We start from the raw sequence: 144,179 nt of genomic DNA on the forward strand, positions 1-144,179 counted from the left end.
CTTTTGTAATTGCATGTAATTAAAAATTTAGTATAGCCAGTGAGCTATTCAATAAAATGTATCTGTATAGCGCCACCTGCTGTTTGTTCTTTTCCTGATTTTTTGGTTCGTCTCACTGAGCTGGTCGAACGTGCTTCCACCAGCCATATGTTCTGTTAGAAGCTGTGGCAGTTACAAGGGGAGAGCTGCAGCAGAAAGGACACATCCCCTGAGCTGCTAGGTTGGAGATAATCTAGCAGATCAATTAGAGCAGTGAATGTGGAAATCTATGAACCCATGTGAGGTACAGGGCTGGTTCTAGCTTTGTTAGAAAGGTATTGTCATGTAACAGATTATGTAATATTTTAATTTTTTTACATCAATCATGGCATAACCCCGTTAATTAAGGAAAGGACAGTGAAGGGGTCCAAAGTTTCAAACCATATCTTTCTCCATCCCTTCCTGGTGTATTAAAGGGACTCCATCCCCTTGGACAAGCCCTATTTACTAAACTAAGGCACGAACATTACAACTAATGCTGAGTTCAGGTCATTTTATCTTTATACTTCCCCCACTGTCCTTTTGTGGACCCACAAACCATCCATGTACATAATGGTGAGGCCTCCAGGAGTAGTCCTGGGCGTGAGTGAGTATAGAGATTAAAATGACTGAGCTTAACTTAGCGTCAGCTATACTATTCATGCATTAGTGTAGTTAATAGGGCTGCTCTGAGTTGACAAAGTCCCTTTAACCATAAATGTATGTATTTAGCTGGAGAACTTCTTGAATTGATATAGGAAAAAAATTACACATGTTCTTTGTCGAACTCACAAATAAAATACATTGTTATAAGACAGGAGACATCATTCCATCCTCCTGAGGACACAATTTCGGCACAGTCCTCCTCGTCGTAGGCATTATTAGGTTCTCCTTGCCGCCACTTGTTGAAGGTCTGCATTGGTGACCGGTCAGAATACATATAGTGACCTTCTTTTTCCAGGTCATTTATCCCAATGAACACTCTGCTGAGGCCAGCCTGGTTGATGTAAGAGGCAAGCAGACTATTTGTTGTCTCGTCTTTGGGCATGCTGAGTGTTCCTCCTCTTCCTTGGCAATAGGATTGGGCTTCGATATATTTCTTCTCTTCTTTCACCAGCAGGTAAATCTTAGTATCTGTCTCTCGCACTCCAGCAACAACTGCAGGGGAGGGCAGTGCTGAAAAGTGAGCACTCGTATTTCTATAACAGTCTTAATGTACAACACAGCAGTTCAGGTAGATAAAAAACCAGAAAAACATGTATGGTTGGCAACCCTTTCAGCTGCTGCCTTGACAAACTCTGTACAAACTTTGTAATAATTTTCTACACCAACATTAGAAAATTGTAAAGAAACCTATTTTCAAATACCCTATTAGATAATTATGAGTTCATAGAGGCGGGGGGGGGGGGTACCCTCTCGGGAACCCTCCTCTATAAGCCACAATAGATAATGGCTATAGAGAGTATCTCTTGTTCTGGAGGTCTTAGCTAAAGATAAGTGAAGTTTTGAAAAATTCAATCCAGCATCTTCGCTGAACTTTGTCAAGAAATTTGATTCGTTACTAAATACTTTCTCACAAATCACTTTTCATTGTATAGAGCGGGCGCAATGACAGGGAACGGAGATTGCGCCACCCCCCATGATTTAACATATCAGAATGCTGCGTTCAACGCTGATTGCGGCATCTGAGACTCACATTCAGGTGCTCAGGGGGTTAATCTGCGGTTAAAAAATATATATTATACTCAACGTATCCACTTGATCACGGAGAGGACATTCACTTCTGTCTTGATTGAAGAAAACCGGGCAGAGGTGAGAGTGATGACGTCACCGTGCGCGGCCAGTGTGATCACGTGGTGACGTCTTCACACTTGCCGCAGGTCCTTTGGTGGGTTTTCTTCAATCAAGATGGGAACAGACGGCCTCTAAGTGATCAAGTGGATGAGGTGAGTATAATTTTTTTTAATTTTCAGCCACCAGAAAAATGGATTGTTTAAACAGACACTTATGATACTGAAAAAATAAATGAAAACTTTTAAAAAAAAATTTTTTTATATTACCATATTCTGACCCCCATAACTTTTGCATGATTATGTCTACTGAGCTGTGTGGGGGCTAATTTTTTGCGGGATGATCTGAAGTTTTTTTCATACCGTTTTGGATTGTTTTTGATTGCATATTATAAAAATTTTTGGGGTAAGAGAAGTGAGGAAAAAATGCCAAATTGGCCATTTTGATGCTTTTTTCCGTTACGTCATTTGCCGTATTGGAAAAATATTTTTATATTTTAATAGTACGGGCATTTTCGGACGCGATGATGACCATGATGTTTATATTTTTTATTATTTATGTATTTATTTTTGTATTCTAAGGGAAGGTGGATGATTTTAATTTTTATATTTTTTATATTATTTTACTTTTTTATTTTTATTTTTTGTAGCCTCCTTAGGAGTCCACAATCTCCAATACTTAGTTTTTTATTGAATACTTATATAATCCCATAGGGAATATAGAAAACCTTAAAGGGCTTCTGTCACCCCACTAAACCTTTTTTTTTTTTTTTTGCTTACTTATAATCCCTACACTGCGATAAATGCCTACATAATCAAATTAATCATTTTGGTCCTGTAGATTTTGTTTAAAACATGCTTTTAAAATATACAAATTACCTTGCTACCAGCAAGTAGGGCGGCTACTTGCTGGTAGCAGCCGCATCCTCCGATCCTAAAGACGCCCCCTCCGCATTGTGATTGACAGGGCCAGGGAACGGAATCGTTCTCTGCTGGCCCTGCCTGTTAGCATTCAAAATCTGGCGCCTGCGCCGCGGCCGTACCTGTCTTCAATCGGCGCAGGCGCACTGAGAGGAGGCCCTCGCTCGGCCGCTTCATCCTCAATGCGCCTGCGCCGATGACGTCACATCTACACCCGGCGCAGGCGCATTGAGGATGGAGTGTGCCGATTGAAGACAGGTACGGCCGCGGCGCAGGCGCCAGATTTTGAATGCTAACAGGCAGGGCCAGCAGAGAACGATTCCGTTCCCTGGCCCTGTCAATCACAATGCCGAGGGAGCGTCTTTAGGATCGGAGGATGCGGCTGCTACCAGCAAGTAGCCGCCCTACTTGCTGGTAGCAAGGTAATTTGCATATTTTAAAAGCATGTTTTAAACAAAATCTACAGGACCAAAATGATTAATTTGATTATGTAGGCATAAATCGCAGTGTGGGGATTATAAGTAAGCAAAAAAAAAAAAAAAGGTTTAGTGGGGTGACAGAAGCCCTTTAAATTGCTGATTTCCTATATTGGCCTGCCACCTGCTGGCCAACATAGGAATTGCAGCTCTAATACGCTGGGATTCTTCAGAGAGACCCAGCCCATTAGAATCAATAATCGGCAGCCCCGATCGCCGCACGCTTCCAGGTTTTTCACCATTGAGATGTTGTGATCATGGCATCTAAAGACTGTAATGTCCGAGATCGGCATTAAAATTTGTGGTTGGGGGGAAATTATTATGTGTGTAGTCTAATGTACATTTTCTGCCATAGGAACATATCAATCCCTGAGCATCTGACACCCATGTAAAATGCATTTGTGTCAGTAGAACGTCTTCCACTGGTGTGCATGGTTACAGATCATTGTGTGCTCTTGGTAGCACTAATTCTGTCATCTCCATAGTCTCTAAATGTTGTCTCATCCTTATTCATTTTTAGAAAAATTTGTACATTTTTCATACATTCATTGATTGAATAATGTAACACATACCATTTTTGACAAACTTTAGCTCTGTGGTCAGCTGTGTCACCAGGATGTCCATCTCACCAACAGCTTTCCTCAAATGTCCACATTCACATGGAATACCTAGAAGGACATGTGAGCGTATTTCATACGTCAAGGACAAATAATGCTCCGGAAACACTGCATTGGTCTTATCATGTATAAAGTATCTGGCAGGGTGATCAAAGTGGAATAGCACTATGTGTACGTGACCAGAGTTTTGGAAGTTGAAAGCTAGTATCCCAAGATGGGATTAAATGTGTTTACTTGGATGCTGTCACATTTTTACTCGTCTAGGGATTGAATTGGTTTTCCCATGTTGTGGAAATTTTATTATGCGGACATTTTACTTTAGGATGTGTGTGTGTTTTTATAGTTTGTCATCTGTCTCCCTGTGTCTTGGAGAAATGTCTGCTTTTAAGACATGCATATCTGCCTTGTCGGTATACTAGTACCGTATACTGACAATAGCTGTAGCAATGTCTCGCAGATAATTTCAAACCTATGGGAACCAGTAAAATGATCTTTATTAGACACTGATCACCTTTGAGCAGTATTGAATGAGGTCCATGCTGACAGGGATGGGGCGTGTGCATTGTCTGCCTAGCCACATTGATTGCCCCGCCCTGTCCTTTGACATCACTTCCTGCATGTTATAACTTCCTGTATCCTTGTCTTGGGCCAGCCCCTTTTACACCTTTTGTTAGTAAATAAAAGGTGAGCAGACTGGGGAGCACGGGGGAGTCTCTCAGAATCTTCAACCAAGATGGTAACAGATGTGTGGCTCTCTGACTGGGGCTGAGAAGAGGGACTTTCTTTTTCCTTACACAAACTTTGATGCGAGCTGATTGCAACTATTAATATTTACTACAACACCCAGGATAACCGCTTTTTTCCTCATGTCTTCTAGGTGTCTTCTAGGCGTAATACAACTGTGATAGGGCAACCACACATTACTGGTTCAGCTGATTGCCAACGAGGCTTTCTTTTGAGGAAGGTCTGTCATGCCGTTTGAAAATGACACCACAAACTATACAACATGTCATGATATAGAAACATAAAGATACCTGGTTCTCCATTAGGACCTGGAAGACCCATATCACCAACATCTCCCTTGTCACCTATCAGGAATAAAATGTAATACCCATTTATTTTGCACAATTTACATTAATTCAGTAGACATTAGCATTCAACATAGTATGAGAACCTATGACTTGTAATGAAAGGCATCATAAGTCATAAGATGTACATATTACGGGCTTAAAAAGGTTTTCCAAGATTTTTTACCGATATCTCTCCTGTGAGCACTTCAGCGTTCTCTCTTCTTTTCCTAGGCCGAGTGACGACATGTTCATCATCAGTTACAGTGGGGGAAATATTTATTTGACCCCTCACTGATTTTGTAAGTTTGTCCAATGACAAAGAAATGAAAAGTCTCAGAACAGTATCATTTCAATGGTAGGTTTATTGTAACAGTGGCAGATAGCACATCAAAAGGAAAATCGAAAAAATAACTTTAAATAAAAGATAGCAACTGATTTGCATTTCATTGAGTGAAATAAGTATTTGAACCCCTACCAACCATTAAGAGTTCTGGCTCCCACAGAGTGGTTAGACACTTCTACTCAATTAGTCACCCTCATTAAGGACACCTGTCTTAACTAGTCACCTGTATAAAAGACACCTGTCCACAGAATCAATCAATCAAGCAGACTCCAAACTCTCCAACATGGGAAAGACCAAAGAGCTGTCCAAGGATGTCAGAGACAAAATTGTAGACCTGCACAAGGCTGGAATGGGCTACAAAACCATTAGCAAGAAGCTGGGAGAGAAGGTGACAACTGTTGGTGCGATTGTTCGAAAATGGAAGGAGCACAAAATGACCATCAATCGACCTCGCTCTGGGGCTCCACGCAAGATCTCACCTCGTGGGGTGTCAATGGTTCTGAGAAAGGTGAAAAAGCATCCTAGAACTACACGGGAGGAGTTAGTTAATGACCTCAAATTAGCAGGGACCACAGTCACCAAGAAAACCATTGGAAACACATTACACCGCAATGGATTAAAATCCTGCAGGGCTCGCAAGGTCCCCCTGCTCAGGAAGGCACATGTGCAGGCCCGTCTGAAGTTTGCCAATGAACACCTGAATGATTCAGAGAGTGACTGGGAGAAGGTGCTGTGGTCTGATGAGACCAAAATAGAGCTCTTTGGCATTAACTCAACTCGCTGTGTTTGGAGGAAGAAAAATGCTGCCTATGACCCCCAAAACACCGTCCCCACCGTCAAGCATGGGGGTGGAAACATTTTGCTTTGGGGGTGTTTTTCTGCTAAGGGCACAGGACAACTTATTCGCATAAACGGGAAAATGGACGGAGCCATGTATCGTGAAATCCTGAGCGACAACCTCCTTCCCTCTGCCAGGAAACTGAAAATGGGTCGTGGATGGGTGTTCCAGCACGACAATGACCCAAAACATACAGCAAAGGCAACAAAGGAGTGGCTCAAGAAGAAGCACATTAAGGTCATGGAGTGGCCTAGTCAGTCTCCGGACCTTAATCCAATCGAAAACCTATGGAGGGAGCTCAAGCTCAGAGTTGCACAGAGACAGCCTCGAAACCTTAGGGATTTAGAGATGATCTGCAAAGAGGAGTGGACCAACATTCCTCCTAAAATGTGTGCAAACTTGGTCATCAATTACAAGAAACGTTTGACCTCTGTGCTTGCAAACAAGGGTTTTTCCACCAAGTATTAAGTCTTTTTTTGTTAGAGGGTTCAAATACTTATTTCACTCAATGAAATGCAAATCAGTTGCTATCTTTTATTTAAAGTTATTTTTTCGATTTTCCTTTTGATGTGCTATCTGCCACTGTTACAATAAACCTACCATTGAAATGATACTGTTCTGAGACTTTTCATTTCTTTGTCATTGGACAAACTTACAAAATCAGTGAGGGGTCAAATAATTATTTCCCCCACTGTATGTGGCCTAGGAGCAGCTCAGCCCCATTTAAGTGAATGGGGCTGAGCTGCAATACCACGCACAGCCGCTATACAATGTGCTGTGCTTGGTAAGTAGGGAGAAGGCCGCAGTGCTCACAGGATCGCTGCTGCCTTTTCAAATAGCTGATCGGTGGGGGTCCCAGGTGTCGGACACCCAACGATCAGATACTAATTGCCTATCTTGAAGATAGGTCATTAGTAAAAAAAAAAAAAAATTGGAAAACTCCTTTAAATAGATAAATACCTTTAGAACCAATAGGGCCAATCTTCCCATGACGTCCTATGCCTCCTTTTACTCCTTTATCACCCATTTCACCTGGAAAACAAAACTATAAGTGACAGATTTCTGTACATTTACATCCTAATTGTCAATGCATTGTGCAGCTAAGATATATATATATACGAAAAACGGACAGCACTCCAAAAAGAAATGAAATTTATTCACCCATGTGACAAAAAAGAAGCGACATTTTGGCTCAACAATAAAGCAGTGGCTGGACTGAGGGGGGGCGGAGCCCCCTTTAGGGGAGGCCCCCATGACGGGGGTTTGGTTTAGTGAGCTGGGGGGGGGGGGAGTGGTCGGGCTAGGGGAGAGGGAGGGGGCTTTGGCAGGGAGAAAGGTTAGGATAGGTTAGGTGGTGTGAGGGGGTGGAGTTAAGGGGTTAAATAGGCAGGGAAGAGGAAGGCTAGGGGCCATTTTAGGTAGAGAGAAAAAGCTGGTACATCACCGGAGAGATGCAGCGTCTGGAGGCCATGATCGGCGAGTTGCGGGCAGCAGCTGAGGTGAGGGGCCCAGCGTGGGCTCAAGAGCAGATCCAGCTGCTGCTGGGGGGGCCGAGTGAGGTGTCCGTCTTGCCTCACTCACCTGTGTTACGGCCGCGGCGGGCCAAGCCGCCGGCGCGCCTTTCCCCATCGACTTCCCCCCCTCGGGCTCAGCGCCGTATTAGGAGCCCCTCCCGGGACCCTCCACGTCGGGTGCCGCCGACACCAGCTTCCTTTAGGCCCCGGCGTGGGAGGAATCCTCACTGTAGGCGGAGCCTTGTGGGTGGCCGGGCCCGGCCATCCACCCCTGCAAGCGGCGACGGCGTGGGAGCGGGACCGGGTACTGCGGGCGCCTCTGTAACTCCTGGCACAGGGACGGCCCCTCGGCGTGGGAGGTCCGGCATACAGCGCGGGGCTGCTGCATGTGGATCCGGTGGTAGCAGCAGGCCCCAGGTTGCAAGCAGCACGAGAGGCTCCGCCCCCAGGAGCAGTTATGATGACATCGTTAACCCCGGCGTCCCTGGTTTGCATAGAGCCAGGGGACAGGAGTCGGCCGATCCCAGGAGATGTGAGGAGGTCCAGACCGTGGAAGGATCCTGTTGCAACGCGCGTTCCTGCCCTGCCAGGAGGCAGGGTGAGGATGAAGGTTCCAGCGACATGGTCTATCCGGGAGAGGACGTCCCTGGTCCCAGCGGTTCCAGGGGACAGAGAGACGGCGACAGCGTGAGGCAGAGGAGGGATCTTCAGGAGTCAGGACTTGCGGCTGATGGGAACACAGCGCCCAGGCAGCCAGGTGAGATTGCATGGGGTCCACTTGCGCAGGTAGTGCAGGGTGTGGGAGCTGGGGTGGGGGGTGTCTCCCAGTTAGAGTTGAGTAAGGGCCTGGGGCAATTGTTGGGGGGTCTGGCGGGGTTGGTTGCTAGTTGGGGGTTGATTGGGGGGACGCCGTTACAGGCCTGGGGCGTGCAAGGTTTGGCTGCGAGCGCAGGGTCGTCGGTGGAGCCGCAGCGGGGGTTGCCGTGTGTGGGGGTGTCGGTACAGACGCAGGCGGGAACGGAGGGGGAGGAGGATTCTGTTCGGGTTGATGATAAGGCTAAAGGGGAGGTTTATGTTTGCTTTGAGGGTCCGTTGGGGGCGCATATGAAGTCGGAGGTGAGGGAGAGGATTTGGAAGGGGGAATATGTGGAGATATTTTCCCTGCTTCCTTTGGAACCCTTTAATCTGGATAGGATGCGAAGGGAAGATGGTAAGCGGGAGGAGGAGGAGAAGCGCCGGTATAGGTTAATACTGAGGACGTTTGCAAACTGGTTGCAGGCGTTCGCGATATTGGCGAGTGTGATTGGGGAGAAGACTCCGGAGGCTTGTTCGGGGTTGTTCTGTTATTTGGACGCAATCGGGGAAGCGTATCGGGTGTATGGGGGAGTGGCGTGGTTGCGGTACGACGAACAGTTCCAGCAGAGGAAGGCGGTTCGCCCGGAGATGCGGTGGGACCATAAGGATATTGCCTTATGGCTGAAGGTTACGGCCCCAGTGCGTTCGGGGCAGCCCTTTCGTGGGGAAGGTAGTAGTGGGGGGTCGGGCAATACAGCGGTTGCCTCAGCGAGGGGACTGTGTTTTGCCTTCAATGAAGGCACCTGTAGGTTCGGGCCTAAATGTAAATTTAAGCACGAATGCTCAGGCTGTGGAGGGAATCATGGGGCAGCGCGGTGTTTTAAGGGAGGCAAGCAGAGAGGGGGTGATGGTTTTGGAAAAGGGGGTGACGCCGGTTCGGCTGGAAAGGATGCAACCGTACTTAGATAGGTACCCCATTAGGGAGGCGGCGGGTTTGTTGGTTTTGGGTTTTGCGGAAGGTTTTCGAATTCCGTTTGTTCCGGGTGAGGCGGTGTTGCTCAGGAAGAATTTGCAGTCTGCTAGGGAGCATCCGGAGGTGGTGGGGGAGAAGTTGGGGAAGGAGGTGATGCTGGGGCGGATGGCGGGTCCGTTTTTAGAGCCACCGGTTTACAATTTGCGGGTGTCACCGCTGGGAGTTGTACCTAAGAAAGAGGCGAATAAGTTTCGCCTGATTCATCATCTGTCGTTCCCGAGGGGCTCCTCGGTCAATGATGGTATTGACCCGGCGGTTTGTTCTGTAGTATATACATCGTTTGACGCGGCGGTCGGTTGGGTGAGGCGTTTTGGGGCGGGGGCGTTGATGGCAAAGACTGATATTGAGGCGGCGTTTAGGTTGTTGCCGGTTCATCCGGACTGTCAGCATTTGTTGGGATGTTTTTGGGATGGGGGGTTCTTTGTGGATCGGTGTTTACCCATGGGGTGTTCGTTGTCGTGCGCTTAATTTGAAACTTTCAGCTCGTTTTTGGAGTGGGCAGTTGTGGACTCGTCGGGTTGTGAATCGCTGATTCCTTACCTGGATGATTTTTTGTGTATAGGCCCCCCGGGGTCGCCGGTATTGTTGGCAACGTTGAGCTCGGTTTTTGAGAGGTTTGGGGTCTGGCGGAAGGTAAGACGGTGGGGCCGGTAACAGAATTGAGTTTCCTTGGCATAGTGATTGACTCGGTGAGGATGGAGTGTCGGTTGCCGGGCGATAAGCTGGAAGATCTGAAAGGTTTGGTGGCTAGGGCGATTCGGGCAAAAAAGTTGCAGTTGAGGGAGCTTCAGTCGCTGTTGGGGAAGCTTAATTTCGCTTGCCGGATAATGCCCATGGGGCGAGTGTTCTGTAGGCGGTTGGCGCAGGCAACCGGGGGGGGGGTGGCTCCGCATCATTATATTCGGTTGGGAAGGGAGCTGCGGGCGGACTTACAGGTTTGGAGTTCTTTTCTGGACCATTACAACGGTCGCTCGCTGTTTATGGGGGGAGTTGTTGAGGCGTTTGATTTTGAGTTATTCACGGATGCGGCGGGGGGTTCAGGTTTTGGGGCTTTTTGTGGAGGTCAATGGTGCGCTGGAGTGTGGCCAGCTGTTTGGGTGGAACGGGGCTGGGTGAAGAATCTGGCTTTGTTGGAGTTGTTCCCTATTCTGCTGGCGGTTGTGTTGTGGGGAGAGCGGTTCCGGGACAGAAAGGTTTGTTTTCACTGCGACAACATGGGGGTGGTTCAAGCGATAAATGGGCTGTCGGCATCGTCGCCATTGGTGGTGCGGCTGCTGCAGAGGTTAGTGTTAGAGTGCTTGTCACTTAATGCTTGGGTTGTAGCGGTGCATGTGCCGGGGGTTGACAATTGTATTGCTGACGCCCTTTCTCGTTCGCAGTGGAATCGTTTTCGGCAGTTGGCTCCGGAGGCGGAGGCGGTTGGATTGGAGTGTCCGGGTTGCCTGTGGGAGCTGCTGGAGGAGCATTGATGGGGCTTATTCGGGCGTCATTAGCTCCGGGTACGTGGGATACGTATATGAGGGCTTGGAGGGTGTGGGATGACTGGTGTGCCGCTTTGGGAGGAGGGATTGAGGAGCCGGAGTTGGTTTTGCTAATGTTTTTGGGTCATGGTAGGGAGCAGGGTTGGTCGGTTAGCAAGATAAACAGTTACATGGCCGGGTTGGCTTTTGGTTTTAAGGCTCGGCGGATGGTGGATGTGACAAAGTCATTTTTGGTGGTGCAGGCATTGAAAGGTTGGAGGAGGATGGGTGCTGGGGTGGATGGGAGGAGGCCAGTCTCGTTGGGGTTGTTGCTTAAGTTGGGGGGGCAGTTGCAGACGGTTTGTCGGTCAGAGGGGGAAACGCGGTTGTTTCGGTTGGCTTTCTCGCTGGCCTTTTTTGGGGCTATGCGGGTGGGGGAGTTGGTTTGTTCGTCGGTGAGTCGGGTTGGGGGACTTTTGAGGAGGGATGTTGGGTTGTTTGAGGATAGGGTAGAGTTTATTATACGGCGGTCAAAGACGGATACGTTGGGTAAAGGGAAGAAGGTGGTGCTTTTCCGGGTGGAGGATTGTGACATGTGCCCGGTTCAATGTTTGCGGGATTATGGGATAAGGGGTAGGGACGGGTCCCCGTTGTTGGTTCATGCGGATGGCACCTTTTTGTCTCGCTTTCAGTTTTCTGCTATTTTTTCAAGGTGTTTGAGCCGGGTGGGGGTGGATAAGGTGGGGTATTCTAGCCACTCCTTTAGAATCGGGGCAGCGACAGAAGCGGCTAGATGGGGTATGGGTGAGGACGTTATTAAGAGGATTGGCCGTTGGGAATCGGCGAGGTTTAAATCTTATGTGCGTTTGGATCGCTTATAAAGTGAGGAGGGTTGGTTGGTGTTAGGTTTGTTGTGTTGGTGCAAAGCTGCGGTATTGTTCTTTTTGTTCTCTCGTTACAGATGCGGCGCCCGCTCTGGTGTGGATTGTGGGGCATTCCTATGTCTTCTGGGGGGCCGTCCGGGCAGCGGTTCGGCCGGACGGTCAACAGCTAGGATTTGACAGGGAGTCTGCGGTGGTAAGGTGGATTGGGAGGCGGGGTATGGTTTGGAAAGGGGTGCTGCCTGAAATTCATAGGTTGGTGAGAATGGATAGGGCACCGGATGTGTTGGTGGTACATGCGGGGGGCAATGATTTGGCGGCGAAGCCTATCCGGGAGTTGATTAAGGAGATCAAGTGGGATTTCTTACGGTTGTGGTCGTTATTTCCGGATATGGTGACCGTATGGTCGGATATTGTTCCCCGGCAGATGTGGAGGGAGGCTAGGTCTGTGGATGCGGTGAATAAGGGGAGGATAAAGGTGAACAGGGCAGTCGGGCGTTTTATGGCTAGGAACGGGGCGGTGGTAGTTAGGCATAAGGATTTGGAGGCTGGAACGGGGGCTTTTTGGAGATCGGACGGAGTGCATTTGAATGCGGTGGGGCTGGATATGTGGAGTTTGGCGTTGCAGGAAGGCATTGAGGTGGCCCTGAGGTTGTGGAGGAACGCCCGGAGTTGAGGTGGTCAAGTCCGGTCGTTGGTGGCAGTGGGGGGGGTCCTTGGAGTTGGGCACGGTGGAATCTGAGGACAATTGGGGGGGCCCCACGGTGGGGGCTGGACTCCCAGGTGGACCGAGCGGTTGTGGTGAATCGAGGGGGGGTCATTCGATGGTGCCTTTGAGCTGGGCGGTACGGCTGGAGGCAAGAATGGCTCACCCCGGTTCGACAGCTCGATGTTTTGGGGCTTCAAGGACCTCCCCCCATTGGGGTTTTTACTGTATTATGTTATGTTATGGTTGTAAATGTTATTTAATAAACGGCTGCTGTGGCCATTACATTTCCAATTGGTGGTCCGAGTTTTATTGGGATTAGGGCTCTGGGGCGGGAAAGTGTAATGGTGGTTAGAGGTGAGTAAGGTGGGTATGAAAGTAATGGTAGAGGCGAACATGGATAACCAATACCCTCGTCAAGCCTTTCTCAAGCATAGAACACAGTGCAAAGTGAAGTATATATAGACCAAACAATTCATCAAATCAATGTGCATGATACAAAACATCAGTGTGTTATTAATTACATGATTGATTAATCTACAGATATACATTTTAAATAGTGATAAAAACAGTGATCGATTGCATAACACATATAAGAAATAATGCGACAGTGTGATAAAAATAGCAATGCTGCAAAATATACAGAATTCATACATATGTAGTGTCCCACTAGGTAAAGGTGGGCACTACACAAGGGTCAATTGGTGTGCGTGTTACTTCTACTCACAAGGGACAGAAATGTTATATTTTATTATGCATTTAATGTATCTTCTAATGTGTTTTTATATGCAATGTTCCCCTGTGTAAATGTGTAAGCAGGCCTAGTTGGGTGTAGTTAGACATCCCAGACACTAGAGGGAGATAGGGAGCCCCTAGTATAAATGTTCAGGCCCAGACAGGGAGAGGGAAGTTCAGAGTCAGGAGTCTGCAGAGACAGAAGTAAGAAGGCACCAGCCAGAGATATGCTGAGGGCCTCCTCCTGACATGCAGCTTGACAGCCCTGGCTGCTAGCTATGACCAGGAGGCTAGCGAGGAGTCCTAGCCGGCCTGTAGTCCAAGAGAGCCTCAGTTAGCTCTGAAGACACCCCAGTTGCAGGACAGAACCTCCTGGGAGAAACCCACAGTCCTTCACCAGTCAAGCAAGGATATTACAAGCAAAGATAAGTAACACTGATGGGCAGATGCTTTAGGAAGCGAAGCAAGGATTTAATACGAGAGGAAGATATATATATATATACCAAGGATTTAAGCCAGCATTTAGGCATCCGGGCCTTGGGATTGAAACCAGACAGGAGTTCTAGAAAGGAACAGTGTACACTATTTCTGAGGAAACGTACAACCTGATTCTGAGTGTGTTGTGGATTTACCCTCTGAGTATCTTGCATGATCAATACCTGCCATCTTGTGAACTAAGCCTGCTTGTGATCTAAAGGACTGTATTACCATCTGCATGTACAAAGTTGGACTGTTAAGTAAAGCAACATTTGGTTCACTATACCACCTGTGTACCTCACTTATTCCAACTATAAATCGGTGTGCCACCGTTACAGGCACTGGCGTCACGAATCCAAAAGGGACCTTGCCCCAGGCACTCAAAATACCTGTAACATCCAGGGCACCTCATCCACCATCAGGCCTGGTCCCTACATACCGAGTGTGCCCCAGAGGAACTGTGTCTACCTCTCCTTCACTGCCTCATGCCTGCCCAGGGTTCTCCTCCAATACAGTGAGCAACCCTCGATTGCCCATAACCGTGACCTCACTTCGCAATACCCTGCAGGTCTGGCGTGCTGCACATATGTAGATGATAAAGTGCATATGTGCATAATAGTGGTGTAAATGACCCAATAAAAACATAATCAAGGGGCGAGAACAAAGGAGAAGAAAACATAAAATCCTACCCAACAGGTGGATCAGAAGTCTCATATGTTGTAACGCCACATTCAGCGTGTGGTTTGTCACAATGCGCATGCTCCAGGTTATGTCATCGGTGTGTGGAAGCAGGAAGTGACACGCAACGTTATTTAACGCATGCGCACCTCACACCTGCTATCCACACAGCCATCTTAAGTAATGTTTCTATTAGGTGGTGGTGTGCGCACGCACATAAGCGTAATAGAATAGCATCGCCATATTGGAATCTGGCGAACTGCCCAGAATATTAATACGAGCCAATAAGGAACTCATAATGCTCGAAGAGAACTGCTAACATGTATACGACATGAAGGAGAGGACACGCCTCTTCAGAGGGGTGAAACCTCACCAAGGTGGACATCTCAGACAAACGTGTACAACATGTTAGTGCCGTACACATTGAGTGAGTGTACCAAGTGGTACCAGTATATCGCAGCCAAGTCAAGGGATCTCCTAATGAACAGAAAACATATGTGCGCATTAAATCCACCGTAACCACACCTGAAATAAAAACATAGTGACAAACAAAAATAAACAAGGGGATTTCTATAGGTCCAACTGCTGTGTACGCCTGCTCCCATCTCCCAGTTCTCCCATATCATAATCCATGTATACTGGAAAGAAGAAAAGAGAAAAAAAGACAATTACTTTTCTATATAGACATAGTATATTAATAAAGTGTTCCAACTCAACATAACCACTATATAGGAGCAGAACAGAACAGAGCCTACAGAGGGAGAGGGCAAGTCACCTATCAAGTAACACTCCAAAGATTGTATTCAATGTTAACCATGGGGTTTAACACCGTTTAGAGTATGTATCCAATACATCTCTCTTTTTTTTAACAGAAATAATCTATTGCCACCTCTCCTGGGTAAGGGGACATGATCAATGATCCAACATTTAAGATCATGTTCAGTGTGCCCCAAATCTGAGAAGTGTTTGGGTACTGGTAGATCAGAGCGTTTTTTGTACTGTCATGCCCTGCCCTGTGAGTGATCTGAGAAGATCTGTCAGACTTGCGGCACGTGAGCCTATCTGACAGATTGCTTTCTTGTGGTGTTGGGCAGGATCCCACCTCCTCACAGGTTCTGCTCATTTGTTAGTGATGCTATTTATCTCCGCCTCTCACTATAGCCCTTGCAGTTTATAGTTTCTTCTGGAGTTCTCTGCTGGTGCTTGGAGGATCTCCTGCTCCCAGTCCGTCTTGAGAAAAGTCCTCTTTTCTTCCCTTTTGTTGTATTTCCTGGCTAGGCCTCAGGAAGACATTGGTTCCTTCATCTCAATGTTTTGTATCATGCACATTGATTTGATGAATTGTTTGGTCTATATATACTTCACTTTGCACTGTGTTCTATGCTTGAGAAAGGCTTTATTGTTGAGCCGAAACGTCGCTTGTTTTTTGCCACATGGGTGACTAAATTTCATTTCTTTTTGGAGTGCTGTCCTTTTTTAGTTTTTTACATTTGGGCCTTGAGCACATGCCCTGGGACATAGCACCCGTCCTATGTTTTTTCGCTGCCGGCATTTTTATATATATATATACATACACAGTACTGCGCAAAAGTTTTAGGCAGGTGTGGAAAAGATGCTACAAAGTGGGAATGCCATCAAAAATAAAAGTGTTAATAGTTTAAATTTATTCTCTAGCAGGACAACCACACCAAACATACAGGAAAAAGGGGGGCGAGTAGGAAAGGGGGAGGATTTACTATAGTTTAACAATGTACCACCTATGAAACATTACTATAGATTGCCTACATATTGCAAACCGACCTCACATGGGGTGACCCATACATGATTAGGATCCCCCTGTGGCCAGTATTAATAGATAAATATTATAATGGATGTTTTTCGCTGCGTCGAGATTCTTTTTTTGTGCATTATTATTATTTGTTGTTTAAAGTGCTCCCTTTGGTACATTTATTAGCAACTTTCTCAGCATATGTTATCTGCCTGTGATATGTCCTATTGAAGGGTTTAAATAGGTGACTTGCAGACTAGGTACGAGGACAGGGAACCCATACCATCAAGGGGTGTCCCTGGGCTGAGGACTAGGAAGGGACAAATAGGGAAAGAATAGGAATTCCCGTGTCCATACATTCCGTTTTTTTCTCCCTGTTATATACGTACCTTAGACCATCATCTATGATCCTCGGTGGTTAACATCTCTACCAAGACATGGAGATCTCTACAAACTGTGAGTAACATCAATGACATTATCAGTCCTGCTGATGGAGGTATCAAGTATATTGCTTAAATGTGCCGTAGGACCTACCTGATCTGGGCTTGATTTGAGCTCCAATTTTAAAAATTACCTGATCTGGGCTTAATTTGAGCTCCAATTCTAAAAGTTATATTTTATATATTTTATATGTGGGAAGGTGTTTAAAGTGAAGTTCAAGCCTAGATTCACAGAATATCTGCGGTTAGGTCACCAAGATGTTTAGAACAACCTCCCTGCCGAGTTCCTTCAAAAACTATGCAAGTGTATTTAGAACAACAGAAAGAGACTTGGTCAGCACTCTTATGGATCAGTGAGTGTGGACCCACTGTGCCTTTTCAAATAGCAGATCTGAGGGGATCCCTGGTGTCGAACCCCTACAGATGAGATCAGTTGAAAAAAAATCTCTGAAAACCCCTTTAACCTCTGTACAGGGATATGGCCTTTGCTACAGGTAAGCAAGCGGACTACTACTTCCTGGTATAGTCCCAGTGTAGCTGAAAGCTGACCCAGAGGGGTCAGGGATTGCAGTGCAAGCACCAGAAGCTTGGGATATAGAAAATGCAGGTATAGTCTGAACAATCACTAAGACTTGAATGCAGGTTTCTGAGATCCAGACAGCACACTTGAAGCGTAGAGGATGGAAGACACAGGATAAACAGACAGGCACGATGACAGTGAAGATGCAGATAAGGCAGGTAGACTGGAAAATGCTGGAACACACAGGAAGGGCAGGTACAAGCTGGACCACAGACAGGAACAAACGCAGGATAAATGCAGGTAAATTGCAATAGCACAAGACTATAAAAACACCTTTGCAGCTCACTAGGGTGCCTAAGGCCTCATGCACACGACCGTTGTGTGTTTTGCGGTCTGAAAATTGCGGATCCGCAAAACACGGATTGCGTCCGTGTGCGTTCCGCAATTTGCGGAACGGCACGGACAGCCATTGATTTAACTGCCTATTCTTGTCCGCAAAATGGACAAGAATAGAACAGGTTATATTTTTTTTGTGGACCACAGAACGGAGCAACGGATGCGGACATCCGCATCTTTTGTGTCCCCAATGAAGTGAATGGGTCCGCATCCAAGCCGCAAAAACTGCGGCTCGGATGCGGACCAAAACAATGGTCATGTGCATGAGGCCTAAAGCTCAGGCACTTTTTTCCTGGAGACATATCCAGGGAACCCAAGCCATTGACTTGTTAAGGTTTTGGAAACGCGAGCACAGCCCCGTTAAGAGGCCAGAGGTGAGTGCACTCACTGTAAGGAGACAAAGGCTGTAGCACAAGGTAGAAGCATGGAGCCAGCAGCATGATGAGTAGCACAGGTAGGGGCATAGCTAAAGGCTCATGAGCCTTGGGGCACGAGTTCAGCTTGGACCCCCCTTTCCTTAGTACCAGGGAATACATTACCTTTGTGCTGCCTGAGGCAAAAATTGAAACAGCCCCCCTCATGCCAAATTCTTGACCTAACATAGTAACATACATAGTAACATAGTTTATAAGGCTGAAAAAATACATCTGTCCATCCAGTTCGGCCTGTTATCCTGTGCAAGTTGATCCAGAGAAAGGCAAAAAAAAACTGTGAGGTAGAAGCCAATTTTCCTCACTTTAGTGGAAAAAATTCCTTTCCGACTCCAATCAGAATAACTCCCTGGATCAACGGCCCCTCTCTAGTAAGTATAAGGCTACTTTCACACTAGCGTTCGGGGCTCCGCTTGTGAGTTCCGTTTGAAGGCTCTCACAAGCGGCCCCGATCGGATCCGTCCAGCCCTAATGCATTCTGAGTGGATGCGGATCCGCTCAGAATTCATCAGTTTGGCACCGTTTGTCCTCCGCTCAGCAGGCGGACACCTGAACGCAGATTGCAGAGTTCGGGTGTCCGCCTGGCCTTGCGGAGGCAAACGGATCCGTTCAGACTTACAATGTAAGTCAATGGGGACGGATCCGTTTGAAGATGACACAGTATGGCTCAATTTTCAAACGGATCCGTCCCCCATTGACTTTCAATGTAAAGTCAAAACGGATCCGTTTGCATTATCATGAACAAAAAAAAAGAAAAAATTATAATTTTCTTTTTTTTTTTTTTTTGTTCATGGTAATGCAAACGGATCCGTTCTGAACAGATCTAAGCGTTTGCATTATAGGTGCGGATCCGTCTGTGCAGATGCCAGACGGATCCGGACCTAACGCAGGTGTGAAAGTAGCCTTACCTGTAATATTATTACACTCCAGAAATACATCCAGGCCCCTCTTGAATTCCTTTATTGTACTCACCATCACCACCTCCTCAGGCAGAGAGTTCCATAGTCTCACTGCTCTTACCGTAAAGAATGTGTACAAACCTTCTTTCCTCCAGACGCAGAGGATGTCCCCTTGTCACAGTCACAGTCCTGGGGATAAATAGATGATGGGCTAGATCTCTGTACTGACCCCTGATATATTTATACATAGTTTTGATAATCTTTCAGGGTACTGTAGTCCCCCCATTCCAGTTATTACTTTAGTTGCCCTCCTCTAAACCCTCTCCAGCTCTGCTATGTCTGCCTTCTTCACAGGAGCCCAGAACTGTACACAGTACTCCATGTGTGGTCTGACTAGCGATTTGTAAAGTGGTAGGACTATGTTCTCATCATGGGCATCTATGCCCCTTTTGATGCAACCCATTATCTTATTGGTCTTGGCAGCAGCTGCCTGACACTGGTTTCCACAGCTTAGTTTGCTGTCCACTAAAATTCCTAGATCCTTTTCCATGTCAGTGTTACCCAGTGTTTTACCATTTAGTATGTACTGGTGACTTGCATTATTCCTTCCCATGTGCATAACCTTACATTTGTCAGTGTTAAACCTTATCTGCCACTTCTCTGCCCAAGCCTCCAATTACACAGTTTAGTGTCATCTGCAAAAATTGATATTTTACTGTGCAAGCTTTCTACAAGATCATTAATAAATATATTGAATAGAATAGGGCCCAATACTGACCCCTGTGTTACCCCAATAGTGACAGTGACCCAGTGACTGAGTGTGTACCGTTATTAACCACCCTCTGTTTTCTATCATTGAGCCAGTTACTTACCCACATACAGATGTTTTCTCCCAGTCCGAGCATTCTCATTTTATATACTAACCTTTTATGTGGTACAGTGCCAAATGCTTTGGAGAAGTCCAGATATACGACATCCATTGATTTGCCGCGGTCAAGTCTGGAACTTACCTCCTCGTAGAAACTGATTAAAGGTGTATTCCTATCTGGAAGATCATATTTCAAAAGTTTCCACTAGTGCCATAGATTATTTTTGTAATTAGCATCTATTATTTAAAATGCAGCCATTTTGATGAATTCCCTTCGCTCTTACCCCATTTTTTACATGTGGCAACCCATAGATACGGCCACTGCTCCACAGCTGCATCTATGGGCCGCGCTTGCGCAGACCACACTTACTTTTCACCCAGGCAGCCGGTCATTCACACAGGAACGTGAACGCTAGCCAGACATGCGCTAAACTTGTTTCTTCTCTGCCGCATCTGATACAGAGCCGCGCAGGCTCTGTATGCAGCGCGGCCTTCCAAGTGAGCGGTGGAGAGAGGACGTGCCCATACGAGCGAGCGGCAGTACAGAGGACGTGCCCTGCTAGAAGACAGTATATGTAAGCAGCAGGATAACATCATCCACTTATCCACCAACTATTTTATTTATTATAAACCATCAAAGGGGGTTGTCTGGGGACAATTCTATGGAATGGAGGGACGCTGGGGACATGTCACGGAAGGTGAGGGAAGAGAAGCAAACCAAACACAACAAAATAAACACAAAACAACAGACTAGGCCCCACAGCTAGGGAACAGGGAAAGGTCACCTCCTGACTTTTCCTGAGCCCTTTCCCTGACTGCTACCAACATGAACAAATCTCGATGGTAGAAGTGTTCATGCACTCAAACCTAATCCCTGCTGCAACTGATACAAACCCTCAGCTAGGGAGCAGGATGAAGGAACCCACGTCTACCTAAGGCCTAGCCAAAACAAACAACAGAAGGGAAGGATGGAGGACTTAAGTGAAGATGGACTGGGAGAAGAAGATCCACAAAGCACCAGCAGAGAACTCCAGAAGAAACTATAAACCGCAAGAGGCAGGAATAAATAGCATCACTAACAAACTAATGAGCAGAACCTGTGAGGTGGTGGGATCCTGCCCAAAGCCACAACAAAGCAATCTGTCAGAAAGGTTCACGTGCAGCAAGTCTGACAGATCTTCTCAAATCACTCACAGGGCAGGGCGTGACAGGACAATTCTGTGGAATGGAGGGACGCAGGGGACAATTCTATTGAATGGAGGGACGCTGGGGCCAATTCTATGGAATGGATGGACGCTGGGGACAATTCTATGGAATGGATGGACGCTGGGGACAATTCTATGGAATGGAGGGACGCTGGGGACAATTCTATGGAATGGAGGGACGCTGGGGACAATTCTATGGAATGGAGGGACGCTGGGGACAATTCTATGGAATGGAAGGACGCTGGGGACAATTCTATGGAATGAATGGGCACTGGGGGAGGACACTATGGACTGTAATGTAAATTGTTTGAATGCAATGTAATGAATGTAATGTTCGAATGTAATGTAAATTGTTTGAAAGCATACAAAGTAAATAGTGACACTTTGTAAATATTTTTTTCCCCTAATCCAGTACCACATAGCTGCGATTCCTGCTCACTTTACAGTGTGTCATCGTGTTGAGTCGTGAAACCAACCCACTAACTGCCTGAAGCAAGCTGCCTGAAAAAATAAAATATTTAGAATTATTAAAATGACTAACTTTCATTTTCAATTTCAAAATTTACAAATCAAAAACCTGTTGTTTCTGATGTCTATTAGAAAAAAATAAATAAATAAAAAATATATATATACACTCACCTAAAGAATTATTAGGAACACCATACTAATACGGTGTTTGACCCCCTTTTGCCTTCAGAACTGCCTTATTTCTACGTGGCATTGATTCAACAAGGTGCTGATAGCATTCTTTAGAAATGTTGGCCCATATTGATAGGATAGCATCTTGCAGTTGATGGAGATTTGAGGGATGCACATCCAGGGCACGAAGCCTCCCTTCCACCACATCCCAAAGATGCTCTATTGGGTTGAGATCTGGTGACTGTGGGGGCCATTTTAGTACAGTGAACTCATTGTCATGTTCAAGAAACCAATTTGAAATGATTCGAGCTTTGTGACATGGTGCATTATCCTGCTGGAAGTAGCCATCAGAGGATGGATACATGTTCTCATTCTGTTTACGCCAAATTCGGACTCTACCATTTGAATGTCTCAACAGAAATCGAGACTCATCAGACCAGGCAACATTTTTCCAGTCTTCAACAGTCCAATTTTGGTGAGCTCGTGCAAATTGTAGCCTCTTTTTCCTATTTGTAGTGGAGATGAGTGGTACCCGGTGGGGTCTTCTGCTGTTGTAGCCCATCCGCCTCAAGGTTGTGCGTGTTGTGGCTTCACAAATGCTTTGCTGCATACCTCGGTTGTAACGAGTGGTTATTTCAGTCAACGTTGCTCTTCTATCAGCTTGAATCAGTCGGCCCATTCTCCTCTGACCTCTAGCATCCACAAGGCATTTTTGCCCACAGGACTGCCGCATACTGGATGTTTTTCCCTTTTCACACCATTCTTTGTAAACCCTAGAAATGGTTGTGCGTGAAAATCCCAGTAACTGAGCAGATTGTGAAATACTCAGACCGGCCCGTCTGGCACCAACAACCATGCCACGCTCAAAATTGCTTAAATCACCTTTCTTTCCCATTGTGACATTCAGTTTGGAGTTCAGGAGATTGTCTTGACCAGGACCACACCCCTAAATGCATTGAAGCAACTGCCATGTGATTGGTTGACTAGATAATTGCATTAATGAGAAATAGAACAGGTGTTCCTAATAATTCTTTAGGTGAGTGTGTGTATGTGTGTATATATATATATATATATATATATATATATATATATAATGAAACTGATTGTTCATGGGAATGGTTTGCCAAATAGAATAATTATTAGTCTGGCAGATGCTATACAGCTGTATAGCCAGACATAGCTAACATAGCTATTTCTCTTGATGGAAGAAAGTACACTCTCACATCAGCAGTGTGATTGACTGGCTGTAAATACAACTTTTTGAAATGTCAGCCCCCACCCCTCCCCCACAAGCATTGAGGATGTCACTACTACATATGTGTCTTCCCCTCCCCCACCAGCGATGTGGCTGAACCGCTTCATATACTGCACTAGTTTATCTGTCCATTCCCCCCACCCCCCAGCATTGTGACTCTCTAGCTATAGCAGCAAATACTGCCCTGCAGTATTTAGGCTACTTTCACACTAGCGTTTTTGTTTTCCAGTATTGAGTTCCGTCACAGGAGCTCAATACAGGAAAAAAACTGATCAGTTTTATCCTAATGCATTCTGAATAGAGAGTATTCTGTTCAGTATGCATCAGGATGTCTTCAGTTCAGTCACTTTTAAGTTTTTTGGGACGGAGAAAATACCGCAGCATGCTGCAGTTTTATCTCTGGCCAAAAACACTTGCGGGAATGCCAGATCCGGCATTCATTTACATTGAAGTGTATTAGTGCCGGATCCGGCACTAAGTTTTCCGGCAAAACGGATCCGGCTTTTCGATCTGCGCATGCGCAGACCTTTAAAAATGCAAAAAAAAATTATACCGGATCCGTTTTTCTGGATGACACCGGAGAGACGGATCCTGTATCTAAATGCATTTGTGAGACGGATCCGCATCCGGATCCGTCTGACAAATGCCATCAGTTTGCGTTCGGATTGCCGGATCCAGCAGGCAGTTTCGGCGACGGAACTGCCTGCCGGAATCCTCTGCCGCAAGTGTGAAAGTACCGCTTAGTAGATAGAAACACACAGAAACACTCCAATAAATAAAGTAAGGTGCTACACCGGCATACCTAGCTATGCTGTTTGAAAATGCAGCAGTACTGTGTATTGTGATGTAACACCTTATTTTACTAGTATGAGTTAGTATGTTTCTGCTACAACATACAGCAGGGAAGCATTTGGAGCTATAGCTACAAAGCCATAGAGCTGGTGGGGGAGGGGAATAGACAGATGTAGTAGAGCTGTATAGGAAGCTGTTCGGTCACAGGGGGAGGGGGGGACAGATGTAGCAGAGCTGTATAAGAAGCTGTTCAGCCACAGTGCTACAGGGGACTGGGGAAGACAGGTGTAGCAGAGCTGTATATGAAGGGATTCAAACACAGTGCTGTCAGTGGAGAGGAAGACATGTAGCAGAGCTATATTAGAAGCTGTTCAGTCACAGTGCTGGTAGTGAAGAGGAAGACAGATGTAGCAGAGCTGTATATTAAGCTGGTCAGCCACAGTGCTAGAGGGGACTGGGGAAGACAGATGTAGCATAGCTGGATATGAAGTGATTCAAACATACTACTGGTAGTGGAGAGGAAGACAAATGTATCAGAGCTGCAGGCCCGGCGCTATAATAAGGCAGACCAAGCGGCTGGTTAGATGGGGGGGTGGAAGCGCTTCATTAGTACCGGAGGACCGGGAAGCGGTGAAGGATCTGTACTTACCGCTTCCTGGTCCTCCGCCCGGCTGTCTGCTGTGCAGGGCTGCGCACCATGTGACCTCACTGTGCGCAGCCTTCACCGCTGAGAGCCGAGAACCAGGAAGAAGAGAGAGAGCGCTGGTGGTGAGGAGCGGCGGCATCCAGGAGCAGGAAAGGTAAGTTATTTTTTATTTATTTTTTGCGCTGATGGCTGACATGGGGGATCATGATGGCTGACATGAAGGCATGAAGGTTGACAATGGGGGGGCTGATGGCTGACATGGGGGCATGATGGCTGACATGGGGGCATGATGGCTGACATGGGGGCATGATGGCTGACATGGGGGCATGATGGCTGACAATGGGGGCATGATGGCTGACAATGGGGGCATGATGGCTGACAATGGGAGGCATGATGGCTGACAATGGGGGGCATGATAGCTGACAATGGGGGGCATGATGGCTGACAATGGGGGGCATGATGGCTGACAACGGGGGGCATGATGGCTGACAATGGGGGGCAGGATGGCTGACAATGGGGGACAGGGTGGCTGACAATGGGGGTCTGATCTGAGGTCTGATTAACATTGGGAGTCTGATTGCTGGTCCGACCTGAAGTGTAATGAAAAATATTTTTTTCTTATTATCCTCCTCTAAAACCTAGGTGCGTCTTCTAGGGCGAAAAATACGGTCCTCAAACCAGCGATTGTCTGAAGCATAGAGAAGATACCAGGACTACACAGAGGAGAAGCCAGCTGCTGCAGACAGGACCAGGGCCAGGTGAGCTGCGAGAGGGGGGGCAAAATGTAGCTTTGCTTGTGTCGGCAAAAATCCTTGCACCGGCCCTGCAGAGCTGTATTTGCATCCATACAGATACATGGTCCAAGGTGTATACACAACTGTAGTAGACCTCTAAGACCTCATGCACACGACCGTTCAGTTTTTTGCGGAACAGAACAGGCAGCCCATTGTAGAAATGCCTATTCTTGTCGGCAAAACGAACAAGAATAGGACATGTTATATATTTTTTTGCGTGGCTACGTAACTGAGCAACGGATGCGGACAGCACACGGAGTGCTGTCCGCATCTTTTGCGGCCCCATTGAAGTAAATGGCTCCGCACCCGAGCCACAAAAACTGCAGCTCGGATGCGGACCAGAACAACGGTCGTGTGCATGAGGCCTAATGGAAACAATCTGCATCAGTGCTGGTGGGTGGGGGATGGTAATATTTTAGGGGGGGCTACTAGCTAACATGCTTTTGGGCTGATATATAGTAGTGAATTATTGTTTTGCTGCTCAGAATGGGTTTTGTGTGTAAAAATGTATTAGAATGCAGGACAGCCACATGTTACTGTCTTAGCTCTCTGACAATTGCTCTCTGAGTGATAATTCCCCAGCAGGGGGAGGGGCCTTACAGACACTGCAAGCTGCCAGACTGATGACTCATACTATCCACATGAACGAGCACGCAAGGACTGAGTTCTCAGTGTGATGTCATAAGGAGGCGTGGCAGGCCTTCACTCAAACTGCCTAAGCCCGCCCAGCCTTAGAAGCAGGAAACCAGGAAGTAAACAGCAGAGCTGGCTGCAGGTGAGGATGAATTTGCAAGATGGGAAAAACCCTTTACATTAGTTTGACATCACCGATCCCTCATGAAGCCATGCTGATATGGTGTTATTTGCTTATTTTTATTGAGATACTCCAAGATAGCATCTCTTAGAAAACCTTCAAACAGTTTACCCACGACTAATGTTAAACTTACCGGCCTATAGTTTCCGGGCTCTGTTTTTGGACCCCTTTTGTATATTGCACCAATCCTGTGGAACACTCCCTGTCAATATAGAGTCCTTAAATATCAGAAATCAGGGTCTGGCTATGACATTACTTAATTCTCTTAGGATACGGGGGTGTATGCCATCGGGTCCTGGCGATTTGTCTATTTTAATCTTTTTAGTCGCTGTTGTACTTCTTCCTGGGTCAGACAGGACACTTTTAAATGGGTAATACTTTTACATTCTGCATTTCATCTGACAGTTTATTTTCTTCAGTAAATACAGTGGAGAAAAAAAAATATTTAATAGCTTTGCTTTTCCCTCATCACTCTCTGCAACTCCCCCCTCATTACTCTGTAGAGGGCCGACACCTTCAGATTTATACTTTTTACCATTTATATAATTGAAGCACATTTTAGGGTTAGTTTTACTCTCTTTGGCAATTAATCTCTCGGTCTCTAGTTTGGCTGCTTTTATTTGTCTTTTACATATTCTATTTTTTTTTCTTTATAGTTTTTCAATGCTTCCTCGCTACCCTCCTGTTTTAGTGATTTAAATGTTTTCTTTTTGTAATTTATTGCTTTCTTTACAATTCTATTTATCCACATTGTTTTTTTTCTTGTTCCTTAACCTTTTATTCCCATAAGGCAGGGATGCCCAACCTGCGGCCCTCCATCTGTTTTAAAACTACAACTCCCATCATGCACTTCTGTAGGCTGATAGCTGTAGGCTGTCCAGGCCTGCTGGGAGTTGTAGTTTGGCAACAGCTGGTGGGCCGCAGGTTGAGCATCACTGCCATAAGGTATGTACCTTTTAGGATGATTTTAAAAATATCCTTTTTTGTGGCTGTATTTTTATTTTTAAGAACTTTGTCTCAGTTAGTTAGGCCTATGGCCTCTCTTAGTTGGCTAAATTTTTCTTTTTTGACCTAATCCCTTCCCTACAGCCACAGGTGTAACTTGACCATCAAGCACTTTCTATAATACTGGTGTCTTTTTATGCAGCACAAGGGTCTTTGGGCCTCCTCAGGCTCCTGGACCCAGTAGCGACTGCTACCTCTGCACCCCCTATAGCTATGCCCCTGAGCACAAGTATTATGCCCGCAGAAGAAAGCAGGGCAGCGGCAGACACAGATAGCTGACCTAACAAGCACTTTGTCAGTCCAGTCAAACTGAAGTGTCACGGAGTGGATCTAGTCACCTGTCTGTCACAAAATGTTCCAAGCATAACACTTGAAGCAATCCAAATACCAGTCTTATGATACACAAGAATAAAGATCACAGATGACGTAGGTAACACAAAGTACACAAATTTGGTTTAATTATAAATTGTTAATTTCTAACAATAATTTGTTTTCCCTTAGTCCTAACAGCAGCACAGATAGGGTTAACTACCCCCCGTGGACTGGTAGGACCGGCGGAATTTTAATGAGCCCTAGAACCAATAACAAAGCTTTACACCCCTACAAAAGGAGGGAACACCCCCCAGCCCACTGTGTCTATAGCAAGAATAACTTACTAGGGTGGGAAATTTGTGTGCTGCTGTTAGGACTAAGGGAAAACAAATTATCGTTAGAAATTAACGATTCCCTTACGTCCTACCAGCAGCACAGATGGGGAGATAGCAAGAAGAACCCCTAAGGAGGGCCCTCATGCCTGGCAGAGCTAAGAATAGCCTGCCCAAAGGCCAAAAACTCCGCTACCCTGGCGTCTAGTCTGTAGTGGGAGATGAACGTGGATTCAGAGCTCCAGGAGGCATCTCTACAAATCATCTCCAGAGGAAGGAGACTTCTTTCAGCAAAGGAAGTAGAGATGGCCCTTGTGGAATGGGCCTTCACAAACTCTGGAGGATCCAAAGCCTGAGAAACAAAAGATTTTCTATCGGCCTCCTTAATCCAGCGACTAAATCGATGCCTTGCAGCCTTTGGACTTACCGGCAAACAGGATGAAGAGATTCTCATCTATCCTGAACTCCTTGGATCTATCCACATAGATCTGGAGGCATCTCGAGATATCCAATGGATGCTTGACAGGATCCCTGGAGGAGGTAGAAGGAGAAAATAAAACTGGCAAAGAAATCACCTGATTTATGTTCTGAAATGAAGGGACCTTAGGCCTGAAATATGGAAGGAATCTCAGGAGAACCCGGTCTTGAAGAAAGATGGTATAGGGTTCTGAGGCCGAGAAGGCTTGAAGCTCTGAGATTCTCTTGGCCGAGGTTACCGCCAGTAAGAAGACCAATTTCAGAGTCACAAACTTTAAATCCACCTCCTCCAGAGGCTCAAAGGGGGGAGATGCTAAACCCCTGAGCACGACTGATAAGTCCCACTGAGGGATGGGCCTTAGTACTGTAGGCTTCAATCTTTCGGCTCCTTTAAGGAAGCGTTTGATGAGCGGGTCCCGAGAATAGGGTCTGTTGAGACAGGCCGAAATGGCAGAAATCTGGACCCTCAGAGTAGATGGAGCAAGGCCTCTGTCTAGGCCGTCCTGTAGGAATTGAAGTATCGTAGAGAGGGGCGGATCTGCAGACGCCACCTGGTTTGAAGCACACCATGACGAGAAGAATCTCATGATTCTGGAGTAAGCCTTCTTAGTAGATTCTGCTCTTGAATGTGACAACGTTCTCAGGACCGACTCTGAAAGCCCTTCTATTCTGGGAAGGGACTGATCAACCTCCAGGCTGTCAGGTTGAACCTGTGCAGATCTGGGCAGAGGTGAGTGTCCCATGACACCAGGGTCTGCCGTGGGGGGAGCCTCCAATAATGTCCCCGACTCATCTGAATGAGCTGGGTAAACCAGGATCTCTTGGGCCAAAACGGTATGATGGCTATTACCGAGGCCTGATCCTGCCGAATTTTCATCAATACCCTCGGTATCATGGAAAAGGGAGGGAAGATGTAAGCCAGCCTGAACCTCCACGGTATCGACAGAGCATCTATCACCAGGGGGTTGTCCTCCCTGTAAAGGGAGCAGAACCTCTCCACCTTGGCATTGAACCTCGTTGTCATGAGATCTACCTCTGGCAAACCCCACATGAGGATTATCTGCCTGAATATCTCCGGATGCAGGGACCATTCCATTGTCGGCAGACCGCGACTCAGACGATCCGCGATTATATTGTAGGAACCACGGATATGGATAGCAGACAGTTGGGAAAGGTTCAACTCTGCCCACCGAAGAATTACCCCGATCTCTGAAAGGAGGGGTAGAGATCTTGTGCCTCCCTGCTTGTTGATGTACAGGACTGCAGTCATGTTGTCTGACTGTACTCTCACTGCTAAGCCCCGGATTTGGGGGCATAGTGAAGGAGGGCTAGCCGGATGGCTCGAATCTCGCGGAGATTGGAGGAAAGTAGCCGCTCCTGAGGAGACCGAGTCCCTTGGACAGGGGAACCGTCTAGGTGAGCGCCCCAGCCTACTTGGGACGCATCCGTAGTCAAGATGACCCAGGATGGCTGGCTTATAGACTTCTCCCCCGGGAGATGGAGCCACCATCTCAGGGAGGTTTGAGTCTGACAAGACAGGGAACACAGGGAATTTAGCCCGGCAGGGCTGCCATCCCATTTGGGAAGGACCTCCGATTGTAAAGGGCGGAGGTGCCACAGAGCCCAAGGGACTGCCTCCACAGCCGCTGACATGAGCCCCAACATCTTCATGAGAGTCCTGATGGAAACTCGACGAGGAACAGATAGGAACCTTGCCAGGTCCAGAATCTGAGTTCTTCTTTCTGGAGTCAACTGGAGGGCCATCCCAACGGAGTCTACTATGAAGCCAAGATAGGTTACTGAAGTCGACGGGCTCACGTTCGACTTCTGCCAGTTGATGATCCACCCTAGGCGGAGCAGAAAAGAGATAGCCACATGAAGATGGTGGGTAAGAACTGGAACCGAGGAGGCTTTTTAGGAGCCAATCGTCCAGGTAAGGAATTATGGTCAGCCTTTAAAGCCTCAGAGCTGCCACCACCGAAACCACCACCTTGGTGAAGGTGATAGGAGCAGAGGAAATCCTGAAGGGTAAGGCAACAAATTGAAGGTGGCCTGAGGACCCCCGAGACCTGGACCGCGATCCTGAGATACCTCTGGGAACCAGGATGGATGGGGATGTGAAGATAGGCATCCTTGAGGTCCAGGGTAGCCATCACGTCTCCAGGATTGAGAACGTGGATCACTGACCTGATAGTTTCCATGCGACACTTTGCCTTCCTTATAAATTGATTGAAAAATCTCAAATCGATAATCATCCGGAGGTCTCCGGATTTCTTGGGAACTAGAAAAACCGGAAAATAGATCCCTAAGCCCCGCTCTCCTTCCGGAACCTCCTTCAGAGCGCCCTTGAGGATATATATAGTCCTGGATATAGGCCTCCAGAATTGCCAGCCTGGCGGGCGGTAGGCGCTGGTTGATGACAAATCTGTCCGGAGGAGGCGACTTGAGGTTTATTAAGTAGCCCTCGGAAATGACCTCTATGACCCAAGGGTCTGGAATCTCCTGAGCCCAGACATCCTTGAACTGGGTGAGACGCCCCCGACGGGCACAAGGGGATAAGGAATAGGAAAATCTTCCGGAAGGATGGCAGGAGTAGCGGGGGTTAACCAAGAGCCTGCGAGAGGCCCATAGTCAGGAGGGCTTAGCCTCCTTAGCTCCTCTGCGAGGGCGCTTCGAAAGTTTCCATTGCGCCCCCCAGTCTCTACGCGATCTACTTTGCGCTTGTTGGCCGGATCTACCGCCGCGCTCTTATCTGCCCCGTCCCCTAAAGGGCTGCTGGGGAAGACTTTTCCCCTTCTTATCGGAAAGATCCTCCATAATCTTGTCCAATTGTGAGCCGAACAAGCGGTCAGGTTCAAAGGGGAGACCGCACAAATTATATTTCGATCCGTTATCCACGACCTATGGTTTGAGCCATAAGGGCCTGCGGGCTGCAGAGACCAGGGCCATGGACTTAGCTGACAATTTTAGCTGTAACTGTGACGTGTCGCACAGAAAGTCTGTCGCCAGATTGATGGTCTTAAATGCGGCCAGGATGTCGTCCCGGGACACCCTCTGGTCCACATCCGTCTGGATTTGATTTAGGCGGGACCGGAGGAAGAAAGAAACTTCCGTAGCCGCGATAGCGGTCGAAGCAGAGGATGCAGCGGCCGAGTAGCCTCTTCTTAACGTGCACTCTGCCCTCCTATCAAGGGGGTCTTGCAGACTAGACCCATCGTCTGCTGGCACCAGAGTGCGTCTGGACAGTTTGGCGATGGCCATGTCCACCTTGAGAATGGAACCCCACGATTCCACCAAGGAGTTTGCCATGGGAAACATGGTCCTGAATTTCTTAGTCAGGACCGGACCTTTCTCAGGTTTTTTCCATTCCATCCGCATAACAGAAAGAAGGGTCTCATCCGCCTTGAAGACACGCTGTGCCCGACCGGCGGGATCGGAGGACTCCCCAGTGTCAACATCATGGTCCCCCAACCTGATGGACTTTAGCAATTTCTGAGTTTTCTCTGGTGGAAAAAAGCATGATGTTAACTCCTCTTCGTCAGAAGAGGAGGAGACCAAAGAAATTGCGGCGGGTCTTTCCACAGGCACAGAGGTATCCATGGGAGCTTGAGTAGCGGCAGGAAGCCTCTCGTCCAGCAGGTTAACCACGCCCTTGATGGAATAATCATAACCCTTGACCCACTGGTACATTTCCTGCATGGTGGGTTCCGTGGCCGACTGGGATCTACGGCAAGCCTCGCACCTTGAAAAAGGGCAATTATCATCCAGCAGCGTACTGCAGTCAAAGCAGGCCAGATGCTTCCTCTTTGAAAACGATTTACGGGTCTCCGGGTCCTTAGGTGATCCCATCACTGCAAAGAAAAAATAATTAATCATTCTGACAATTTGACAACTACCAGGAGAAAAGGGCATAGCAGAGGCCCACCGAAGTAGCGCAGCAGAAAAAACTGCAATGCAAATATCAGAAGAAGCACCAGGTACTTCTGGGTTCTGGGAGCTAGCTTAGAAAGCGTGTGCTGCCAGAGGACGATTGAGAGAGAAAAAGAGCTTTAAATAGGCGGAGCTCTGCCCCCAATGGCGGAGCTCCCGCCCCTAGGAGAATGTAACTAGATCCTCATCTGAGACAGAAAAATAAGCCTATTATAATCTGAAAAAAATAGGCTAAACTACTCCCTCTCCCCTAGCGCAGCCAGAATACAGCCAGTGCTCAAAAAATCTAGCCGAAAAAACTGAATATACTCGGCCAAAGCCGAAAACCAAAAACCGGAAGTAACGTCAGCCCGAACGGTCCGACGTCACCTCCGGTGATGGCGGCGCCCATCGGAGATGCGCCAGACGGAGAAGAGGGGAGGTAAGAAAGGAGAAGCCTCGAAACTATAGTAAAGGGGGGCTAAGAGAAAAAAATACCAAAGTAGGCGGAAAAAAAACACCAAACACAAACAAACACTTCCCCCCAAAAAACTGAGGGGAACCGCCAGTCCACCTGTCCGGAGGATAGAAAAGAACACAGTGGGCTGGGGGGTGTTAGCTCCTTTTGTAGGGGTGTAAAGCTTTGTTATTGGTTCTTGGGCTCATTAAAATTCCGCCAGTCCTACCAGTCCACGGGGGGTAGTTAACCCCATCTGTGCTGCTGGTAGGACGTAAGGGAATAGGAGAGTTAGAAGATTCTTGTTTGTAACAATTTTGTAAGAACGTATTTTGTCAAATATTTGGTTTCTGTACTTTCACGCAACTTTGCATGAACCTATAGTACAGGTGATTATAAGAAACATTGTGATATATCATATCAGGGAAAAATGACTTTTCTAAAGTTATCAGCTGCCCCCCTCCCTTTTCTAAACGAACGGTCTCTGAAATTTGTGAGAAATGCATCTTGTGAGACCAAGACAGGCTGTCTTCTCACTGAAGGATCACATTTCATCATCCCTTAGAACTCTGTGAAGAGGGGAGAAAGGAGAACAGAAAGAAACAGAGACACAACACAGACATGATTCAGGAGATTCAGCAGCTAATAGTATTTGTGGGAAGAGCTGCGCGAGAAACAGAATAGGCATGCCTATGGACTGTCCCCACCCGACTGGCTGGAGTGTGCCCGATGCCAGTGACAAGGTAAGGCCTGAATAAGTGGGCCACCCAAGAGGAAGGTATTAAGAAGGGGATGGGAGGGAGGGCAAGAACCGGGCGCCCTTCTGCTTGTAGGAGGGGGTTTAAATAGGGTAAGTGCGCCCCTCCCACAATTAAGGGCTGCAAGCAGCCTTCAATACTTGTGGGAGGAGCTGCGCGAGAAACAGAATAGGCATGCCTATGGACTGTCCCCACCCGACTGGCTGGAGTGTGCCCGATGCCAGTGACGAGGTAAGGCCTGAATAAGTGGGCAAAAAGAGAACCGGCACGTTGCAGGGTATGAGATATTTATTGAAGTATTGTGTGACCTACAATGCCAAGGAACAGAAGGCTCGGGATACTTCCGCCCGTGGATTCGGGATGTACCTTGAGAAGCAGGATGACCTCCACCGACCCATCTTGCGAATGATGTGCGCTGGTACCTGGTGACTGGAAGCTGCAGACGCGACCCCTATCCGAAATGAGTGCCCGGATATTGCGCTAGGGTTGTAACCCAAACCTGCGGCCAGGGTGCGGATATTGGAGAGGAACACGGTAGAAGACAGGGGTTTTCCGTTAACCGGGAGCAACGGGCCGTCTAAAGCGGGAGATTAAAGGGAGGCCAGGAGCTCCTGGAGCACCTTTATAGGACACCAACAGTTAGACGTAGGGTAAAATTCCACCTCTGTGGGGGGACCGGTTTGACTGGTCTTGGAGAACGGAATGGACAAAATAAAGTGGTCGGAGTGCCATGCGAGATGTCGCCTTAGCAGGGTTGTTCGGGAGATGGTGCTGCAGGTGAATTCCCCGGGCCTGAGGAACCCATAGAACCCGAGATACATGGCTGCTTTCGTAACGATGCTTGCAAATTGGCCAAAAGGAAGACCATCCAGGTCTATGGATAACCTGCGGAAAAGCTCACCTGAGACCGGCTGCCTGCGCACCTGGACTGCCGTGCTGACTCTCTGAATGCCCCTGAGGGTGGCTTTGATGGCCTGATTTGAAAAGATGGATCTGGCAGAGGGGTCGCTGAGCATCCGGTGGTGCTGGATGCCTGCCAAATACAGCTTGATGGTATTGTATGAGAGGTGGCGGTCGGAGTGGCAATGGGCTATGAAGGCCATGATGAAAGTGACCTCGTCCACGTCCCCCTGCGGATGAGTGTCAGCAAAACGTTTAAACATGCTGAACCCGGTGTCATAATTCCTGGCGGTGTTGGTGGCTAGCGACCGCCGGACCAATGACTGCGCGGTTGCTATCAGGGGCTCTAGTCCAGCAGGAGGGCACTGTAAGGTGGAACTGGAACGCCGACGGGATCTGCCTCTGGGAGTTCCTGAAAGAAAACATTGAGGTTAAAGAGGGACAGGGCGTCAGCCGCCACGTATTGCGCTCCCTGGATATGGATAGCGAAGACGTGGAAGTTAAACTCCAAGGACAGCCAGACAAGCCTACGCAGCATAGACATCATCCTGAGATTTTTTGCCCTCCCCTTCGGAGATCACTTCCACCAGAACCTGACTGTCTGTCCTCAAGATGACCGATTTGTTTGCCCAGAGCGGACCCCAAACGTGGGCAGCCGCCACAATGGGGTATAATTCCAATAGTGGCGAGGACCTCATAGCCTCAGCCTCGGACAGGAGCTCCACCGGCCAACTGCCGACCAACCAGTGCGGATAGAAGATTGCCGCGAACCCGCGGGAGCCCGCGGCGTCGGTGTAAACCGTGGGGGATGCCGCATCCGGGGATGGCACGAACAAAGAAATGCCATTCCACCCGGTCAGGAAGGTTCGCCACATCTGACGATCCGCCATGGCGGGACCGTCCAGCCGGACGGTGGAGTCCTGATCCGGAGCAGTCAGGAGGAGATTGAGAAGCCGCGAGATGAAGGACCTCCCCTGTGGCATGATCTTGAAGGTACATGTGAGGAATTCTAACAGGGACTGGAGCTCCTGCCTGGACAAGACTCCAGAAGAGGCTGCGGAGGAAACGGCGGACTTGATCTTGGCTAGCTTGGCCGCGGGGAGGCTGGCCTCCATGCGGACCGAGTCCAGAGTAATGCCCAAGAAGGTAACCCCAGTGCCTGGACCCTCTGTCTTGGCGGATGCCACCGGGACCTCGAGCCTGGCGAACAGCTGGAGCAAGCTCTCCAAACCTGATGGGGGCCCCTGGGGCCTCTCGACGATTAGGAAGTCATCCAAGTAATGAATGACCATGTCCATCCCCCCATGATGGACAAGGATCCAGTGTAGGGCACAGGCGAACTTGTCGAACAACCACGGGCTGCTTTTAGATCCAAATGTGAGGCGGTTAGCAAAATAAAACCCGTCCAATGCAACCCATAATACTGCCATAACTGAGGAAGGATGGGGAGTAGTTTGAAGGCGTCCGCAATGTCGGCCTTGGCCAACCAAGCCCCTTCCCCAGCCAGCAGGATGTACTGAATGGCCTCGTCAATGGATGCATAGGACATCGAGAACTCCCCTGATGGGATCAGGGAGTTGAGACTGGGGATCGGCGACATGTGTGGAGCAGACAAATCGTATATCAGACGCTTTTTATTTGATGCTTGTTTGGAGACTAGACCAATAGGATTGATCCTCCACTCGGCAAAGGGAATGGTTTTGAACGGGCCTAGCAGGAACCCTTTGCGAACCTCGTCCCGCAACAGAGTGGCCACCGCTTCCGGGTCCTGCCTGGCCGACTGTAGGTTCCTTCCTTCCTAGGAAACCTGAGGGAGGGCAATGAATCCTGTATTGAAACCCTTCTCGAAACCGGTGATGAGGAACTCCACTGACTGGCGATCGGGGTGATCCCGCAACAGGATGCCCAAGAGCTCGACGTTGATGTCGCTTAGTCATAGAGCCTTACGTTGCCTCTTCGGGCAGCTGGAGCGGGGGTGGGCCCTGAAGCAGAGGGAACACACATGCAAGGCTCTACAACTGTTGAAACCACAGCCCCCGGCATTAAAGTTGTTGCAGACCTGACTCTGGCCTAAGAAAGTAATGGGCCTGCCCAGCTTGTCGGTGGAACCCTGGGACCGTTGCGTGCCAGAGGGGTCTGGCTGGGAGCCTTCTCGGGCCGGGGTGGGAAGATTGGGGCACCAGTCGGCCGTGTGCTGGATGGACTGGCATGCAGCGCACGTGGGGGCCTGCAACCCGGCAAAATGGCGGCAGAACAGCTCCATGTCCAAGTTCGCCCAGTCCGTGATGAACTGGAACTGAGCGAGGGCGGCTGCCGCCTTGGCTGAAAAAGACCTGTGGTAGTCGTAGAAGTTCTTTCCCCCGTATTTGTAACCTAAGTCAGTGACTTGGTATAGGTAGGAGTCCAGCTCCTCACGTCTGTGTGGCTGGACGCCGCAGATGGTATCTCGGTAGAGGCTGAATGCCAGGACAAACTCGGGGACCGACAGTTTTCGGTTCAGGCGGGTATCCTTGGCCCGAAGGACCACCGAGACCTCCCCGCAGTTGATGACTTTGTTCTCTGATACGTCTTGTGACGCAATGAGAATGGACGCCAGGTTGACGTCCCTCCCCGCCAGGATGTCCCTTTTCAGGTTTTCTGGAATGTAATGCGAGGGGGCAATCTGGGGTCTGAAACGGACCGTACCTGGCGCCAAATCCTGGGACGTAGACGGTAAGACCGGAAGGGCTGGAGAAGGCAGGGCCGGAGGAGGCCGGGACTCCCACTCCCCCATCCTAGTCTGGATATCCGCGACCGAACCTGCCAGACTGGCGATGGTGGCCTGCAACTGCAGCTGGATTGATGAGGGAGAAGGCTCCTCACTTGAACCCGATGGTGCCGTCATTAGGAGCCGGTACAGCTCCGCTTTTCTCGCGGTGGCAGGATGGTGAATCCCTCTTCGTCTGAGCTCTGCTATCAGTTTTGGAATGGTCCAGCTCCTCAGGGAGGGGTTGCTGGCGCGGCCTGACACGGAGGTCCCGGGCAAGGACAGATTATCCTCTGACTCAGGGACCTGCGACATCTTCAAGCTGCATGGAGGAGGTATGAAGGTGACAGATGAGATTTCCTTCCCCCTTCCCGGGTGCCCGAATGAGAGCTACAGGGGAAAATAGTTTCTCTTGACCGAATAGCGTTGTCCGCTACTTACCTTAAACGAAAGGAACCACGCTACCGATTTCTGTATTGAGACAGAGACCTATGAACGGGAGCTCATGACAACGAAAAGCTAATGCAGTGACAGGTCGTAGCACAGCCTTGTGGCTGTATCTTACCTGAACCGGGAAAATAGGCGCAACGACAGGTAGCTTGCTTGTAGCTCTGGTGGCCGCGGCCCTGCTTACGAAAAAAGATAAGCCGTGTTTTACCGATGCACGGCGAGGGCCGCGACCTGCTGGTCCCTTAATCAGTGAACAAAAAACACCTGAGCGATTCAGGGAGATATTGCCCTGAGTGGTTCAAGGCGACACTGTCCCGGGCGATACAGGGAGACCTTGCACCTGAGCGATTCAGGGAACCATTGCACCTGAGCGATTCAGGGAACCATTGCACCTGAGCGATTCAGGGAATCATTGCACCTGAGCGACTCAGGGAACCATTTGCGCCTGAGCGATTCAGGGAACCATTTGCGCCTGATCGAATCATGAACCATGTACCATGAACCATGGCACATGTTTTGAGGCGTATGACCCAGGGAGATGAGGCCTACTGATTCAAACCCTGATCCCCCTGACACACACTACGCCAACCATCCGGGTTCACAACTTGCGGGGAGGGGACCGCAGCCGCCGTGCTGTCGGCCCCCCTCCCCCCCGACCCCACGGCTTGATAACCACAGATATTGGGAACCGGGCAGCCGCTGCGCTGTCATCCCCCCCCCCGCCCCTCCCCGCCCCACAACATGTTGACCGCCGGTATTTTGCTTTTCTCACATGGTGCGCACCGAGCCGCGTGGTGCCCATGTGTAAGTCGCCGCGTGCATGGTGGCGCCGCCGCAGCTGCAGAGCGGGAACCGGGCAGCCGCCGCGCTGTCAGCTCCCCCCCGGATCCGACGGAGCTGCCGGTAGGTTGATAGTGATACGAGGTGCCGGTGGCAAGGCGCATCTGGCCGGGCCGCAGAGCGGTGATACTCACGACAGGTGATGCTGCTGGAGGTACGAACGGGATGACGAACCGACGGAGACGCGACCGGAAGTGACGTCAGGCGCTGGATGCTGCAGAAGCAAGAACCGGGCGCCCTTCTGCTTGTAGGAGGGGGTTTAAATAGGGTAAGTGCGCCCCTCCCACAATTACAGGCTGCAAGCAGCCTTCAATACTTGTTATATCGCACTCCAAAGTTTGAGAAATTAGCATAAGGCTACATGCGCACCAACATTAAAAATGGCTGTGTGATGGCCATTTAAGTAACGGCTGTTACACTGCCATTTTTAACACCAATTAAAGTCTGTGGGGCTATTCACATGTCTTTTTTTTCTTAACGGTCAGAAGGACGCCATTGCAATCAATGGAACCATTTATAAAACAGCCACTTCGATAGGAATGCACCTGTCTAACGGCCATCATTAAAAACATGTACATCATCCACTTGCATGCGCACAGACAGTCACTCCTCTCTTGATTCTGAAGGACCTGCAGAAAGACCTGCGCTCAGTGTTATTACGTCACCACGTGACAATCAAGAGAAGAGCGACTGCCTCTGCGTCTGCAAATGGATGAGCCGAGTGATTTAAAAAAAAAAAAATTTCTGCTACAAAAAAACGCTCATCTCTTAATATTCAACTGCATCGCTGTACTCAGGACAGCAATACAGTCGAATACTGCGACAAGGCACGGGATCGACATCTCCCTGGGTCCACCGTTACCTCTAACAGGCTTTAGTCCTAGTTCCTGTAGCCTATCAGAGGCTGTCATCATTATCACTCTGCCTGAGCCTTTTTTTACTGGCACACATTGCAAGGGGGAATTATTACTACTTAAGGCACTATGGGGGTATTATTATTTCTGATGGCAAAATGAGGGACATTATTACTATTGGGTGCACTGTTACCACATAGCAGAGAATGTTTACAGCACTATAAGTTTCAGAGACACTTTTTGATGGGCAAAGGTATTTTTAGAACACTGTGTTCTAAAAATATAAAAGAAGATAAAGAAAAAGAACATGTACATCAGAGGACACATCACTGGATGTAAGAGGTATGTGGCGCTATATTCTCCTGTATGTTTCAGTTTCCGCCTCAGGCAGCAGAAAGGCAAGGTGCACCCCTGAATATGGAGGACATTATTACTGCTGAGGGACATTATGTATACTGCAGGGGTTGGGATTAAAAAAAAGCCAATGAAATTCATCCATTTTTGATGGCCATTTTTAACAGCCATGAAAAACGGATGCAAAACAGCCATTAAAAATGGGCAGACGGCCAGAAAATGGATGCACAAATGGACGAAAAATGGCCATGAAATATTGACAGTGTGTATGTTTTTAACAGACTTTTTTTTCACTGTCGTGTGTATGTAGCCTACAATTTGTGGTTGGGGGGAAATTATATGTGATTATCGTACATAGTGCAGTCCAGCTTCCTGTGTCAATGTGCAGACTCCCCTCCCCCTCGTTAGCAGTATCTGCAGCAGGAAGCCGGACTGCACTAACATTGCTGGAGAGGGATGGGAGACAGAATAGTCTTGAAGCACACAGTACAGAGCCCTAGATGTACTAAGAATCAGCCAGGCAGTTCTATACATTGTCCTACATTGCTGGTGGGAAGGGCTTATGTAACATCCCAGAGTATGTCACTAAACTCTTTCTCCCCGCTACAAAATGTTAGGTGTGTGTATATTGTCATCCTGTGTAATCTAACATTGCATTCTTAATTATATGTATTTATTAGGCCTGTTTTATATATTATGCTGTAATTTCCATGTACACCAGCAGGTGGCAGCAGTATGTAGCAGGACCTTAGCCAGTTTAGTATATCTGGACTGGAATAGTACATTCCAGTCTAGCTCCCCCCTCTTTGAGCAGAAGTGGGCTGGCCCATGTCCTGTCTCATGGGGAGGAAGGGAAGTTCTAGTTAGTGTACCAGCCACCCCTGCTTGGGGTAGGCTGCGTTAGTAGGAGCTCCCAGACATAGGGATCCCAACCTAGGATCCAGCCTCGGCTGAGGCCAAAGATCCCTCTCCCCAGTCTGAGCCCTTCAGCCTCGACTGTGGACCAGCACCTCCAGAACTACAGAACTCTAGGACGAACCATTCCCTGCGAGCAGTCCTGTGAGTAACCTATGCAGAGACCAGGAGAAGCCAAATTCCTCCTCAGCTAGTCAGGCCCACACCAAGCAGAAGACAGACAGAGCAGAAGATGGATACCTGCCAGATTCACTAGGCATATGATAAGAAGCAGAACATATATTGATTCCTGCCACATATTGCCAATACCTGCTGGGACCCAAGACTATTGCTATACTCGTATGGATTATGCTGCCATTCAGTAAAGACAAGTTGGATTATGTTACCAGTCTGGATCTCATTTACTGCTACCAAAGTTCCTCAATTACTCCTACTAACAACACTCAATTTATTGCAAGTGAGCCAGGATCCAGGAGTCCAGCCGTACCAAGGTAGGAGACACCGTTGACACTACACAGAGACATTATCCCCACTCTGGCATTCCTCACCTGGTACGTGAGTTATAACACCTTAAAGAGCCCTGAGACTATAACCTGCGCACATTGCAATTGGCGTCACAAACAAAAACTATTAATATTGCGCCAGTGTGCATCAGTCCCAATCCGGCTTACTGCACTTATATCTCTGCACTGCTCAGCTGAGAACCCGGAGGAGTGCAGTGAGTGTAGAAGGGGTGGGCCCCACCAGAGGAGGTGGGGCCAGTCCGACACTGCTCATGGCTGCTGAGGCCATTGATTGGCTGGTATAGATGCACCGCAAGAACCAGCACAACAAGAGCAGGTGTGTGACTTTTTTCATTTTCTTTAGGTTACATGCACACGAACGTGGTTTGGTCCACTTCAATGGGGCCGCAAAAGATGCCCCGCAAAAAAAATAGAGCATGTCCCATTCTTGTCCGTTTTGCGGACAAGGATAGGCATTGTTACGGATGCCATATGGACGTCATCCTTTTTTTTGCGGATCCGCAAAACACATATGGTCGTGTGCATCTAGCCTTACTCACAGACCATGCCCGGACATCCACAACTTTTTGGGCCTAGACAACTCCTTTAACTGCTCCGTAGTTTCATTTATAAATTGGTAAATCTCCCTTAAAGACTGCCATGCACCTTACAGAAAGACTAAAGATAATTCTCTGCAGATCCTTTATTATTGTAACCTGTAAAGAATGGAGTCTGTTATCCCATAAAAAAGGTGTGGCATAAAAAAAATATTCTTAGACAATTTTTTTTTTCTTTTTTTTACATTTCTTCATGCCTTTTTTCAGTCATCTTTCAAGTCCTATAGGGAAGTCTATGAGAAAATTCCAGATGCATGCTGCATTTCTTAATCAATGCCACGGACTCATTGTTTGTAGTGTCATTTATATTTCATACGGCAAAAAATGCTAAGTAATACACCTAGAAAACGGGCCAAGATTGTTCCTCTCCGGCAGGTGCAATTAAATGATAAACATGAAAAATAAATATCAAATACACTGCGCACACAGATTTCAGGGGAAATGAGGAAGCGGACGCGAAACACGCGTCGGGGTGTTTTTGGAGGAGCGCACTTGGTCTGTATACTACGATGTATTATTTGCAGTGCCATATTTTGGTTTATACTTATATTCACTTATGTTACATGCTTCCATTACTGTCTATGTGACCTATGTTGTGGCTCATCTGTCGATATCATATTATATGTTTGTAAATTTTAACTTAGATTGAATAAAATATTGATTTATTTTCATATAAATCTGTGTATGCAGTGTGCTTGATATTTATTTTTCGGTGTTTATCAAAAAACAATATGTGTGAAACCACCTTAAGGCCTCATGCACATGACCGTTGTTTTATTCCGTGTCCGTTGAAAACTCGGCTAATGCACCGTTTGTCATCCACGTCCGTGGTTCCAGTGTGTCAAAAAAATATAACCTGTCCTATTATTTTCACGGGAAAACGGTTCGCGGACCCATTAAAGTCAATGGGACCGCTAAAAAACACGGAGGCACACAAGATTGTCATCTGCCTCCGTTTTTTTCCTATCATTTGCATGGCAAACCTGTCTTAGATTTTTTTTTACTTTCCTTCATGTCTGGTGATCCTCCAAAAATAAAGTAAGACACACGGAAACAAAAAACGGAAACGGATCACGGAACAACGGAACTCCATTTTGCGGAACGGAACACAACAACGGTCGTGTGGATGAGGCCTAAATCACGCTTTGGAAGTCATTTATGCAAAACAAATACTTTGATGGCATACACACACCTACAGCTGTTGCGAATACATATGAAACTGAATTAGCTCTGTTATGAGCCCCATCGCTCACTTTGGATCATATAAGGGTACTTTATAAAGCACAATAATCAGAAACACAGTATATAAATACAAATAAATGACTGGATATAGACTGTAGCACCCTCTAGTGGTAACAATTACACGTATCCAGTACATTGCACAAATCTTGAGCGTTTTGTGCATGTTTACTTCGTGTTCTTCCCAGGTATAACTTTCTCGTGCATCGCTGACATATATCAAGGTAGCAGCCGATAAAGAAGCAATGTATAAGCAGCTGCAGCACTGATGCTTCCTGTTAATGTGATGTATGAAATCTCACGGTTTATAGATGTCAGAAACATAATACATAGTGAGGGGAGCGGATCCTCGATAAAACCTCCTTGTCAGCTTTATGTTACTATTCTCACAGCACAAGTATAAAAAGATAAAGTAGTAAATGCGGTGTTAATATATTCCTCTGAATTTGCCGCACTGACTAAGTCTACTTTCACATTGGCGTTTTGGTTTCCGTTTGTGAGATCCGTTCAGGGCTCTCACACGTGGTCCAAAACGGATCAGTTTTTCTCTAATGCATTCTGAATGGAAAAGGATCCGCTCAGAATGCATCAGCTTGCAGCGTTTTGGTGTCCGTCTGACGAAACTGAGCCAAACGGATCAGTTCTGACGCGCAATGTAAGTCAATGGGGACGGATCCGTTTTTACTGACACAATCTGGCACAATAGAAAATGGATCCGTCCCCCATTGACTTTCAATGGTGTTAAAGACGAATCCGTTTTGGTTACGTTAAAGATAATAAAAACGGATCCGTTCTGAACGGATGCATGCGGTTGTATTATCTGAACGGATCTGTCTGTGCAGATCCATGACGGATCCGCACCAAACGCGAGTGTGAAAGTAGCCTAACCTCTCTGATACTTTATGCGGGATCATTTCTTTCTGATTTGTCACGTGCGGTCTTTCTCTCTTTAAGCTCAACCAGATACTGGCACAGAAGGTTACTGTTTGACAGACAGCATTGTCAGCCATATTTACCCATTAAAGACAAGGCCGTAAACGGTTTGTCTGCTTTTTACTACTGATTACCTACCCTCAGGATAGATCATCAATATCAGATCAGCGGGGAGCGGACAATTGGCACCCCCGCCATTCAGCTGAAGAGAAGGCAGTGCTCATGAAAGCTGCCTTCTCTGCTCTGTTTACCTGATCGCCATAGCAATTGCAGTGGTGAGCAGGTGTAATTACAAGTATGGCGTCCCTGTTCACTTCTATGGGACAGCTTTCAAATGAATACTACAGAGCCGTCCCATAGAAGTGAATGGGGACTCCATAATGTATATTATATGTATTTTTGGCACATAATATGTCCCCTAAGAGACAGACACTTTTTTTTAATTTTGAACTTTTCCACTGTAAGGAGTTCACACGGGCGTGTTCGGATAAAGTCCGGATGCGTTGCGGCAAACCCGCGCGAGTAGGTACCCAATTGCAGTCAGTTTTGACTGCGATTGCGTTCCGTTGTTCAGTTTTTATCACGCGGGTGCAATGCGTTTTTCATGCGTGTGATAAAAAACTGACTGTGGTACCCAGACCCGAACTTCTTCACAGAAGTTCAGGTTTGGGTTCGGTGTTGTGTAGATGTTATTATTTTCCCTTATAACATGGTTATAAGGGAAAATAATAGCATTCTTTAATACAGAATGCTTAGTAGGTGGTCAATTGAGGGTTAAAAAATAAAAAATAATTAACTCACCTTCTCCTCTTGATCGCGTAGCTGCCGGTCTCTTCTTACTTCTTTAATCATGAGCTGCCGGCTAAAGGACCTGTGGTGATGTCAGATCACATGGTCCAATCACATGATCCATCACTGTGGTGATGGACCATGTGATTGGATGTGATTGGATGTAATAAAGCTCTGCACCATGTCTGAAAAGACCTCTAACCATCCCTGAGTTAATCCATGCCTGCAAAGAAGCTCTTCTGGTATAAAAAGTATAAAGATCAGCTTACCCAGTACCATGAACTTTATATACTCAAAGCTGCAGGACTGGTTCCCAGGTACCGATTCATTCAAAATTTGGGAGAATTGGCATTTCGCTAAAATTCTAAGTAAAATACAATGGCAGTTGTATTTGAATTTTGTTATGTGTCCTAAGTCAAAATAAACTTGGAATTTTAGTAAGATGCTAATTCACTGAAGCTCTTCTGGTGCCCAAGGCAGGACATTCACCACTCAGATCCCATGAAGTTTAGCATGATAGCTGTCAGGGGGACAATCATTAATTTAATTTGCCCTGTATCTGTAATTGGGTCCATTAGCTCCTGCATCTTTTGCCTTGACTCTCTTCCTTTAGCCCCTTCCCTCTGTAAGGAGCAACTGTCATGAAAGTATAATCCTGTGTAACGGGTGCCTTCCGTGTGCTTTCTAATGACAATCATTCAGGGATGGACTTCTCAGGGTATATCAGTGATAGCATTGCAACAGGCGGACCCCCAGGACGATCCAGTCCCAGTGTTTAGAATGCCGAGTGGTATGCAGTGGTCCTAGTAGTTTCTGTCACGGTGCTCCTACCTGGATATTGTCGTTCCCCGGGGTTAGGCTCTGTAGCAATAAAGACGTTGTAGTTGGTGGAATAAGTAGAGTCCAGACTTGGTAAAGTTTAACGGTTTTACTTGAATAAACTTGTGTCATCCAAACAATGTTTGATCTTTCTCTTGGCTCCAGCAGGCTAAGGGTAAACTGGCAGGTGAGCTTAAATACTTTGATTTCTCTCTTTCTCTGCTGTGCTATTCTCCGGCCTCAGTCTGGCTACTGGACCCTCCTGAGGTTCATGTACCATTGAGTGGGGTGCCTTTGGCCGTTGACCCCCTCGCAATATTCAGTCCATGAACTGCAAGGAGTTGGGGTGCTTTGCAAGCTGCTTCCCCTGCTGCAGGAGGGGAGAAAGTCCCCTCACTGCGCCATTTTGTCTGGTCTCCTTCCAACTCTCAACCAACTACATCTTCCTGCAACCCCCTCCTCGGTGGGAAGCAGGACTATCTCACGTCTGTCCAAAAGGGGGGAGAATGGAATGGACAACCAGGCACATTACATATAATAAAATTTTTGGCATATAACAAAATGGCTGGTGGTGGTATAGTTGGTGGTGTAAACCAATACAATGGAGGCAAACAGGCTAGCAATAGGAATGTAGGAGTGGCAGTGTACCTCTGGGCCACTACAGCATCAGTAAGGGCCTGATTGTATGTTCAGTGGTGGCATCAGTGAGGGCCTGCTTGTGTATTTAGTGGTGGCATCAGTGATGGCCTGATTGTATGTTCAGTGGTGGCATCAGTGAGGAACTTATTTGTGTAAATCAGTGGTAGCATTGGTGAGGGCCTGCTTGTGTATGTGAGCGGTAGTATTGGTGAGGAACTTCTTATGTATATCAGTGACTGCTTCAGTGAGCCTTCTTGTGTATATCAGTGGTAGTATTGGTGAGGACCTTCTTTTGTATATCAGTGTCTGCATCAGTGAGGGCCTTATTGTGTTTATCAGTTGTGGCATTAGTGAAGACCTTTCTAGGTATTTCAGTGGTGGCATCAGTGAGGGAATTCTTGTGTAGATCAGTGGTGGCATTGATGAGGGGTTTCTTGTGTTATTCAGTGGTAGCATCGGTGTGGGCCTTCTTGTGTTGATCAGTGGAGGCATCAGTGAGGGCCTGCTTGTGTATATCAGTGATTGCATCAATGGGGACCTACTTGTATAGATTAGTGATGTGATGGCATCGGTGAGGGCCTTTTTATATATTTTTGTGGTATGTCAATGGAGGCCTTACTGTTTGGGTTTCAATGGGGATTGTCATCATTTAGTCCGTATCCCCTTTTAAATATTACTGAATATATGGACACTTAATTGTTAACTGAAAATTTATAACCAACATGCTCTTCACCGCAAGGCTTATCATTTCTTTCCAACCAACACATTCAGTGAGGCTCATACTGACATGATTAATTGCCAAATACATATACTATAAATATTGAGAATGTGCAGGAAGGCATGATTACCTTTTTCTCCTGGCGGACCGACTCTTCCTGGTCTCCCTGGTGCTCCTTTCTCTCCTTTTTCTCCAACATCACCTATAAATTTGGCATAGACGATATCATCACAATAAATGGCTCTTTTCTGGAGTGCAGTGGACATGCAAGTAACACTACTAGCAAAACGGTTGCATCAATTACTTTATTATAAACGGCTTCAGATGAGTTGAGTTTCAATACCAGACACAGACCATGCACCAAATTTAGCTCTATTAGGCTTATTTTACTCCTGTGGCCACGTATTCCGACCGACAGATGCAGCAAACAATGATGGTAATCTGCCGGACAAAAACGCTGCATGCACCGTTTTTTGTCCAACTGATTCTCTGCATATTTGCCGGGTAGCGGCTGAATCTCTGCCAAACCCCATTATAGTCAATGGGGTCTGGCAGGAAGGCAGTAGTATCTGGCAATGCCAGATTCAGAGAACAGCCTGCCAGAGTTCTCTGCCGCAAGTGTGAAACTAGCCTTAATTAGTAAGTCTGTAGAGTAGAAATAAGGGGACAAATCTATGAAAACTTTCTAAAATAAAAACTGTCCCCGTTACCCATAGCAACCAATCACAGCACAGGTTTTCAATGTTTTATTTCAAAAATAAGAAATTAAAGTGGTGCTGGGATTAGTTGCTATAGGCGACAAAGCATTTTCCCCCAAAAAGTCCTTAGATGTGTTTTTTCAGAGTTTTTTTAAATTTATTTTTATTCTTTTAAAATGTGATTATTGTAATTTAAAATAAAACACTAAATGAGTTGGACATATAGATATAATTGTATTGTCTGTATACACAGTATAGCAGGGTATGAGTGCTTTGTGGCAGTTGAAATAAATGTAAGTCAATTGACAGAGAAACGTTAATAAACTAATACAGTCTCCAGGAAGTGAAAAGGTACAAACTCCTCCCCCAGGGACCAGTTATTGACAGCGGAGATGTATACTACACCTTTTCAGAGTGTATATCAGTGTACTTTTCAGTGTGCTATCCTAGGTCTACAAACGTACCACAGAGCTGTCATTAACATACACCCTCTAATGATAATGAGAGGACTCTGGTGATTCTGTCCCAAGCTATACAGCAGAGCTGTCACACGAGTTGGCAAAAACAGGAAGTGTCAGCCAACTGTGTTTTGCTGTAGTGGCCAGAGTGAAAACTAGAATGTTTTCAGATATTTTTTTAATTGTCAACATATATAACAAATATAAAAAAAATATTAAAATAAAAATATGTTTATAAAAAATGATTTTCTGATGATACATCCTTTTAGGCTAATATTTATAATTTTGTGCATTACCCTATACAGTCACCAAACGTTCCTTGAAATGTTTTCAATGACTCTCCCTACATTCATTTAGAAACTTTCTCTGTAAAATCATGAAATGCTATTTAAACAAAGAAACTTTACAATACAGATAATAAGCTAATGAATGCGATGCCATACCTTTTAAACCAGGAACAAGGATCTGAACAGAACAAGACTCATCTGCAATGTGCTGACAATATCCAGATCCCGACAATATCAGGAGCAGGAGGTTAATCAGAGTTGTCACAGAAACCAGAAGTCTCTTCATAATGAGGCGTTGTAGGTCATTGACTCCTGAGCACAAGAATGCATAAACAGTACATTAGGCCTACCACATCGTTACCATAACCTTTACCGGAAACCGAATTGTACTGACTGTGTCATGATCATTCAAACCTTTATCTGGGAATACCAGGTCAACCATATGACAGAATACACAAGACACATACAGGATCTGGCAGCAATGGATTTACTACACAAAAGTGAAAACATGGGGTGGTCATTTATCAAACTGGTGTAAAGTAGAACTGGCTTAGTTGCCCATAGCAGCCAATCAGAGTCAACCGTTCATTTTTCACAGCTCCTTTAGAAAATGAAAGGTGGAATCTGATTGGGTAACTAAGCCAGTTTTACTTTACACCAGTTTGATAAATGACCCCAATGGTTTTCTGGCATCCCAACATCTTCTGCACACCACTGTTGGTCTCCCCTGAATAAAGACAAAGTCAAAAAGATATTTTAATTTTATTGGCTGTGTTATGGGATACCAAACATATCTGCAATTGTTTTTATTTTTTTTAAAAATGACTGTCTTCTGCAGCCTGCATGCATCCTCATATATTGTTGGCTGCTTAGTCCCATTCTGTGTATTGCATCAGATGAGCTCTTTGATGGTTCACTCTGCAGTCCCTTTCCCTGGTTTACTGAACTCTGATAAAGCGGACTTCCCTTTTAGGTTTATTTTATTGTAAAGATGTTAGCTTAGATTTATGTTCAGGAGACTGATCCATCAGAGAGCTTGCCTGATGGATTTTACACTGACTGGACTGAGCAACCTGCAATGTATGAAATTATAAGCCGACTGCAGAAGACAAAGAGAGCAAAATTTGTTATAAAACAAATATAATACAGCCAATGTAATAAAAATTCCTGAAAGGAGTCCATAGCCTTTAAAAAGGATCTGTAACCTCCTGACATGTCCGTTTTGTCTTCCCCATGTAATAACAATCCTGGAGGTCTTATGACTCTTTGTTGTGCCATTCCATTAGTATTGCTAATTAATTATTAGCAGTTTGCAATGAAGGTCCAGATGGGTGTTACTAGTTGAGGGTGTGTTCCTGCACAGTCTGTCACTATCCAATCAGAGCTGCCGGTGTCAGACTGTGCAGGGACACACCTCCGTCTGGTGACAACCATCTCCACCTTCAATGCAGACTTCTGGCAATTCATTCATAAAGTCAATAATAAAGGAACGGCACATCATCGAGTCGTAAGAATAGATGCTCCAGAATTATTATTACATGGGGATGTAAGTAATAACTCTAAGGGTTTTCTCTTGGGGTGTGTTCATTATATGTTTTTAAGCATTCTTCTGGCTGAGGGTCAGAGATAGAAGTAAATGGCTTTCAGGCAACACAAAAAATACTTCTTCAAATAAACCTACCACACATGTCATGAGGTCAGTATTTCACAAGTGTCTCTAAGGCCCCTTTCAGACGAGGGTGTGTCATGCTGCGAGTCCGCAGCGCAGCTCTCGGCCTGACCTCCCAGCACTGACGGGGGTCACATAGCATTATATTGATTTATTATGCTATGTAACCCTCACAGTTCTGGAATGTATTAGATTACACTGACATAATGCTGTTAGTGTTATCTAATACATTCCAGAACTGTAAGGGTTACATAGCATAATAAATCAATATAATGCTATGTGACCCTGTCAGTGCTGGGGGGTCAGGCCGGGAGCTGCGCTACGGACTCGCAGCGTGACACATGCTTGTCTGCAAGGGGCCTAAACGTTGCATCTATTATCCCCATCATACTGCTATGTATAGAACAGCATTATCCACCTATAAACGTTGGTTACTTTGGGCCTTGTTTTGAAAAACGCTTGCAATGGCTAGTTTTTGTGATGTTTTTATTTCTATTTCTTTGTACTGGAGAGTCAACAAAAAACGCAGCGATCGCCAATTGCCCCAAATTAGGAGAAAAAAATTCTGTCCCAACTCCAAATCTGCCAATCAAAATAAATTCCCTGATCAACAGCTAGAATCTAGTGCAGGAATGCCTGACCTGCGGCCCTCCAGCTGTAAAACTACAACTCCCACAATGCCCTGCTGTAGGTTGTCCAGGCATGCTGGGAGTTGTAGTTTTGTAATAGCTGGAGGGCCGCAGGTTGGGTATCCCTGATCTATTGCTTGCATATAGCTTGTGATATTACTTTCAAGAAATGTATCCAGGTCCCTCTTGAACTCGTACAATGAATCTACCACCACAACACCTTGTGGCAGAGAGTTCCATGATCTCCCTGCTCTTACTGTAAAGAATCCCCATCTACAGTTGATGGTGAAACCTTCTTTCCTCTAGATCTAGAGGATGTTCTCTCATCATTGTTAAAGGCCTAGGTGTGAAAAGATTATAAAGAGCGATGGTTGATACTTTAATTTTCCTCAGAAGTCAAAGTCCTGTGAAAAATGAAAGGAGAGGGATAATAGGGAGAGAAAATGGGGCAATTGCTTAGGGGCTTCCAATGCCCAGTTTAAATGACACTGCCGCTGAAAACAAGGCTCCTGATAATGTTTTGCTCAAGTGCTCCACCAAACTTAGTTTGACCTAGAGTAAGGGTGACCTACAGGTAGGTGTTGTGACACAGTGAGGGGAATGGTCTGTGAAAACAGGTATTTTCCTCCCAGCGTGTGTTGCTGGGCTGATTTGCAGCCAGGTGGGGTAAAATACCGGACTGGATTTTAATTGCCGGTGCAGGTTTTTGGCAGCACCTGGCTGTCCTTAAATAGGCAGCTGGGCTCAGCAGCACGATCTCTGTGTTGGCATCTGAGGCTTGGTGCCAGGTTGGAGGGCTGAGACCCATGGGCTGAGGAAACAGGCCCCCTAAAGCCTGACGTGGGCTGCTGGAGGCAGAACTGACATCAAGGTGACTTGTCTTATATGAACTTTCCAATTTGTGTGAAGTAACACCAAGATGTACTTTCCATTGTGTGTGAAGTAAACACCAAGGGCCAGATTTATCATTAGCTCAGGTCAGAATAATGGAGTGAAAAAGTCCCCAAAAAAGTCCCAAACGCTAAAACTGCACACAAATTTGCGACTTTTTTCTGCTCTGCACTATGCTCGCCAGTTTTCTGAAAGTGGGCGTGTTTTCTTATGTAAATGAATCTCTAGACAGATTTACTATTGGGACTATTTAAAAAGTCGCAATTTCACTCCAGTGAGGACCATGCTTATCTTATGAGACTTTTTAATAGAACATACGACTTTTTCATAAAAACGTGCGACTTTTTCGTAAAGATGTGCGACTTTTGTAAAGCTGCTTACTGACGGATAAACTGCTACCGTCAAACCACATTTATTACAGTCTTAAAGGGCCGATCATAAATCTGACTTGGCTAAAACTGACTTTAGCCATATGTTAAAGTGGAGTGGGCTGTCAGAGTAATGATAAATCTGGCCCCAAGACTGCAAAGTAACACATTGTTTTGTGCATTTTGCCTCAAGTGTGAATAAACACTGAAGTTTTGCGTTAAGAACTTGTCTTTTGCCTCTGTACTGCGTCCGCTTACCCTATCTACCAGAGCGAAACCCCACAGTGTGTGCAGGATGAAAATGTCCAATTGGGTTTATACCATTAATTCCTTTCATTACTCAAAATATGTAATGGAGATGCCTTGTCCTTGAATAGCCATATAAAATATCCGTCCACAAGATAATAAAACCGGAAAGAAAGAGGCTTCAGAGACAGAACATGGCAAGTTATCTCAAGTATGTTCAGTTGTGAAATGTTTAGACATATTTGCGGTAATTCTGTCTTCCAAGTTTATTTGTATTTTATATTACGTAACGTTTGGGTTAAAGGGGTATTTCCATCTTATAAACTAACGGCACCTCGCTAGGATGTTACTTTATGATCGGCGGAGGTACAACTTCTACTCCCCCTTCCCCCCAAAGCCTTTATTGTTTTTCACTGCACCACAGCACCCTTGCCACCCACTGTGCAGGGAACTATAGTTTAGTGTTGACAGAGCGCCACTGGGCATGGAAAACTTACAAGGGGAGACAGAACTACACCAGCATTATAGGGCCTTTCATTTTCAGGACCATCGGGTCTCAGAAGTCAGACCTACAATAAAGTGTGACATAACAGATGTAGCAGGAGGTAACAGTCCCCAGTCATAACGCATTAGCTAGATGTGAGAACTCGATGCAGTGTCTCACTATTGCTATATGTGGGCACTTTAAAAGTTTGCTACTAACTGTCATATTTAATGTATTGTATTTCCTATATAAGGCTGGCATTGTCAATACATCTATTTGCCCCTAGGTGGTGCTGGCGCCACAAAATATAAATAGCTTGGGTTTGATACAGGAAGTGTGTGTTGATAGAGGAGAAGAAAGTTAATGGAGGAGGAGAGCAGGCTCAGTCCAAGATGTAGCTGCCTTCTTTCCTCTGGGGCCCTGATCAAGCCTGGAGAGGACAGACCAAGTAGTCACAGCAGCCCAGCACAGACAAGTGAGTCTACAGTCAGGGTCCATAAATATTGGGACATCGACACAATTCTAACATTTTTGGCTCTATACACCCACCACAATGGATTTGAAATGAAACGAGACAATATGTGCTTTAACTGCAGACTGTCAGCTTTAATTTGAGGGTATTTACATCCAAATCAGGTGAATGGTGTAGGAATTACAACAGTTTGCATATGTGCCTCCCACTTGTTTAAGGAACCAAAAGTAATGGGACAATTGGCTTCTCAGCTGTTCCATGGCCAGTGTGTGTTATTCCCTCATTATCCCAATTACAATGAGCAGATAAAGGGTCCAGAGTTCATTTCAAGTGTGCTATTTGCATTTGGAATCTGTTGCTGTCAACTCTCAAGATGAGATCCAAAGAGCTGTCACTATCAGTGAAGCAAGCCATCATTAGGCTGAAAAAACAAAACAAACCCATCAGAGAGATAGCAAAAACATTAGGCATGGCCAAAACAACTGTTTGGAACATTCTTAAAAAGAAGGAACGCACCGGTGAGCTCAGCAACACCAAAAGACCCGGAAGACCACGGAAAACAACTGTGGTGGATGACCGAAGAATTCTTTCCCTGGTAAAGAAAACACCCTTCACAACAGTTGGCCAGATCAAGAACACTCTCCAGGAGGTAGGTGTATGTGTGTCAAAGTCAACAATCAAGAGAAGACTTCACCAGAGGGAATACAGAGGGTTCACCACAAGATGTAAACCATTGGTGAGCCTCAAAAACAGGAAGGCAAGATTAGAGTTTGCCAAACGACATCTAAAAAAGCCTTCACAGTTCTGGAACAACATCCTATGGACAGATGATACCAAGATCAACTTGTACCAGAGTGATGGGAAGAGAAGAGTATGGAGAAGGAAAGGAACTGCTCATGATCCTAAGCATACCACCTCATCAGTGAAGCATGGTGGTGGTAGTGGCATGGCGTGGGCATGTATGGCTGCCAATGGAACTGGTTCTCTTGTATTTATTAATGATGTGACTGCTGACAAAAGCAGCAGGATGAATCTGAAGTGTTTCGGGCAATATTATCTGCTCATAATGAGCCAAATGCTTCAGAACTCATTGGACGGCGCTTCACAGTGCAGATGGACAATGACCCAAAGCATACTGCAAAAGCACCTACAGTTTTTTAAGGAAAGAAGTGGAATGTTATGCAATGACCAAGTCAGTCACCTGACCTGAATCCGATTGAGCATGCATTTCACTTGCTGAAGACAAAACTGGAAATGCCCCAAGAACAAGCATGAACTGAAGACAGTTGCAGTAGAGGCCTGGCAGAGCATCACCAGGGATGAAACCCAGCGTCTGGTGATGTCTATGCGTTCCAGACTTCAGGCTGTAATTGACTGAAAAGGATTTGCAACCAAGTATAAAAAAGTGAAAGTTTGATTTATGATTATTATTCTGTCCCATTACTTTTGGTCCCTTAACAAGTGGGAGGCACATATGCAAACTGTTGTAATTCCTACACCATTCACCTGATTTGGATGTAAATACCCTCAAATTAAAGCTGACAGTCTGCAGATAAAGCACATCTTGTTCGTTTCATTTAAAATCCATTGTGGTGGTGTATAGGGCCAAAAATGTTAGAATTGTTGTTGGATGGCCCAATATTTATGGACATGACTGTATGTACGAATATAAAGCAAGGTCTAGTGAAGAATTAGAGCTGAGTCTAGCCCAGGGACTTCACAAGCACCAGTGACCAGAGGAATTTAATGTAACGGGACACAACTGGGTGATTGATGCGCAGAAATATCCTTTTCCACTAAATGCCTTCTGGGACATAGTGAACCTGAATATTTCAGGAGAGCATCCTGCAAGAAATAATGTAGCGGAGAGTTTGCCTGCCGAGGGGGAGAACACGCTTATTGGATTGCTCAACATAAGTAGGAAATCTTATATTCAGTACCTGAGTGCTAGAGATTGACTTAGTGCAAAACTATTTAAGCAAGTATTGTAATTCTGCCTGTTAAAGCTAAAGTCTTGAGTGAACTCCTCAACTGACAATTGCCAGACCTGTTATAAGGAATTCTAGTTAAACCAATATCTGGATTATTGCTATTGCTGTATTGATGAACTGTAACAACTGCCCTGAGACGATGGATTCAGTAAATGTTCAACTGTTTTCTACTACAACTGACTTCTCATCCTTTCTACTACTCTCAGCATTTGCACCTTACGGTGCTGGCATCACGAACACAGGGGCCCAGCCACCAAAGCACCCTAAACATACCCACTACCATCCAGCGCACCATCATACTTCCATCTGGCTGGTGTTCCCTGCAATAGAGAGTGGCCCCGGATAATTTGGTGTCCTTCCCTCCACTCCACTGCCGGGCCCAGGGAGGCTCTACTAACTGTGAGTAAATTAATCACTACCCCCATTGGCCCACCGTACTCATGTGTTTCCCCTGTGGGCCCGGTATGCTGCATCACTAAGTGTATGTGCTAACTCTCCTACAACAACTATAAGATGGGAATACCCCTCTAAGAATTGTCATTTAATACGAGTACAGAGAAGTGTTACAGGAGGGCAGAAAGTTATAGGCGAGCTCAAAACTAAAATTTACACTGTGAACAGCAAAATGATTTTTCTGTGAATTGAATGAAGAAGATATAAAGCAGAGGCTTAAAGGGGTTGTCTCACCTCCGCAAATGGCATTCATCATGTAGACAGAGTTAATACCAGGTACTTAACTAATGTATTGTCCATATTGTCTCCTTTGCTGGATAGATTCATTTTTCCATCACATTATACCTTGTTCGTTTTCATGGTTATGACCACCCTGCAATCCATTAGCAGGAAAAAGGGCCAGGCTCCTGGTGGCTGAGACCACTGGAGTGCGCATAGGTACGCATGCGCAGAAGCTTGTATCTGCACTGCAGAGGTGGCCTTAATCCCTGGATATGTGCAGTGTATAATGCGATGGAAAAATGAATCTAGGATCCAAAGCTTACTTCGCTTATCCCTAAGGGCTCATGCACACGAACGTATTTTCTTTCTATGTCCGTTCCGGGTTTTTTTTGCGGACCATATGCGGAACTCTTCATTTCAATGGGTCCGCAAAAAAAACGGAAGTTATTCCGTGTGCATTCCTTTTCCGTATGCCTGTATTTCCGTTCCGCAAAAAAATAGAACATGTCCTATTACGGTCAGATTCATGAGGGTCATTTATCAAAGACAGCATTTTACGCCATTTTGACATGCCTCCCAAGTGTCCCTCTTTGGAGAACAGTCCCTCTTTTTATGCCCAAGTACCTCTGCTCCTCTTTCAGACATCCCAACTTGCAAAAACTCATTTCAGGGAGGTGCACTTCTCATTTCAGGGAGGTTTTCTTTTTTTCTTTTTTTCACGAACTTTTTATTACATTTTCCAAACATCTGCAGTATCTGCACACTTTGCTCTATGGTGTGGAGGACCAGGCTCATTACCCTGCCCCAAATTATCATATTTATATATATATGATTAAAGTATCCAGGGGAGGTGAATTTAACACTGGGGTAAATAATATAATTAAAATGGAGGGTTAAATGTGTAAATGTATTTTCAAAAAAATGCATCTCTCTCAATAGTTCTATAGCTACTGAATGAGACAGAAGAAATGCCTTTAACATATATATCTCCTTGAGAAGCCAATTTGACCCTAAAGGGTTAATTCAACCTGTAATCTAAACTCTGTCCTGTCACTTCTCTTATCTCTCTGCTCTGCTATCTGACTGAGATAAACCTTTCCGGGATATATTGTCTCACATGCGGGTGTCAGGGAGCCGCTATCTAATAGCGGGAGACTCCCTGAACCTCCGGGAGAGTTGAGATCCCTGCTCTTTGATCCTTAAATGTCCCTCTTTTTAACCTGGGGAATGAATGCATAAATGTGCATTAATAAATGAACTAAATAGCTGCTTACTAAACTATCTGTATGGTTTCAACCTGTATATTAGGCCATAACTTCATTATTTGATGCAATTTCTACCTTAAAGGGAGTCTGTCACCACAATTTGCCCTTATACGCTGCTTACAATTTGCCCTTATACGCTGCTTACAATTTGCCCTTATACGTTGTAGCATAACTATACATGAGTCAAATGGTACCTTTGTTGTGTTGTTCTGAAGTTCAACAGAGGCAAAATCGCAGTTTTATTCATATGTAAATGAGGGCTCGCAAGTGCCCAGGGGCGGCGTTTGGGCTGTAAGTGCCTTCTTCTCACATAACCCCTCCCTAGCCTGTTGCTTGGCCCGCCCTAAGACGAGATCCCGCCGCTGCATGCGCACTGCATGGGGCGATGCCGCTGCCCACAATGGTCATCTGCGCACTCGTCTGATCTTGGCCAGTACACGGACTAGATGATGCAAGAGGCTTACAGGGCATGTAGTGTACGGGGACTGTAATACCCGTCACTACCAAAGTGTCACTTGGTGTGCTGTCGTCCCTCCTAATTATGGGGAAGTTGGTATATGTCAGTTTTATAAAATGTCATGTAATGTAATGCATGTATTTCCCTGTTGCTATGAAACTTGCAAGTACAGGCCGGCTAGGGGTGTCATTCCAGCTCTTAGGCATTAGAGGGAGCTAGGGAGCCCTAGTTTATATAAGGCCCAGACAAGGAAGGGAAAGTCAGTGTAACCTGATCTAGTGTGGAGTGCAGAAGTCAGTCTAGACCACAGCTCAGAAGTTTCTAGAGCCTGAGGAAGTTTCCAGAAGCTGAGAGAGACAGAGGCAAAGATCAGGAAAGCAAGAGGTACTCAGAAAGACAGAGGAGGTACTTATAAAGCTATAGCCAAGGATATAAAGCCAGAAATAGGTTAATGGGCCTTGGTGAAGATATGCTATATTCCAGGATCAGACAGAAATAGAGTGCTAGCTCCTGTGCTGCAAGTCCTGTGTTCAACACTCTGTAATTACCTTGCTGTAACTGAATTGCCTGCATCGACCGAATTGCAAAATCGACTGTATGCTAAGGAACTGCATTTCCATTATTGTCTCTGCTTGGAAAAACTACTAAAGTTGGAGTTCTGTTTTAATCCTACGTTTCCTCAATTTATTCCTGCATCCGCAAACGGCGTGCCACCGTTTACTTGGCACTGGCGTCACGAACTATTTCTACGTATACCTGCCCTTGCAGAGAGTCAGCTGTACCAGGTTAGTGTATATTGCACTACATCACCCAGAAACACCTATTACACACAACTTGAGTACGCTGCACCTCTCTTTTGGCGTCACGAACAGGATACGCACGCTTTCTAGTGCAAGAAGCGTGAACTTTGTGCCTTATACCGTTGCCCTGTGACCAAAGTGACAATTTTCCTGTTTTATTCAAGTGGACTTTGTGGACTGAAAATCGTACCCAAAGTGTACCAAAAACCTCTAAAAAGCGCTGTGCAGTGTTGCGCTACCCAGAGGAAGAAAATCGCCGCATTGGAGTGTGGTTTTGTGGACTTTTTACAATCCTGCTTGCTGTCAGTGAATGGACAGCGTTTTGCTAAAGATGGCCACCGGCTGCCTGGAGTAAAGTTTCCCGCGCCGCTGAGGACATTCGTGGGCGGATCCCTGCAAAGACACAGAGAGTCCCGCCCCTCTTCATCATCGCACCGCCGCGGCCCTGCTTCTCCTGCGTCACCGCGGTCTCAGGACGTCCGGAACCTCGCGAGACTTGGCCTGCGCAAGACCAGCGATACCGGTAAGCACTTGTAACCGGAGGGAAGGGGATTGTTCCGGCCCCTTTAGTCGCCAGCGGCCACCTCTCAATAGACTACCATGTCAGAGCCAGGAGTGCCTGAGCAGCCGGCCCCGGGAGAGCTTGCGGCTCCTAATCATCCTACAGCCCCCAGCATGATGCCCTTTACCATGCCTTACTATTTCGGGGCCCCATGGTTCCCTCGCTACAGGGGAGAGACCCATACCCTAAGGGACTTTAAAGAAAAGTTGCTGGCACTATTCCGATTGTACCCTATAAATGCCGACCAGCAAATGGAAATCCTGCTAGCGCAGCTGGAGGGAGCTGCCCGCAGGGAGGTATTATCCTGGCCTGCTACTGAGCGGAGTACTCTAGAACAGATATTCACCCGCCTCAGGGCCACTTTTGAAACTAGGACTGCCTCAGAGATAAAGATGCACTTCTTTGGCAAGAAACAGAAGTCCGGTGAGTCCCTCCGTGACTATGCCCTATCACTTCAGGAGGCTTTAGGGGCTGTAATTCAGATAGATCCCAAGGAGGCTGATAACCAGGACCAGACCCTGAGGGAACAATTTATCAACGGGGTGTCTAGTGAACAAATAAGGACCCAGTTAAAGATGCTGTCCGCCCAGCACCCTAACAGTGCCTTTCTGGACTTTAAAGAACTGGCTATAAAAATTCTGGGGTCCACAGTATCTCCTGAGTTGAGCGCCCTATCTGAGTCATCAGCCTGCAAGCCAAAACCGCTTGTCACTAACCGAGCTGAGGCCGGCCAAGCTGTTCAAGTGTCAGCTACCGATACTATTGCCATGCTGACAGAGCAAGTAAATCACCTCACTAAAAGTTTAGAGAAAGTGTGCAGAAAAATAGAGGAATGGGAAAAACCCATAATGCTAGATGAAGAATTCCTGTCACCTCCTAGGCCGTTCCCACCTCCTTACCAAGAGACTCACCCCAGGGATCCTGGGAGGCGTAATAGAGGTCGCAAGAAGCCCGTGTGTACATACTGCAAAAAGCTGGGACACACAGAATCCACGTGCTGGCAGTTAAACGGGCAACCCCTGAGGCTGAGGACCACCCCTCGGGAGGTAGAACACTAGGTCCAGAGGATCCAAATTGGATGCCACGTTATGTAGGATCCCATCCTAAAATCAATATAGAGATCAACGGGGGTCCCCTTTGAAGCCCTATTAGATACTGGGTCTCAGGTCACTACTATTCAGCTGCCTGCATTTGAAAAGTTCTGGGACACCAACCAGTTGACCCAACCGCCTGAATCCTGGGTGGAAATTATCGCCAGCAATGGCAAACCAGTAAAGGTTCATGGATACTGGGAACCCACCCTGCAGGTGGGAGAAGTAACCCTGCCTCAACAGGGAGTGATCGTAGTACAGGCCGGTGACAGAGGAGGACATCCTGTCATTCTAGGCACCAATGTCTTCAAAAACTGTTATTCAGAAATACTTGCTGTATTACATCAGACTTTGCCCACTGCTTCCTCTGCATCCAGGAGGGTGATTCAAAAGACTATCACTGTGTTAAGTGCCCAGCAGAGGTTTGCTAATGGGAAAGGAGAAATTTGTACTGCCAGGATCCGTGATATTAAGCCTGTGACTTTGCCTCCTAATTCTCAAACTCTTTTGTGGTGTCGTGCTGTCCTGGGAGTCGAAGGCCGAGATTATCCAGCCCTGGTGGAACCACTCCAGATGGAGGATTATCCTTATGTGAGAGCTGCCAAGTGCCTGGTGAACGTCTCCCAAGGTAAAGTACCTGTCCGTCTGATTAATCTGAGTAATCATCCTGTTGCGCTTACTAAGCATTGCCCTGTTGCCCAGCTGTCCCAGGTGTCCTTCCAAGACATCATTCGTCTTCCAGTGACAGAAAAGCCGCCAGCTGCAGACAGCAGATGTTCGCCGGTGACCCAGCCACAAGTGCCCTGGTGGGAAAAGCTCCATGTCGGGGACGAGAATACCCCCCAACGGCAACAAGAAGGGATTATACAGCTTGTCAAGGAGCACCACCAGGCCTTCAGTAAGCATGCCACTGATTATAGAGAGGTGAGTGCCATACAACACACCATACCTACTGGCTCTCATCCTCCTATCAAGGAGAGGTACAGACCCTTACCACCTACCTCATATCAGACTGTAAAAGAAATGATCCAAGAGATGAAAGACTCTAATGTAATCCGGGACAGCCGTAGTCCGTGGGCTGCACCCCTGGTCCTTGTAAAGAAGAAGGACGGTGGTGTCCGTTTCTGTGTGGATTATAGGAAAATTAATCAAATAACCCACAAAGATGCATACCCACTGCCCCGCATTGAGGAGTCACTAACTGCTCTGGGCTCCTCTGCCTATTTCTCCACATTGGACTTGACCAGTGGCTACTGGCAAGTACCCATGGCCCCTGCAGATAGAGAAAAGACTGCCTTCACTACTCCCATGGGCCTGTTCGAATTCAATTGTATGCCGTTCGGGCTATGTAATGCCCCAGGAACTTTCCAGAGACTAATGGAACGGTGTTTGGGTCACAAAAACTTCGAAACAGTGCTGCTGTATCTTGATGACGTCATTGTGTACTCAAAAACATATGAGGACCATCTGAAACATTTGCAGAAGTATTTGAAATCCTTATCAAATATGGCTTGAAGGTAAAGCCATCCAAGTGTCACCTGCTCAAACCTGCAGTAAGATACCTGGGGCATGTAGTAAGCGGAGAGGGAGTGCAACCTGACCCTGATAAATTAGCAGCTGTCCGTAATTGGCCGGTTCCTACTACTGTCAAAGAGGTGAGGAGTTTCCTGGGTTTTGCCGGCTACTATAGACGTTTTATCCCCCATTTTGCTCAAATAGCTGATCCTATCCAGGAGCTCTTGAGGGGGCAACCCAAAAAGAGTCCTAGAACTCCTGTGCCCATTGAGTGGAATGAGAAAAGAGAGATAGCGTTCCAATTGCTAAAAAAGAAACTGACCGAGCCTCCAGTGTTAGGTTATCCAGATTATAGCAAGCCTTTCCATCTTTATACCGATGCTAGCAAGCGAGGCCTGGGAGCTGTGTTAGCCCAAGTCCAAGAGGGAAAAGAGAGAGTGATAGCATATGCAAGCCGCTCCCTGAAAGGAGCTGAGAAAAATGACCAGAATTATAGTTCCTTCAAACTAGAGTTCCTGGCATTAGTGTGGGCGGTGACAGAAAAATTCAAGGATTATCTAGCCGCCACCCCGTTCATTGCATTCACTGACAATAACCCTCTGGCACATCTCAATACAGCTAGATTGGGGGCCTTGGAGCAGAGATGGGCCTCTCGCCTTGCCAACTATAATTTCTCTGTAAAGTATCGTGCTGGACGTACTAATGATAACGCTGATGCTTTATCCAGGCTTCCCACAGAGACAGCTCCTGATGATGTGCGAGATGCTTGGGAAGATGTAGAGATGCCGGCTTTCTATAACAAATTTGCTCAACAGGATCAGGCTCGAGCTACCAATAACAGAGCTGCAGTTCCTTCACCCTCCAGTAGGCCTGAACCTAAAGAAGAAAGGTGGGTGAAACTACAGTCTGAAAGTAGAGTGCTGGGTGAGTTGTTGGACTTCATTACTAGTGGCAGAGCCCCAGAGAGGATCCGGCGTAAGAGTGCAGATCCTGAGCTCATCAAACTGTGGAGACAGCACCATCAACTCTTCATACAAAAGGGCCTATTGCTACGGAGAAGCCTAGACCCAGTGTCCAACGAGAGAGTGCACCAGATTCTCATACCCCGACGAGATGCAGGTATGGTGTTGGAGATGTACCACAATCAATCCGGTCACTTTGGGGTCCAAAAGACTGAAGCTACTATCCGCCAGCGGTTTTACTGGGTAGGCATGAGAGAAGACATGGAAAAGTGGTGTCGAGAGTGTGTAGCCTGTGCCTTGAAACGAAGTGAGCACCATGATCAGAGGGCACCACTAAGACCCATTGTAAGTGCCCGTCCTCTTGAACTTGTCGCCATCGACCATGTAAAACTGGAGCCTAGTCGCTCAGGGTATGCTTATGCCATGACTATTATTGACCATTTCACAAAGTTTGTTGTAGCAGTGCCTGTGAGAGACCAGACAGCCAAGACTACAGCCGAAATGTTCTGGAAGCACTTCCTCCTGCCCTATGGATGTCCAGAAAAGATCCTCACCGATCAAGGACCTGCTTTTGAGTCCCATCTGTTCCATGAACTGTGCCGCTTACACAACTGTAAGAAGATCCGGACGACGGCCTACCATCCTCAAGGTAACGGATTATGTGAAAAAATGAATCAGACCTTGATAGAGATGCTGAGGGCCGTGCCTCCTGAGAACAGAGGAGATTGGCCCAGTCTGTTGCCACAGCTCATGTTCACATACAATCATACCATACATTGTTCCACCGGGTATACCCCTTTTTACTTGATGTTTGGGCGCCAAGGGACATTGCCTGCTGATCATTCATTGGACATACATGTGCCTGATTGCATTAACCCATTACCTAACACAGACTGGGTTGCTGAGCACCAAAGGCGATTGGATGCAGCCAAAGCCATTGTTCAGGAACGTATGGACCTTGCTAGAGACCGACAGCAGAGAGACTATGATCAGGCAGCCCATGCAGAACCCTTGACCATAGGGGCCGTGGTATGGTTAAAGAATAACCGTCGTACCAGCAAATTGGACAGTAAGTGGGAGCGAAGTCCTTATGTTGTCACTGCAATCCCAAATGTTGGAACTCACACTTATGAGATCACCCGGGAAGACAAGGGATCCCAAATTGTACACCGAAACCGGTTGAAACTCTGCCTGACGCCAGAACCTAGTGCCGAGAGTTCTGGATCAGAGTATCCGGTGTCAGAGTCAGCCATACAGCCCGAGGATCCTATGCAGGCTGTTAGTAATCTGAGGTATGACGCTGATCCCATGCATTGGCTTCTGACACCTTGGTTGAATTTGCTGGTGCCTGCTCCGGCCCCTGCTGTTTCTTCACCCCCAGAAGAGCCGGTTCAAGATGCCCCGGATCCAGTTTCCCCTCTTGTGGATATTGTTGTTCCAGTTGTTCCTGTTGTTCCAGTTGTTCCAGTTGTTCCAGTTGTTCCTGACCAGGGTCTCGCTGATGGAGACCCTCCTGTTGCTCCTGTCCCTTCTACTTCGTTGCTAAGGGAAGAGGAGACCCCTGTACTGAGAAGGTCTACCCGGATGACCAGGGGACGCCCGCCAGTCCGTTTAGGAGACTTTGACTATTCTGGTGGCGTCTCCTCCCAAACCGTTGTTACTGGGAATACCTTGTTGGACATTTGTGCGCAAGAATGGACTCCCCCACGTGAGCCCTTGCCTGTGCTACACCCACAGGAAACCCCTGGGTAGTTCCGTTATTATGCTGTCATTTTATTGTGCAACTTCATACTAAGGAAATGTGCCCAGAGATGGACTCCACCGCATGAGAGCCTCTGTGATTTAATAAGAAATAACCTGGGTACGTACTCATGTTTGTTATTTGAGCCTCCAAGAACTTTTATACCGTTTTCTACTGTTTTATCATGGACTTATTCATTGTCATGGACTATCCTGGTTCTAATGTTACGCTGTGCCAGGTCAGCGCCCCCGTTCCATTCACTATCCTGAGAGAAGAGAACGACGCCCCTTGTCACTACCCTGCACCTTTGCCAATTGGACCTGATGTAAATGTAAATGCAGATTAATTACATGTATGTATGCCTGCATGTCTCTTTTTCTATTTCAGGTAGAGATTCCAGTTGGGGCGACCCATGATGGAGTACGAGGTCGTACTCAGCTTAAAGCAGTGGGGTATGTAGTGTACGGGGACTGTAATACCCGTCACTACCAAAGTGTCACTTGGTGTGCTGTCGTCCCTCCTAATTATGGGGAAGTTGGTATATGTCAGTTTTATAAAATGTCATGTAATGTAATGCATGTATTTCCCTGTTGCTATGAAACTTGCAAGTACAGGCCGGCTAGGGGTGTCATTCCAGCTCTTAGGCATTAGAGGGAGCTAGGGAGCCCTAGTTTATATAAGGCCCAGACAAGGAAGGGAAAGTCAGTGTAACCTGATCTAGTGTGGAGTGCAGAAGTCAGTCTAGACCACAGCTCAGAAGTTTCTAGAGCCTGAGGAAGTTTCCAGAAGCTGAGAGAGACAGAGGCAAAGATCAGGAAAGCAAGAGGTACTCAGAAAGACAGAGGAGGTACTTATAAAGCTATAGCCAAGGATATAAAGCCAGAAATAGGTTAATGGGCCTTGGTGAAGATATGCTATATTCCAGGATCAGACAGAAATAGAGTGCTAGCTCCTGTGCTGCAAGTCCTGTGTTCAACACTCTGTAATTACCTTGCTGTAACTGAATTGCCTGCATCGACCGAATTGCAAAATCGACTGTATGCTAAGGAACTGCATTTCCATTATTGTCTCTGCTTGCAAAACTACTAAAGTTGGAGTTCTGTTTTAATCCTACGTTTCCTCAATTTATTCCTGCATCCGCAAACGGCGTGCCACCGTTTACTTGGCACTGGCGTCACGAACTATTTCTACGTATACCTGCCCTTGCAGAGAGTCAGCTGTACCAGGTTAGTGTATATTGCACTACATCACCCAGAAACACCTACTGCACACAACTTGAGTACGCTGCAGGCAGACCAAGCAAGAAGCTGGGAGGAGTTATCTAAGAAGAAGGCAGAGTGGCCTGGGCACTTACAGCCCAAACACCGCCCCTGGGCACTTGTGAGCCTTCATTTACATATGAATAAAACTGCGATTTTGCCTCTGTTGAACTTCAGAACAACACAACAAAGGTACCATTTGACTCATGTATAGTTATGCTACAGCGCTATGTAAGGGGTCTATAATGTCATATTGTGGTGACAGACTCCCTTTAAAACATCTATAATCTGATGTTTATTTGCTAATTTTTAAATGGATATTGAATCGCAAGAAAGAAAATTGTCCGATGGGCTCCACATGTTGTAAAAAAATAAAGGAACTTACACTCACCTAACCGATCCCCAGCTGCTGCACTTCTGATGGGGGTCAGTAATTATGTTTTGGGCGGAGTTAGAGGCGTGGCCTAGTATGGAAAACATTGCAGCGATGCGTGCCGCACTTATTGTCTCTCTTTGCGATTTTCTAAAGTTGGGAGGTATGATTTTGATATTCCCTGCACTACTGGAGAATATGCGCTTAATTTCTGATGAGGTGCATCCTCTAGCAGTCCATGCCCCCAGATGGAAATCTACTCCAGTCCCTGCCAGTTCCCCGCTGTTGGGGATAGTTTAAAATTAAACGCACCAGCGTTTAAAAAGTTACAAAATGGGGCGATGCGTCTTTTTTACACCAAAATCGGGCATAGGGAGTCATAATAAATGACCCTGACTGACAGGGTAGTAACAGTAGCTGAAAAATAACAAAGAAACACTAAAAATGCACGATATATGATTCACGTGAAGGTCTACAAGGGGATATATTAGAAACGGATGCTGATTACACCTTATTATATTGGGCAGACTAGATGGGCCAAATGGTTCTTATCTGCCGACACATTCTATGTTTCTATGTTTTCTATTAAATGAATGACACTTTAAAGCACCCCTGATTGTGAGTGAACCATTAGAGGTCAAGTATTTCTTTCCATGCATTTGCCTTCCATTAAAAGGGATATCCCTTAAATGTAAGGCCTAGTTCACACGATCGTATGGCTTTTATAGTTTTTTGCGGTCCGTTTTTCACGGATCCGTTGTTCTGTTTTTGAGTTCCGTTGTGTTTCCGTTTCCTTTACGTTTTTCCGTTCCGTTTTTTCCGTATGGCATATACAGTATACAGTAATTACATAGAAAAAATTGGGCTAGGCATAACATTTTCAATAGATGGTTCAGCAAAAACGGAACGGATACGGAAGACATACGGATGCATTTCCGTATGTGTTCCGTTTTTTTTTTTGCGGACCCATTAACTTGAAGGGAGCCACGGAACGTGATTTGCTGCCAAATATAGGACATGTTCTATCTTTCATCGGAACGGAAAAACGGAAATACGGAAACGGAATGCTTACGGAACACATTCCGTTTTTAATGCGGAACCATTGAAATGAAATACGGACCGTATACGGAACACAAAAAAACGGCCCGTACACTCGCAAAAAAAACGATCGTGTGAACTAGGCCTAATACTAATGTAAATATTTGTAATAATGCACACCATTATATCTCTGGTGTACTTTTCAACTTTCTTCTCTTTTTTTTTTACTCAGATTATCTGGAGGACTTTAGTATTTCCTTTCGGGCGGGAGGGCAGTAGCTTGTCACATGTGACAATTAAGCACCTGCATCTCCCAGGATGCATTGCAATCAGCTTTTGTTAACCCCTTCCTCCCATTCATAGAAAATAGTCCCTTATATATAGCCCCAGAAATACATATGATAAGGTATGTAATGGCCCCACAATTTCCTATTCCACTGTCTAGAGAAAGATATATATATATATATATTCCCCTATGAATTCTGAAGTAGGGATGAAGGAAGGAAAGGTGTCTGGGCCTGTTCACTGCTTCTCTATGATATCACTACACCAGCACAGTCTGCCAGAAAAGGGGCATTCTGGGAACTTAAAGTGGCCCTGGAAAAGAAACCTAAAAGTGATCCCATGTTGTAGTTGTAGGTGGGTCCAAATTGACAAAAGACGGAGTAAGCAATACGGTAGCGTAGCACAAAATGCTGCCCCAGCAGAACCAAATACACAGTGCAGCACAAAATAGTGCCGTACTGGCGGAGACAGATGCAGATACATTCAACTTGAAAGGGTCCGTGATACGTCCGCACCGCAAAAAACTAAAGCATGTTCTATTTTTTTGCGGTGCCGAGGCACAGGCCTGAATGCCAAAGTGCTTCCGCGGGGTTCCGTGCCTTCATTCAGGACCGCACCTTCTGAATTGCAGACCCATTCAAGTAAACAGGTCCGCAATACGGTGCCCGTATATTGTAGATCCGCTGTTTGAGGGCCGCAATACGGAAACTGGCCAACAACGGCTGTGTGCATGAGCCCTTAAGGAGTTTGTTACCATAGAATAAACTGATACGCAAAGGGACACCATTCATCAACCCATGTATGCCAGTAAATTGGAGTCAAAAAGTTGCAAAGTTGACCGTACTCTTTACTTGCGCAAATTTTTGCAGGTTTTGCACCCCAATGGCCACTTCTCCAAAAAGTGGGTGGAGTGGGGCAGAGCGGTACAGGGCCGGCTTTGGTCGGTCTGGAACATTTAATATAATCTATGCCATTGCGATTGCGGGTATAATCGACACCAGCTTCCCTGCTGGTGTAGATTTCAGTTCTGGCGCATGGACCTGCACGCGCTTTTTAAAGGGTGTGTTTAATAATAATGACATATCCTCAGTATACTGTAGGTCATCAATATCAAAATGCTTCTGGTCACCCCACCGATCAGCTCTTTGAAGAGACCGTGGCATTCCATGAGCTCCGCGGCCTCTTTCTAGGTTAGTGACATCACGTTCACAGCACAGGAGCCGCTCAGTCCCATTCAAGTGAATGGGACTGAGCTACAATACCAGGTACAGCCGCTATACAATGGACGGCACTTTGCTTGGTGAGCTGCGAGGAGGCCACAGGGCTCACTTGATCGCCATGGCTTCTTCAAACAACTGGGGGTCCCAGGTGTCAGATCGATCTGATATTTAGGACCTATGCTGAGGATAGATCATCAATACTAAAAGCTAAAATCTCTTTAGCATTAGTTACAGAAAACCTACGGCTACATACCTATCCGACTTTATTTCCACTTTAAAAATCAAATACAGAAGTTAATAACCAAAGTCTCGCAAGACTTCGCTTCATCGGAGGCCGTACATTTTAATGCTGTACGGAGACAGATCTGGTGCTGCCAATAGTAGGCCGCAACAGGAAGGATCCTCCCTAGTATTGCGGGTGATGCTAGGGAGGCTCGTCCTTGTCGCGGCCTGCTACTGGTTGCCTTCCCCTTCCCTGTCGCCGGATGTTTTGATCCGCGCGACGGGGAGATGCAGCGAAGGCCGTGCGGGCATCAGGAGCGACGCGGGTGTCGGGAAGCGGAGCAAGTATAACTAGTATGAGGGTCCCAGGCATTTTGGGAGGCATTATAGAGATTGGATAACCCCTTTAATCCGAAGTTTTGAGCGAAGCGACTTCGGATGTAGGATCGGAAGCTCGCTTTGCTCATCACTAATACCTATTATTTTTACATCTTAATTACATCTGGGGTCAGACCCGTTTTTTCTTCTGTACCTCCTCAGCTACAGAAGATGAAGGAGTCATATCCCAGGACATTCATACAGTATAATACATGCAATAGTCTGGAAAATAACCAACATATCACATACATAATGTATCATGTATGGGCAAGCAAATGTATTCAAACACTACAGCCTCCAGTTATATATAAGATGAAACTGACATAACATATAGAACTCTTCTAAAACTATACGCCCCATTTAATGTTGTCCCCAAATATTGCAGAGCTAAGATCATACAATGGGGATAAAGTAATATACTACTTTTCATAGCACAGCAGGTACATCTCATGGATTTCCTTAAAGTGTATGCACACTTTTGTACATCTTCTGGCATGCCACAGAGATATGTCTTTGAGTCATTGGGGATCCATTAACTGTGACCCCCACTGATCCCTATACAAGGGGGCTTCAGTAAGCTACACTCAGATATGTCTATCATTGAAATCAATAGGAGAGTAATGTAACATGTAAAAATAAATAAAGATATGGCACTCAATATCTGGAGGACTGCTCAAAGCAAATTACTTTATTACTACTACTATAAGAGTTCTCAATTATTAAAAGATTTAAAATGTCATACAAGATACGTAAATTGTACAGAAATTAAATAACAAAAGGATAAAACATCACAAATGACGATAAGATAAAAAAATAAAAATAATCACTTGAGGTATAAATGTGTATGTCAGACAGCTTGTAGGTGCTTTCTGAATTTCTGATTAGTCCACCACAGAAAAATTGGTTATCAGCACTATATAGGCTGTTTGTTGGTAATTCTCTGAGATTTTTGATAGTCACCAATTCTTCAGTTAGTAAAATAATAAGCGATTCTTGATGTTATAACGCAATGTTAGACTTTACGAAAGAGTCATATTATTCTTATAACACAGTTCTGAAATTTGTCAAATTGTAGAAATACGGGAATTATTAGCTCTGGGTGGCGTCCCACCTATTATCGAGCTGCCTTATTCCCTTACCTCCAACCTCTGAGTGCGGCTTTTTCCTTTTGGTCGCCGTTCCTTCAGCGTCCCACGTGTTCAGATTTTCCTTAGCTTCAATGTAAGTGTCCTTGCGTACGCCAAAATGGTGGTAATGTGGGGTCCAGATTCCTCCCAATCTGAACACGTGGGACGCTGAAGGAACGGCGACCAAAAGGAAAAAGCCGCACTCAGAGGTTGGAGGTAAGGGAATAAGGCAGCTCGATAATAGGTGGGACGCCACCCAGAGCTAATAATTCCCGTATTTCTACAATTTGACAAATTTCAGAACTGTGTTATAAGAATAATATGACTCTTTCGTAAAGTCTAACATTGCGTTATAACATCAAGAATCGCTTATTATTTTACTAACTGAAGAATTGGTGACTATCAAAAATCTCAGAGAATTACCAACAAACAGCCTATATAGTGCTGATAACCAATTTTTCTGTGGTGGACTAATCAGAAATTCAGAAAGCACCTACAAGCTGTCTGACATACACATTTATACCTCAAGTGATTTTTTTTTTTTTTTTATCTTATCGTCATTTGTGATGTTTTATCCTTTTGTTATTTAATTTCTGTACAATTTACGTATCTTGTATGACATTTTAAATCTTTTAATAATTGAGAACTGTTATAGTAGTAGTAATAAAGTAATTTGCTTTGAGCAGTCCTCCAGATATTGAGTGCCATATCTTTATTTATTTTTACAATTTACTAATCTCTTGGTGTTTTTGGAGTTAACACTTAGATAGTGAGCACCTTTTCTATCCTACGGATTGGTAGAGCCACCCCATTCTGTGAACATTTTCGAGTAATGTAACATGTATCCCAGGAAATGATGTCTAAACCTGACTGAGGTGAGGAATGTGCTGGTGGGGGTTTTAGTTCATCAACTGTGATTCTGGGTCAAAATTAGCAAGGTATCTGCAGCAAATGTCACCTGTGTTAGGTCTCATCCACACATCCGTATCCGTTTTGCGGTCTGCAGATTTCAGATCTGTAAGCTACAGATGTAGTTTGTGTGGAGTCTGCACTTTTTTTGCGGACCCATTGACTTCAATGTGTTCGCGGTCCACATTTTGTGAACATATTGTATCTTTTTGCGGAACGGGTATATGGATGTGGAATGCACACGGATGATCTTTCTGCTTTCGGCATCCGCATGTCCGTTTTGCAAAAAGATGGAACATGTCCTATACTTGCCCGCAAAATGTGGAACACGGACCCATTGAACTGAATGGGTCTGCTGTAAGGACGTGGGGCAAGGGACCTTAAGGCTGAGTTCACACGGGCGAGATTTCCGCGCGGGTGCAATGCGGTAGGTGAACGTATTGCACCCGCACTGAATCCGGCACCATTCATTTCAATGGGTCTGTGTACATGAGCGTTTTTTTTCACGCATCACTTCTGCAATGCTTTAAAATCGTAGCATGTTCTATATTCTGCGTTTGTTACGCAGGACAGGCCCCATAGAAGTGAATGGGGCTGCGTGAAAAACGCATTGCATCCGCAAGCAAGTGCGGGTGCGATGCGTTTTTCACTGATGGTTGCTAAGAGATGTTGTTTGTAAACCTTCAGTTTTTTATCACGCGCGTGAAAAACGCTTCAAAACGCATAGCACCCGTGCGGAAAAAACGGAACAACTAAACGCAATCACAGACAAAACTGACTGAACTTGCTTGCAAAATAGTGCGAGTTTCACTGAACGCACCCTGAACGCATCCTGAGCCAATCCGTCACGCCCGTGTGAAACCAGCCTAAATGTATTACTCTGCATGTGTAAATTGTATAATTACTGCAATTCTCACTTTGGTCAGTAGATGGCAGCAAAGGATAACATGCTAAAAATCTACATGGAGCTGCCCATAAGAGTAATATTAATTACCTGTTTTGTTTGCGAAGTTGGTAATTAGCTAATTTATGGCTGTTTTTGACCCCTACAAGTGTGATAGCAGACTGTATATGCAGGTTTGACACTGCACTTAGCAAATGACTTATTGCATCACACTCTCTCCCTGTGAAGGGGAGGAGGGGCAGGAATTGAGCAGAGGGAGGTTGTGCTTGGTGCTTCTGGAGACAGTGATGGTCAGTTCGCAGTGTTCGCCAGAGAACACATGCGGGCTGCCATCTTTAGTAAGGTAGACTCACCCGTCCGGCGATGCACAGGTAAGCCCTTACCTGTGCCTGTGCCGGGAGCCGGTCTGAAATCAAATGCAGTCACCGGGAGCAGGCAGTTCAGAGAACAGCTGTCGGGGGCCTTCATCGGGCTGTTCTCGGAACTGCCTGCTCCCGGTGACTGCATTTGATTTCAGACTGGCTCCCGACACAGGTAAGGGCTTACCTGTGCATCGCCAGACGGGTGAGTCTACCTTACTAAAGATGGCAGCCCGCATGTGTTCGATGGCGAACACTGTGAACTGACCATCACTGTCTGGAGACCAGAAGAGATCTTCTCTGCAGATTCTGGAAGGGAATGGACCAGCTCACAGTGGAGACTGGCGACAGCACGAAGGGGAGGTTTGCAGCGACGACCCCAGGAGTGTCGTGTCTGTAGGATCCACTTCTGGAGTGGACCAAGAAATAAGATAAAGCACCAAGAATCTGCTCAAGGAACTGTAAGTGCGGCTGTGCCGCGCCACGTTCCACCACACTGGTAAAGTGGCATTTGGACAGACAATAACACTACAAGTACAGTTGTATTGCGGTGTACGGGCTGCAAGCTAATGCAAAGCCCTAAGGGACTCATACGCCGACACCTAACTATCTTACTGGCTGCTCATAGATTGTTATATACTGGGAGCTGGAGTAAGGATTACAGCTGCAATCAAAGGGACATATATCATTTACCTGTGGATTACAAATAGTATAGCGCAATACTTAGGGTGCACCCCAACGAGGAACTTTTCCAGGAACATACAAGTGCAGCTAGGCTGCTTAATAGTCTTTGGGGAAAACATCACATTTAGGCCTCATGCACATGACCGTGCAGTTTTTTGCAGTCCGCAAACCGCGGATCTGTAAAAAACGAAAGCCGCCCGTGTGCCTTCCGCAATTTGCGGAACGGCCGGCCCGTTGTAGAAATGCCTATTCTTGTGCGCAAAACGGACAAGAATAGGACATGTTATATTTTTTTTGCGGGGCTACGGAACGGAGCAACGGATGTGGACAGCACATGGAGTGCTGTCCGCATCTTTTGCGACCCCATTGAAGTGAATGGATCCGCATCCGAGCCGCAAAAACTGCAGCTCGGATGCGGACCAAAACAACGGTCGTGTGCATGAGGTTTAGGCATCTGGTTTAGGCATCATGCACACGACCGTTGGGTGTTTTGCGGTCTGCAAATTGCGGATCCACAAAACACGGATGGTGTCCGTGTGCGTTCCGCAATTTGCGGAACGGCACGGACAGCCATTGGTATAACTGACTATTCTTGTCCACCAAACGGACAAGAATAGGACAGGTTATATTTTTTTGGCGGACCACGGAACGGAGCAACGGATGCGGACAGCACACGGAGTGCTGTCCGCATCTTTTGCGGCCCATTGAAGTGAATGGGTCCGCATCCAAGCCGCAAAAACTGCAGCTCGGATGCGGACCAAGACAACGGTCGTGTGCATGAGGCCTTATTGTTAGACAGTGTTACATTTACTGTTGGTTTATTCTTTGTGTACCAATCTGTTTTATCTATTCTCCGCTTCTTGTTCACTAGATTGTTCAGTAAACACAACTGCTGGAAAGGAACCGTTGTCTGTGTCTGTGTGGCATCGTGTACCCTCTGTACCTGTGGGCCCAGCCCTCGGTCTTCTTTCACTGCCAGAAATGCAGATGCACATGGAAGATAACTAAGCAATGGGTAAAGGCTAAATCCCATGAACGGGAAGGACCTTCTGACGTCAAGGAGGCAAAGCGGACACATCCTCATTCAGAGTGATAGCGTCTGAAGTGAGAGGAGAGCAGAACCAGGGAGTGTGTGTGTATGGGGGGGGGGGTGAACATGGCGGTGTGGTTAGAGCTGGGGATGCAGATGGGAGGCTGGCATGATGGTGAGATGTGTACATTGGGGGAACAGTGGGATACGGTTTAGAATATTCTGGCTTGGTATCTGTGGGATGCTAGTTAGGCTTCTTGCCGATGAGCGTAATCATACGAGCACAGGACAGTAACCCCGCGGGTGTCTGGAAGCGCACACCATCATACTAGTGATGCTGTGCACTCCAGTTCACAGGAGCGATGCCACTCCATGAAATATGGCCTGCCCGCGGGTTGAAAGGGAGGGTTACTCTGCGTTGGAAGACTGCAATATAATGTACCGTATTTTTCACCCCATAAGACGCACTTTTTCCCCCCAAAGTGGGGAAAAAATGCCCCAGCGTCTTATGGGGCGAATACTAATGAGCACTTCCATTATGGAAGCGCTCATTAGTATTGGAGGACCAGGAAGCGGTGAAGGCTCTGTACTCACCGCTTCCTGGTCTCGGCTGTGAAGGCTGCGCACAGCGTGAGGGCACTCTGTGACCTCACGCTGTGCGTGCCAGTTTACAGCACAGCCGACAGCAGGAGGAAGAGGATCGCGATGTGATGATTGGCGGCGTCCAGGAGCAGGAGAGGTAAGTGGGTTTTTTATTTTTGTGATCTGAGGCTGAATTATGGCTGGGGGCTGCTCACCTATGGCTGGGAGCTGAGTACCTATGGCTGGGGGCTGAGTACCTATGGCTGGGGGCTGCTCACATATGGCTGGGGGCTGAGTACATATGGCTGGGGGCTGATATGAGGCATGGGGGTCTTATCTGAGGTACATATGGGGGTCTTCTTTATATTGGGCTTTGATCTGAGGTCTGATTGGGGGTCATTCACATTGGGGTCTGATCTGAGATCTTAACATTGAGGATCTGATTGGGCCTGTGAGCTGAGGTCTGATTAACATTGGGGGTCTGATTGCTGATCTGAGGTCTAATGAAAAATATTTTTTTCTTATTGTCCTCCTCTAAAACTTAAGTGCATCTTATGGGCCGGTGCGTCTTATAGGGAGAAAAATACGGTATCTGTTAATAACTGCTTGTTTCAGCAGAAGTCTAAGGGTGTGAACACATGTTGCAGAAACGCTGCAGATTTTGACCTGCTAATAGAGACAAGCAAAATCTGCGTTTCTGCAACGTGTGTGCACACCCATGGGCTGGATTCACACAGTGCTGTGAATATGGTGTGGGATTTGCAGTCACTGCAGCCGCCATCTGAGCCATCAGAGGCTGCTGATAGCAAAGCCACAGCGGTGGCCGAATTTCTAGCTTTTCTGCTGCCTGAGGCGCAAAATGAAATGGCGCCGCCCCTTCCCACTCACTCCCTAAGTACTTTGTGGCCAGGGGCAGGGGAGCACCTAGCCTTTCTGCTGCCTGAGGTAAAAATAAAAACGTCACCCACATGCCAAATTTTCAACTTAACCCACTCCCTCCAGATCGGCGGGGGTCCGACATCTGGCACCCCACCGATCAGTTATGTGAAGAAGGCAGCGCTCATATGTTCACCTGATCACTGCAGAATTTGCAGTGGTGGGCAGGTAAACAGAGCAGAGAAGGCAGTGCTTGTAGGGGGAAAAAAAGCGGACACCCCTTTAAAGACCTACTTTGAAAACATTAAATACACCGCTACAGAACATCCAGGGTAATACAGCGCCTCATACCTCTTAGATCCAGGGTAATACAGCGCCCCATACCTCTTACATCCAGGGTAATACAGCGCCCCATACCTCTTACATCCAAGGTAATACAGCGCCCCATACCTCTTACATCCAGGGTAATACAGCGCCCCATACCTCTTACATCCAGGGTAATACAGCGCCCCATACCTCTTACATCCAGGGTAATACAGCGCCCCATACCTCTTACATCCAGGGTAATACAGCACCCCATACCACTTACATCCAGGGTAATACAGCGCCCCATACCTCTTACATCCAGGGTAATACAGCGCCCCATACCTCTTACATCCAGGGTAATACAGCGCCCCATACCTCTTACATCTAGGGTAATACAGCGCCCCGTACCACTTACATCCAGGGTAATACAGCGCCCCATACCACTTACATCCAGGGTAATACAGCGCCCCATACCTCTTACATCCAGGGTAATACAGCGCCCCATACCTCTTACATCCAGGGTAATACAGCGCCCCATACCTCTTACATCCAGGGTAATACAGCGCCCCATACCACTTACATCCAGGGTAATACAGCGCCCCATACCTCTTACATCCAGGGTAATACAGCGCCCCATACCTCTTACATCCAGGGTAATACAGCGCCCCATACCTCTTACATCCAGGGTAATACAGCGCCCCATACCTCTTACATCCAGGGTAATACAGCGCCCCATACCTCTTACATCCAAGGTAATACAGCGCCACATACCTCTTACATCCAGGGTAATACAGCGCCTCATACCTCTTACATCCAAGGTAATACAGCACACATACCCATTAAATCCAGGGTAATATGGCGCCCCATACCTCTTACATACAGGGTAATACAGCACCCCAAACCTCTTACATCTAGTGATGTCTGCTCTGATTTAGATGTTCTCTTTTCTCCTCATCTCTTTTCAGACCAGACCGCCATAGGGTTGAGCTATATACTGTGGTATTAAGAAACAGCGATATGGTGATATCGCTGTTTCCTACTAACTGCAGCATTTTGTGATGTCAGAACCGATCATGTGCGCAGACCAGTTCAGAATCTGCGTCCGCCTGCCCCTTCATCCATGCATACCACATGCCAATTACTGCTGGCAGCAGCCACCCCGGCTCCTCCGAGGTTCCATAATGAAGTCTCCGCCCACTGATGTCGGAATCAGATAAGCGAGTGGAGCAATGAGGCGGGTAAAGTCTCACTCCGACCCCCACAGAGTTCGCCTGCGAGCGATTGTCCAAGGTGGAATAAGAGGAGTGTGAGAGACCCGACTGCACTGGCGTAACTATAGGGGTCGCAGCTGTTGCGGTTGGGCCCCTAAACCTTTGCCCAGTGCATCTTATAAAGGGAATACTTCCATAATGGCAGCGCTCACTAGTCTGCAGGAGGAGGGGGTGAGCGCTGTCCATTACTTACCCCTCCTCCTGCTTGCTCTTCTCAGGGCCTGCTCTCCTGTGTCCTGGCGGCCTGCAGCATCAGGACGTACAGAGGGCACTGTGACCTGACGCTGCAGGAGGTCAGGTGACTGCAGCGCTGGCAGGAGAAGACAGCCAGGACAAGGAGAGTGGCAGCAGGAGAGGTAAGTTACTTTATTATTTTACAGTCTGATCTGAGGTCTGATATGGAGGTCTAATAGGAGGTCTGACTGGGGGTCTGAAGTGGTCCAATGGGGGGGTCTGGAGGTTTGACTGGGGGGTTTGGAAAGGTCTGACTGGGGGGTCTAGAGGTCTAATGGGGGTCTGATTGGGGGTCTAGAGGTCTGATTGAGGGTCTGGAGGTCTAATGGGGGTCCGATATGGGGGTCTGGAGGTCTAATAGGGGTCCGATATGGGGGTCTGGAGGTCTAGTGGGAGTCTGGAGGTCTGATATGGGGGTCTGGAGGTCTGATATGGGGGTCTGGAGGTCTGATATGGGGGTCTGATCTAAGGTCTAAAACTTATATGGGGTCTAACATAGAGGTCTAAAGGGGGTTTGGTCTGAGATGGGGGAATCTCATTTAGGGTTTAATATGGGGGTCTGATCTGAAAGGAAGGGGGGATTTTTTTGTACTAGCGCACAATAAAAAAATGGGTGTTTTTGTACTGATGCGCTGTGTGGTACCAATATTTTCAGGGGGACTGTTTCTGCAGGAAAGTATTGAGGAGCACAGTGGACACAGTATTGGGGGTGGCAGGATGGGGTGTTGAGAAGGTGAGGAGGAGGATGGAAAAGTAGGAAAGTAAGATGTCTGTTTGTTAAACTCTGGCGCGGCTGAAGGAAGTCACCACGGCGGTCTGGTCTGACAGGAGAAGAAAAGGAAAGAGAATATCTACATCAGAGAAGTCACTGGATGTAAGAGGTGTGTGGCGCTGTATGATCCTGTATGTTCTGTAGCACTGTATGTAATGTCTTCCAAGTATGTCTTTAAAGCGGTTGTCCGTTTTTTTTTTTGTTGTATGAGCGCTGCCTTCTCTGCTCTGTTTACAGTATAATGTCTCCTTGTGGCCCCCATACAGTATAATGTCTCCTTGTGGCTGCCCCATATAGTATAATGTCTCCTTGTGGCTGCCCCCATAATAATAATCTTTATAATAATCTTTATTTATATAGCGCCAATATATTCCGCAGCGCCTTACAATTCAGGGGTTCATGTACAAACAGCCATAAATAACATAGCAACAGACAAGTCGATTCTTACAACAAGAGGAATGAGGGCCCTGCTCACAAGAGCTTACAATCTATGAGGGGATAGGGGTGACACAAAAGGTAGAAGTGCTTGTTATGTATGATAGTCCAGCCATCTTGAGAGAATAGGGGAGCAGATATAAAGCCACATGAGCCGGTCAGCAGACAATATACAAAGTGCTTCTGGGTGCAGTGGAGGCTCAGCTTCAGGGAATGATAAATGGGCTATGGGAGGTTAGATCAAGGGAGGTGATAGGCCACCCTGAAAAGATGTGTTTTTAGCGAACGCTTAAAACTGTGCATGTTGTGATTAAGCCTGATTTCTTGGGGTAGGGCATTCCAGAGAACCGGTGCAGCTCAGGAGAAATCTTGGAACTGGGAGGGAGAGGTTCGGATTTTTGTGGAAGTCAGTCGTAAGTCATTGGCTGAACGGAGAGCACGGGTAGGGTGGTAGACGGAGATGAGGGAAGAGATGTAGGGTGGTGCAGCACTGTGGAGGGCTTTGTGGGTGAGGACGAGCAGTTTGAATTGGATTCTATAGTGTATGAGTAGCCAGTGCAATGACTGACACAGGGCGGAGGCATCAGATTAGCGGTTGGACAGATAGGTGACCCTGGCTGCTGCATTAAGAATAGATTGGAGAGGGGAGAGTCTGGTGAGGGGGAGGCCAATTAATAGTGAGTTGCAGTAATCAAGGCGGGAGTGGATCAGGGCAACAATGAGAGTTTTTGTTTCCATAATGAGAAAGGGGCGGATACTAGAGATGTTTTTGAGGTGCAGGCGACATGAGCGGGAGAGAGATTGAATATAGGGGGTGAAAGAAAGATCAGTGTCAAAAGTCAACCCGAGACAGCGGGCGTGCTGCCTAGGAGTGATGACGGTGTTGCACACCAAGAGGCAGACATCAGGTTTAGGTAGGTTAGTAGATGGAGAGAACACAAGAAGTTCCGTTTTTGAAAGATTTAGTTTCAGATAGAGAGAGGACATAATGTTAGAGACTGCAGAGAGACAGTCACTGGTGTTCTGTAATACAGCAGGTGTGATGTCAGGGGATGAAGTGTATAGTTGGGTGTCATTAGCATAGAGATGGTACTGAATTCCAAATCTGCTGTCCAATTGGTGCTGTGTACAGGGAGAAGAAGAGAGGGCCTAGGACTGAACCCTGAGGAACTCCAACAGCGAGGGGGAGAGGTGAGGAAGTGGAGCCAGAGAATGATACACAAAGAGCGACCAGAGAGATAGGAAGAACACAAGGAGAGGGCGGTGTCCTTTAGGCCGATGGATTGGAGCATGGTGAGTAGGAGATGGTGGTCTACAGTGTCAAAAGCTGCAGAGAGGTCAAGGAGAATGAGCAGAGAGTAGTTAAAAAAAAACATCTTTCGACCCATCCTGCACAATTAAACTCATCATCTCTTAATGACCTCCTGACAGCAAAATGCAACGTTAAAGGGAGTCTGTCACCTCCATATGGCCATATACAGTGCTTACATGGCTCTGTAGCACACTTATACAGGATTGTAACGGTACCTTTGTTCTTTTCTTTAGACTTGCACAAGCAGGAAAAACGAAGTTTAATTCATATGCAAATGAGCACTGCCAAGTGCCCAGGGGCGGCATTCAGTGTGTAGGTGCCCAGGCTGCTCTGCCTTCTTTTCACTTTACTCCTCCCCAGTCTCTGCCTTTGCCCGCCCTCCAAGTCTCTTGCCTCATCAATAGGTCCGGACTTGGAGGGCGGGCAAAGGAAGAGACTGGGGAGGAGTAAAGTGAAAAGAAGGCAGAGCAGCCTGGGCATCTACACACTGAACGCCGCACTTGGCAGTGCTCATTTGCATATGAATTAAACTTAGTTTTTCCTGCTTGTGCAAGTCTAAAGAAAAGAACAAAGGTACCGTTACAATCCTGTATACTCTTCACTGCCCAAACCTCTGAAGACGCCAAGTGCTTGGCGAAACATGTCGGGGGGCAGATAGCGTGTTTTAGCCAGTTCATGCATGGCTAGGAACTGATCTGATAAGAATATAAAGAGAGAGAGTGCACCTTATGAGGGCGACTGCTGTTGAAAGTAGCGCACTGTGCCAATAACAGAGCGCAGCAACTTAGCACTGGGGCACCGCAATAATAGGCAGGAGAGCCTTAAACAGCTAATGGTCACAAGCACCCTCTAGTGGAATCACTTAGTAAACAGAATCACTGGCACCATTGATATATATATCTAGCATGCATAGCTGATCATTTTAATAGTAGTGTTCGAAACATTTTAAGGACAAGTAATAAATGTTAAATTTTAGACTTAGTAACACGTGTCAATCAGGGACATCTATGGTCCTAGTGACCAATTGTAAATAAAATGTTGCATAGTCCCAACACGTGTTAGGGAGAGATATGTAAAGGTGGTCACAGAGCCATGTAAGCACTGTATATGGCCATATGGAGGTGACAGACTCCCTTTAACGTTGCATTTTGCTGTCAGGAGGTCATTTGTCACTTTGGTGAGGGCAGTTTCTGTCGAATGCAGGGGGCGGAAACCAGATTGTAATGGATCGAGGAGAGAGTTATCAGAGAGATAGCGGGTAAGGCGAGAGTAGACCAGACGATCCAGGGGTTTAGAGATGATGAGTTTAATTGTGCAGGATGGGTCGAAAGATGTTTTTTTTTTTATTAATGGAGTAATGATAGAGTGTTTGAAAGAGGAGGGGAAGATACCAGAAAAGAGGGAGAGGTTGAAGATTTTTGTTAGGTGAGTGGTGACAGCCGGAGAGAGAGACTGGAGTAGGTGTGAGGGAATGGGATCAGAGGCGCAAGTGGTAGGACGAGAAGAAGAGAGGAGCCTGGAGAATTCTTCTTCCGTGACTGGGTCAAATGTAGACAGTGAGTCAGAGGAGATGCGGGGGGAAGGGGGATGAATAGCACTTAGTGGCTGGGAGCTGATTTCATGACGGATATGTTCTATTTTCTCTGTAGGCGGCTAAGTCTTCAGCAGAGAGGTCTGTGGTGGGTGCCTGAACTTTAGGACTGAGGAGGGATTGGAAAGTGTCAAAGAGTTTTTTTGGGTTGTTGGACAGTGACATTAGAGTGGTGAAGTAAGTCTATTTAGCGAGGTTGAGGGCAGAGTTATAGGTCCGTAGCATGAATGAGTTATAGGTCCGTAGCATGAATTTGTAATGGAGGAAATTTTCGGGTGTGCAAGTTTTCCTCCATAGGCGTTCAGCACTCCTGGAGCAACGATGGAGGAAGCGAGTTTGCGGTGTAAGTCAGGGTTGCTTTGGTCTGTGTTTGAAGGTTCTGAGGGTAAGGGGCGCTACTTTGTCCTCGTGCTTCTTAGGGTGTCATTGTAGTGATTTACAGCCTTATCGGGGCAGGAAAGGGAAGATATTGGGGACAATGATGCATGTAGAGTGTCTGTAAGTGTATGAGGGTCGATGGCCTGTAGGTTTCTGTGCATGTAATAGGTAGGGGAGTGCTAGGATGGGTGCAGATTTGTGAGAGTGAAGGAGAGGATATTGTGGTCAGAAAGCGGGAGAGGAGAGTTATTAAAGTTGGAGATTAAGCAGAGCCGGTAGAAAACGAAGTCAAGTGTGTTACCGTCTTTGTGTGTCTGAGAGTTAGAGATTTGAGAAAGGCCATACAGTATAATATCTCCTTGTGGCTGCCCCTGTCCCCATACAGTATAACATCTCCTTGTGGCTGCTACATACAGTATAATGTCTCCTTGTGGCTGCCCCATACAGTATAATGTCTCCTTGTGGCTGCCCCATACAGTATAATGTCTCCTTGTGGCTGTCCCATACAGTATAACGTCTCCTTGTAGCTGCCCCCATACAGTATAACGTCTCCTTGTGGCCGCCCCCATACAGTGTAACGTCTCCTTGTGGCCCCCATACAGTGTAACGTCTCCTTGTGGCTGCCCCATACAGTATAATGTCTCCTTGTGGCCCTCATACAGTATAATGTCTCCTTGTGGCTGCCCCATACAGTATAACGTCTCCTTGTGGCTGCCCCCATACAGTATAACGTCTCCTTGTGGCTGCCCCCATACAGTGTAACGTCTCCTTGTGGCCGCCCCATACAGTATAACGTCTCCTTGTGGCTGCCCCCATACAGTATAACGTCTCCTTGTGGCCCCCCCATACAGTATAATGTCTCCTTGTGGCTGCCCCCATACAGTATAATGTCTCCTTGTGGCTGCCCTCATACAGTATAACGTCTCCTTGTGGCTGCCCCCCATACAGTATAATGTCTCCTTGTGGCTGCCCCCATACAGTATAACGTCTCCTTGTGGCTGCCCCCATACAGTATAGCGTCTTCTTGTGGCTGCCCCATACAGTATAATGTCTCCTTGTGGCTGCCCCCATACAGTATAACATCTCCTTGTGGCCCCCATACAGTATAACGTCTCCTTGTGGCCCCCATACAGTATAACGTCTTCTTGTGGCTGCCCCATACAGTATAATGTCTCCTTGTGGCTGCCCCCATACAGTATAACGTCTCCTTGTGGCTGCCCCCATACAGTATAACGTCTCCTTGGGGCTGCCCCCATACAGTATAATGTCTCCTTGTGGCTGCCCCCATACAGTATAACGTCTCCTTGTGGCCCCCATACAGTATAACGTCTTCTTGTGGCTGCCCCATACAGTATAATGTCTCCTTGTGGCTGCCCCCATACAGTATAACGTCTCCTTGTGGCTGCCCCCATACAGTATAACGTCTCCTTGTGGCCCCCATACAGTATAACGTCTCCTTGTGGCTGCCCCCATACAGTATAATGTCTCCTTGTGGCCCCCATACAGTATAACGTCTTCTTGTGGCCCCCATACAGTATAACGTCTCCTTGTGGCCCCATACAGTATAACGTCTCCTTGTGGCTGCCCCCATACAGTATAATGTCTCCTTGTGGCTGCCCCCATACAGTATAACGTCTTCTTGTGGCTGCCCCATACAGTATAATGTCTCCTTGTGGCCCCCATACAGTATAACGTCTTCTTGTGGCTGCCCTCATACAGTATAATGTCTCCTTGTGGCCCCCATACAGTATAACGTCTCCTTGTGGCCCCCATACAGTATAACGTCTCCTTGTGGCTGCCCCATACAGTATAATGTCTCCTTGTGGCTGCCCCATACAGTATAATGTCTCCTTGTGGCCCCAAGTGTTTTCTTCTTCTAAATTTCTTAATGTCGTTATCGTGGGAATATTTTTTATATCGCCCAACCCTAGCACAACTACCATGGTGACTTCTTTCAACCATCTCTTCTCTCTGCAGAGTTTGACAAACAGATATCTTAGTTTCCTACTTTTCCATCATCCTCCCACTTTCTCAACACCCCGTCCTGTCACCTCTAATAATGTTTCCGCTGTGCTCCCCAATACTATACTGCAGAAACAGTTCCCCTGAAAATACTGGTACCACACACAGTGCGCCAGTGCAAAAAATACCCCCTTACCTTTAAGATCAGACCCACCCCCTATATCAGACCTCAGATGAGACCCCAATTAGGCCTGCATGTCAGAAACCCCCCCCATGTATCAGACCTCAGACCAGACCTCTCAGACCCCCATATCAAACAAAACCTCCAGACCCCTATATCAGACCATTAGACCTCCAGGCCCCAATTAGACTTACATACCCCAATATCAGATGTCAGACCAGACCCCATTAGACCTTCAGACCTCAGACCAGACTTCCAGATCTCTATATCAGACTCCCATTAGATGCAGTGCATCTTATAAAGGGAAAACTACTGCGCCACTGGCGAGGGGAGCGTCGACCACAGGCTGCTCCGATGTCGCCCCTTCAAAGCCAGCACGATTATGCAAATGAAATGCTGGCACTACCGATGGCACAGCGGGATTGAACTGCGCGTCGTATGTTTCTAATTATGAAGTCTGAACCACCTCTTAGGAGGCTTTTAAACAGTGGATAGATGATGGCCCGTATTGAATACTGAGCAACGATTCTGCCCTTTGATCAGTGCTTGTTTGCATTGGCCTTTTACACAGGCGGATGCAAACGATCACTGTATACTGAGCGATCCTGCCTCCTGCAGACTTCTCTATACTGTTGGCAGCGTGCCATCCTGTTTACATGGTACAACACCCTGCCGACACTATAGAGAAGTCTGCAGGGGTCCGGATTTTACAGCGTACAGTAAGTGCATACAGTACATGCTCAAAGTCAGCAATTGTTCGTCAATTGATTGAAGGGCCACTTACACAGCCCGATGAGCGGATGACGAGCATTCATATGAACACTTGTTGCCCAATAATCGCTCCTTGTAAAAGGGTCTAAGGGTACATTTACACTAAGGCCTCATGCACACAAACGTATTTTCATTCTGTGTCCGTTCCGTCTTTTTTTGCAGACCATATAGGGAACTATTCATTTCAATGGGTCTGCAAAAAAATAAACTGAAGGTACTCCGTATGCATTCCATTTCCGTATATCCGTTCCGCTAAAAGATAGAACATGTCATATTATTGTCTGCAAATAAGGTTCTGTTGCTCCATTCAAGTCAATGGGTCCTCAAAAACGGAATGCATACGGAACACATCCACATATCATCCGTATTTTGCGGATCCATACTGTACAAATGCTAGGCCCAGCCAATTTTGCCAATGTGCTTGGTGATTAATAAATTCCTGTTTCAGTTTGCGATCCACAAAAAACGGATCGCATACGGAAACCCAACAGAGATTTTTTGCGGAAATACAGAACAGAAACTACAAATACAAAAAAACGGAACAACGGATCCGTGAAAAACAGACTCCAAAATACATACGGTTGTGTGCAAGAGGCCTAACAGATTATCTGACAGATTTTATGACCAATTATTGGTCAAATGGCCGTTTAAGCCGAATGCACACAGCCGTGGAACACGGCCGTGAGCGGTCCGTGGTATCCCGGCCTGGCATCCTGCTGAGAGCAGGAGCGCACGGCGTCATTGGTTGCTTTGACGCCGTGCGCTTCATGCCGCCGCTGCACTACAGTAATATACTCGTATAGATCATACCAGTGTATTACTGTAGTGCAGCGGCGGCATGAAGCGTACTGCGTCATAGCAACCAATGACGCCGTGCGCTCCTGCTCTCAGCAGGATGCCAGGCCGGGATACCACGGACCACTCACGGCCAGATGTTTTGTTACACACAGGAATTATTGTTCCAATTGGACAGAAATTGGTCACATAATCTGATGGTGTAAATGCACTTTTCTGACTTCTGAACTGAAACAAGTGTTTATGACCATTCCTTATCTACTTGTCCCTGATCCACAATGATGGTCTTCAATCTGAGACCGGGCAGAAAGCAATTTTTGGTAATGGGACAAGGGGTTACTTGATGGACTCGGATCTAAAATAATTTATTTTAAAAAATAGCACATAGGGACCGTTGTGTGTTTTGCGGTCCGCAATTTGCGGAACGGCACGGACAGCCATTGATATTACTGCCTATTCTTGTCCGCAAAACTGACAAGAATAGGACAGGTTATATTTTTTTTACGGAGCAACGGATACGGACAGCATATGGAGAGCTGCCCACATCTTTTGCGGCCCCATTGAAGTGTGCATGCGGCCAACGGTCGTGTGCATGAGGCCATAGTTTACAATAACCAGAGGTCACAATAACGCCTGTAGAAGCGTCATCGATGCGTGTTCAGGGCATTTTACTCCCTGGAAAAAGTCTAAGGCGTACCAATACACCGTAGACTTTTCCCTGCTTTTCATCAGCGTAGGGCGCGCTGTGAATGGCACAGGCAGCACAGCGAGCTTTGCTATTGGTTAGTTTGGGCGGGTGCAGGAGCGATACAGGTCCTGCATCAGGGGAAGCCGGCGGGCGCTGGAAGGAGGATGGGCCCATTCCCGGGGGAGGTTTGAATATGGAGTGCCGAGCGCGCTGCACAAGGACCCTGGCAGCGGTGGAGCTAAAGACTGGGCCCGGACATGAAGATGGACGCAGAACAAGGTGACAGCAGCGTGTAACGTAACGATGTGTGTGATCATCACACGCTGCACTACATACATCACACATGTATTCATCACACGCATGTATGTGGTACAGTATGTAGTGAATGCAGACAGGCCATATTGGACTGGACTTTATAACTATGCTATAATAGCTTGATGTTATTTAGACCACTAATGGTCCCCTGTAAGGATAATCGAATTTCATATTATGATATTCGTTTGCGCTTCGTTTGGTGGTAAAAGCAGAATTGGGTTATGGATTTTGTTACCACGGACCATAACGCAATTCCATGACGGAATACCTTTAGAGGCATTCCGTTATTCATTCTGTCATAATAGAAGTCTATGGGCTGCAAAACGGATCCGTCCCGTTTCCGTTATGCAGGAGAGGACTCGTTTTTCAGCCCATAGACTTCTATTATGACAGAATGAATAACGGAATGCCTCTAAAGGTATTCCGTCATGGAATTGCGTTATGGTCCGTGGTAACAAAATCCATAACCCAATTCTGCTTTTACCACCAAACGAAGCGCAAAAGAATTTAAAAATATGAAATTCGTCCATCTCTAGTCCGCTGCATAAATCCCTACCTCTTAGACCCCGTTCACATCGCCACTATTTATTGTTCTGCTCCTCTAATGGAGCAGAACAATGAAAATAGCGGAAGTGCTGGATCGGGCATGTAAGGCTGGGTTTTTGTCATATGATCAACATACAAAACAGATGCCATACTGTGACATCCATCACCATGGAGTTCCATAGGGGGGGGGGGGAGTTTTTGTTGGACTCTGCAGGATGGGAAAGTGTAGTGTACCATGTTTTTCCATCCTGCAAAGTCCAGCAAAAAACATGTAGCCCAACGTATTATTTTTTTTTGCATGCCATCATATTGTGGTTGTGCATAAAGAAACTTAGGCTACTTTCACACTTGCGTTTTTCTTATCCGGCATAAAGTTCCGACACAGGGGCTCTATACCGGAAAAGAACTGATCAGGTATGTCCCCATGCATTCTGAATGGAGAGTAATCTGTTCAGTTTGCATCAGGATGTCTTCAGTTCAGTCGTTTTGACTGATCAGGCAAAAGAGAAAACCGTAGCATGCTACGGTTTTATCTCCGGCTAAAAAAACTGAAGACTTGCCTGAATGCCGGATCAGGCATTTTTTCCCATAGGAATGTATTAGTGCCGGATCCGGCATTCAGAATACCGGAATGCCGGATCCGTCCTTCCGGTATGCGCATGCGCAGACTGAAAAAAAGGTGAAAAAATAAATGCCGGATCCGTTTTTGCCGGATGACACCGGAAAGACGGATCCGGCATTTCAATGCATTTTTTCGACTGATCAGGCATTTTTAAGACTGATCAGGATCCTGATCAGTCTTACTAATGCCATCAGTTAGCATACATTTTGCCTGATCTGGCAGGCAGTTCCGGCGACGGAACTGCTTGCCGGATCTCTCTGCCGCAAGTGTGAAAGTAGCCTAACCAGTGCATAATGACCTGCAGTTCCAGCGATGATGGCAGAGGACTTTGTGTCATTATAGAAGAGGATAGTCTATGGGTGCGAACGCACATTAATTACAGAAAAGCAGCAGATTTTTGCTGTTCCCTAAGCAAGTCTATTAGCATTTGAAAATCTGCAGCACTTCTGCAACATGTTCACATCCCATGTGTCAGTGACAATTGTGAGTAATGAGTGCAGCACTTACACGTGGGACTGGTAAGAGCATGACCATCTGTGGCATAAATGGTAATGGAAATTTAGTTTGACAACTAGGTAAATTGTAATGAACTGCCTAAACTAACATACTGCGAGTTGTAGCACCTAACCTGGAGTAGGTGACGGCTGACCAGGCAGAATAGAGTCTATAAAACAAGTCTCTAAGGCTCAGGCAGGAGCAGTGTCTGAATACAGGCCAAGGTAGTCCGTCATCTAGTCAGGGCCGGTAGCATAGGTGCAGGCTGGGTAATGAGCGGGATATCAGAACAGGGATTATAGGTCACAGAACAGGAAGACAAGCCAAGGTCAGGTACACAGATAAATAGATAGAATTTCTCCCTCTTATTAGAACATGCACTTTCCTTATAAATATCAGGAAGAGAGCACACGCCACCCCACGGGCAGACACTGTGGCCTCAGTTGAAGCAAGTGCATGTGTATCCCAGCATGGAGGAGCAGTGAACAGACAGCATGTATGGACGTTAGCAGGGTTACTGTGTCTGCTGGGAGAAGTAGTACGCTGGCTGGCACAGACTGCCGGCATTACATAAATATATCTGTCTTTGAATAGATCATAAGTTAATTTTGAAAATCCATTTTTAGAAGGATACACACTCTGCCTAATTCGTTTGTATTGGATGCCGAGAAATAGTAAATTTGAATGTGGTTTTCCAGTTTATACAAGTGTGCTGTGGAGTCACTCTACCATAGACTTCTCTGGAAGAGCGATCTATCTATCCCATAGAAGTCTATTGAAGAGCGGCTGCAGTACACAGCCATGCCACAGCATCGTAGATGGGGTCTATTGTAAGAATACTCACTTGTGAAAACTGGAAAACATCTTTAAAGGGAACCTGTCACCAGGATTTTGGGTATAGGGCTGAGGACATGGGCTGCTAGATGGCCGCTAGCACATCCGCAATACCCAGTCCCCATAGCTCTGTGTGCTTTTATTGTGTATAAAAACCGATTTGATACATATGCAAATTAACATAAAAGAGTCATATCTTACTTGTGTGACCAGAGAAGAGTCATATTTTCAAGCTCTGACTCATCTCAGGTTAATTTACATATGTATCAAATAGTTTTTTATACACAATAAAAGCACACAGAGCTATGGGGACTGGGTATTACGGATGTGCTAGTGGCCATCTAGCAACCTATGTCCTCAGCTCTATACCCAAAATCCTGGTGACAGGTTCCCTTTAATGATGTACAAGGTTGACCACATTTCAATGGTATGTCCTGCAGAAGCTCAGGTTGTTTTTTAAATATAGAAGAAACAAAGACCAAGTTCATAAAGCGTATCATCTGTGAATATACGTGCTGCTAATGTGTCAGAGGACTCCCGGCCTAACCACCAGTAAAACAATGAAAAAGGAAAAGGCCCTTCTGGAGTCCGGGATATAGTCATTTCTATGTAAGCTAGCTATATCCCATCATTTAGAGGGACCTCTCCTACACGACTCTTTCTCAGTATATAATATATGGAGAAAGTCCTTCTGGAGTCCGGGATATAGTCACGTCTATGTAAGCTAGCTAAATCCCATCACTCAAAGAGACCTCTCCTACATGACACCTTCTCAGTATATAATAGATGGAGAAGGTCCTTCTGGAGTCCAGGAAATAGTCATTTCTATATGAGCCGGCAAAATCCCATCACTCAGAGGGACCCCTCCTACATGGCACCTTCTCAGTATATTATAGATGGAGAAGGTCCTTCTGGAGTCCGGGTTATAGTCACTTCTATGTAAGCTAGCTATATCCCATCACTCAGAGGGACCTCTCCTACATGACACGTTCTCAGTATATAATAGATGGAGAAGGTCCTTCTGGAGTCTGGGAAATAGTCATTTCTATATGAGCTGGCTAAATCCCATCACTCAGAGGGACCTCTCCTACATGACACCTTCCCAGTATATAATATATGGAGAAGGTCCTTCTGGAGTCCAGGAAATAGTCATTTCTATATCAGCTGGCTAAATCCCATCATTTAGAGGGACCTCTCCTACATGACTCTTTCTCAGTATATAATAGATGGAGAAGGTCCTTCTGGAGTCCTGGAAATAGAAAATAACTATAAAGACTTTATTATCCACCGTTCACCTGTGTTACTTTAGTCAATGCTACAAAGTGAAACAAATACAAATAATAATGTCACCAAAGCTTTACCAGAATGGTTCTTGTGGAGAGAATGGGATTTAGCCAATATACATTGTGAATCTAAATAGTATGATAGATCAGGTCAAGGACAATAGGGGAATAAATGATCCCTGCAGATTATAGGAAATATATGGCTGCTATAGAGCTGGCTATTTTTCATTATTAGTGAGGACCAGGTACTTCTGAGACATGGGAAATAGCCAATTCACTGTGATATGGCTAAATACTGTATCTATGCAGGACCTCACCACTAGGGGGCACAAAGGTCCTTACCAGTTATGGGAAATAGACAGCTGCTGTAGAGTCGGCTATTTCCCATGACTGGGGAGAGTGCACCTGTCTTTTGCTATTATTTTGTTATATTGTTATATTGATTATCACATCCACATAATTGCTATCTTGTGTAGGATGTCTATTGTGGTACTTGTGGTTCACTGCGGGCATCCTCCACTGTATGCATTTTTGCTGGGGATCGTCATTAGCAACAGGCCACAAGTGCAGGATTTGCCCCCCTGTATATATGCACGACTGCATGTGGGTTTGAGCACTTCCTGCCTGTTTAATACCACGCCATTCTTTTCCGTTTGTATATATAGAGATGCCTGGAGGTGTATAAACTTCAATTTAAATGTGCCTGCTTTCCATCCACAGGCTACATTTAGGTGCACCTGTGAGGCCTGGGCCATATCAGCCAGTCTTGAGTGGGACTCGCAGACTCCTCCCTCCTCCCATTGCAGGCATGGCCACATGCTGGAGGTAACTGGTGAGTGGTCTGTGAGTCGGCCTCATGCTCCTGTAATTTGCCCACTGGCTCCTGGTATTGCCCATATGGCTCAGGTAGGAGAGTGTTAGGTCCCGAGCTACTTGAGAAACCTTGGCGCGGTGCTCGGGCTCAGACATGTCCTACACCGTAGGACATGTTGGCTAATCTCTCAATTTTAAAATCAGTTTGAGGGTTTAGTAAGACCGCAGAGTGCACCTGTCTTTGCTATTATTTTGTTATATTGCTATATTGATTATCACATCCACATAATTGCTATCTTGTGTAGGATGTCTATTGTGGTACTTGTGGTTCGCTGCAGGCATCCTCCACTGTATGCATTTTTGCTGGGGATCGTCATTAGCAACGGGCCACAAGTGCAGGATTTTCTCCCCTGTATATATATGCACAACTGCATGTGGGTTTGAGCACTTCCTGCCTGTTTAATACCACGCCATTCTTTTCACCATGACTGGGGAAGACCAGGTCCCTCTGAGTCATGGGATTTAGTCACAATCCTAAGCAATGTGGCATGTAGGGCTTGCAGAGCTAATAAAATCACTACCTTTCTTTCTGCATTTATCAGAAAAGAAAACACTTTTTTCAAATACGCAAATGAGATGTTCAGTGCACTTAAGGCGGGCTCTTTCGATGCACCCAAGTTTCATACCCCTTTGCAGTAACGCCCTGATTTCCCTACGTGACAGGGCTGGGTGTCTGTTTGCTGCTGTCGCCTGGCCCTTTAAACTCGCGACTGCCGTGTTACGGGTATTTGCGCATGCTCAGTACAGTTCTGGGACAATAATGAGATGCTGTAATTCTGGCACAGGTGCGAGATTACAGGGCGAGGCAAAAACAGTATACAGACCCTAGGGACAGGAGGGGCTTATTACGAAGGGAGACGGAACTTCAGTGCACAGAGGTTACCCCCCCCCCCCCCCCCCCCACTTCCCCAAATGCTAAATGCAGCAACGGGAAGGAAAGGTAATGAGTTAATTAGTCATTTTTTGCGGCTCGGATGCGGACCCACTCAGTTCAATGGGGCCGCAAAAGACAGCACTCCTTAGGTCTGTTCCATGGGGCCACAAAAAAAAACGTTTTGCGGACAAGAATAGGAATTTCTATTATGGGGGACTCGTTCTGTTCCGCAAATTGTGCAATGAACACAGGCGGCATCAGTGTTTTGCAGATCCATGTCGTGTGCATGAGCCCTAACAAAAAGCACTAGCCTATTTGGTCTTCCGTGGTCCCGGCCACTAAATAGGCTGACACTTTTTCCTATACACGACCAACCACTGATGGATTGCAGGGTGGTCGTAACCATGGAAAAGAGCAATGTATAATATAATGGAAAAAAATTATCAAGCCAGCAAAGGAGGCAATATGGACAATCACAGTACATTTGCTTAAGTGAGATAGCCCCTTTAATATGCCATAAAAGACTCCCTTTAACACACAAATCCAGCTCTGCTACCTCTGTAAAACCTTACTGCTTAATAGCAGATATCCGATTCCTTACCTTTATAAACAACACCGCCCACTAAAGACGTCCGGGTCCTTCTTATCTGTCCAGTTTCTTCTCATCTGCATTTAACCAAATCCAATGAAGACAGAAAATGTTCTTGTCGTTCTGCTATTACTACTACTGTCAGTGCAGGTTAGACCCCGGCCCGCTACATGCTCATCATCGCCATCAGTGTCCCCAGCATCTCCCTCTAGCTCGAATCTCAATGTAATGCCATTTATCTTTTCTCCTCTTCTCCTCTAGTGAAATTTGCTTTTAAAGGTACAGAAAAGAAATTAGATGTTTGGAAAAGTTCTTTTGAGAACTGTGGCCGGAGTGACTTCCAAGCACAACACAGGGATGGAACCGGACAAGCTCCTCTCCAAACACTGAAGGCTGCTGACTGCAGGAACTGGAGCAACATCAGAAAGGAAGATTAAAGCCGAGATTCCCAAATATGTTTTTCAAATAAGGGAAATCTTAAGTGACCGTGCCCAGGCAGGAAATTTCACAAGAGTACAGATACCCAGAACTGAATGTCAAATAGGTGTAACCATTAATTCAGCCCTTAAGGGAGCCCCCTGCTGAGCCTAAGACCAGCAGAACAGACCGACGTGTTTTTCCACCCTTTTGCTGCAAAAAGTTTACATCCCTGTTTGTATTATATTATTGTAAATATTATACATTCTGACAATTTAATCTGACTTGCACGTGACCGGCGAGGTCCTGGATTACCGGAAATGTCAAAATATTGGACATTTGTATTGATAATGTGCTGATGCTTCTGTTCTGGTAAAATGCATATTATCCGTTTTCATTAATTTTTCAGGCATGTAGAAAAAAGAAAATAACTCCCATGAACCATCAGTGAAAAACAGACTGTCCTTCAGTGTGGTTCAGTTTTCTTTCGCTGATGCAGTGAAGGACTCGAATCGCCATGCCCTGCATGATAAATGCAAAATATAGAACATGCTGCTTTTTTTCCATTGCAAAAGTAAGGTCTCGTCCACATTTTGCGTTTTTCACTGACGTGTGCTGTCCGCATTTTCCACGGACAGCACACGTAGCCATTGATTTAAATGTATCTGGTCACATTTTAGTATTTCTTTTACTGACCGTTGGGCCACTTGCACACGGCCGTTGCCCCGCCGTGGCCGTATTGCGGCCCGCATACGGCGGGTCCGCAATACACGGGGCCGTGTGCATTCCGCATCACGGATTCGGATGCATTCACTTGAATGGGTCCGCAAATCCGGAGATGCATTGCAGAACGGAACCCCACGGAAGCACTACGGAGTGCTTCCGTGGGGTTCTGTTTCGTGCTGCAAAAAAATAGAACTTGTTCTATCTTTTTGCGGAAAGGACGGATCTCGGACCCTATTCAAGTGAATGGGTCTGCGATCCGCATGCGGCTGTCCGACGGTTGGTGCCCGTGCATTGGGACCGCAATTTGTGGTCCACAGCACGGGCCCGGCCAGCACACGGTCGTGTGCAAGAGGCCTTGGTCTGTCAAAAAATCACAGAGACATGCACTACTTTGATACGTGATGCAGAGCAAGCACGCCCATTTAAGTCTATGTGACCGCGAAAATCACTAACACATCCGTTTTTCACTGAAGACTAATTGGAGATTCTTTGGAAATAAATTTTCAGATGTGCAACGTGAATTACGGATGACACACACATTGGTAAAACGGACACACGGACCAACCACGGATCCTTCATGGACAGCTTCATGGTTGAAACACGTACGCTTTTTTTCACGGACGTGTCACTGACATGGAAATGTGAACGAGGCCTTAAATGGGTAAGTTTTCAGGCCCGGTACTTGCAGTTTTAAACACAGATGGCACCCATGCTGCATCCACAGTAAAAACAACTGTACTTCATGTCTCCTCATGAACTCCATTCTTACAGAGATTCAGCTGAAGATCATATTAAATTGTATGCAGGATCATAACCCCTGACAAGTAGGAGAGGAGGATGAGGCAGTTCTTTAGCTCACTGCTCTGAAGTAACTTGTCCTGCTGTGTGATTAGGACAGGTTCTGTGTGTACTAATAGGATGGCGGTCATTTTATTTCCCCTGATGATTGCTCCACTGCTAGACATATTTGGGAATATATTTATAATGAATTAATATTTAAGTATTTTCAGTAATTTTATTTTCTTAATTCCCAGAGAACCCCTTTAAGTAAGGCAAGTTTTACATTAAAAAAAGGTCCGGCTATTCAGCATTAAAAAGGTCCGGCTGTTTTGCGTGCAGCGGTTTTTGTCTTGTCGGATCTCCGCCGGTCCCCATTTTAGTTAGTGGGGCTGGCGGGCATTCAGGTACCATCCGGCAATGCCGGATCCAGAGAGATCTCAATACTGCTAGTGCAAAACTAGCCTAACACTACACTTGGACACTGCTCTGGAAAATGTATAGCTTACAGAATCTTCCCTCTTAAAAATGAGCTGTTTACCAGGGGTGTCAAACATTGCATCCTGTTACACCAGAAAGGGCATTGTGAGACGTTTATCATGCTATTTATGCCACTATTGTGCCATAAAAAAGGTTATGGTAATTAAACCAGTAACTGGTACAGCAATAGGGCTGTGACCACGGTGCCAGGAAATACTCATCGGCAGTTAGTTGGCTCCAAACATTTCTTTATTTGGACTACACATTACGGGGGCAGAATGCTCCCTTCATCAGGATCAGTCAATATAATACCAGATCATCCTATTGCGATTTGAATGGGAGGCTGTTTTGAGGCAGAAACGCTCCAAAATCACTGTGGACTGGCACTAAGGGCTCTTTCAGGCCTCATTCACATTGTGGTACAATTGTTCAGGTAGTGGGACTCCTACACTCTAAGTGCACTAAGTAAAAGGGCTGCCAAAAATTACAAGGAACTGGCACTACAATACACCCTTTATTACACATAAAGGAGGGCATCATACACACCCTTGAAAAATTATGATTGAAAACTATTGGAACAACCTGCTGATCTGACCATCTAAAACATTAGGGGTGAGGGTCTGCTGCTGAGCTGACCATCTAAAACATTAGGGGCGAGTGCCTGCTGCTGATCTGACCATCTAAAACATTAGGGGCGAGGGCCTGCTGGTGACCCTCAAAAACATTATGAACAAGGGCCTGCTGGTGACCCTCAAAAACATTAGGAGCAAGGGCCTGCTGGTGACCCTCTAAAACATTAAGAACAAGGGCCTACTGGTGACCCTCAAAAACATTATGGGCGAGGGCCTGCTGGTGACCCTCAAAAACATTATGGGTGAGGGCCTGCTGCTGAGCTGACCCTCTAAAATATTAGGAGCGAGGGCAACCTAATAAGCTTGTTGATATGATGGAGGAGGAGGACGAGAAAAGGGAGATTGAACCATATACCCTTTTTAGTGGTGGAAGGGGTGCTTGGGAATACAGTGTATTCAATACACCACAAAAGCCACATTTAAAGTGCCTTTATGTTCAGCCGCTTTCCTCTGGTGGAGTAGAGAATTCAGGGGCAATCCAGGCCTTGTTCATTTTTATAAGAGTCAACCGTTCAGCATTTTCAGTTGACAGGCAAATGCGCTTATCAGTTATTATGCCCCCAGCAGCACACGCTCTGACAAAACGCTGGCGGCGGGGCAGGCCAGCACCTCCAAGGCGTAGAGCGCCAGTTCGTGCCACGTGTCCAGCTTGGACACCCAATAGTTGTAAGGCACAGAGGGATCACTGAGGACGCTGACACGGTCTCCTTGTGACACTAGGCTGCGCATCAGGTTAAGGGTTCTGGCGGGGTGTCATAAAACTGCCCAAGGCCTTGGAGAGTATTGCTCTGCCTCTGTTGGAACTGCTGTGTGTTCCCCTTGTCTCCCCTCCTCCTTTGGCCAAGGAACTATGTACTCTGCAGCCAGCATTGTCAGCTGGACATTTTTGGAGCAATTTTTCCACAAGGAACTTCTGGTATTGCACCATTTTGCTCATCCTATCCACCACAGGAATGAGAGATGAGAAGTTCTCTTTGTAGCAGGGGTCGAGAAGGATGAACACCCAGTAATTGGTGTTGACAAAAAGTCAGCCATGTGTGCCAGAGTCCCAACAGACAAGACTTCGCTGTCCTCATCAGGAGGATGACTCTCAATCTCCACATCCTCTTCTACCCATCCACGCTGAACAGATGGAATAAAACTTCCATGGATACTACCCTCTGTAGCGGAGGCAACCGTCTCCTGCTCCTCCTACTCCTCATCATCCAATTCGCGCTGAGAAGACGAACTGAGGATGATCTGGCTATCACCCTGTGTACTGTCTTCCCCCATTTCCACCTCTTCCACATGCAAAGCATCCGCCTTAATTGTGAGCAGCGAGCGTTTCAGTAGACACAGAAGTGGAATGGTTACGCTGATAATAGCGTTATCGCCGCTCACCATCTGTGTTGATTCCTCAAAGTTGCATAAAACCTCACAGAGGTCAGACATTAATGCCCACTCGTCGCTTGTGAAGAGCGGAAGCTGACTGGAAAGGCGACGACCATGTTGCAGCTAGTATTCCACTACTGCCCTCTGCTGCTCACAAAGCCTGGCCAACATGTGGAACATGGGGTTCCAGCACATGCTCACGTCGCACAACAGTCGGTGAGCTGGCAATTGCAAGCGCTGCTGCAGCGTTGCCAGACTGGCGGAAGCTGTCGATGACTTGTGGAAATAGGCACACACCAGTAGCTCAGGCAAATTGGGGTAGGTTCTGCAAAACCGCTGAACCACTAGGTTGAATACGTGGGCTAGGCATGGTATGTGTGTGAGCTTGCTGAGCTCCAAAGCCGCCACCAAGTTATGGCCATTATCAGACACAACCATGCCTGGTTGTAGGTTGAGTTGTGAGAGCCACAGCTCAGTCTGGTCCCTTATCCCCTGCTACAGCTCTGCGGCAGTGTGCTGTTTGACACCTAAGCAGATCAGTTTAAGCACGGCCTGTTGCCGCTTCCTCACTGCAGTGCTACGCTGCTTCCAGCTACTGACTGGTGCTGCATGATGATAATTCAGAGGTAGAAGGGGGGGTTGCAGCCACTAACGTAGGTGGTGGCGGAAACCCTAATGGAAGTAGGGCCTGCAATCCTTGGCGTCGGTAGCACCTGTGCCATCCCAGGGTACGACTCGCTCCCAGCCTCCACAACATTCACCCAGTGTGCCATCAGGGAAATGTAGCATCCCTGGCCAAAAGCACTGGTCCATGTGTCAGTCGTTAAGTGGACCTTCCCAATAGCTGCGTTGGTCAGGGCACGGGTGATGTTACAGGACACATGCTGGTGTAAGGCTGGGATTGCACATCGTGAAAAATATTGGCGGCTGGGGACAGATTAACCCTGGACGGCCACCACCATCAGGCTGTGGAAAGCCTCAGTGTCCACAAGCCTAAATGGCAACATTTCCAGGGCCAGCAATTTGGAAAGGTGCGCATTTAGTGCTTTGGCCTATGGGTGGGTGGCTGGGTATTTGCACTTTCGTTCAAAGGCCTGGGGTATAGAAATCTGTACGCTGTGCTGGGACACAGAAGTGGATGTGCTAGCTGATGGTGCTTGCGAAGGTCCAGGTGCATGGCGGGAGGCATCCGGGCCTGCGTCTTGGACAGGGGATTGGCCAGCACGTAACACAGGGGAAGAGGAGGCAGTAGTGTGACCCGCAGACACTGATTGTGGACCCAGGCGTACGGCCCACCTATTAGGGTGTTTTGATGCCATGTGGCGGATCATGCTAGTGGTGGTGAGGTTGCTAGTGTTCATGCCCCTGCTCATTTTGGTACGGCACAGGTTGCAAATGACAAGTCTTTTATCGGCCGCACTTTACTCAAAAAAGCGCCAGACTGCGGAACACCTGCCCCTTGACAAGGGAGATTGCCGCAAGGGGGTGCTCCGGCGAACAGTTGCGGGCCTGTTTGGTGTGTCCCCCCTCCCTTTTGCCACCCCACTGCCTCTTGAAGCCTGTTGCAGTGCTGCGGATCCCTCCCCCTCTGTACTGCTGTCCTCGCTCGGCTTGCCACCTTCCCAGGTTGGGTCAGTGAATTCATTGTCCACCACCTCCTCTTCCACTTCCTCACTCTGGTTATCCTCCTGACTTGTTGACCTTACAACAACCACAGTTATTGAAAACTGTGTCTCATCCTCATCATAAACCTCTTGAGACACTAATTGCGGTTGACTTATTGTCAACTGTGTCTCATCATCATATCCACCTCGTGAAACACGAATTGCCGTTCCCCACCATCATCTTCTTGTGACTGTGGATGCTCAAGAGTTTTGGAATTAGGGCACAATATCTCCTCATGTCCCTATTCAAGTGGGCTTGTCAAGAGGCCCAAATCAAGGAATGACGATGAAAAGAGCTCCTCGGAATATCCGAGTGTGGGATCACTTGTTTGTCAAGACTCTCCATGGTGGGAGGAAGGAGTATCAGGGTGAAGATTCTGTTGACCAGACACTTGGCTACTGAGACTAGACTTTGTGGAAGACAGGGTGGTGCTTAACTGACTGGAAGCATTATCTGCTGCAATCCAACCGACCACCTGGTCGCACTGGTCGAGAGTGGTGTCCTGCACCGCCCTGCAAACTGGGACATGAAGCTAGGTATCGTGGATGGGTGTGTTTCTTGTGCACAGTTTCACCACGCCCAGGGCCACTGCCTCTGCGTGCACCATCAGCAGCACGGCCACTTCCCCGTTCCTTACTGCTCGCCTTGCTCATATTAAATTATATATATACGTTAAACAGGAGATGTAGCACAGATAATGTCACTGTCCGCAGCGTCTATGAAAAAAGTACACTGAATGTCACAAATAATTTTAGGATGCGCAAATGTTATACAGGAGGTTTAGCGCAAGTAATGTCGCTGTCACCAGCGGCTAATAAAAAATTACACAGAATTAATGTCACTGATATTTCAGATACGCAAACATTATACAGGAGATGTAGCGCAGGTAATTTAACTGTCCGCAGCGGACACCATCTACAGAAAAAGTACACTAGATGTCACAGATGTTTTTAGGCTGTGCACACGTTACACAGGAGATGTAGCGCAGATAATGTTGCTGTCTGCAGCGGCCAAACAATTGCAAGCTATTTAGCGAAATTCAGGTATCGCTTTGACCAAAGAACAGCATGAGAATGAGATGGGATTCACTGGGTATGTTGTGATTGTAGGTGCAGGATGGAGTGGTTTAAAAGGTAGGGTCGTAACTAGAAAAAGGCTGAGCCCCAAAGCAAATTTTTTGAATGTGACCCCTGCAACCAGTGGTGTAGCGTGGGTTGCCAGCAAGCCAAGTATTGCGCCCCCTCCCCAACCTGCACGCCCCTTTTTTACAGATAATGTAGTAGATGTGACTTGCAGTCATATGTAACACCACAGATAACACTGTGATTAGTCTCTGAGTACAGATAATGTAGTAGATGGTTGTGAGGCCCCAGAATTCAGAACACGAACAGTGTGACCTGAAGTCTGGGGCCAGGTTTCGGCAGTGTGGGCCAAATTCTATATCCATCCCCCCACCCCCAAAACAGATATTTGGATGGACATTACATACATTGCTATTAAATATACAGGAGAATACAGCACCCCCACCTGTTACATCCAGTGACATCTCCTGTCATGTAGACTCTTTCCTCAGCTTCTTCATTCAGAGATAAGACCGCCATGATACAAGCCGGATTCCAAAAAAGTTGGGACACTATACAAATCGTGAATAAAAACTGAAGGCAATGATGTGGAGGTGCCAACTTCTAATATTTTATTCAGAATAGAACATAAATCACGGAACAAAAGTTTAAACTGAGAAAATGTACTATTTTAAGGGAAAAATATGTTGAATCAGAATTTCATGGTGTCAACAAATCCCCAAAAAGTTGGGACAAGGCCATTTTCACCATTGTGTGGCATCTCCCCTTCTTCTTACAACACTCAACAGACATCTGGGGACCGAGGAGACCAGTTTCTCAAGTTTAGAAATAGGAATGCTCTCCCATTCTTGTCTAATACAGGCCTCTAACTGTTCAATCGTCTTGGGCATTCTTTGTTGCACCTTCCTCTTTATGATGCGCCAAATGTTCTCTATAGGTGAAAGATCTGGACTGCAGACTGGCCATTTCAGTACCCGGATCCTTCTCCTACGCAGCCATGATGTTGTGATTGATGCAGAATGTGGTCTGGCATTATCTTGTTGAAAAATGCAGGGTCTTCCCTGAAAGAGATGACGTCTGGATGGGAGCATATGTTGTTCTAGAACCTGAATATATTTTTCTGCATTGATGGTGCCTTTCCAGACATGCAAGCTGCCCATGCCACACGCACTCATGCAACCCCATACCATCAGAGATGCAGGCTTCTGAACTGAGAGTTGATAACAACTTGGGTTGTCCTTGTCCTCTTTGGTCCGGATGACATGGCGTCCCAGATTTCCAAAAAGAACTTCGAATCGTGACTCGTCTGACCACAGAACAGTCTTCCATTTTGCCACACTGCATTTTAAATGATCCCTGGCCCAGTGAAAACGCCTGAGCTTGTGGATCTTGCTTAGAAATGGCTTATTCTTTGCACTGTAGAGTTTCAGCTGGCAACGGTGGATGGCACGGTGGATTGTGTTCACTGACAATGGTTTCTGGAAGTATTCCTGGGCCCATTCTGTGATTTCCTTTACAGTAGCATTCCTGTTTGTGGTGCAGTATCGTTTAAGGGCCCGGAGATCACGGGCATCCAGTATGGTTTTACGTCCTTGACCCTTACGCACAGAGATTGTTCCAGATTCTCTGAATCTTCGGATGATGTTATGCACAGTTGATGATGATAGATGCAAAGTCTTTGCAATTTTTCGCTGGGTAACACCTTTCTGATATTGCTCCACTATCTTTCTGCGCAACATTGTGGGAATTGGTGATCTGTAGTGTACGGGAACTGTAATACCCGTCACTACCAAAGGTCACTTGGTGTGCTGTCGTCCCTCCTTAATTATGGGGAAGTTGGTATATGTCAGTTGTATAAAATGTCATGTAATGTAATGCATGTATTTCCCTGTTGCTATGAAACTTGCAAGTACAGGCCGGCTAGGGGTGTCATTCCAGCTCTTAGGCATTAGAGGGAGCTAGGGAGCCCTAGTTTATATAAGGGCCAGACAAGGAAGGGAAAGTCAGTGTAACCTGATCTAGTGTGGAGTGCAGAAGTCAGTCTAGATTGCAGCTCAGAAGTTTCTAGAGCCTGAGGAAGTGTCCAGAAGCTGAGAGAGACAGAAGCAAAGATCAGGAAAGCAAGAGGTACTCAGAAAGACAGAGGAGGTACTGATTAAAGCTATAGCCAAGGATATAAAGCCAGAACTAGGTTAATGGGCCTTGGTGAAGATATGCTATATTCCAGGATCAGTCAGAATTAGAGTGCAAGCTCCTGTGCTGCAAGTCCTGTGTTCAACACTCTGTGATTACCCTGCTATAACTGAATTGCCTGCATCGACCGAATTGCAAAATCGACTGTATGCTTAGGAACTGCATTTCCAATATTGTCTCTGCTTGCAAAACTACTAAAGTTGGAGTTCTGTTTTAAGACTACGTTTCCTCAATTTATTCCTGCATCCGCAAACGGCGTGCCACCGTTTACTTGGCACTGGCGTCACGAACTATTTCTACCTATACCTGCCCTTGCAGAGAGTCAGCTGTACCAGGTTAGTGTATATTGCACTACATCACCCAGAAACACCTATTGCACACAACTTGAGTACGCTGCACCTCTCTTTTGGCGTTCCACGAACAGGATACGCACGCTTTCTAGTGCAAGAAGCGTGAACTTTGTGCCTTATACAGTTGCCCTGTGACCAAAGTGACAATTTGCCTGTTTTATTCAAGTGGACTTTGTGGACTGAAAATCGTACCCAAAGTGTACCAAAAACCTCTAAAAAGCGCTGTGCAGTGTTGCGCTACCCAGAGGAAGAAAATCCCCGCATTGGAGTGTGGTTTTGTGGACTTTTTACAATCCTGCTTGCTGTCAGTGAATGGACAGCGTTTTGCTAAAGATGGCCACCGGCTGCCTGGAGTAAAGTTTCCCGCGCCGCTGAGGACATTCGTGGGCGGATCCCTGCAAAGACACAGAGAGTCCCGCCCCTCTTCATCATCGCACCGCCGCGGCCCTGCTTCTCCTGCGTCACCGCGGTCTCAGGACGTCCGGAACCTCGCGAGACTTGACCTGCGCAAGCCCGGCGATACCGGTAAGCACTTGTAACCGGAGGGAAGGGGAGTGTTCCGGCCCCTTTAGTCGCAGCGGCCACCTCTCAATAGACTACCATGTCAGAGCCAGGAGTGCCTGAGCAGCCGGCCCCAGGAGAGCTTGCGGCTCCTGATCACCCTACAGCCCCTAGCATGATGCCCTTTACCATGCCCTACTATTTCGGGGCCCCATGGTTCCCCCGCTACAGGGGAGAGACCCATACCCTACGGGACTTTGAAGAAAAGTTGCTGGCACTATTCTGATTATACCCTATAAATGCCGACCAGCAAATGGAAATCCTGCTAGCGCAGCTGGAGGGGGCTGCCCGCAGGGAAGTGTTATCATGGCCTGCTACTGAGCGGAGTACTCTAGAACAGATATTCACCCGCCTCAGAGCCACTTTTGAAACTAGGACTGCCTCAGAGATAAAGATGCACTTCTTTGGCAAGAAACAGAAGTCCGGTGAGTCCCTCCGTGACTATGCCCTATCACTTCAGGAGGCTTTAGGGGCTGTAATTCAGATAGATCCCAAAGAGGCTGATAACCAGGACCAGACCCTGAGGGAACAATTTATCACCGGGGTGTCTAGTGAACAAATAAGGACCCAGTTAAAGATGCTGTCCGCCCAGCACCCTAACAGTGCCTTTCTGGACTTTAAAGAACTGGCTATAAAAATTCTGGGGTCCGCAGTATCTCCTGAGTTGAGCGCCCTATCTGAGTCATCAGCCTGCAAGCCAAAACCGCTTGTCACTAACCGAGCTGAGGCCGGCCAAGCTGTTCAAGTGTCAGCTACCGATACTATTGCCATGCTGACAGAGCAAGTAAATCACCTCACTAAAAGTCTAGAGAAAGTGTGCAGAAAAATAGAGGAATGGGAAAAACCCATAATGCTAGATGAAGAATTCCTGTCACCTCCTAGGCCGTTCCCACCTCCTTACCAAGAGACTCACCCCAGGGATCCTGGGAGGCGTAATAGAGGTCGCAAGAAGCCCGTGTGTACATACTGCAAAAAGCTGGGACACACAGAATCCACGTGCTGGCAGTTAAACGGGCAACCCCTGAGGCTGAGGACCACCCCTCGGGAGGTAGAACACTAGGTCCAGAGGATCCAAATTGGATGCCACGTTATGTAGGATCCCATCCTAAAATCAATATAGAGATCAACGGGATCCCCTTTGAAGCCCTATTAGATACTGGGTCTCAGGTCACTTCTATTCAGCTGCCTGCATTTGAAAAGTTCTGGGACACCAACCAGTTGACCCAACCGCCTGAATCCTGGGTGGAAATTATCGCCAGCAATGGCAAACCAGTAAAGATTCATGGATACTGGGAACCCACCCTGCAGGTGGGAGAAGTAACCCTGCCTCAACAGGGAGTGATCGTAGTACAGGCCGGTGACAGAGGAGGACATCCTGTCATTCTAGGCACCAATGTCTTCAAAAACTGTTATTCAGAAATACTTGCTGTATTACATCAGACTTTGCCCACTGCTTCCTCTGCATCCAGGAGGGTGATTCAAAAGACTATCACTGTGTTAAGTGCCCAGCAGAGGTTTGCTAATGGGAAAGGAGAAATTTGTACTGCCAGGATCCGTGATATTAAGCCTGTGACTTTGCCTCCTAATTCTCAAACTCTTTTGTGGTGTCGTGCTGTCCTGGGAGTCGAAGGCCGAGATTATCCAGCCCTGGTGGAACCAATCCAGATGGAGGATTATCCTTATGTGAGAGCTGCCAAGTGCCTGGTGAACGTCTCCCAAGGTAAAGTACCTGTCCGTCTGATTAGCCTGAGTAATCATCCTGTTGCGCTTACTAAGCATTGCCCTGTTGCCCAGCTGTCCCAGGTGTCCTTCCAAGACGTCATTCGTCTTCCAGTGACAGAAAAGCCGCCAGCTGCAGACAGCGGATGCTCGCCGGTGACCCAGCCACAAGTGCCCTGGTGGGAGGAGCTCCATGTCGGGGACGAGACTACCCCCCAACAACAACAACAAGGGATTATACAGCTTGTCAAGGAGCACCACCAGGCCTTCAGTAAGCATGCCACTGATTATGGAGAGGTGAGTGCCATACAACACACCATACCTACTGGCTCTCATCCTCCTATCAAGGAGAGGTACAGACCTTTACCGCCTACTTCATATCAGACTGTAAAGGAAATGATCCAAGAGATGAAGGACTCTAATGTAATCCGGGACAGCCGTAGTCCGTGGGCTGCACCCCTGGTCCTTGTAAAGAAGAAGGACGGTGGTATCCGTTTCTGTGTGGATTATAGGAAAATTAATCAAATAACCCACAAAGATGCATACCCACTGCCCCGCATTGAGGAGTCACTAACTGCTCTGGGCTTCTCTGCCTATTTCTCCACATTGGACTTGACCAGTGGCTACTGGCAAGTACCCATGGCCCCTGCAGATAGAGAAAAGACTGCCTTCACTACTCCCATGGGCCTGTTCGAATTCAATTGTATGCCGTTCGGGCTATGTAATGCCCCAGGAACTTTCCAGAGATTAATGGAGCGGTGTTTGGGTCACAAAAACTTCGAAACAGTGCTGCTGTATCTAGATGACGTCATTGTGTACTCAAAAACATATGAGGACCATCTGAAACATTTGGCAGAAGTATTTGAAATCCTTATCAAATATGGCTTGAAGGTAAAGCCATCCAAGTGTCACCTGCTCAAACCTGCAGTAAGATACCTGGGGCATATAGTAAGCGGAGAGGGAGTGCAACCTGACCCTGATAAATTGGCAGCTGTCTGTAATTGGCCGGTTCCTACTACTGTCAAAGAGGTGAGGAGTTTCCTGGGTTTTGCCGGCTACTATAGACGTTTTATCCCCCATTTTGCTCAAATAGCTGATCCTATCCAGGAGCTCTTGAGGGGGCAACCCAAAAAGAGTCCTAGAACTCCTGTGCCCATTGAGTGGAATGAGAAAAGAGAGATAGCGTTCCAATTGCTAAAAAAGAAACTGACCGAGCCTCCAGTGTTAGGTTATCCAGATTATAGCAAGCCCTTCCATCTCTATACTGATGCTAGCAAGCGAGGCCTGGGAGCTGTGTTAGCCCAGATCCAAGAGGGAAAAGAGAGAGTGATAGCATATGCAAGCCGCTCCCTGAAAGGAGCTGAGAAAAATGACAAGAATTATAGTTCCTTCAAACTAGAGTTCCTGGCATTAGTGTGGGCGGTGACAGAAAAATTCAAGGATTATCTAGCCGCCACCCCGTTCATTGCATTCACTGACAATAACCCTCTGGCACATCTCAATACAGCTAGATTGGGGGCCTTAGAGCAGAGATGGGCCTCTCGCCTTGCCAACTATAATTTCTCTGTAAAGTATCGTGCTGGACGTACTAATGATAACGCTGATGCTTTATCCAGGCTTCCCACAGAGACAGCTCCTGATGATGTGCGAGATGCTTGGGAAGATGTAGAGATGCCGGCTTTCTATAACAAATTTGCTCAACAGGATCAGGCTCGAGCTACCAATAACAGAGCTGCAGTTCCTTCACCCTCCAGTAGGCCTGATCCTAAAGAAGAAAGGTGGGTGAAACTACAGTCTGAAAGTAGAGTGCTGGGTGAGTTGTTGGACTTCATTACTAGTGGCAGAGCCCCTGAGAGGATTCGGCGTAAGAGTGCAGATCCTGAGCTCATCAAACTGTGGAGACAGCGCCAGCAACTCTTCATACAAAAGGGCCTATTGCTACGGAGAAGCCTAGACCCAGTGTCCAACGAGAGAGTACACCAGATTCTCATACCCCGACGAGATGCAGGTATGGTGTTGGAGATGTACCACAATCAATCCGGTCACTTTGGGGTCCAAAAGACTGAGGCTACTATCCGCCAGCGGTTTTACTGGGTAGGCATGAGAGAAGACATGGAGAAGTGGTGTCGAGAGTGTGTAGCCTGTGCCTTGAAACGAAGTGAGCACCATGATCAGAGGGCACCACTGAGACCCATTGTAAGTACCCGTCCTCTTGAACTTGTCGCCATCGACCATGTGAAACTGGAGCCTAGTCGCTCAGGGTATGCTTATGCCATGACTATTATTGACCATTTCACAAAGTTTGTTGTAGCAGTGCCTGTGAGAGACCAGACAGCCAAGACTACAGCCGAAATGTTCTGGAAGCACTTTCTCCTGCCCTATGGATGTCCAGAAAAGATCCTCACCGATCAAGGACCTGCTTTTGAGTCCCATCTGTTCCATGAACTGTGCCGCTTACACAACTGTAAGAAGATCCGGACGACGGCCTACCATCCTCAAGGTAACGGATTGTGTGAAAAAATGAATCAGACCTTGATAGAGATGCTGAGGGCCGTGCCTCCTGAAAACAGAGGAGATTGGCCCAGTCTGTTGCCACAGCTCATGTTCACATACAATCATACCATACATTGTTCCACCGGGTATACCCCTTTTTACTTGATGTTTGGGCGCCAAGGGACATTGCCTGCTGATCATTCATTGGACATACATGTGCCTGATTGCATTAACCCATTACCTAACACCGACTGGGTTGCTGAGCACCAAAGGCGATTAGATGCAGCCAAAGCCATTGTTCAGGAACGTATGGACCTTGCTAGAGACCGACAGCAGAGAGACTATGATCAGGCAGCCCATGCAGAACCCTTGACCATAGGGGCCGTGGTATGGTTAAAGCATAACCGTCGTACCAGCAAATTGGACAGTAAGTGGGAGCGAAGTCCCTATGTTGTCACTGCAATCCCAAATGTTGGAACTCACACTTATGAGATCACCCGGGAAGACAAGGGATCCCAAATTGTACACCGAAACCGGTTGAAGCTCTGCCTGACACCAGAACCTAGTGCCGAGAGTTCCGGATCTGAATATCCTGTGTCAGAGTCAGCAATACCGCCCGAGGATCCTATGCAGGCTGTCAGTAATCTGAGGTATGACGCTGATCTAATGCATTGGCTTATGACACCTTGGTTGAACTTGCTGGTGCCTGCTCCGGCACCTACTGTAACTTCACCTCCGGAAGAGCTGGTTCAAGATGCCCCGGATCCAGTTCCCCCTGTAGTGGATATTGTTGTTCCAGTTGTTCCTGACCAAGATCTCCCTGTTGGAGACCCTCCTGTTGCTCCTCTCTCTTCTACCTCGTTGCTAAGGGAAGAGGAGACCCCTGTTTTGAGAAGGTCTACCCGGATGACCAGGGGACGCCCACCAGTCCGTTTAGGAGACTTTGATTATTCTGGTGGTGTCTCCTCCCAAACAGTTGCCACGGGCAATACCTTACTTGACATTTGTGCGCAAGAATGGACTCCTCCACGTGAGCCCTTGCCTGTGATACACCCACGGGAAACTCCTGGGTAGTTCCGTTATTTTGCTGTCCTTTTATTGTGCAACTTCATACTAAGGAACCGTGCCCGGAGACAGACTCAAAAGTACCTGAGCCTCTGAGATTCTTACTCTTTTAAAAGTAATGTGCCCAGAGATGGACTCCACCGCATGAGAGCCTCTGTGATTTAATATGAAAATAACCTGGGTACGGACTCATGTTTGTTCTTTGAGCCTCCAAGAACTTTTATACTGTTTTACCGTTTCTTACTGTTCTATCATGGACTTATTCATTGTCAGGGACTATCCTGGTTATAATGTTACGCTGTGCCAGGTCAGCGCCCCCGTTCCATTCATTATCCTGAGAGAAGAGAACGACGCCCCTTGTCACTACCCTTCACTTTTGCCAATTGGACCTGATGTAAATGTAAATGCAGATGAATTACATGTATGTATGCCTGCATGTCTCTATTTTCTATTTCAGGTAGAGATTCCAGTTGGGCGACCCATGATGGAGTACGAGGCCGTACTCAGCTTAAAGCAGTGGGGTATGTAGTGTACGGGAACTGTAATACCCGTCACTACCAAAGGTCACTTGGTGTGCTGTCGTCCCTCCTTAATTATGGGGAAGTTGGTATATGTCAGTTGTATAAAATGTCATGTAATGTAATGCATGTATTTCCCTGTTGCTATGAAACTTGCAAGTACAGGCCGGCTAGGGGTGTCATTCCAGCTCTTAGGCATTAGAGGGAGCTAGGGAGCCCTAGTTTATATAAGGGCCAGACAAGGAAGGGAAAGTCAGTGTAACCTGATCTAGTGTGGAGTGCAGAAGTCAGTCTAGATCACAGCTCAGAAGTTTCTAGAGCCTGAGGAAGTGTCCAGAAGCTGAGAGAGACAGAAGCAAAGATCAGGAAAGCAAGAGGTACTCAGAAAGACAGAGGAGGTACTGATTAAAGCTATAGCCAAGGATATAAAGCCAGAACTAGGTTAATGGGCCTTGGTGAAGATATGCTATATTCCAGGATCAGACAGAATTAGAGTGCAAGCTCCTGTGCTGCAAGTCCTGTGTTCAACACTCTGTGATTACCCTGCTATAACTGAATTGCCTGCATCGACCGAATTGCAAAATCGACTGTATGCTTAGGAACTGCATTTCCAATATTGTCTCTGCTTGCAAAACTACTAAAGTTGGAGTTCTGTTTTAAGACTACGTTTCCTCAATTTATTCCTGCATCCGCAAACGGCGTGCCACCGTTTACTTGGCACTGGCGTCACGAACTATTTCTACCATCACCTGCCCTTGCAGAGAGTCAGCTGTACCAGGTTAGTGTATATTGCACTACATCACCCAGAAACACCTATTGCACACAACTTGAGTACGCTGCAGATCCTCTACCCATCTTGGCTTCTGAGAGACACTGCCACTCTGAGAAGCTCTTTTTATACCCAATCATGTTGCCAATTGACCTAATTAGTGCTAATTAAATATATATAATGGCCTCTCTGTATTATTATTATTATTATTATTATTATTATTATTATTAATATTATAATGGCCCTTTCTGTAGTATTATTGTAATAATGGCCCCCTCTGTAGTATTATTGTAATAATTATGGTCCCCTCTGTAGTATTATAGTAATAATTATGGCTCCCTCTGTATTATAGTAATAATTATGGCCCTTCTCTGTATTATAGTAGTAATTATGGCCCCCCTCTCTATTATAGTAGTAATTATGGCCCAGAGTAGTAGTAATTATGGACCCCTCTGTATTATAGTAGTAATAATGGCCCTCTTTTGTATTATAGTAGTAATAATGCCCCCCCCTCTGTATTGTAGTAGTAATTACGGCCCTAGGTAGTAATAATTATGGCCCCTCTGTATTATAGTAGTAATAATGGCCCCCCTCTGTATTATAATAGTAATAATGTCCCCCTCTTTATTATAGTAGTAATAATGGCCCCCCTCTGTATTATAGTAGTAATAATGGCCTCCTTTGTCTAGATATCCCCCCCCCCCTATATTGCCCCCATTATGGCGTGCTTATTAAAAAAAATTAAAATGCTTACCTCTCTTTATCGCCTCTTGTAGCCTGCGCAGGTGTTCACAAACACATCACTGTGCCCTCCTGTGCCGCGTCATCACGTCATCTCGCGAGACCTGCCGCAGGAGGTCACGGTGAGGTAATCACGATCCCCTGCTAGCCTGAAGCCTATGCGGAAGAACGGAGGGGATGGGAGCCCTAGGCTCCCGTGGCCCTCATTGAACTGCTTGCTGCCTGGCGCCCCCTGAAATTTTGCGCCCGGGGCAATGGCCCCCACCCACGCTACACCACTGCCTGCAACCCCACTCTAGCAGTTAGTCAAGACCACCCAAGCTCATCATACAACCCTCGATCCACTCAGTACTTATGCCTTCTTAGTGCCCCAATACAGTAGTGGTTTACCTTTTTGATGCCCTCTTCACTGTAGTATGCCCCCTTAGTGCACCTTAATGTCCCTATGCAGTAGTGATGCCCCTTAGTGTCCCCACACAGTAGTGATGTCCCATTAGTACGGTAGTCGGCGGCTAGTGAAGACCGCCCACATTCGCCATACATCCCTGCACCCCCTCAGTACTTATGCCTCCTTTGTTTTAGTACCCCCACAATATAGTGATGCCCTTTACATGCCCCTTCACAGAAGAATGCCCCCTTAATGCCCCCACACACAGTAGTGATGATGACCCTTTAGTGTCCTGTTCACAGTAACATGCCCCTTTAGTGCTCCCACACAGTAGTGATACCCGCTTAGTGCCCTTTCACAGTAGCTATGCCCCATTTGTGCTCCCCTTACAGTAGTGCTCCCCCTTAGTCCCCACCTACATTAGCAAAGCCCTCTTGGTGTAAATAAAAAATAAAAAATAAAAAAAAGGATTGGATAATTATGACCTATGGTCAGGATAGTATAATAAATAGTGTGTGGAGCAACACTCATGTACCTTCAAGACCCCTCTGGGCATGCAACAGCCTGTCCAAGACACCGGATCCACGGTAGTCCACAGATAGACAGCGGGGGGTGATCGGAACAGAGTGCCTGCTGAAATCATTCAGCAGGCACCCTGTGACAATGCCGAAGGGGGATCCTGTGACCCCCCGGTATCGGCGATCGCGGCAAACCGCAGGTCAATTCAGAGCTGCGGTTTGCTGCATTTCTGGGTTATTCGGGTCTCTGGTGACCCGATAACCCGGAATAGGATAGTGATCGGTGGTGTGATAATACACCACCAATCACCATCCTTAGATCCTGAGAGGTGATGGTGACATCACGTCTCAGGATCGCTTCCGATTGGCTGAATGGTCTGGCGGGGCGGTTGACTTCCCCCAGCTCTGCCTCCTCCTCCACACTGCGTCCTGGAGCGTGGAGAGAGGAGCCTCGTGGAGCGCAGCACCCCTCATCTGTGCCCAGCACCCCCCATCTGAGCGACCACAGGTACCTAGGGAAAGGTTTAGGGACAGCTTAGATTAGGTAGAGTTTAGGGGGAAAAAAGGTTTTTTTTTCAGCATCACCCTGATCGGGTGTCTGTCACAGCACACTCAGCTGTGTGACCCTAAACCCCCCCAGGGGTGCTGCAGCTTGTCGTCGTCCCCCCCGCACACATTTTCTGGGGCACAAGCACTCTTTTTTTTTTTTTTTGTGCGAGCGCTGACTGTGGCCGGCACTCTTAGCATCCGTCCACTGTTAGCACATCGCCCACCCCACTGCTGATCAGCGAGTTTGAATCTTTTTTTATTTATTTTTTCTGTTAGGTTTAGCAGGCCTATGTACCTATGTACCTTACATCACAAAAAGTGTAATAGCAAGCAATCAAAATGTCATATGCACCCTAAAATAGTGCCAATAAAACCATCCTCTCATCCTGCCAAAAATGAGCCCCTACTTAAGACAATAGGCTAAAAAAAAAAAAAAAACTGACTCTCAGACTATGGAGATACTAAAATGTTTTTTTTTTTGTTTAAAAAAGGATATTATGGTGTAAAACCTAAATAAATTTTTAAAAAGTAGACATATTAGGTATTGCCGCGTCCGTACGAATCTGCTCTATAAAAATAACACATGACCTAACCCCTCAAATGAACACAGTCAAAAAAAAAAAAAAAAAAACGGTGCCAAAACAGCTATTTTTGGCCAAATTTTCCATTTTAATCAATTTTTTCTATTAACAAAGCAAGGGTTAACAGTCAAACAAAACTCTATATTTATTGCCATGATTCTGTAGTTTTCAGAAACACCCCATATGTGGTTGTAAAATGCCAAAAAGGGCCAAATGGCAGGGCGCAGAAGGAAAAGGAGCGCCATATGGTTTTTGGAAAGCAGATTTTGCTGGACAGTTTTTTTGATACCATGTCCCATTTGAAGCCCCCCTGATGCACCCCTAGAGTAGAAACTCCATAAAAGTGACCCCATCTAGGAAACTACACCCCTCAAGGTATTCAAAACTGATTTTACTAACTTTTTTTAACCATTTAGGTGTTCCACAAGAGTTATTGGCAAATGGAGATTAAATTTCAGAATTTCAATTTTTTGTAACCTTGCCTCACAAAAATGTAATATAGAGCAACCAAAAATCATATGTACCCTAAAAATAGTCCCAACTAAACTGCCACCTTCTCCCGTAGTTTCCAAAATGGGGTCACTTTTTTGGAGTTTCTACTCTAGGGGTGCATCAGGGGGGCTTCAAATGGGACATGGTGTAAATAAACCAGTCCAGCAAAATCTGCCTTCCAGAAACCATATGGTGTTCCTTTCCTTCTGTGCCCTGCCGTGTGCCCGTACAGTAGTTTATGACCACATATGGGGTGTTTCTATAAACGACAGTATCAGGGCAACAAATATTGAGTTTTGTTTGGCTGTTAACCCTTGCTTTGTTACTGGAAAAAATGGATTAAAATGGAAAATTTGCCCAAAAATTTAAATTCTGAAATTTCATCTCCATTTGCCAATAACTCTTGTGGAACACCTAAAGGGTTAGCAAAGTTTGTAAAATCAGTTTTTAATACCTTGAGGGGTGTAGTTTCCAAAATGGGGTCACATTTGTGGAGTTTCTACTCTAGGGGTGCATTAGGGGGGCTTCAAATGGGACATGGTATAGTCCAGCAAAATCTGCCTTCCAGAAACCATATGGTGTTCCTTTCCTTCTGCACCCTGCCGTGTGCCCGTATAGTAATTTACGACCACATATGGGGTGTTTCTATAAACTACAGAATCGGGGTAGTTTCCAAAATGGGGTCATTTTTGGGTGGTTTCTGTTATGTAAGCCTCACAAAGTGACTTCAGACCTGAACTGGTCCTTAAAAAGGGGGTTTTGGAAAATTTCAGAAAAATTTCAAGATTTGCTTCTAAACTTCTAAGCCTGGTAACGTCCCCAAAAAATAAAATGCCATTCCCAAAATGATCCAAACATGAAGTAGACATATGGGGAATGTAAATTAATAAGTATTTTTGGAGGTATTACTATGTATTATAGAAGTAGAGAAATTGAAACTTGGAAATTTGCTAATTTTTCCAAATTTTTGGTAAATTTTGTATTTTTTTATAAATATAAATGAATTTTTTGGACTCCATTTTACCAGTGTCATGAAGTACAACATGTGACGTAAAAACTGTTTTAGAATGGCCTGGATAAGTAAAAGCGTTAGATTTGCAAAAAATGGCCTGGTCCTTAAGGTGAAAATGAGCCCAGTCCTTAAAGGGCTTCTGTCACCCCACTAAACAGTTGTTTTTTTTTGTGTACTTATAATCCTTATACTGCGATTTATCCATACATAATGTGATTAATCATTTTGGTTCAGTAGATTCTGCTAAAAACTTACTTTTATAATATGTAAATTACCTGTCTACCAGCAAGTAGGGCGGCTACTTGCTGGTAGCAGCCGCATCCTCCTATCATAATGACGCCCCCTCCGCATGTTGATTGACAGGGCCAGCCAACGGGCTCTTTCTCTGGCTGGCCCTGTCTGCTATCAAGATCTCGCGCCTGCACTGTAACAGTATTCAATCGGCGCAGGCGCATTGAGAGGCGGACGCTCGCTCGGCCGCTCCATCCTCAATGCGCCTGCGCCGATGACGTCACATCTACATCAATAGTAAAATAGGGCTGGAGGGGTAAAAAAATAAATAAAAAATATTTAACTCACCTTAATCCACTTGTTCGCGCAGCCCGCATCTCTTCTTTCTTCATCTGTGAGGAATAGGACCTTTGATGACGTCACTACGCTCATCACATGATCTATCACATGATCCATCACCATGGTGATGGATCATGTGATGGACCATGTGATGAGCACAGTGACGTCATCAAAAGAGTTACATTTTTCTATTTTATATTTTTTTTATTTTTTACCCCTCCAGCCCTATTTTACTTAGCATTCTGTATTCAGAATATATGTTATAAGGGAAATAATACAATCTACACAACCTTGAACCCAAACCTGAACTTCTGTGAAGAAGTTCGAGTCTGGGTAACACATTCAGTTTTTTATCATGCACGTGCAAAAGCGCGATAAAAACTGAACAACGGAATGCAATCGCAGTCAAAACTGACTGCAATTGGGTACCTACTCGCGTGGGTTTGCCGCAACGCATCCGGACCTCATCCGGACACGCTCGTGTGAAAGAGGCCTTATACTACATTTTTTAGTTTTTTTCACGATAAAATATTTTCCTGTTGTTAAGACGAAAACGCGTAAAAATGCAGTAAAAATGGCAAATCTGAACATACCCTAAAGCTGACCATAGATTTTTTTATCAACAAAGAAGAGTTAGAAACAACTGCCCCCATAAACAAAGCAAAGTTAGGGTGGGTTCACATCTGCGTTCTGGATTCTGTTATGGCTTTCCGTTCTAAAATGGTTATAACGGAAAATAACGGAATCCATAAGACGGAAGGACGGATCCGTTCTTCTGCCCGTAGACTTGTATTATGACGGAATGCAAAACGGAAGCCTTTAAAAGGCATTCTGTTTGCTCTCCGTCCTAATAGAAGTCTATAGGAATCAAAACGAATCTGTCTGGGTCCCGTTATGCAAGACGGAAAACAAAGTCCTGTCGATAGACGGATCCATTATGCTTTCCCATAGACTTCTATTAGGACGGAAAGAAAATGGAATGCCTTTTAAAGGCTTCCGTTTTACATTCTGTCTGGGCATTCCGTCATTTATAAATGACTTAACTCATACACTTATACACCGCCTAGGGTGGGTTCACACTAATGTTAGGGATTCCGTTATGGCTTTCCGTTATAACATGGTTATAACGGAATCCCTAACGCTAGTGTTAACCCACCCTAGGCGGTGTATAATACAAGTGGTGCTGAGTCCGGTTAAGTCATTTATAAATAACGGAATGCCCAGACAGAATGTAAAACGGAAGCCTTTAAAAGGCATTCCGTTTTGCTTTCCATCTTATTAGAAGTCTATGGTGAAGCATAACGGATCCGTCTGGTTTCCGTTATGCAGGACGGAGAAAAAAGTCCTGTCGACAGGACTTTGTTTTCCGTCTTGCATAACGGGACCCAGACAGATCCGTTATGATTGCCCATAGACTTCTATTAAGACGGATCAAAACAGAATGCCTCTAAAGGCTTCCGTTTTGACTTCCAGCTTATGGATTCCATTACTTTCAGTTTTTTAACCTTTTTATAACGGAAAGCCTTGACGCAATCCAGAACGCAGATGTGAACCCACCCTTAGATGTTCTGATAACCTACAATCAGTATGTTAAACATGTCCGAATAGTCAATTGCCCTTCACCACTAAAGACCAGATACATCCCTGGGGGTCGTCTCACTTCAGCAAATGGCCTTAATCACGTAGAGAAAGTTAATACAAGGCACTTACTAATGTATCAGATTGTCCATATTGCTTCCTTTGCTGGCTGGATAAATTTTTTCCATCACATTACACACTGCTTGTTTCCATGGTTATGACCAGTGATGATCAGTTCGCATTGTTCGCCAGCGAACACATGCGGCTGCCATCTTTAGTAAGGTAGACTCACCCGTCCGGTGATGCACAGGTAAGCCCTTACCTGTGCCTGTGTCGGGGGTCCGGCCTTAAATCAAATGCGGTCACCGGGAGCAGGCAGTTCCGAGAACAGCCACCGGGGGCCTTCATCGGGCTGTTCTCGGAACTGCCTGCTCCCGGTGACCGCATTTGATTTCAGACCGGCTCCCGGCACAGGTAAGGGCTTACCTGTGCATCGCCGAACGGGTGAGTCTACCTTACTAAAGATGGCAGCCCGCTTGTGTTCGCTGGCGAACAATGCAAACTGACCATCACTGGTTATGACCACCCTGCAATCCAGTAACAGTGGTCGTGCTTGTACTCTATAGCAAAAAATGTCAGCTTCACTGGTGGCCAGGACCGTGGGAGTGTGCACAGGATGGCGATTTTTCCTATAATGTGCAAGCACGACCACTTCTAGTTTTGCTTTCAAAAACTGCATCAAAGTACCACATGTACCAAAACTACTGGAAATCCATCCGGGTGTTTTTACGCCAGTCTTAGAATCCCCCCTACACTGCTGGCAAGACGTGTGCTTTGTCATAAATTACCTTATACCGAAAATGAACTGAGATTGAACGGGTATATCATCAAAAAGTAAATTCTTTATTAAATACAAATTACATATATAAAATGAGAACATGATACATCAGATAAAAAATTTACTACACCTGAGGAGGTATATCAGCACATATATATCGAGGAAAAGGGATGGAGAAAAAAGGTGAATCATCTAGCTTAGTGCTGCGCTTGAATTAATGACCACAGTTGATATGTATATAAATAAACATATAACACCCAAAGGGTATATAGTGCAAATGCATAAATCTCCACATTAACACACGGTCCCAAACTGCAAAAGTGCATAGCAACAACTAAATCTCCATATCCATAAATATATGGCCGTGGCTCAGTAACAAAGTGGGTCTAAATAACCTAAATGAATATAATCAAAGGCCAGGGCCTGAAAAATGATATAACAAATCTATGAACAGCCACATCCCTTAAACGCATAGTAAACATATTATAATTGCATACCCATTGTACGTGGCTCTCCTGAGGTGGATATCCCCAATACAACGGGTATGCAATTATAATATGTTTACTATGAGTAAGCTAGTAGCACTAAGCTAGATGATTCACCTTTGTTCTCCATCCCTTTTCCTCGATATATATGTGCTGATATACCTCCTCAGGTGTAGTCAATTTTTTATCTGATGTATCATGTTCTCATTTTATATATGTAATTTGTATTTAATAAAGAATTTACTTTTTGATGATATACCCGTTCAATCTCAGTTCATTTTCGGTATAAGGTGTATTTATGTACACTGAGTGGGTTTGTACTTACTTTTTAGGGTCTTTTTCTACATAGTACATTTATAGATTACTTGTATGTCTATGTTTTTTGTAACCTGTTAATAATAATTTGTCATAAGTTTATGGCAATCCGTGTGCCTGGCGTAAAAACTACTCCACCTACTACCCCGTACCTATGTTAGTAAATTTGGCCCTTTCACAGCCCCCAACACGCCTCCGTCAACTCCCACCCTCCCCCGTTCATCCCAACTGCCATACACAGCGTAAAACTGGCCTTGCGACTAAATATCGCACGGCCGATAAAAAAAGGGACTTTTTACGACTAAAATAGTCACATGTCTCTTAATAAATGACCCCCAGTATGTTTTAAAGAAACCGCCATCTCCGTTCTTGATGCAGTTTTTTCAGCCAAAGCAAAAAATGGAGAATGGAGAAGTGTAAGTCCTTACTTTATATTTCCCATTCCTTACTAATAAAAAAAAACAAATGCTCTGTGTGAAACCGTCCTTATTTTTAAGACTGGGCCAACCTTTGCTCCCATCTTGAATATAAAATCGCAAAATGGTGACTGTCACAAACCTCTGACAGACCTTTGGCAGCGACAATCTTGATTCCCATTACAGCTGAGGTAATTTCAGAATTTTACCGCAATTTTTGTTGGATCAAAAAAAACAACAGCTTGCCTGAAGCCCAACAAAAACTTCAACCTGATCATATGACCCAATGGGGGAGATTTATCAAGACTGGTGTAAAGGAAAACTGGCGTGGTTGCCCATAGCAACCAATCAGATTCCAGCTTTCATTTTTCAAAGGAGCTCTAAAAAATGAAAGGTGGAATCTGATCGGTTGCTAGAGACAACTAAGACAGTTCTACTTTACACTAGTTTTGATAAATCTACCTCTAAGTCTTTTGTGACCAAAGGGGCACATTTCCATCAGTCATAACCAAAGTCACTTCATCGATCAGTTTAAAGTTACTCATTAACCCCTTCACGGCCAGCGCCGTACATGTACAGCGCTGGGCGGGTGTTTAAAGATGGCGCGGTCAGGAGCGGGCACCATAGCCGCGGGTGGCCGCCTGCTTCGTTTAGCAGACACCTGCGGCTCATGTCCGCAACCGGCAGTAATGACAATCGCGGACATTCAACCCCTCAGATGCCGTGGTCAATCCTGACCACGGCATCTGAGCGTGCTGAAACCGAAAGTGCGCACTTTCGGTTGTGCTCCGGCTCCCCCGTGTGGCGATCGGAGGAGCCGGAGCGTGTATGCAGCAGTCCCTGTCTTTATGAATGACAGGAGGCTGCTGCATAGTATTTCCTAAGGAGCCCTTGTCTGTAATAGGGCTCTATAGGAAACTAGTAAAATCATCATAGATTCCAATGCAAGTGCATTGGAATCTATGATAATAGCAATCAGATTATTGATTGTTACAGTATCCAAAAAGAAAAAGAAAAGAACTAAAAAAATAAATATATATATATATATATATACACACATCATGGGTGTCGCGATGTGCGAAAACGCCCATAGTATAAAAATATATTCCCAATATGGCAAACAACAAAACGGAAAAAAGCATCCAAATGGCCAATTCGCCGTTTTTGGTCGCTTCATTTTCTACAAAAAATTTATTAAAAAGTGATGAAAAAGTCATACACACCCCCGAATGTTATCAATGAAAAGTTCAGAGCGCCCCGCAAAAAATGAACCTCCATACAGCTTCATATACCTAATTACAATAAAGTTGGCGACAAAAAAATATGGCGACAAAACAATAAAACTGATTTTTTCCCACTTTTTAATTTTATCACTATCAAAACGCAAGAGAAACTATACATATAAGGTATCGCCGGATTCGTACTGACCTGTAAAATAAAAGTAACTGGTCAGTTTTATCTCATATCGAACGTCGTAAATAAAAAACCTGTAAAACTGTGGTGAAATTGCTTTTTTTTTTGCAATTTCACCCCATTTGGAATTTTTTTCCCGCTTCCCACTACATCATATGCAATATTAAATGGTGGCGTTGGAAAATACAACTTGTCCCGCAAAAAACAAGCCCTCATATGGCTATGTGAACAGACAATTAAAAAAAGTTATGGCTCTGGGAAGGCAGGGAGCGCAAAACGAAAACGAAAAACAAAAACAAAAAAACTCCAGCCTTGAAAGGGTTAAGGAATGTCCTATAATTGAGATATCCTACAAACCTCGCCTTTAGGCTACATGCACACAAACGTTAGGGCTCCGTGGGGCAGCCGCATGCGGATTGTAGACCCATTCACTTGAATGGGGTCCGCGATCCGCATCCGACGGTCCGCACCGCAAAAAAGTAGTGCATGCGCTACTTTTTTGCTGTGCGGAGGTACGGCCAGAAACACCATGGAAGCACTCCGTAGTGCTTCCGTGGGGTTCCGATCCATGCCTCCGTTCCACATCTCCGTGATTTCCGACCCATTTAAGTGAATGGGTCCGCGATCCCTGATGCGGAATGCACACGGCCGGTGCCTGTGTATTGCGGAACCGCTGTATGCGGGCCACAATATGGCCACGGGGGACACACGGTCGTGTGCATGTAGCCTTAAAAACACAGAAAAAGACAGGCAGAAGTGTGTTAAAAAGTTGAGCAAGTTTCCTACCTTATATTTCCCGTGAGGATTGTGGATGGAACTGTCCTCTGTCTTGCAAGGCGTATGAACCTCATTGCTACTGTTTACAAAAGGCTGACAGATCTTAATTGAAAAAGATGCCTTCAGCTCTCCAACTCAAGGAGTCACAAGTGTTATCTGGAAAGGGCTTCCTGTTTGAAAGGTTTCAGCTGCTCTGTTGGATAATTAGGCAAAAAGTGTGGGAAACATGAGAATGGCTCATGATGTAACCCACCCCAGCTCCACACACTGGAGCATACACGAGATGGGTCAATGGGTTGTAGGAGATAAACAAGGTTGGATGAGATCAGTACTGACTTCAATAAAAACGTGATAGTGAAGCCCATCTTCTTCCTTATTGCAGCTCATTAAATATCATATCCACTGGAGAATATGCGCTGAGATCGGTTCATGTGTTTGATTTAAGACCCAGCGCATAAATAAACCAATATTTAAGTTCTAATTAATTCATATAAGGAGATTGATTTGTGAATCACAAGTTCTTTGTATTTAATGAAACTTTTCAAGACTTAAGAATACAAAGCAGAAACTTTAGCACTTTATCACAGAAAACTGTATTCTCTAATGATGTGTCCCAGGCACAAGAGATGCACCCGCAGACCTTCCCCACTTCTAGAATAGGTATCTCGCTCAATGAAAGTCAGGTCCTGGTCGAGCTCACACTTCCCTCAGGACCAGCTGGCCTGCCCAATGATAACATATTCAGACTAGAAAACATGTAACAAAGATGCAAGTCACCCATCGAAAGGTAAAAATGAAAAAACGTATAAAGATATACATCATGTGTCACGTAGGGTAGGGATCAGTGCATCACTGTACTCCACCAGCACCACTGTCTCTACTTCAATCCACCCTATATAACGGCCCCCAACTTGGCGACGGCCCGTAACTTGACTAAGTGCAGGGGCCTAAACCTAGTAGGGGTAAAAGAGTAGTTAGACAGAAAGAGGTCAGAACCAAAAAGGCAAAACTAGGACTGGATTAGAATCCAAATGTTAAGGGTACATTCAGATGACAGTATGTGTTTTTGTCGTCCGCAAATTGCGGATCCACAAAACACGGATACCTGCCGTGTGCGTTCCACATTTTGCGGAATGCACATGGTCAGCCCTATGAAAGAAATGCCTATTCTTATCCGCTAAGACAGTTTTCCTGTTAGTTTTGATAAATGAGGCACCCTGCTCCAAGCACGAAGACACATGTACTGGAAACATGGATTAGGCTACTGTCACATCTGGGGTATTGTGATCTGGTTGCCAGTTCTGGCAGAGAATGCCAGAAATCAGTCAGACACAAACTGCAGCGTGCAGCGTTTTCTGTCCAGCCAATTCTCTGCATATTTGCTGGAATGCAGGCTGATCTCCGCCAGACCCCATTATAGTCAATTGAGCGGGCAGGCATTTCGTTTGCATCCAGCAGTGGCATATCTGGAGATTAACGTCAAGCTGTACTCTGCCGCAGATGTGAAAGTAGCCTTATTCTGAATTGCATTACTGCTGTACTTACTATATATGAAAGTTAGAAGCTCTTTGCGCACATTTTGGTCAAAGAGCCCATCTACCAACGGCAAGGTGGCTTCTACAAATTTAGAGACCATGCCCTATTCTGGTTCATATTGGGAACATGAATAGTCATTTCTATTGAAGGGAGTGAGAAAATACAGAATGTGCATGGATGGTATCTGTATTTTGCGAGCCAAAATACGGACACTATCGCATGTATGAAGCCTAAGGCTGGAGATGCACATTGCAGTTTTTGCTGCAGTCAAAAAAATGAGTTTTTACTGTAATTGTGGTTTTTACAGGTGAAACATTAACATATTTAACAATGCACCTGTAAAAACCACATCGCAATACCAAGGCAATCACAATAAAACGGTGCGGTTTTATCTTTTTTTTTTTTTCCCAGAAATATCATCAGAAAGAGGCCAAACCCTTTTAACCTGTATAACTTATATCTAATATAACGAAGGTACCAAGTTTTCGGAGTAATTATAATATTATGGTCCTCATTTCAAATGCACTGCTTGCCACTAGATGGCGGTGTTGGCTTCCATGCAGTATTCCTTTCCTTTGGTTGGTGTTGACCGAAGAAAGAAACATAGGATATGTTCACACGTGGTAGATTCTTTTCTGTGGAACTGCGTGCGGAACATCAGAAGTGTATTACAGTAGAGGCAAACTGAAGGAGATTTTTCACAAATTTAAATTGATCCGCGGTGCAGATTTTATAGATTCACAGCATGTCAATTTAGGCTCTGGAAGGTCTTCTGAAATAAAGGTTGTGCAGGAGGTGGGTGATAACCAATATGACCGCCATTACATCTCCCACAGGGGTTGTCAGTGAGTCTGGGAAAGCTGTCTGACAACTGCTACAGGAACTGCAGGAATAACCATACGATTTGTCACCCACCTTGGTGAAAATAGGGGCCTCTGAGCCCCTGTGATAAATCTGGTGCAGGTCTAGACAGCCTGTCTATATTAGTAAATGTTGGCCAGTGTTTTTTTGAGTGTTGGCTTTTTTTCAAATGAACATAAAGAAAACACTATGGCCAGATATAAGCTATAAGCCTGTAGGCAAATATGAAATACACTACAGTTTTCTTTTTGGTGGTGTTTTTTCATCAATATTGGTGCATTTTTCTTGTTGAGGGGGGCGGGGACATTCTTGTCATTTATAAACTTTTTTTAAATGCAGCATTATGTCAGGATTTTTCAGCAATTTTCCATAGGTTTCTGTACAGGAAACAAAACATGAAAAAAGTGTGAAAAAAACACCACCCAAAAAAAATTAAAAAGAAAAACAAAAGGATGGAGACTTTTAACTGTTTTTAGACAATATCAAGCTCCCTAAATTAACAAAGGAGGAATGTGAATTATTGAACCGACCTATAGATCTAAAGGAAGTATTTGAAGCTGTCAGTTCTATTCAGGGAAATTCTTCCCCAGGTACTGACGGACTCCCGTTCGAGATTTATAGGCAATATAGAGTTATCATTTTGCCAATGTTACTACAGGTTTTAAATAATTCTTATCAGACTGGTGAACTCCCCCCCCCCCCCCCATCTTTATCTGAAGCTGTCATTACACTCATTCTGAAAAAGGGTAAGGATGAAAGAGAGATTGGGGCGTATCGCCCGATCTCTCTTTCAAACACAGATTATAAAATCTGTGCAAAAATATTTGCTAATAGATTGAAGGGAGTTGTTGACAGGTTAATTCACCCAGATCAAACTGGGTTGATACCCAAGAGACTTGTCCAATCCAGTATATGCAGAGCCTTTCTTAATATGCAGGCCGGGGAGGGGGGAGGCTCCCGCTCCATCCTGTCACTTGACGCAGAGAAAGCGTTTGACAGGGCGGAGTGGGAATACCTGTGGAAAATAATGTATAAGATGAATTTGGGCCAATATTTCATTAACTGGGTCCAAATCTAATATAGTCACCCCAAAGCCAGAATTAACATTAATGGGGTATGGTCTGAGAAAATAGAATTATATAGAGGAACAAAGACAGGGATGTCCTCTCTCCCCCTTGTTGTTCGCATTATTTATAGAACCTCTGGCGTCTAAAATCAGATCAGATGAAAGGATTAAAGTATGTACGCAGATGACATCTTAATTTTTCTAGAAAACTCAACATTACAGCTACCTTATCTTATGGAACTAATAAATAAGTTCGGTGATATCTCTGGATACAAAACTAACTGGGCAAAGTCAGTATTACTGCTGATGGATCAGGTAACTCCCTTAAACCCCTTGGAAATTAGAGTATTGAAACCCACGGAATCCTTTGAATATTTGGGTGTAAAGCTAAGCGCAAACATTCTTGATTTTACAAACCTAAATATATCTCGTTTGCTGACTAAATGCAAAGGTAAAATACGTGTTTGGCAGAAGTTACTGTTAAGTCAAGCGGATAGAATTGCATTAATAAAAATGGTGCTACTTCCCCAGGTTTTGTATATTTTGGCAGTATGTCCAGTTTGGATAGAGGATCACTTCTTCAACCATCTGGAACGGCTGCTGAATGACTTAATCTGGGGAAGAAAAAGGGTGAAACTAAAACAGAAATACTTCTGGTTAGCAGAGGAGGATGGTGGACTGCCGTTCCTCTTTTTCCAGGGATATTATTTGGCCTCTCAAGTCCAGTGGTTAAAATCCGGAGAAAATACTATAAATCAATATCTGGAAAAAGGTTTCATTGGCCCAAAATATAACATATTTAGTATATTAGAGATGGGATTTATCAAAAAGAAAGGTAAAAAGTGCCCGATATGTCGAATGATTGATCTGGCCTGGGAAAAAATTAAAAGAACACTAGGAATCTTAAATACGTCACATTTTTCACCTTTGTGGTGTAATAGTAACATTAAAGAATTCCAGTTAATTGTGGAATATAAGTTTTGGGAAAAGTATGGTATTATTTACATATCACAGTTAGTTATACATGGTGAAATAAGAGCACTAAAAGAGTTATGTTCTGGCAAAGAGTTAGATTCAATGAGTAGGTTCCGGTATCACCAATTAAAACACGCATTTAAAGTCACAAAAAATAAGTAACATCTTATCACAGTAAAACATGAGTTTATAGATTTCTGTTATCAATATACGACAACTAGGGTGACTATCTCACAAGTTTATAGGAAAATACGTAAGGGTTTGGGAAAAATAGTAAAGTTTAAAAGCGAGGATAAATGGGCGCATGATTTAGGATCAAATACATTAGAATGGGGGAATATACAGTGGGGGAAATAATTATTTGACCCCTCACTGATTTTGTAAGTTTGTCCAATGACAAAGAAATGAAAAGTCTCAGAACAGTATCATTTCAATGGTAGGTTTATTGTAACAGTGGCAGATAGCACATCAAAAGGAAAATCGAAAAAAAAACTTTAAATAAAAGATAGCAACTGATTTGCATTTCATTGAGTGAAATAAGTATTTGAACCCCTACCAACCATTAAGAGTTCTGGCTCCCACAGAGTGGTTAGACACTTCTACTCAATTAGTCACCCTCATTAAGGACACCTGTCTTAACTAGTCACCTGTATAAAAGACACCTGTCCACAGAATCAATCAATCAAGCAGACTCCAAACTCTCCAACATGGGAAAGACCAAAGAGCTGTCCAAGGATGTCAGAGACAAAATTGTAGACCTGCACAAGGCTGGAATGGGCTACAAAACCATTAGCAAGAAGCTGGGAGAGAAGGTGACAACTGTTGGTGCGATTGTTCGAAAATGGAAGGAGCACAAAATGACCATCAATCGACCTCGCTCTGGGGCTCCACGCAAGATCTCACCTCGTGGGGTGTCAATGGTTCTGAGAAAGGTGAAAAAGCATCCTAGAACTACACGGGAGGAGTTAGTTAATGACCTCAAATTAGCAGGGACCACAGTCACCAAGAAAACCATTGGAAACACATTACACCGCAATGGATTAAAATCCTGCAGGGCTCGCAAGGTCCCCCTGCTCAGGAAGGCACATGTGCAGGCCCGTCTGAAGTTTGCCAATGAACACCTGAATGATTCAGAGAGTGACTGGGAGAAGGTGCTGTGGTCTGATGAGACCAAAATAGAGCTCTTTGGCATTAACTCAACTCGCTGTGTTTGGAGGAAGAAAAATGCTGCCTATGACCCCCAAAACACCGTCCCCACCGTCAAGCATGGGGGTGGAAACATTTTGCTTTGGGGGTGTTTTTCTGCTAAGGGCACAGGACAACTTATTCGCATAAACGGGAAAATGGACGGAGCCATGTATCGTGAAATCCTGAGCGACAACCTCCTTCCCTCTGCCAGGAAACTGAAAATGGGTCGTGGATGGGTGTTCCAGCACGACAATGACCCAAAACATACAGCAAAGGCAACAAAGGAGTGGCTCAAGAAGAAGCACACTAAGGTCATGGAGTGGCCTAGTCAGTCTCCGGACCTTAATCCAATCGAAAACCTATGGAGGGAGCTCAAGCTCAGAGTTGCACAGAGACAGCCTCGAAACCTTAGGGATTTAGAGATGATCTGCAAAGAGGAGTGGACCAACATTCCTCCTAAAATGTGCGCAAACTTGGTCATCAATTACAAGAAACGTTTGACCTCTGTGCTTGCAAACAAGGGTTTAAGTCTTTTTTTGTTAGAGGGTTCAAATACTTATTTCACTCAATGAAATGCAAATCAGTTGCTATCTTTTATTTAAAGTTATTTTTTCGATTTTCCTTTTGATGTGCTATCTGCCACTGTTACAATAAACCTACCATTGAAATGATACTGTTCTGAGACTTTTCATTTCTTTGTCATTGGACAAACTTACAAAATCAGTGAGGGGTCAAATAATTATTTCCCCCACTGTATATAAAAATATAAAAAGGGCAACGATATCCAGTAATTTTAGGATCATCCACTTCAATATTATCCATAGAATATGTATATGACTCCATTACTGCTAAGTAAGATTTATAAGGAATGAAAATCAAATTGTTGGAAATGCAAAAGAGAGGCTGCCGACTTTACACATATGATATGGAGTTGCCCAAATGTGCAATCATATTGGAGAGAGGTGGAGAGTCTTTGGTATCTCTTATATTGGAACTGACCGTAGCTGTGTTGGGCTGTATTCCTCTAATAGTAAAGGAGAAAAGGAAAAAAAGGCTCTGGATAAGAGGTCCTATGGCTGCTAGAATTATTATTGCAAGAGGGTGGGGCTCCGACAGATCACCTAATATCACGGAATGGAAAAATCTATTAGTGAAGGTTGAGAAATATGAGGAATATTCAACAAGCAGTAACAACGACAATAAGTCCTTATGTAATAGCGCCTTTGATTAGGTGGGGGGGTGGGGAGGGGAGAGAAGTAAAGATAATGGACACTCCTTAGGGAGGATATCTCCGGTGCCCACCGAGACAACAAAGCATGGGGGGGGGGGTTTAGGGAGGGGGGAAAGTGAACTTAGACAGACAATGACGAATTTTGAGTTAAACGCACTATTGGGCTGAATGGGGAGTTGCGGAGCCCCCAAGTTAGAACAGACTAACTCATTATTATTGGCACTTTCTGTGTCATTATGTTATACTTTTTGTGTCATATTATATTGCTTGTGTTAGCATATTTTGTACTGTCATATTTTAATTTAATTTTGTATAATAAAAGGAAAAAAATTAAATTTAAAAAAAAGAAAGAAAAATAAAATAGCCACAAAAAAGTCTATACAGGAGGCCTGTCATTATTTAGTTGTATTGTCTTATTTTATAAGATGGCCAATGAGTCTCCTAGTATGCTGTGAAAGTTAGGGCTCGTTCACAAGAACGTATTTTGCGTTCCGTATACGGGCCATTTTCTGCGTTCCGCATACGGTCCGTATACGTAACCATTCATTTCAATGGGTCCGCATTGGGTCCGTTGCACTGTTCTGTGGCCCTGCAAAAATTATGAGTCCTGTCCTATTCTTGTCCGTTTTGTGGACAAGAATAGGCATTTCTATAATAGGCCTCCTGTTCCGTTCCACAAATTGCGGAAGGCACACGGGCACCATCCGTGTTTTGCGGATCTGCAATTTGCGAAGCGCAAAAAACGGCATGGTTGTGTGAACGAGCCCTTAGGCAGTGTTCGCACTCCTATCATACATTTAATTTATATCAGAGCAATGATAGTTACAGATATCCTTCCTTACCTGTTCACTTGGCTCCTACTAGACTTCTAGGGAGTCCATCTCGTGCATATACATTCTAGAGACCAATGGAGGTCTCAGCGCACAGAACCCCACCGATATAAAGTTTTAATATGTTGCTATGACATATCAAAAAATATTTCATATGTTTAACCCCTTCCTGGGCCCACTGGGTATATACGTTCTCTCTGCACATGCCCCATGTAGATAGTACTTATATAAACGTGCAGGCAGCGCTTTAATCCCAACGCTGATCAGAGCTGGGATTAAAGTTCCTGCTCCTGCAATCTAGCAGGAGCAGGTCGGGTCTCGGCTGTGAGACACAGCGGGGACCCTGAGGAGAAGACAGGGGTGGTTTATTACCGCTTCTGCCTTCTCCTGTGCCAGCAGAGGATCGATGCAGGAGTGGTGCGAGGAGAGCAGGAAGCAGCAAAGCGGCTTCCTCTATTGGTCCCGCAAGTCACGTGACTGCCGGGGGTGTCAGGGGCAGAAGCACAGATACAGGGTCTAAGGAGACCCTGATCAGCTCTGCCTGTGTGTAATGCCCGCACAGGGGGATGTTTTCCCCTGTAACTGGGGCTCTACAGTGAAAAAAATAAGTAACTAAAAAAAATTCTGTGTCATCCAGAGGTCGTTTAATGACCTCCTGGGGGACATATGTGCCAAAATGTAAGTAAAAAAAATACAAATAAAATATGTAAAAAAATAAAAAATGCAGTCGCCAGCGGAAACAGTAACAATAGTCAACCCCTTCAATCAAACCTATACATGTTATATATCAAAACGATCGTCACAAAATAGGGAACCCATTGCAATAATTAATTTTTTTGTCAGTTTTAATAGCTATAATTTAAAAGAATTACTTTTTTTATAAGAATTAGCGGTTTTCCTCCAATTTAAACCTAAAATAAGAAAAAAAAATCTCTAGAAAAATACCATTCTAATAAAAAGTCCTAAGTGTCAAGTAAAAAAAAAATGGCAAAAATTATTTTGGTAGTCAAACAAATAAAAAAGTTAGGGTCACTAAACCACCACATGCACAAAAGGCCTATACATTCAGGCCTTTTTTAAGCCCGATCAACTTCTGGTTCTCAGTTTCCTTTCCTACTATTCACATCCTCTCCCACCCCTTGGTTAAACTTGATGGACTTATAACCATACTAACTGCATTTTTGTATATAATCAGGGGCCTTGGGCGTTTTGTAGTCAGATCCTAATTGATGAAAGGCAGGGCCAACACAAGTAGGTGGGGCCAGCAATACCATATTGTGGCACATTATACCACCCCAACAGAGCCAAATACCACAGTCCATCACAAAATACTGCCAGCAGTAAAAAATACATTACCAAAAACTTCCATGGGCCGGCTGCCTGAACGGCTCAGGCCACCCCCTGGGTATCGGCCCACCAGGAAATTTCCCTGTAAGGTCTATTGCCAATCCATCTCTAAATAGGACTCAGTATTAGGGTTAGGGACAGTAATAGGACTCAATATTAGGGTTAGGGACAAAATTAAAGGTCAGTAATAGGGTTAGGGGTAAATACTAGGATTAGGGGATCAGTACTAGGGTTAAGGGTCAGGGACCAGTATTAGGGTTAGAGCAAATTGAGAGAATAGGTGAAGGAAGTTTAGACTAACTTGTCCCGGCGCGGTCCCACGATGGAGCGAAGTAGACACGGCCTCTTTGGTGGGTCTGCTCCTGAGGAACTTTGCAGGTGGCGTGATGATGTCATCATCCAGCTTAAGTCACGTGACTCACGTCAATGCACCGCAGGGATAGCCAGGCAGGGAAACTATGGTTCCCTTGTCCCAAGGGATGGTGCCGCTGCAGGCGCAATTGTATCTGCATCTAGTGGACGCAGATACAATTGAGTTCAGGGGCCACAGTGGCCCTGAAGATCTACCGGCCCAGGGGACATGTGCCTCTCTACTTCCCAGCCCAGCCCGACCCTGGACCTTATTGACTTCTTTGGGACAGTTTTCAAGCTCCACCCTGCAACCTGTGCAGAGGTCATTGTGCAAGGAAAGAATAGATAAGATTTAACATCACAGCGCTGGGGCTAGGGCATCCTGCACATTATCAGTGGCGGACAAATCTACATTTTTAGCCACCTACTGTAGTTCTGCTCCTGATTAAGCGCGGGGTCTCACCCACGTGGAAACGCATTCGATCCTTAGTGCTACCAGTGTGTCAGGCAGGGATTAAGGTCTGTTGGTCTTGGCAGCATATAGCTACCACAGGTCCGCACCTCATGAGGATGTGATCCCCGGGCAACAGTATATTATAAAGGTCCCACTGAAGCATGAGTGTGGACACTGCGATGGTATACTATCTATAACTATATGAGATTCACAGAGGCATGATCCCTTCCTTCAGTGTCTTTATTTACACTTAAGCGTTGTACTTAGTGCACTGCATGTACCATTGTGCACTGATCATTGTACATACGCTTAGATTTTTGAGGATGTGCACTAGTTGTGTAAGGTATATATGGTTTTACCCCTCTACACATTTATAGCACCTCTCTTGCCTGTCCAGATCTCATAGGGCATGCTTGCCCTGTCTTTTATATTTAAATATTTATTAAAGACTTTTAGACTTGTTAGTCGCGTTTTACTAGGTACTGAAATGCCATAAATGTGAACGTAAACTGCTGTTTGGGTAAGCCTCAGGGTTCAAAAGGGAAAAACCACCTTTTAGATTTTTAAGCACAGATTTTGAAGGATTGGTTTCAACCAAATATTACTATTGAACAGCCTCTTAGGCTCCAACAGAGCCGTTTTCTAAGAACTATACATTTATGTTTCTCTCGATACAGCTGTGTGAGGACGTATTTTTTGCAGGGTGAATTGTTATAATCATCGGTTCTATTTTGGGGAACATAAGACTTTTTGATCACCTTTTATTTTTATTTTTGGGAAGCAGCATAACCTGCTATTTTGGTTTTGTTATTGCAGCGTGCATCGTGCGGAAAAAATGATGTTATCTTTATTCTGCTGGTCAGTACGATTAGACAGATACCAATTATATATTGTTTTTTTGTTGTTGTACCACTTTTACACAAAGCATTTTTGAAAACAAAATCATGTTTTTGCAATAACATTTTCTAAAAGTCATTTTTTTTTTTTTATACCGATGGTCTTGTGTGGGGGCACGTTTTTTGCAGGATGAAGTGACGTTTTCATTGGTACCATTCTAAAGTACACATTCATTTTTGATTGCTCAATATTGGGTGCAGGATGGTCGTTCCAACAAACCACCCGCTATCTAGGCTGTTCTAATCTCTGAAAGTTCACCAACAATCACAAGCAGATCCCACAGTTGTGTAGGTGGCTCCTTCATTATACACCCCTGTCTCTGCCTATGCAGTGACCTAAAGAGCCAGTACAGCGGATGGGAGTGATAGTTAGGGTGGGTTCACATCTGCGTTCTGGATTCCGTTATGGCTTTCCATTATAACATGGTTATAACGGAAAGTAACGGAATCCATAGACGGAAGTGAAAACGGAAGCCTTTAAGAGGCATTCCATTTTGATCCTTCTTAATAGAAGTCTATGGGAATCAGAATGGATCCCATTATGCAAGACGGAAAACAAAGTCCTGTCGACAGGACTTTTTTCTCCGTTCTGCATAACGGAAACAGGACGGATCCGTTCTGATTCCCATAGACTTCTATTAAGAGGAATGCCTTTTAAAGGCTTCCCTGTTGCATTCTCTCTTAATACAAGTCTAGGATCTGTCTTATGGATTCCATTATTTTTCGTTATAATCATGGTATAACGGAAAACCATAACGGAATCCAGAACGCAGATGTGAACCCACCTTTAGTAATATGCACATATTGTGCGCGCTATTTCATTACTTATAACAAACAATCACACAAAGTCTATAAGCCAAAAGCTGGGTATGTGCAAGCCAACAACCTATTCATGAGACAGGTACAGTCAGCATACCTTACAAGGGCAGCCTTGCGCACTATGAGACATACAAGACCAACTCTCTATCCAAAAGGAGAGAGCCAGTGAGCCTCAAAGTTGATTGATTTGAGTTGGATGGTTTGGGGGACCTGCACACCTAGATCATTATCATTAGGGTGACAAATTTTTTATTTTTTTTTATGGATGCCAGCTAACTCTTCCCTCACTGCTTAGGAGGGCTGCATAAAAAAATGTGAGTTTTCTAATTGTCCTAACATTATATTCAATAACCTTTCTTTACTGTTGTCATGTACAGGGCCGGCGCCACCTACAGGGCCGGCCGGCAGCCGCCTAGGGCGCAATTTAGCAGGGTGCACCGGCCCCGTGCGGTTTAAAAAAAAAACCTTGCCGCAAGTTTTTTTTTTAAATGTACGGCGGCGGGCCCTCCCCCGCACCGGGCGGCTGCCGCACTGCCCGGGCTGGTGCGTCTATGATTGTGCACCGCCCGGGTGCAACCTGAAGAGAGGGGCTGACAGGAGGGAAGCGCCTCTAATGTAGTGTGGCCGAGCTCTGTTCAGTCCGCGGTACAGGAGCTTTTGTTTCCTGTACCCAGCCGGGTATAGGAATCAAATGCTCCTGTACCGCGGACCGAACAGAGCTCGGCCGCGCTACACTAGAGGTGGGGGGGAATGAGAGTGACAAGGGAGGGAGGGGGGACAAGAGAGTGACAAGGGAGGGAGGGGGGAGAAGAGAGTGACAAGGTAGGGAGGGGGAGAAGAGAGTGACAAGGGAGGGGGGAGAAGAGAGTGACAAGGGGGGAGAAGAGAGTGACAAGGGGGGAGAAGAGAGTGACAAGGGAGGGGGGTAAGAGAGTGACAAGGGAGGGGGGGAGAGTGACAAAGGAGGGAGGGGGGGACAAGGGAGGGGGGAGAAGAGAGTGACAAGGGTGGGGGGAGAAGAGAGTGACAAGGGGGGGAGAAGAGAGTGATAAGGGAGGGGGGAGAAGAGAGTGACAAGGGAGGGGGGAGAAGAGAGTGACAAGGGAGGGGGGAGAAGAGAGTGACAAGGGGGGGGAGAAGAGAGTGACAAGGGAGGGAGGGGGAGAAGAGAGTGACAAGGGGGTCGAGAAGAGAGTGACAAGGGAGGGAGGGGGGAGAAGAGAGTGACAAGGGGGTCGAGAAGAGAGTGACAAGGGGGGAGAAGAGAGTGACAGGGGGGGGAGAAGAGAGTGACAAGGGGGGAGAAGAGAGTGACAAGGGAGGGAGGGGGGAGAAGAGAGTGACAAGGGGGGGGGAGAAGAGAGTGACAAGGGAGGGAGGGGGGAGAAGAGAGTGACAAGGGAGGGAGGGGGGAGAAGAGAGTGACAAGGGAGTCCCCAGAGCCAGACCAAGAGCCAGACTGCAGACCAGATCATCTTATTGTCCTGGTGGTAAGTAGACAATGCAATATGTTTATTATTTAATTGTTTAGTTATTAATACTACATTGGAAACAAATTTACCTCACATTAAGGCTCCATTCACACGTCCGCAACGTGTTTTGCGGATACATGGAGCCGCGGATCCGCAAAACACGGAAAGTGGCAATGTGCGTTCCGCATTTTGCGGACCGCACATTACCGGCACTAATAGAATATGCCTGTTCTTGTCCGCAATTGTGGACAAGAATAGGACATGTTCTATTTTTTTGCGGAACGAAGTGCGGATCCGCAATTCCGTGTCCGGGCAGCACATCGTGCTGCCCCATAGCAATGAATGGGTCCGCAATTCCGTTTCACAAAATGCAGAACGAAATTGCGGACATGTGAATGGAGCCTAAAAGGACACTATAGTCCCAGAACCAGTACAGTTTAATGTAGTGGTGCTGGTGTCTATAGCCTGTTCCTGCAGAGAAAAGACACTGTGCAGTACTGGTGTTAAAGGAGCACTATAGTGCCAGGAAAACAAACTCATTTTCCTGGCACTATATAGTTGTTAGGAGTGAGGCACCCTCGTGTCCCCCTCCCACTGGGCTGAAGGGGTTAAAACCCCTTCAGCCACTTACCTTTCTCCAGCGCCGGCACTGGGAACTCTTCTCCCCGATCCTCCTCTCAGCTGCGAATGCGCATGCGCACGCATTCAAAACTATGTTCCGCGTCTTCCCACTGTAATTTTCACAGTGAGAATCGCGGAAGCACCTCTAGCGGCTGTCAGGGAGACAGCTACAAGAAGCTTGATTAACCCTAAGGGAAACATAGCAGTTCTTTTAGTTTAAATGCTGAGAAAAGGGTGGAACATATGGGATGTCATGATATGGGCGGATCATCTGATAAGGGGGGGCGGCAATTTTTATCTTGCCTAGGGCGGCAAAAATCCTTGCACCGGCCCTGGTCATGTAAACTCATTTGCATAAACTTGGGCATATGGGAAAGACATGCAAATTAGCAGAATCTGTCTTTTGCATGTCTTTCCTAAATGCCCAAGTTTATGCAAATGAGTTTACATGACAACAGTATAGAAAGGTTATTGAATATAATGTTAGGACAGCTTCCTGGCTTTCTCCTTTTGGATAGAGAGTCGGTCCTGTATGTCTCATAGTGCACAAGGCTGCCATTGTAAGGTATGCTGACTGTACCTGTCTTATGGATAGGTTGTTGGCTTGCACATACCCGGCTTTTGGCATATAGCTTTTGTGTGATTGTCTGTTATATGTTGTTTATTGTGTGTTATAAGTAATTATTTATTTTAAAAATAAAATAATATAGCAATGTATAAAAAAAATGAATAATGATATGTAGAAAAATATTAATAATAAAAATGTATTAATGATAGGTAAAATAATAACTATAAAAAAAGGTATGGATGATAGCATAATAAGGATTAAGAGAAGCTATATACAATAAGTAAGAAAAGATTATAGTTTTATCTAGTGATAAAAAAAATCTAGAATATTCGCGAAGATATGGCACTATAGTCTAGATTTTCCCGAATTCTCGAAGTGCTGATATTCGCAATAGAATATTCGTGCTCAACACTAGTGATAGTGGCCCTGATGAGACGTTCTTATGTTGTGTCACAATGTAGGTCGCTGGGGTTCAGTGCAGTAATATTCTGTGGAGTGACTAGGTTAAGGGCATAAGTCCATACATGATATAACAAATCACATAGATTAACAAGCTAGCTACCAGGGGGACATTTTATCAACTGCCCAAGTGGCAGTCCAAGGTGTTGCAAAAAGGTGGATGTCTACCTCACCTATGCTAATTAACAAAGTCTCAAGCATAGCACTGCTCAAGTGCATCTACATTAAGTCCTGGTGTCGAGTACAATGCTTAAACATTGCAGTTGACAATGGGTCCAACACTTGCAGCTCTTGACAAAAGATCCCAGTAACACAAATGATATGGAACAGAAGACCGGCACTTCACTAGTGCAACATGCACAATCTGGGATTTTTTTCCCCTGAAATTCTTGATAGAGTTCTAGATGTAGGAGGAGGAAATGAGGGTGGTAAAAATACGGCCAACAATAAAACAACAACAGTGGACAAACTCCTCACCTTCCTGATGTCCTCCATCCCAGGGCTGTAGATGAGGGAGAGGTACCCTTGTTCCTCCTCTTCTCTTCCAATATCAATCAAGAGGGCCTCTGATGCTGGGCCTGTAGATGCAGCTTGTTTCCATGCAGCGGTAAAGCAATAGTAGCCACAGTACTGGAGATACTGCAGGTATTCCATACCTCCCAACTTTTGAAAAGAAAGAAGAGGGACATTATGTGTGGCATGCTTTGCGTGCCAAGGCATTTTTTTTTCCGCAGAAGGTCACGCCTCTAACTCTGCCCAAAACATAACTAAACAACCTAATCCCACCTAGTCACCTTAATGCCCCCACATAGTAATTGTTCCCCCTTTATGCCACCACACAGTAGTTATGACAGCATTGTGCCCCCTTCACAGATTATGCCCAGATATGTGCCCCTCACAGTAGTTATGGCCAGATATGTACCCCTCACAGTAGTTATGCCCAGATATGTGCCCCCTCACAGTAGTGATGCCCAGAAATGTGACCCTCACAGTAGTTATGCCCAGTTATGTGCCCCCTCACAGTAGTTATGCCCAGTTATGTGCCCCCTCACAGTAGTTATGACCAGATATGTGCCCGGCAAATCATTTGACCCAAGAAGAGAGTCAAAAAGAGCCACCCCATAAATGCACATCCAACCGTAAAGGATAAAAATATATAAAGTTTATTGGACACAACAACATATGTGACACAATAGATATGTGCCCCTCACAGTGCCTATGCCCAGATATATGCCCCCTCACAGTAGTTATGGCCATATATGTGCCCCTTCACAGTAATATGCCCAGATATGTGCCTCCTCACAATAGTTATGTCTAGCTTTGACCCCTCACAGCAATCTGCCCAGATATGTGCCTCCTTCACAGTAGTTATGCCCAGATAGAGCTCCCTCACAGTAGTTTTTCCCAGATATGTGCCCCCTCACAATAGTTACACCAGATATGTGCCTCCTTCACAGTAATTATGCCCAGTTATGTTCCTCCTCACAGTAATATACCCAAGTTGTGCCCCCTCTCAGTAATATGCCCAGCTATGCCCCCTCCCAGTAATATGCCCAGCTATGCCCCCTCTCAGTAATATGCCCAGCTATGCCCCCTGACAGTAATATGCCTAGCTGTGCCCCAGCACAGTAGCAGCAGGATACACAGAGCTGCCGACCGGCCCCGCCCTTTGCCCAGACCAGCAGTGTAGAGTGCAGACAGGGGGGAGGAATGATGACGCAAGGAGCCGATGGACGGCTCCTTCTTCATCATTACAGACAGCTGTCTCTGCTTCCTATAGAAGCCTCCCCTGTACCGGTACCGCGGGACAGCCACTGAAATCCGGGACTGTCCCACCGGATCCAGGAAGGTTGTGAGGTATGGGTATTCTGGTAGCGTTCTCCGATGATAGTGCCTCTCACAGCCCAGATGATCCTGTTGGAGCTAGGGAGTAGAAATCTTTGGAAATGCTGCTGGAGGGGGCTAAGGCAGCCCAGGAAACAGTAACTCTCATTCCTGCCGTGGCGTAGGGCCAAAACAGAGGGTCCCAGTTTCGGTCTCCTGCAGGTTATGAGCAGCAGAAGGTCCCAGCTGATCCTCGGACCAGACGTTCGGTGCAGACTCCCAAACCAAATGCTTGCAAAGTAGGGTGACTCCGATGGCAAAACGTCCCCATAAGTTCTCCATTGCCATGTACTCCACACAGTCATTTGTATAAGTCTGTGGCGGGCGTAAAGGTGCTCCGCTTGGTGGAGACCTGCCGACAAACACTTCCTCATTGATTTCATCATCAGTGAAGAAGCCGCTCCCTCTCCCCAATGAGAATAAGCTGACAGTGCAAGCCACCACTCCAACTCCACAGATCTCCCGGTTGAAGATAAACCAGAACGCGGATCACTCACGCTTTAATTGTGGTCTTGTAGCTCCAGGGATCTCTGTCCTAGGCTACAACATATACAGGAATCTACAGGCCTTAGCCCTCTTTAGCAGAGGTCTGTCTGAGTGACAGAACAGAAGCTCCAGCTGCAGCCCCTGCACTAGCAGGTGCGGGGCAAGATGATGGTAAAGGCAGCTGTCGCCTCTGTCTGGCTGCCCGGATGTCCCGAATGATCTCTATAACTTTGGGCTCATTGCCCCATATCATTAGAGCCCAATCAGGTCCATGAGCTCTCCCTGCCATTGTGAGAGGTTTATGGTCTGCTTTTCAACAGTACCAATGATAGATGTCGGTTGGCAGGTCTCTACTTTCCTACTCTTAAACTGGGCAAAACCAACATTTCCTGATCTGGATGCGAGGCAGCAGCGCGCAGGGAACAGCTCCAATATGGCCGATTAGCCCCTATTTTACTAAAGTGCAGAAACAATAAAGAAAGTTTTAAACATCAATTTAGGCCAATTGTAGTAAGACACAAAAGTTCATCCTGTTTGTGATGCCATTTTATTTACGGTGACCATATTTTGGTTGTCAAAAAAGAGGACAGAGCGCACCCCCATTCACACACATCCCTCTGGAATCCATTTAATCAATTTAGACTGGCTGACTCTACTTTCGAACAAAGTGACTTATAGGTGACGTCTTCAAAGATTTCAGTTGTTGAGTTTCCTTTTATTCTCATTTTGGTCCAGACCGTCATGTGCATATGTCTTTGGTCAGGAGTGTGCTACCTCCTCTGCTATATAAGAAGACACCAGGATTAATAGATGGCACACTATAGATGGGACTATTACAGATTTTACATTAGGGACCAGGAGACCAGGTTAAACCTCTGACTTCAGTCATTGCTTCTGCAATCCCCACCCTCTATAACAACGAACCCCCCATCCACCTGCCCCTTTCACACTGCCATCCTGGAGCGTTTTCTAATACTGTGCCCACTTCTGCGCCAAAAATACTGTACTGCCAAGATAAAAGTACAAAAAGAAGCAGCCTTCAGAACAAAAAAATGATAGGGCCTAATGCAGACTTTAGGCATCACATCTCAGACCAGAACCGACCCCAGATTAGCCCCGAATTAGTGTGGCTATCTATAACCTCCGCCCCTCCATCTCTTAAATCAGACATCAGATCAGACCCGAAAATTCATAGCCCCTTTAACCCCCACTCCTTAATCCCTTAAATCAGACCCCAAAGTCATGGCCCTATATAAGACCCACCTCTATCAATCAGATCTCAGATCAGTCCTTAAATCATGACTTCTATATAACACCCCTTTCAATCAGAACTTCAAAGTAAGTCACTATAACACTCCCCCCCCCCCTACATTAATCAGACTTCAGATTAGACTCCAAAATCCTGTCCCCTTTAATACTTCACCTTATCAATCAAAACTCAGATTAGACCCCAAAGTAATGGCCCCTGTAACATCACCTTCATAAATCAGACTTTAGAGCAAACCCCAAAGTAATGACTTCTATAACCTTGTAAACGAGTAGAGACAAAAGGACGGCACTCACCACTTTGCGCTTAGACAATTTTCTTTTATTCTTGGTAGAGAGTGGACAACATATATGAGTGTGTTTCCAGCTGAATAGATGACGGCCGTTTCGCACCTTAGTGCTTCATCTGGCCCTTAATCAAGTGAAACCCTTCACCTGCTCTTAAAGAGATTCAGACTGTGACGTGATATTACCTGTGCCCAACAGGTACTGCTCAGCTCCGGCGCCTGCCCCTGTGCGTCAGAGTAAATCACGTCACAGTGAAAGACAGATAATAAAACAAAACTTTAAAATAGTACCATAATCATACAGCTATATATGCAACATGTTAATAAGAGAGGTCGAGTCCCTATAAGAATACCCCCATATCGATCTTATTATTTAGACCCAGGGGTCCCATTGCGTCGCACGTAGGATCCACTTGCTTTCTCTCCTGAGAAGCTCCTTGTGTCTATTGCCCCCTTGCGGTAAACACTGTACTACCTCTATACCAGCAAAACTAAGGGTGAGATGGTTACCTGCGTGTTCCTCCCTCACATGATCTATCAGCCGTATGCAGCCTTTTCCCGTGGACAGTGAGTTTATATGTTCCCTGATCCTCTCCTGGAGACACCTGATCGTTTTGCCTATATAGAACCTGCCGCATACACACTTAATAAGGTACACCACGTATTTACTTTTACAGGTAATGAGGGTATTCACTTTATGTTGTATCCCTCCAAACCTTAAGGTGTTCCATTGGGGGTTCAGCCCACAGCACGAACAATGTCCGCACCTGCGGTTTCCTTTAGGTCCCCAATTCTCCAGCCATGTAATAGGTTTTTTCTCTAGAAATCTGCTGCGGACTAACTTGTCCCTCAAGGTGTGACATCTCCTAAAGGCTATGATGGGTGCCACGTCTTTTATCTCCTTTATTGATTCGTCTCTTTCAAGTATGGACCAGTTGTCCTTGATGACCTTCTTAATTTGAGAGGCCATAGGTCCATACTTGAAAGAAAAGACAAAGGGATGGGAGCCCTCATCGGCCATAACTCTCTCTGTTTGATGAATCCCCGTGGACACAGGGCAAACTTGGGGTTTTATGTAAGCGGCCTTTTTCATGGCCTGGTTAGGTAGTCTAAGGGGTCCCCCCTGGCCAATAATCTATTTTTTAGTTCCAAGGCTTGCCGGTTGTAATCAACCTCAAACCTGTTAATCCGTTTTAATCGGACAAACTGGCCATAGGGTACCGCCTTCTTGACACTAGGGGCATGGTAACTGGAGAAATGTAGAAGCGAGTTGGTGGCCGTTGGTTTTCGATAACCCTCGGTCACCAGCTCGCTATCTCTCACAGAGATCTCAACGTCCAGAAACTCTAGACGGTCACCTCCAAATTTATACGTGAACAGCATATTCATGTCATTCACCTTATTGAGATGCTGTACAAAACTGTTGAACTCAGCCTCTGTCCCTGTCCATACTATGAGCACATCATCGATGTATCTTAAATATGTATGGATACATGAAAGGAAAGGGTTAGAGAGTGCGTACACATATCTGTCCTCGAATCTTGCTAAATACAAATTCGTGAAAGTACATGATACCGGCGTGCCCATGGCGGTGCCAAACTTTTGCCTGTACCACGCATCCCCAAATCTGAAAGCATTGTTCTTGAGAATGAACCCCAGTGCATCACGGATGAAACTGGAGAACTTCTCACTCTTGCCTGTATTGGACAAGATGTCTATGACCACTTCAATGCCTTCATCTTGGGGGATGCGCGTGTACAGGCTCTCAACGTCTAGGGACACAAGCCGGAAACCCTCCTGCCACTGTATGGACCTAAGCACCTGGAGGAGGTCCGACGTGTCTTTGATATAGGAGGGCATATTACTCACCATGGGTACTTGGACAGTGGTTCAGTCACTGACCCGACCCCGGACACAATAGGTCTGCCGGGAGGTCGGGTCAGTGACTTGTGGACCTTGGGCAAAAAATACCAAGACGGTTTGGAGGGAAAAAGTGGCAGTAATTTTTCTGCCATCTTTTGTGACAGGGTGTTGCACTCACAATGTTTATGGAGTAATCTCCTTAACAGTCCTTGCACCTGGTGTGTGGGGTCTACTTGTAATTTCTCATAAACCTCATTATTGTGCAGCTGCTGGTGCGCCTCTGTCACATAGTACTCTGTCACATAGCCTTTTCTTCTCCAACATCCAAGTTTTTGGCTGCCCTCGGGTATACTAAAGCCTTCTCCCCTTCTAGGACCTTTTGTTGGAACACGTCGATAGAACTGCCAGCGGACAAGGGGGAATTAAACGTGGAACTGACTCCGTCCCCCCAAAAAAACAACACCTTCTCTCTCCTGTTGTGGAGCAGGGGTATCAAGTGATGACCCCGTCATCCATTCTAAACACTCTACCTCTGTGGGGTCAAAATTGGCTGTAGTGCTGAACCCTAGGGGACCTATGACTGCTGGCAACTCCCCCTCCCTTTCTTCCTTTTTTGTAGGTGGGATCCTACTGAATAGCTTATTCAAAGTCAGCTTTCTGACTGCCTTGTACAGGTCTATCTCAAACCCAACCGGGTCAAACTGCTCCACCAGGCTGTAGTTGAGCCCCCGGTTGAGGACTCGCACACAGTCTGGTGGAAGCACGGAGCCGGTCAGGTTAATCACCAAATTATGTGAAACATGTGGAGGTGTTGGATCTACTAATTTCTCCAGGACACCTGCTTTCTTTTGTGCCCCTGCTTTTTGTGTATTTTTCCCTTTGCCCCTCCCCCTTCTTGTGTGTTGCCCAAAGGGGGCTGGCCCCCTTGACTATTGCTTGGGTCTGTGGGAGCCTGTGTCATCGTATCATCGGAATGACTAGAGTCCGAGTCAGTGGTCCTGTAGTCGCTCCTCTTTTTTTGGATTCCAATTGAAGACATTGTCTCCGTCAAAGTCCTGTTTATCACGTAGGAACTTGTCTCTTTTCTTTTCTTTTACATCGCTCTGTGTGGTGATTAGTCTGGTCTCCAGGTGTTTTTCGAAGGCGCTAAACTGTTTCTCAGTGAGGCGTTTGCAGTGCCACTCTGACTTTTTCTACAGCTATTATTAATGACTTCTATAACATTCCTCAGATCAGACTCCAAAGTAATGGTCCCTTAAAAAAAACAGATCTCCACTTGCATTGCATAAATCAGACCTGAGATTAGACCAAAAATAAATAAAACCTACCTCTCCTGTTCCAGAAAGCACTGACACTCTGGAGATCTGGCACATTCCTCTTGTAGCTCTACGTCGTTCAGAGTGAGGTCACAGTGCACGCTTATGTGTACTAAAACCACACGCTGAACGCTGTCAGGACACAGCGGGCGCCCAGAGCAGAAGACCAAGGAGCAGTGAGTCATAACAGCCCTAGCAGCGTTACACTCACCACTCCCTGGCCTGTCCTGTAACTGACTAAAAAACTGATATAAACACTGAAATAAAGTTTAAGTATACCCCATACCTTAAAAATTCCGGACATTCCTGGCCATTTTAAATATCCCTGCTGGACTTTTTTTAAGCCCAAAAAAGTGAACATGTCCAGGAAAAGAAGATGTCTGGTCACCAAATTTTAATGCAGGAGGACACCTGAGGAGCCATCACAGAGGATGGGAGTTGTAGTGGCCCTGACGAGATGCTGTTATGTTGTGTCACGGTTTACTCCCTCAGGTTATTGCTACCTAGGGTTCAGTGCAGTGAATAAGTGATGTGAAGGAACCAGGCAGAGATTATAGAACAAAGAGCATCTTTCTTTTCTAAGTGTAAAAAATAAATAGCAGCAGATGTAGTCACAGTTCATAACAAAGTGCAATTTCTCCTCCCAGATCATAGTGGCAGAAGGTAACTAGCTGACAATGTCTCTCTCCTGATTCTCTTCCCTACAGCTGTACTCTGGTACCTGTCTCTGTAGGTGTCCAGTGTATGGTGCTGGCTTTCAGCTATGCCTGTCCTGCACTGTGGTAGTGCTGTCTTAACGTGTTTCCCCTCACCTTGCAGCAGAGTCTGCATAGTTTAATTGCTTGATCTCTCTGCCTCTGTGGTCCTAGAGGAGCATGAGATAGATCACTCTCACCCTCACTATCTTCTTTTTAAACTGCTCTAACTAACTCTGCCCCTTCATTGGCATGAAGTTGGACCAGCCAAGTTCTACCAATAGGGGAGGAATGGGATGGTAAGTCCCATTTCTGTTGCCAAACATTGCAATAATACCCCATCTGCTGGTGTAAAAGGTGTTTAACATGCCATTACATTACATTATACTACAACCATTTAAAATACTAGTACTCCCAGGTCTAGGAAACGACACATGGACCATTTCCAGGTGCTTAGCAGAATGAAATTTGGTGTCAAAATGCCCTTTACATGTCCTGCCATTAACAGCCAGCCACCATCACTTTGCAGCGGGCCTACAGATCAGGGCGTCTGGGGTATCCCTTGCCCCTTAGGAGGTTTCAGCGAATTATGTCCCTCTTATAGAGCAAGTAATCGTGATGCCAGTTGCAGTTAAGCAACAAGGACATGGAGTCTCCTTTGTAGATGGTAGTGTTGATACCCAGGGTAGGATTGCCAGAGTGGTGCAGAGTGGCCTATCTCTGTAGATATTGTATACACGTGTCACAGTGTTCCTACCTGGATGTCCTTGGATCCCAGACGTGATGTAGTCCGAAGCAGTGCAAAAAGAGGTATTTGAACTTGGAGGGTGAATAAGTAGAATAAATGGAGTCCAGACTTTGTAGTAACGTTGAACACAGCTTTACTTGACATAAAATGGTAATCAAACAGTTTCCAAACTGTATCTTGGTCATCAGCAGGTATTGGCTTATCTGGCAGGCAAACACTTCTCTGCAACAATCTCAGCTCCACTATGCGGTAGCTCTCTCAGCTCTGCTATGCTTTTCTGGCTAAAATAGTAACTCATCCTCTTCTGCTGGAACTTAGGTTAGCTGTAGTCTGTCTCTTACTTCATCTTTATCTGCAATCATAGGAACTTCTTGTCCTGGCTTTGAGTACCTCAAGCTCTAGCTTCAGCTTGAATGAAGGCAATGCAAGCCCAGGAGGGGAAAAGCAACCATATAGATTTCAGAGGCAGGGCCTCTGGGCCTATTAGAGCAGACAGTGCTCTGCTAGCCGACACACAACCTCTCCTTAAGGAGGGTAGGCTAGACTGACCTACTGACTAACTAAACTCCTCCCTCTCTAAAGAGGGCTGGAATGGAACCAGAAGGTTCCTCTACAGAGAAACTATCTCTGCACAGATTTGCTGCCACCTGCTGACGAACAAGGCACATTACACTTGAACATTAGTTTGCAAGGAAATGAATACACACACATTGCAGGAAATTACATTAAATATAGAAGATGACACAGAATGCACCAACCAAGATAGTGGGGGTACAAGAGGTGGTAATGCCACTTTGGAGTATTACATTCCCCGTCACTTAAGAGGCAAGCCGCCCTCGGCTTGTGCTTAGGGTATGCGTAAAGATAAATATCACAAATATATATGCTCTCAGGGTACCGAATAAATATAAAGTGCTGCAATGAAATACGGAAATTTGTTACCATCCAATATAGCAACGGCAACGGCTACCAAAAGGTCTCTCTGCCCTTGTGAGTAGGGTGTTCGTTAACAGTTTCCCTCTCAGGTATAACCAGAGAACCAAACATTGTGCACAAAGTGCTCACTACTGAGTTTTTCTGTGTATTCTGGCTATGAACACCAAAGAAAGCGCAGGGGTGTCTTTACTCTGTAGTCCCCCCACTATGAAATGAAAACGCCCGCAAACAGAAGGGTGGCATTATCCTGTATTCCCTTGTAACAACAAGGTCTAATTATGCTTTACGCTTCATCACCTTGATGAATCAAACAGGTAGCTAAACATTTTTCCTAAGCCGGTGCACTAGGCCTTAGGAGGATTAGTCAAACTTAAAACACTCCCACAATTCAGGAGGAGGAACATTTTCTCCTACAACTCCAGACATACATAATAGCAGCTGGTTACCCTTAAAGGGGTTGTCCGGGTTCAGAGCTAAACCGGGACATACCTCCATTTTCACCCATGCAGCCCCC

At 45.9% G+C, this 144,179-nt stretch overlaps 1 protein-coding gene across 3 annotated transcripts; it reads right to left on the reverse strand.

Moving 5' to 3' along the window:
* Positions 1 to 629: 629 nt before the first annotated feature.
* On the reverse strand, positions 630 to 119,645 carry COLEC11 (collectin subfamily member 11). Of its 3 annotated transcripts, none has more exons than XM_040427543.1 (7): positions 119,520 to 119,645; positions 47,985 to 48,140; positions 46,516 to 46,587; positions 7,034 to 7,105; positions 4,857 to 4,910; positions 3,778 to 3,873; positions 630 to 1,194 (listed from the first exon to the last, which is right to left on the reverse strand). In XM_040427543.1, exons 2-7 carry the CDS (start codon positions 48,112 to 48,114, stop codon positions 785 to 787), a joined length of 834 nt encoding a protein of 277 aa, XP_040283477.1. In that variant the 5' UTR covers positions 48,115 to 48,140; positions 119,520 to 119,645; the 3' UTR covers positions 630 to 784. The 3 variants fall into 3 exon arrangements, with proteins under 3 accessions (XP_040283477.1, XP_040283480.1, XP_040283479.1); XM_040427546.1 differs by having other exon boundaries at positions 630 to 1,176; positions 119,520 to 119,642; XM_040427545.1 differs by lacking the exon at positions 119,520 to 119,645 and adding an exon at positions 92,032 to 92,389.
* Positions 119,646 to 144,179: the final 24,534 nt, after the last annotated feature.

The sequence above is a fragment of the Bufo bufo genome, chromosome 4 (genome assembly GCF_905171765.1).
Source record: "Bufo bufo chromosome 4, aBufBuf1.1, whole genome shotgun sequence".
NCBI classification, from domain to species: Eukaryota; Metazoa; Chordata; class Amphibia; order Anura; family Bufonidae; genus Bufo; species Bufo bufo.

Coding starts and splice junctions, on each gene's coding strand:
- COLEC11 (XM_040427543.1), bottom strand. CDS start 48,114: ATGAAGAGACTTCTGGTTTCTGTGACAACTCTGATTAACCTCCTGCTC. Junction 4,911..7,033: donor TGGCCCTATTGGTTCTAAAG/GTATTTATCTAT, acceptor TATTCCTGATAG/GTGACAAGGGAGATGTTGGT. Junction 1,195..3,777: donor GCTAAAGTTTGTCAAAAATG/GTATGTGTTACA, acceptor CTCACTTTTCAG/CACTGCCCTCCCCTGCAGTT.